Raw genomic sequence first — 141,571 nt, 5'->3', positions numbered from 1 at the left:
TCTGATACCGCTTTGTTTTTATAAAGCAGATCTCTGGATTTATTTGGGAAGAAAACACATTTGTAGTATTTTCTCTTCCACGAGGACACCCTGTCTTTGTTGGGACAAGTGTGGACTCCGTCGGTTTGTAAGCCTGTGACTTCGTCTGCGCACAGAGGCCCCTCCTTCTGGAGAGGAGTAGATTTCTGGGTGTTGGCTGTGGGTGGCTCTGAGGTGACTTTTGGAATAACTCCTAGCCCATCACCTTTTTGAACTGTTTAATCACTAGGACATCCCGGAGGAGAGAGAGGTGGCAGGTGGGACGGTGTGCTGGAGGGAAGTGTCTGGAGTGAGGTTTGTGCAGGTGGAAAAATGGGAGGGGACTCTCAGAGCCATGGGCGAGAGCCAGCCCACAGGCCACAGAGTCTGCGGGGCAGGGCGGAGGCAGCGCCACCACCCGGGGAGCCCTTGCCAGCAGCCAGAGTGGCCATTTATTTGTTTACTAATTTGACAATTATTTCTAGAGTGATTGTTCATGTGTCACATGTTATTCTACATGTCAGGGGTGTAACTGAGAAGATGAATGAAGTCTCCATGCGGAGGCTGCATTGATAGCCATTATGCAGATACCCGCATCTAGGGTGACAAACGCTGTGAGAAGCAAGGCAGGGGGCGGGGTGACAGATGGAGAGGGGGCCCTCAGGGGCCTCAGGGTGTCCAGGCAGGCTGCTCCGATGAAGTGCTGTTTCAGTAGAGAGTGGAGTGAACGAGTGACCCCAGGGGCCTCGGGGAGGGTGTTCAAGGAAGGACAAGTGTACAGCCCCAGGTGGGAGCATGCCTGGGTGCTTGAGTCCTGGGAGCTGAGTGAGGGTGAGCTTCCAGGGAGGAGACCTGAGAGGGCCTGGGACCAGGCCACAGCGGGCCAGGAGGCCTAACGAGGCTGGGGTGGGAATTTGTGCACACACACATGTGAACGTGAGTTGGCACACACCAAGGCCACTCATGAGGTCATGGAATAAAGCCAGGATCCTAGTGACCCCTGGAGCCCCAGGAGCCACTCAGGCTAGGGCCCGTGGAGGGCTTAACACAGCCCAAGCTAACTCCCAACAACCCACTGGAACACCGGACACCCTGGGCCTGCTGTCAAGTCATGAAACGCCTCCTCACGGACCACAGTGAACAACAGTCACTGGCAGATGGGGCCACCCTCTGCTTGGCCAGCCCGTGGTCCATGGAGGAGAGTGTGGAAGTGTGCTGGCTGGGTCAAAACCAGCTGGAGATTAAGCCAGGTGTGTTCTCTGGAAGAGAGGTCCTGAAGGGAGGAGGCTGGGCACAAGGTCACCTTGGAGCTGGTACCAAATTGTTGCGTTGGCCATAGATTGTTGCGTTGGCCATAGATTGTTGCACTGGCCATAGATTGTTGTGTTGGCCATAGATTGTTGCGTTGGCCATAGATTGTTGCATTGGCCATAGATTGTTGCGTTGGCCATAGATTGTTGTGTTGGCTGTAGATTGTTGTGTTGGCCATAAAAATGGATGGTGGGTATGACTGAGGCCAATGCTATGAGTACATGAGGTGATTTCAGGATATATGAGGATGAAGATGTAAAATGTTAATCACTGTGTTTTTGTTTTGTTTTTTAATTTTAGAAGATGTTCATTAAAGCTCAGGACAGTGAAACAAGGAAGGGCCTAGGATAACAGGAGAGGGCCTAGGTGGGGAAGTGAGCCTGGCTGGGCTGCTTTGGCTCACTAAGAAGTCAAAGGAAAGGCAGCGTTCGGGACAGGTTCAGGGGCATTGCCACTGCCCATTGCTGCCTGGTGGCAAGCCTCGTGGGGTCCCTTATTATGTCTAATGTGCATTAAGAAATAGTTGACATGTCGAGCCTGTGGTCTCAGCAGGGATATAAAAATTCCTTCATGGTAAATTGATTGAAGTTCATCTAGGACGTCAGTGTGCAGGCCACTGTGAGAGGCAGCACCCAAGGTAACACGCGGACTCTCGGGCCGAGTGCCAGCACAGCACAGCTCGGGCACCACCAGTCGATAAACATTCTGTGCCTCGAAGCGGTGAAGCCAAAAACCACATTACATGCATGCATCACAGCATTGGCCTCAGGCTATCCACATCTCATTTGGACACAGACAACAGTGTGGTGACAGCCAGGGAGGGGGTGGGGGCAGAGGTGGCAAGGGGGGGCGGGAATGGGATGGAAAGAGACTGCTGGGGGGATGGGCACATGTGCAGTGTGCAGATGAGGTTTTATTGAGTTGTGTAGTTGAAACCTGTGTGGTTTTGTAAACCAATGTCACCTCATTAATTTCAATAAAATAAAATCCTACCTAATAAAGAGGGAATATGCTAACTGACCTCACAAAGATGGTGGCGCCCACAGCCAATAAGGAAGGAATATGCTAATTGACTGTCATGCCCTCAAAAATGGCGGCATCCACAGCCACAAGATGGCGGTGCCCAGTCCCCTCAGCCCTGCCGGGACGGCAGGCGCACAGCATAGCCGAGCCTGTCCCCAAGTGGGCCCTGCCACTCCGTGCGCCTGCCTCCAGAGTCCCCCAGTCCCCTCAGCCCTCCAGCTACCCAGGGCCAGCCCGAGGTGCAGGTAAGCCTTGGATATCAGCTGCCCAGCCGCTCAGGACTGCCCGAGGCTCAGGTAACCAGGGCCGGCCGAGGCTTGCGCTGCTGGCAGTGGCAGCAGCAGAGGTATGTCTGGCAGCAGCAGAGGTATGTCTTGCGCTGTTGGCAGTGGCAGCAGCAGATGGGGTGTCACCTTCCCCTGATTGCCAGGTCGCCTCCTACCCCTGAGGGCTCCTGGACTGTGAGAGGGGGCAGGCTGGGCTGAGGGACCTTGTACCTCAATTTTCTCATCTGTCAGGTGGGAATCTAACAAGCAATTTCTTAGAGGTGTTTGAGTATCAAAGGAGTTAAAAACGTGGACCTGGAAACTACTCTGTTAAGCGAAATAAGCCAGTTAGAGAAAGACAACTATCACATGATCTCACTTATACATGGAATCTAATGAACAAAAACATAGGACCAGAGGCATGGATGCATGGAACAGACTGACAGATCTCAGAGGGGAGGAGGGGGGATGGGAGGAGATTAACCAAGGGCATATGTGCATCTATGATCAGCCCTTGGACACAGACAGTAGTGTGGGGAAGGCCTGGGGGAGAAGGAAAAGAGGCTGGAATGGGGGCATCTGTAATACTGTCAACAATGATAACGTAAAAACCATGGCAGACACTTCCACGGTGACGGGAAGACAGTGAGTGTTGAAGGAAAGGCAAGGTTCCCCGGAATAAGATGGAGACACAGCACAAACACCAAAGGGGAAGTGGGGCTCCATGGCTTGGCCGAAGCACTTCCCATGGCTTGCTTTGTAGATTGGCTTATTGAGCTGTAATTTTCACGTACAAACCTGACCATTTTTTAAAATTTAAATTCTTTAGTGTTGAAAATATTACATATGTCTCCCTTCCCCCATTGACCTCTCCCCAGCTGTTCCTGCCCCAGACCAATTTTAAGTATACAATTTGAAGAATGCTGACTCATGTCCACTTGTGTAACCACTACCACGTCATGGTACAGAACATTCCCTTCACCCTGAGAGTTCCCTGTGACCCTCCGTGGTCCGCTCCCTGCTGCCCAGCTGCCGGCAGCCTGGGCCTGACCTCACTGTAGCTTGACCTTCTGTAGAAGCATCTCCATGGAACCCTGTGCTCCGTGGCCTTTCACACGGGGCTTTCGCTGAGCGGTGTGCAGCGGAGACTCCGTGATGTTTGCAGGTCCAGTAGTTCATTCCTTTATACCAGTGAACGAGGGGCACTGTATGGATACACCACATTTCTCATTCACCACTTGATGGCCTTTTTGGGTTTGGTCATTTTGGGTGACTACATTCATATATTATTTGATCTTTATCATGGTACCCATAACTTATGCAAACATCTGTCTGTACATTATTTGGTTCTCGTCATCGCCCCTCGAGGTCAGTGTTGGCACGGGTCCCTGGGGCCAGCACCTATCAGAGTCCTGTGGGCCATTAGGCCCTGGCTGGGACACTGGTGAAGACCTCCCAGCTCTCAGGTGCTGTAAAGAGGGAGGAGCCCTCTCCTCCCAGCTCTCAGGTGCTATAAAGAGGGAGGAGCCCTCTCCTCTCAGCTCTCAGGTGCTGTAAGGGGGAGGAGCCCTCTCCTCCCAGCTCTCAGGTGCTGTAAAGGGGAGGAGCCCTCTCCTCCCAGCTCTCAGGTGTTGTAAAGGGGGAGGAGCCCTCTCCTCCCAGCTCTCAGGTGCCGTAAAGGGGAGGAGCCCTCTCCTCCCAGCTCTCAGGTGCTATAAGGGGGAGGAGCCCTCTCCTCCCAGCTCTCAGGTGCTGTAAGGGGGAGGAGCCCTCTCCTCCCAGCTCTCAGGTGCTGTAAAGGGGAGGAGCCCTCTCCTCCCAGCTCTCAGGTGTTGTAAAGGGGGAGGAGCCCTCTCCTCCCAGCTCTCAGGTGCTATAAGGGGGAGGAGCCCTCTCCTCCCAGCTCTCAGGTGTTGTAAAGGGGGAGGAGCCCTCTCCTCCCAGCTCTCAGGTGTTGTAAAGGGGGAGGAACCCTCTCCTCCCAGCTCTCAGGTGCTGTAAAGGGGGAGGAGCCCTCTCCTCCCAGCTCTCAGGTGCTGTAAAGGGGGAGGAGCCCTCTCCTCCCAGCTCTCAGGTGTTGTAAAGGGGGAGGAGCCCTCTCCTCCCAGCTCTCAGGTGTTGTAAAGGGGGAGGAGCCCTCTCCTCCCAGCTCTCAGGTGTTGTAAAGGGGGAGGAGCCCTCTCCTCCCAGCTCTCAGGTGTTGTAAAGGGGGAGGAACCCTCTCCTCCCAGCTCTCAGGTGCTGTAAAGGGGAGGAGCCCTCTCCTCCCAGCTCTCAGGTGTTGTAAAGGGGGAGGAGCCCTCTCCTCCCAGCTCTCAGGTGCTGTAAAGGGGGAGGAGCCCTCTCCTCCCAGCTCTCAGGTGTTGTAAAGGGGGAGGAGCCCTCTCCTCCCAGCTCTCAGGTGCTATAAGGGGGAGGAGCCCTCTCCTCCCAGCTCTCAGGTGTTGTAAAGGGGGAGGAGCCCTCTCCTCCCAGCTCTCAGGTGTTGTAAAGGGGGAGGAACCCTCTCCTCCCAGCTCTCAGGTGCTGTAAAGGGGGAGGAACCCTCTCCTCCCAGCTCTCAGGTGCTGTAAAGGGGGAGGAGCCCTCTCCTCCCAGCTCTCAGGTGTTGTAAAGGGGGAGGAACCCTCTCCTCCCAGCTCTCAGGTGCTGTAAAGGGGGAGGAGCCCTCTCCTCCCAGCTCTCAGGTGCTGTAAAGGGGGAGGAACCCTCTCCTCCCAGCTCTCAGGTGCTGTAAAGGGGGAGGAGCCCTCTCCTCCCAGCTCTCAGGTGTTGTAAAGGGGGAGGAACCCTCTCCTCCCAGCTCTCAGGTGTTGTAAAGGGGGAGGAGCCCTCTCCTCCCAGCTCTCAGGTGCTATAAGGGGGAGGAGCCCTCTCCTCCCAGCTCTCAGGTGCTGTAAAGGGGGAGGAGCCCTCTCCTCCCAGCTCTCAGGTGCTGTAAAGGGGGAGGAGCCCTCTCCTCCCAGCTCTCAGGTGTTGTAAAGGGGGAGGAACCCTCTCCTCCCAGCTCTCAGGTGTTGTAAAGGGGGAGGAGCCCTCTCCTCCCAGCTCTCAGGTGCTATAAGGGGGAGGAGCCCTCTCCTCCCAGCTCTCAGGTGCTGTAAAGGGGGAGGAGCCCTCTCCTCCCAGCTCTCAGGTGTTGTAAAGGGGGAGGAACCCTCTCCTCCCAGCTCTCAGGTGTTGTAAAGGGGGAGGAGCCCTCTCCTCCCAGCTCTCAGGTGCTGTAAGGGGGAGGAGCCCTCTCCTCCCAGCTCTCAGGTGCTGTAAAGGGGGAGGAGCCCTCTCCTCCCAGCTCTCAGGTGCTATAAGGGGGAGGAGCCCTCTCCTCCCAGCTCTCAGGTGCTGTAAAGGGGAGGAGCCCTCTCCTCCCAGCTCTCAGGTGCTGTAAAGGGGGAGGAGCCCTCTCCTCCCAGCTCTCAGGTGCTGTAAAGGGGGAGGAGCCCTCTCCTCCCAGCTCTCAGGTGTTGTAAAGGGGGAGGAACCCTCTCCTCCCAGCTCTCAGGTGTTGTAAAGGGGGAGGAGCCCTCTCCTCCCAGCTCTCAGGTGCTATAAGGGGGAGGAGCCCTCTCCTCCCAGCTCTCAGGTGCTATAAAGGGGGAGGAGCCCTCTCCTCCCAGCTCTCAGGTGCTGTAAAGGGGGAGGAGCCCTCTCCTCCCAGCTCTCAGGTGCTATAAGGGGGAGGAGCCCTCTCCTCCCAGCTCTCAGGTGCTGTAAAGGGGAGGAGCCCTCTCCTCCCAGCTCTCAGGTGCTGTAAAGGGGAGGAGCCCTCTCCTCCCAGCTCTCAGGTGCTGTAAAGGGGAGGAGCCCTCTCCTCCCAGCTCTCAGGTGCTGTAAAGGGGGAGGAGCCCTCTCCTCCCAGCTCTCAGGTGTTGTAAAGGGGAGGAGCCCTCTCCTCCCAGCTCTCAGGTGCTGTAAAGGGGAGGAGCCCTCTCCTCCCAGCTCTCAGGTGCTGTAAAGGGGGAGGAGCCCTCTCCTCCCAGCTCTCAGGTGCTGTAAGGGGGAGGAGCCCTCTCCTCCCAGCTCTCAGGTGCTGTAAGGGGGAGGAGCCCTCTCCTCCCAGCTCTCAGGTGCTGTAAGGGGGAGGAGCCCTCTCCTCCCAGCTCTCAGGTGCTGTAAGGGGGAGGAGCCCTCTCCTCCCAGCTCTCAGGTGCTGTAAGGGGGAGGAGCCCTCTCCTCCCAGCTCTCAGGTGCTGTAAAGGGGAGGAGCCCTCTACTCCCAGCTCTCAGGTGCTGTAAAGGGGAGGAGCCCTCTCCTCCCAGCTCTCAGGTGCTGTAAGGGGGAGGAGCCCTCTCCTCCCAGCTCTCAGGTGCTGTAAGGGGGAGGAGCCCTCTCCGAGGGCGGCCGCCCTTTCCCACCAGCAGGACTCCTCTTTAGCCCCCAGGTCCAGGGTTCTGAGCTGAAGCAGCTCCTCTTCCTCCCAGTCCTGCCCCAGTGCCAGGCTTACTCCTCCTGCCTGTGCGGTGCCCTATACCCATGTGCACCCTATACCCACGTGGGCCCCGTGCAGAGTGTGGCCGTGGCCTGGGGGACTGAGGCAGCTTTGAGCCTGCCAGCAGGAGCCCCGAGTTCATGAAGTCGAGTTCATCAAGGGGCAGTGGGGGCCAGCTTCTCCTTCGAGATGGCTCTCAGCCCGGACCCGTGGGGACCTGGGAGCAGCAAGAACAGCTGTCCAGAGAGGAGGGCGCAGCGCTGCTGGGGCCTTGGAGAGCTGCTCCACCCCTCCTCCCACCTTAACCCCCCCTCTCCCCCCTCCGCCAGGAGCCTCAGAACCCAAGACTGGCTGGTCCCCACCAACCGCAGGCTGTGCTGTGTGGCCTCTGCTGGCCTTCCCCACATCCCGGACTCGGCATCCGCCAGGGCTTTAGCCCCCAGGTCTTCTTTGAGAAGATGCTGGAGAGAAGGCGGTGCAGGGCCAAGAGCAGGAGGAAGAACGGAGCCCTTGGGACAGCAGAGCCCCAGGCCCACAGCAGGGCGCTTCCGTGGCAGCGGCGGGAGTAGTGAGCCATGTGCCCCGCCCCGCCTCCCCTCCTGTGGCTCAGGTGCAGGCCCCACCAGCAGGATCAGAGGAGAGAGGGCCATCGGGCAGCCAGTGGAGCACAGAGCAGTGAGGCCCCGAGAAGAGAGGGAAGGTGCCCTCCGGGCAGGCACAGCCCATTTCACACCTACTCCAGAGCCCAGCTGGCGGCAGGTGCTTCTGATGGCGGCTCGGCTCCGAGGCCACAGGCTGGGCAGGGGTTTCTATTTGTGCTGGCGGACCAAGCAGGCCGGGCTCTCAGCAGAGACAACTGCACATGCAGCTCTGGCTGTTTCTGTCCTTGTTAGGAGCCCTCCTACGCCCTGGTTCTACGTCGCATTTCTGTGGGATCAAACTAGAACAGCTGGACATCTGAGGCCGTGACTAATGGCGTGAACCCTGTTATTAGACTGGGCCGACAGGAAACCATTTCTGAGGGTGACTCCCTGGCGCAGACACCTAGAGACAGGGGGCTTCCCACAGGCGGAGCTGGGGGCTGGCCGGGCCCTGCAGACCCACAAGTTCAGATATGTCAACTCTGTGTTTTAAAATGTTATACAAAATGTGTCTGCACCCTCCCACTCATTACTGGCTACAGGCTGCCCTAATTTAAGGAAATGCATGCATGGCCCACTGTGTTGGCACACTGATGAAACACACCCAGGCTCCCATGGAGACGCAATGGCAAGGCAAAGGGCTGCATCCCATGAAGCAGGTTTGGGGAGCAGTGCAGAGGGAACCTCATGCTGGTCGATGAGAAAGAAGATAATGTTCCCACAGGCTTGGAGGACAGGCAGAACTAGCAAGGTCAGGCTTTCTCCACTGAGCAGCACTGACGCTTCAGGCTGAACAATGGTCTGTTGGGCGGTGAGGGCTGTCCTGTCCACTATAGAATGCTTAGCAGTACCCCTGGCCTCTAACCACCAAATGCCAGTAACACTCTCTCCCCTAAATTGTGACAATAACAAATGTCTCAGATATTAACAAATGTCCCTGGAGGCAGAATGGCCCCTCAGATGAGAATGGATCACGGAGCTGGATAAAAGTGAGGGTCTTAGAAGAGGGCTGGCACAACGTATTTGGGCAGTTGCCAGCCACTTGGCTTGGCTAGCATGCTGGAGATATTTCTTCTCTCATTCACTCGCAGAGATTCAGCATCTACTATGTGGCAGGCACTACACTGGACTGGGAATAAGCTGAATAAAACAGGCCTGGAAGTCTCTCTGTGGAGCTTATGGCCAGTAGGTAAGTATATATAGTGTGTGCGTGTGTGTGTGGGGTGTATAATATATGTTGTACACATACACACACACACACACACACACACACATACACACATACACACATATATATATTAGAGGCCTGGTGCATGAAATTCGTGCATGGGAGGGGGGCTGTCCCTAAGCCCCCCTGTACCCTCTCGCAATCCAGGACCCGTCAGGGAATGTCCGACTGCCGGTTTAGGCCCTATCCCTCTTACAATCTGGGACCGCTGGCTCCTAACCGCTCACCTGCCTACCTGCCTGATTGCCCCTAACCACTCTGCCTGCCTGTCAGATCACCCCTAACCACTCTGCCTGCCTGCCTGATTGTCCCTAACCACTTTTGCCTGCCTGAGTGATTGCCCCTAACTGCTTGCCTGCCTGCCTAATCGCCCCTAACTGCCTCTGCCTTGGCCCCCGCCTCTGCAGCTTCATCTGGAAGGTTGTTCAGCTGTCCGGTCTAATTAGCATATTACGCTTTTATTATTATAGATACGTTGAATTAGAAATAATTATGGAAGTACCCATTTCATTACTTCTAAGGCCCTGCATGGCCCAGCCTTTGCTAACCTCCATCACCATTTCTTAGCATTTGCTGCTTCCCTTTAGTCCCATTGGCCGTCTTCAAAGCTCCAAGCTGTTATACCTCAGGCCTTTGCACTGCTCTGTCCTCTAAGAGGAGCACTACCTTCTCTGTCGCTCTCCTGGTGTACTCCCTTGTTCACCTTTGAGGTTTGAGCTTTGTCACTTTTTTGGATCATGCTGCCTTAGTGACATGACCAGACTTATGTGTTAACAAGCTCATTCTGGTTGCATGGGAAGTATCGATAGGTACAACAGCAAAAGAAGGAAGCAGTGAGGTCACTTAAGAGGCTGTTGCAGAAGTCCCAGCAAGGACAATGTGGCTTGGACAAAGCTGGTCAAAAGCCAAGAGAGGGAAGAGTTTTTTGCATTCAAAACACATCTGGGGACTAGATCCAAAGGGCTTGGTGATGGATGAATGTGGGGGGGGGGGGGGCGGGGAAGGGCGTGTCAAGGTGAACTCCCAGGTTCCTAGCAGGAGCAAATGGTGGGTGGGTGTACAGTAACTGACATGGGGAAATTTGGAGGAAGATCAGCTGTGTGTATGCACACATGTTTGTGTGTGTGAGCATATGTGTGTAAGTGTGTGCACACATGTGCCTACATCTACATGTGGATGTACAGGTCCAAGTGCTGGGAGTGCGGGGTGATCACAGTCAGTTAAGACATGATCGATTCTCAACGCTAATAGCAAATCCAAATGGAGATGCGGAGCGGGAAGTGCTTTATGATTAGAACTCAGAAGACAAGTCTGCGTTGGAAATAGAAGTTAGGAAGCTAAGAGCACATGGGTGGAACCATATGAAGACCCTGGTAAGGGGTGGATAAGCTTAATTCGGGTGCTGGGGTAAAGCTAGGGTGGCCTATGAAGGAAGGAGAAATGGAGTGGGAGATGCCTTTTTAAGGAATTTTCTTCAAAGTCAACAAAACTAAGGAAGATGGTTTCCAGGAGGGTGAGCAGTGCTGAGGCAGGGGAGTGAGAGTGAGCTGCCTTTTATTGGGCAGGCGGAGGCTGCTGGCCTCTGAAAGAGCAGTCTCGGCCTGAGGCAGGTGAGGGTGGGTCAGCAGTGAACACAAGACAAACCCAGTGGAGACGGGAGGCTGAGAATGCAAGAGGAAAGTGGGGAGGGCTAAGGAGAGGAGTGAGCCGGTGAGCAGGCTGAATCCTGAGCAGATATGGAGACACTGGCACCTTTGGTTTCTCTGTTGTACCCACATAGGTAGTTAGGGCTTTGGAGCCAAAATTATGGAAATTGCATCCCCCCCCCCCGCCCCTGCCCCACACATACACCCCGAAAACTGCAGGGAGCTCCTGGGGACTTCTAAGCAGCCAAGTTTGCTTTTGTGGAAGATCACACTGGTGAGCAGCGTGAAGGGTGGATGAGAGCACCGCTGGCGACAGGAGTGCGGTTGGGCAGTCTGAGGCAGGATGATGGAGTCAGGAGCTGCTGAGGAAATAGAGGCCAGAGACCATGGCCAGGGCTTGATGAGAGTGTGAGAGGAGGGTGTCCAGAGTGACTTGCCGGCTTCACCTGGGTGACTGGGGAAGGCGGGGCCACCTGCAGGTGTGGAGCACAAAGGCAAGGGTTTTCTGGGGTGCCAATCGGCCCATTTTAGTAAGCTCGGTTTGTGACAGAAACATTCCGAAGGGACTAGCCAGAAGGACCTGGGCTTAGCAGAGTGTTAAAAGGTGGAAGGAGAGCTGCTGTGTGGTTAAGCAAGGCCGTATGCTTTGTGTGGGCCTCTCGTTGGATGCACTCTCTCTGCTGGTCCCGGTGCCAAAGGAGCCATGAGCTCATGTTAGAATGGACATTAGCCCGTGGGAATGATACCCTATCACCATTTCCAGATGCAGCAAAGGCACGAACATTCTAAATTCTCTGCGAAAGGGGCTGGCGGATCTTCAGGAAGAGAAAAAGGATAGGACAATGGCCCAGACTTTGACAAACTTCCCCGAAGAGCCGTCCAGTGTTTGAGGGGGCTCAGTAGACAGGTTGAACCCATGGGCAGTGGAAGGGGAGGAGAGGCAGTGAACCAGAAACAGCACAAGTGAAGAGAACCTTTCTATGTGGAAATCAGTGTGAAGGGAACTGAAACGAGGCAGAGCACCTACGCTCTAGAACTTCAGCTTTTAAAAGACAAGTGTGTTTATGTGTAAACTTTGATATTCTAAGGGCCAAACATTGTTTTAAACACTTTATGTATTCAAAGAGTATTAAGGCGTGTAATGCTCTCCACAGTCCAAGGAGGTGGTCCCTGTAATTAGCCCTGTGTTGCAGGTGAGTAAGCTAAGACCTTGCCACGGTCGTTCAGCTCACGTACACTGGAGTCAGGCTTCCAGTCCCGGAGCCTATGCTCTAACCGTCATACAGAGAAGCAATATGCTAATGTAAGGAAGGTGAGAGACAATAGAAAAGCAAACATCTCAACTCCACAGGCCATATTTTCTTTAGATTAAGTGGCAACAGCTGGAAATAAGGGGGAAATGATGGGCATTCAAGACAAATGAAAGATGAGAAGAACCCTAGTTAAGCTAACTTTTAATTTAGAGGATAACTTTAGCTGATGTGGATGGGGGAAAAAGGGGATAAAATTATTATTAAGATAGTGACTTGTTCTTAGAACATAAACTCAGCTGAGTTAAGTATTCATTCATGGTTTAAACATCACTTTTCAGAGACCTCAGACCTCCACCAACTAAGGCAAGGAGCAGGGTAAGTAAGGGAAACCCTTTGAGAGGGTTCAAGGGAGAGCAAACATTTTAGATCTTGAACCACTTTAGACCCTTATTTTCCTAACCCATAGAAAAAGGCAGAACTCATTTTATGAAACTACACAAACCTGATAACAAAGCCTAAAGGAAATGGAACTGAAAAAAGTAAACAATAGGATGTGCTCTCCCTCCAAGGAACATTGCCTCTCCTTCCCCCACAGGTACAGGTATCCCCTAATCTCTAAGGGACCCAATGAGATTGCAACCAGGGGAGCAATGGGCAGTGGCAGCTCGTCCCGGGCTTACCCCCTGAACCAGTCTCTAAGGTCCCCTTCTCTCTGGCTTCTTAGTGAGCCAAGACAGCCCCGCCCAGGCTGTCCTGTTGCTTCTTCCTATAAGGAATAATATATACCAAGCCACCCCCACATCATCTATACTAATAAAATGGTAATATGCAAATTGGTCAGGATGCCCTCATGCAACGACCAAACAGCAGGCTGTGTGGGGCAACCAGGCTGGCAGGGAGGGCAATGAGGGGCAATCAGACTGGCAGGAGGGGACAGAGAGGGGCAACCAGGATGGCGGGGGGGGGGCAGTTGGGGGTGACCAGGCCAGTGGGGGGACAGTGAGGGGTGACCAGGCTGGCAGAGGGGGCAGTTAGGGGAGTTTGGGCAGATAGGCAGAGGCCGTTAGGGGCTATCAGGCAGTCAAGCAGGTGAGCAATTAGGAGCCAGCGGTCCTGGATTGTGAGAGGGATATTCAACTGCCAGTTTAGACCCGATCCCCAGGCAGTCGGACATCCTCTGAGGGGTCCCGGACTGGAAAGGGTGCAGGCTGGGCTGAGGGGACCTCCTGCTGTGCACGAATTTCATGCACCGGGCCTCTAGTTTATAATAAACCTCAAACAAAGAGTGTGCCATGCCAGCATGGCCAAGGGTGAACCTGAGGAGGGGTGGTGAAGGATTGAAGAAAAGACAGACAAGAGAATACAACTGGGGCTCGGTGGATCTCCTGTACCTGGATGAGGACACAAAAGACCCAGTCTGCAAGCTGATGCTTAATTTTATAGTTATTACAACAAGGGTAGATTAACAGGTATACAAATGTTCTTGTTTTGGCAACACTTTCTGTACCTCCCATAGCCCTCCCCTTAGGAAGGAATTAGGGAGGGCCACAAGGTCAGGCTTAATTATGCTAGGAGAGCTCTGCCCTCTAGGCTGGGACTTGTTTGTGGCCCTGCCACAGGTCAGCCTGAGGCTTGACCCTAGAGACGCTCCCTACAGAAGAGAATATAACATTACTACATTATCATGTAAAAAGAGCCTAATCCTATGAACCCTTCTAGGTAATAAGACTCTGATCTTTTGAAATTTTGGAGAATGCAAAAATAAGCACACACCGATGGAAATGGTGTCACATTTACATATTGCCTCCTCATAATTTTTAATGTAAGTTTAATATTAGAAGTATAGCATATTAAAGTAGGTGAATTCTTCTATTAAAAACTAAGTTATTTAGCAGAGTTTCATTTAGCCAAAGTTTGACTCATTACTTTGTAGAGTAATGACTGTACACTGTTAGAGAAAGTCATCAGAAGATATGGCCACCAGCTAACCTCAGAGCTGGCCGCTGGCAAGTGGAGGCCCCTCATCCCTACCTTGTCCTTGGAACGTTGCTGCTTCTTTGCCGTTCCTGGTTTTACTGTCCTAAGGGTATTTTTGCTGCCATCATGAACCCACTACCCTTTGGCTCAGTGCTGTGTAGCCCTTTCCTTTGGATATCCCCTTTCCCCAACCCTTTTCCTTAAATAAATCCAATTTTTCTTTATTCACCATCTGAGCCGGCTAGCCTGCCCCGCACCACTGACTTTAGCCTTTCATTTTGGTGGCCCATACGTGGATATCCAGAAGAGAAGCTTCTACTTCTTCTCCTTCTCTCTTCACCCCTGACCCCTGAGACTTCTTAGTCTTGGGTTCAGGACCGACCAAGTCCCTCTGGACTCCGATTGGCAGCAGGAGAGCCAGATGATCAGACCTCCTGATTCCTATAATGGGGGAGTCACTTCATTTTTGGGAAGAGGGCACTGGGACCAAGACTCTCAGCTCCCATGGGGCCACCACTTGCAGGCATGCATCACCACTTAAAAGCCACTAGGGTGGCTGCCCCTCGAAGACTCCATGACAGGATCAACTGGACTCGGGACAGGCAAGATTGCTCTAGGGAGCCCGCCAGTTTCAAGCAACACACTCACTCAAACCCTGGCCCAAAACACCCTGTAGGATTTTATTTCAGGGACTATGAGTCTTGACATTGCCAATTCAGGTGTTTCAGGGGGAGAAGCCCACTCATCCACTGGTTGTGACACATTAGGGTTTCACTGAGTCTGACCAGTCTCATACTAGGGACTAAGTAGCAAGGACTCTCCTGTTTATCCCTAGCCACGGGGGACTGGGTCCCCTACCTGAATCTTTCTAGTGAGGGACACCTCCTAGAATTGGTATCAGCACACAGAAAGAGGAGCAACCATGCTGGGCTGCCAGCCCATGGGTTTCTCCCTCCCACTAGGCTGTGACTCTCTCTCCTGCAGTAGCCCTTTCAGAGTGATGCCATGTTTAGATCTCACCTCTGGCCTGCGTTTTAAAGATTTACCAGGTGAAATCAGAACCAAATTCCTCATTTTCTATTGCAATACAGCATGACCACAATATAAACTAGACAATCAGGAGAACTGGCCCCAGAATGGCACCCTTAATTATAACACCACTAGAGGCCCAGTGCATGAAATTCCTGCACGGGCAGGGTCTCTAGCAGCTGCAGGCTGCAGTCAGGGGCCTCCCTTCCCCTGGCTGCCTTCCGCCGGCCGGGGTGGAGCAGGCTGAAGGGAGGGGCTGCAGGCAGTTGGCCGGCTGGCCCCATCCCCTGGTCAAACTCCAGGTCGAGGGGACAATTTGCATATTAGGCTTTTATTATATAGGATTCTCCAGTTGGACTTATACTGCTGCTGCCTAGGCAAATGGTCCGAGATTCCCTATGCTCAGACTTTCTTTGTGTTCTACCTGATTAAAGCCCATCAAAAGCCACTTGCAAGAAATGGCCTGGACCTTAGTTGTTTGCTTGGTTTGCAGCAACCTTTCCAGGTAAGGAATGAAGGTTGCTTTCCTGGCAGATGGCAGAGAGAACCTCAAGACATTTTGGGGACCTCAAGAACTTAAGGAATCCATCCAAACCCTTGCAGGCAAAGCCAGATGGCAGTTATGTGACTTGGCTTCTGTGCCCTGAAGGGCTGACTGAAGCTCAATCTGAATATTCCTTGTAAGTGAAATTCCAGCAAAGGAAACCTGAAAAAGTCTAGCCAATCAATTGCTACTCTTATTGTGTTCATGCGAATAATCAGGCCAAATTAAAACTAAACTTGATAGAATACTCTTTGATAAAAACGGGGATAATTTTCTTGGGGAAACGGTGTTTCAATAGACTCCATGTACACAGTTGTAAATGTTAGACTCTAGTTCAGTTCATTATCTTCAAAGTTTTGTTTTTTCACCCATGATCTAAACTAAACTAGATCCTGAATTATTTCTAGTTTCCTTAAATATTTGATTACAATCTTCCAAACTGATATTTCACTTTTCTCTCATCCTTTGACTTGGAATTATTAACAGCCAGAACTTTTTCCTTGTGTTGGACCATTTGTCATAATTTTTGTCATTCTAGCTTTTGCCCTATAATACTAAAAGATCCTATGCCCCGTTATCTAAAATAATTCAGTGCCAAAAATCCTTGAGGGGAATGTTAGACAGACCTAAGAATGTTAGACAGACCTAGAGCAGAGCAAGGATGATGGGCCAAGTACAGAAACTCACCAGAACAGAAATCCCTGATGTCTAGCAAGGGGCAAAGCTGGGAAAACAAGAGCCTCACCCCCAGGGTAACCTTCCTCCCCTAGCGTATTGCTGGTCATGGAGCTTGGACCCGGGTCTTTCCTATCACTGGTCAGGCAGTTTAGACCTCCTCACCTTTTCCTCCCTAAAAATAACATCTAGCCTGGCCTGCATGGCTCAGTGGTTGAGCATCGACCTATGAATCAGGAGGTCATGGTTTGATTTCTGGTCAGAGCACATGCCTGGTTTGCAGGCTTGGTCCCCAGTGGGGGCACGCAGGCAGCAGCCAACCAATGATTCTTTCTCATCATTGACATTTCTATCTCTCCCTTTCCCTTCCTCTCTGAAATCAATAAAAATATACTAAAAAAAAAAAAAGATAACATCTAGGCCTCAGTTGCATTTCAGCTCCAGGCCCAGAAAAGCAGCAAAACCAGACAAGTGATGCTGTGGCTGCCTCAGGACCGCTGCATTGACTAGTGACTCCCTGCCCTGGCGCTGACCGATCAGTGGAGACCATGACCCTAAAAGAGCACCCCTGGAAAGCTGGTGAATATTCTATTAAAGACTCTCCCCTGAGACCCTCCCCCTAAGATGTTCACCTGCAAGAAAGAGACAAATATGCTCAGGACTAAGGACCCAGTGCATGGTCTCCCTCCAAGGAGCATGCCTGTGCCATTCCCTCTCCCTCTCCTTCCCCCATAGGCACATGTCCCCCAACCTCTAAGGGACCCCAGGAGACTTGCAACCAGGGGAGCAATGGGCAGTGGCAGCTCATCCTGGGCTCACCCCCTGACCTGTCTCCAAGGCCCCCTTTTCTCTGACTTCTCAGTGAGCCAAGGCAGCCCAGCCCAGGCTCTCCTGTTGATTCTTCTATGCCTTTCCTCGTTTTACTGTCCTAAGTATACTTTTCCTGCCAGCATGGACGCTCTACCCTTTAACTCAATGCTGTGTAGCCCTTCCCTTTGGACATCCCCTTCCCCCAGCCCCTTTTCCTTAAATAAATCCGATTTTTCTTTATTCAGAAAAATGAATAATATATTAATCTCACTTCTAAATACAAAATAATAGCTAATCAAATTTAATAGAGTATGAAAAGAGCAATTTACCATGATTGAGTTTGGGTCACCTCATGGCTATAAAGACAAACATTATTTAATCTAGCAATACTTCATGTTGAAAGAAAAATCTTATGATTATATTAGTAATAATTGTCTCAGAAATAAGTCCATACATTTATGGTCAGTTGTTTTTTCAATAAGAGTGCCCAGATAATTCAGTGGGGGGAGGGATAACCTTTCCAGCCAATGGTGCTGGGACAACAGGAGAGCTGTATGCAAATGAGTAAAGTCGGATCCCTATCTCATGGCATATATCAAAATTAAAATGAACAGTAGCTAAATGTAACAGTTAAAACTATAAAACACTTAGAGGAAAACAGATCTTCGTGACTTGGACTATGTAATGTTTTCTTAGGTATAACACCAAAAGACAAGTAAACAAAAAATATATAAATAGCACTTCATCAAAATGAAAAACTTTTGTATTGAGAGGATATTAACAAAAAGTGAAAAACAATCCAAAATATTGGAGAAAATCCTTGCACATCATATATTTGATAAGGGCCTAGTATCAAAAATATATAAAAAGCTCAACAATAAAAACACAACTTAATTAAAAAGGGAGCAAAAGATTTGAATAGAGGTTTGTTCAAACAAGATCTACAAATGTCCAATGAAAAGATGCTCAACATCATTAGTCTTTAGGAAAACGCAAATTAAAAGCACAATGAGAAACTGTTTCATACCCACTGGGACGGCTAGAATAAAAAAGACATAATAAGAGTTGGTGAGGATGTGGAGATATTTGAACCCTCATACATTTGCTGGAGGAAATCTAAAATGATACAGTCACTTCAGAAAACCTCTGTCAGTTTCTCCAAAAGTTAAGCATAGAGCTATCATATGACCCAGCAATTTCCACAATTGAAAACATAGGTTCCCACAAACACTTGCACATGAATATTCTTAGCAACATTATTCATAGTACAAAAAGTAAAAACAACTCACATGTCCATCAAATAATGAATGGGTAAACAGAAGTGGTCTATCCATACCATGGAATGTTGTTTAGCTATAAAAAGAACTGAAGTACTGACACATGTTACAACATGGATGAACCTTGAAAATATGGTGAGTGAAAGAGGACAGACAGAAATGTGTGATTTTATTTATATGAAATATTCAAAGAGGCAAATTTGTAGAGACAGAAAGCAGATTGATGGTTGCCAGGGATTCGGGGAAAGAAAGAAAATGAGAAGTGACTGCTAATGGTATGGGTGATGAAAATATTGTGGAATTAGAAAACAGTGATGGTTACATAATTTTGGGACTAAACTAAATCACTAAACTATTTGCTTTAAAAAGCTGAATTTTATGATATGCAAATATATCTCAATTTTAAAAGACATGTAATAAAACAACAAACATTCCTATTATGAATTTTTAGACACCAAGAATAGAAATTTTCTTCAGATGATATGGATTATTTATCTCTAACCATATAGCAAAAAAAATCTATAGGTGTTTCCATTGAACTCAGTTAAAATATGTCATTGATTAAAACTTATTTAACATTGTTCTAGAAGTTACAACAAATTCAATAAAACAGGAAAACAGAAAATTTATATATAGTAGACATAAAATTGTGATTTTTCTCAGAAGCAAACAATATACTTACTTTGAAAGCTTAAATGAATTATCTAAATGTTATTGAAAAAAAGAGGTAATCAAAGGATTGAGCTGTAAATGAACATCAAAAGCATTCTTGTATATTAGGTGTGACTAATTAGGAAACAACGTGGAAAATATTCCGTTCACTAGATAAATAGGTATTCCTGGAAATACTGCAAATGCAACGAACTGTCAAAATGATTAGTGTGAGTTGATAACCATAAATTTTGATTTCCTGTAATTTGCAGTATTATTTTTTAGAGTTTTGTATGTTGAACAAGCATGGCTTTTATAATAAAAAGGCAATAAAACGTTTGTTGCAATTACCTCAGGTTAGAAACAACTTTAGGGCCTTTCCCATCCTCATTTGTGGCCTACAAACCACACCTTGAGAATCCCAGCTCTTAATATCTTAATCCTCGGTCCTTCGGAAGTAAATTGGCTTTGATTTAAGTACACTTTGTAATGGATCAGGGTGGAGCCACCTCAAGAAAGTTAATTACAAATCTCTTTTTGTGGCATGTCTTTGTTTCTTCTAAAGCAGTGGTTCTCAACCTTTCTAATGCTGCGACCCTTTAAAACAGTTCCTCATGTTGTGGTGACCCCCAACCATAAAATTATTTTCGTTGCTACTTCATAACTGTCATTTTGCTTCTGTTATGAACCGTAATGTAAATATCTGTGTTTTCCGATGGTCTTAGGCGACCCTGCTAGCAGTTCTCAACCAGTAAGTGCCAAAAAGAGGGAAACATAATTGAGGATGTCATCTTGAGAACCGCTGCTGCAGAGCTCAAGACCATCAGAAAACACAGATATTTACATTATGATTTATTAACATTTAGCAAAATTACAGTTATGAAGTAGCAACGAAAATAATTTTATGGTTGGGGGTCACCACAACATGAGGTGCTGTATTAGAGGGTCGCGGCATTAGGAAGGCTGAGAACCACTGCTCTAAAGGCTGAAAGCTGCCAACGAGAAGGAGAGGGAGATCTTAGAGGGAAGGTGGTGGAAGCTCAGCTGAGGGAGAGGTGAAGACGGTGAAGCTGGGAAGAAACAGCGCATGGAGAAGGGAAGGTGGTGCCAGAGGGTGCAGCAAAGCCGAGGAGGTTGGAGAGGGGTGTAAAGGGGACGGAGGGAAGGGGCCGGTGTAAAGGAGAGCACATTGTCTGGGGAATGAGACATCGCTAAGGGTCCGTAGGAGGCTGGTGGGGAAGGTGAGCCTCCCAGCAGAGTGGTGATGGACTGCCCTGTGGGAGCCCGCATCTCTGAGTGCTCCGTGAGGAAGGCTGGTCAGGGCGGAATTGTGCCATCCCCCATCAGATGTTGAAACCTTAACCCCCCAGAGCCCAGGATGTGACTGTTTTGAGAGAGGGCCTTTCACGAGGTAATTAAAGTAAAATGAGGTCATTCGGCTGGTCCCTAATCCAATATCTGGTGACCTTATGAGAAAGGAGATCAGACACAGTCCTGCTCAGAGGGAACACCCTGTGAGGACACAGGGAGAAGATGGCATCTGCAAGTCAAGGAGAGGCCTCAGAAGGAACCGCCCCTGCCCGCACCTTGGCTTTGAACTTCCGGCCTCCAGACTTCGAGAGGATAAATGTCTGTTGTCTAAGCACCCAGTCTGCAGGACCCTCTTGTGGGGGAGGAGGGAACCCTAACAAATGAAGGCAGATGCCCAAGGGGGAAGCCGGAGGCAGGAAGGCTGCAGCCCCGCAGTCTGGCGGGGAGCGTCCCTGGCCCCGGCCCTAGAAGGCAGGCACACAGTGAGAGTTCCAGAACGTCTGCTGATTCCAGGGCCCGAAGGCACACATGCTTTGGGGACATGCAGGTGACTTTTGGTCAATGTGCTGGCCGCAGGCCTGAGCGCTCAGAATGCCTTGGGCACCTGGAGGGGAATCTGGTGTGAGTTCGCGATAGCATCGGGGTTGGTTAAGGGAGCACAGCCAGGCCCCACGAGAAGTGAGCTGAACACAGGGACCAGGAGGACTTGGGTTTGCTGAGTTGTATGGAGAAATGGAACAGTTAATGACATGTCACATCTAGAGCAGACCCTGGGTGCGCACATGTGTGTATGTGTGTGCGCACGTGTGTGTACCAGTAAGTGCCAAAAAGAGGGAAACATAATTGAGGATGTCATCCGTCATCCAGCCACATGTGGAGTGTGTGTATGTGTGTGCACATGTGAGTGTAAGTGCCAACAAGAGGGAAACATAACAGGATGTCATCCAGCCACATGTGGGGTGTGTGCACATGTGTGCAGGTAGCTGAGCACAAGGCGAGGTGGAATGGATGCCTCTCAGTCTCGGGCTCCCTCTGCTCCCTCTGCTTGGAAGGAGGTTGCCCTGGCTGCTGCACAGAGGACCAGGGCCCTGCCTCCTGCTGGTAACCAGGAAGGCGGGAGAAGCAGCCTGGCCTGCCGAGAGGAAGGGCTAGGCTTAGGCCTCGAGTTGCCTGGGCTCTGGGCCATCAGCCGGCTCCTCTGTGGCCAGCCCTGGCTGGATTTGGGTCAGTGTTTGGGAGGAGCCTGAGCGGACCTGAACTTGATTTTTCTGGTCTGCTCTCGGTCAGGGTTGCTGAGAACAGCACTCAGCTGGCCAGGGCTGGATCGAGGGAAATCACCCCTCTGCAGGAGTCGCACCGATGCCGATGCCGGAGGAAAGCCAGGCCAGCAGTGGAGCCTCAGCCTGAGGTAGCTGATCCACCAGCAAAAGGCAAGGTGGGTGCCAAGAAGGTGCTGACCTGGAGCTGCTGTAAGACAATCAACAGCCAATTTGTACTTGGACAAGACCCTCTGAATCTTGTAAACCTTCTCGCAGAGCCCTCGAAGCCCTCGGTTGACCCAGAGTGCTGTGTCAGTGGCTCCCATTCACCCCGACTCCGTTTCTCAGTGGGGCAGCACTGGCATTTCCCATGCAGTTGCTTTATAGGGCATCCCCACCATGTCCTAAATGCCAGTGGTGCCCCACTCCCAAGATTCTGCAATAGTAAACCATGCCCCGCACATTTCCAAGGACCCCTAAGGGCTGGTGCTACTCTCTGAAGGAAGGGAGCCACTGGTTATCTCTCCAATGATGGGCCCCGTAAAACTCCATCAAAATTTCCTTCATTGATTACACCGAAGCATAAGCACCCACAGTGCAGAGTGGGGTGGAACACCGAGGGTGAGTGGGCAGAAGCAGCGTAGATGCCAGAGGAGGTCCAGGCCAGCCGGGGCCTCAGCTCGAAGATGCCTAATCTGAGAGCAGGGTGACGGCATGAGAGCTCCTCCAGCTCCAGACCTCCCTGGCCCAATAAGGCCGCAATGTAGAAACACCCCAAACGCAAGGCAGAGGTGCCGCTCCCCAGAAATGTCTTGGTTGTGCAATTCCATTTCAGGGTAAGAGGATTAGGAACTCCCTGGGTTATATTCAGGGGTGACTACTTTGTAACTACCAATTTGTACTGCTCAATCTCTTCACCTTCCTCACCTGGGCCCCCTAAACGCCCTCCTCTCTGGCAACTGTCAGTTAGTTCTCTGCATCTCTGAGTCTGAGTCTGTTTTGTTTATTTTGTTCTTTAGATTCCACACGCAGTATAAATAAAACAATACGGTATTTGTCTTTCTCTGTCTTATTTCACATAGCATACTATCCTCTAGGTGCATCAATGCTGTTGTAAATAGTAAGATTTCATCTTTTTATGGCTGAGTAGTATTCCACTGTAGATATGCACCACAGCTTTTTTACCCACTTGTCTATTGGTGAGTACCTGTGTTGCTTCCATATCTTGGTGAGTCTAAGTAACACTGTAATGAGCACAGGGGTGCCTATACCCTTTCAAATTAGTGTTTGGGGCTTCTTCAGATATATACCTAGAAGTGGAATCGCTGGTCCCAAGGAGGTTTTATTTTAATTTTTTGAGGCACCTCCATACTGTTTTCCACAGTGGCTGCACCAATCTGCATTCCCAGCAACAGTGCATGAGGGTTCCCTTTTCTCTACATCCTCGCCAATACTTGTTGTTTGTTGATTTATGGATGATAGCCATTAAGGCAGGTGTGAAGTGATATCTCATGGTGGTTTTAATTTGCATTTCTCTGATGGTTAGTGACATTGAGCATCTTTGCATTTGTCTATTGGCCTTCTGTATGTCCTCTTTAGAGGAGTGTCTATTCAGATCTTCCGCCTACTTTTTTTATTGGATTTTTGGTTTTTGGTGTTGAGTTGTTTATAAATTTTGGATATGAACTCCTTATCAGATGTGTTATTGTCAAATATGTCCTCCCTTTCAGTGGGTTGTCTTTTTATTTTGTGGATGGTTTCCTTTGCTGTGCAACAACTTTTGGTTTGTGTAGTCCCATTTGTTTATCTGTTTCCTTTGTCTTCATTGCCTGATGATATATATCGCTAAGAGAAATGTCAGAGAGTTTAAGCCCTATCTTTTCTTCCAGGAGAATTACTTTTTTGAGTCTTACCTTTAAGTCTTCAATCCATTTTGAGTTAATTCTTGTATATGATGTAAAAAGGTGGTCTAATTTCACTTTTAAAAAAATGTATGTATCCAATTTTCCCAACACCATGTATTGAACAGACTGTCTTATTATTACATGTTCTTGCCTCCTTTGTCATCTATTAATAGACCATATAGATGTGGGTTTTGGGGAGCCTCCCTATTCTGATCCATGGATCTGTGTGTCTGTTCTTATGCCAGTTCCATGCTGTTTTGATTATTATAGCCTAGTTCAATATCAGGATAATGATACTTCTTACTTCATTCTTCTTTCTCAAGATTGCTGTGGCTATTCAGGGTCTTTTGTGGGTCCATATAAATTTTGGGGTAATTTGTTCTAGCTCTGAGAAAATTCCATTTGTATTTTGATAAAGATTGCATTGAATTAATACATTTCTTTGGAAATGATATATAACATTTTAACAATGTTAATTCTTCCTATACATGCTTCCATTTATTTGTATCTTCTTCAACTTGTTTCTTCAGTGTCATAATTTTCTGAGTACAAGTCTTTTACCATGGTTTAATTTATTCCTAGGTAATTTATTTTATTTGCTGCAATTATAAATATTATTGTTTTCTTAGCTTATCTTTCTGATAGTTCATTATCCTATCTAATAAAGAGGGTATATGCTAATTGACCATCACACCCTCACAAATGTGGCACCCACAGCCACTAAAGAGGGAATATGCTAATTGACTGCCATGCCCTCACAAATGGTAGCACCCACAGTCACAAGATGGCAGCACCCAGTCCCTTCAGCCCTGCCTCATCCAGCCGGAGTCCCTCAGTCCCCTCAGCCCTGCAAGGGAAGGCAGTTGGGGGCGATTGGGCCAACAGGGGAGGGCAGTTGGAGTTGATTGGGGCAGCAGGGGAGGGCAGTTGGGGACGATCATGCTGGCAGGGGAGCAGTTAGTCATCAATCAGGACGACAGGGGAGCAGTTAGGGGGCTATCAGGCTGGCAGGCAGAGTGGTTAGGGGCAATCAGGCAGGCAGGCAGGCGAGTGGTTAAGAACCAGCAGTCCCAGATGGTAAGAGGGATGTCTGAGGGGTTCCAGATTGGAGAGGGTACAGGCTGGGCTGAGGGACACACACCCCTGTGCACGAATTTTGTGCACCAGGCCTCTAGTTGATATATAAAAATGCAACCAATTTCTGAATATTTATTTTGTATCCTGATATTTTATGAATTCATTTACCAGCCTAAGAGTTTTTTGTTGCAATTTTTAGGATTCTCTCTACATAATAACGTCATCTGCAAATATGACAGTTTTAGTTTTCTCTTTCCAATTTGGATTCCTCTTATTTCTTCTTGTCTGATTGCTGTGGCTATGACTTCCAATACTATGTTGAATAATAGTGGTGAAAGCAGACATCCTTGTCTTGTTCTTGATCTTGAGGAAGTTGCTTTTAGCTTTTCCTCACTGAGTATGACGTTAGTCATGGGTTGTCATGAATGGTTTTTATTATGTTGAGTTATGTATCCTCTATCCTCACTGTGCTGGGAGTTTCTGTCATAAATGGATGCTGGGTGTTGTCAAATGCTTTTTCTGTATCTGTAAATCTGATCATATGATTTTTATTCAATTTGTTTATGATGTATCACATTAATTTATTGGCTTCCCAGGAATAAATCCCACTTGATTATGGTTATGATCTTTTGCATGTATTACTAAATTTGGTTTGCTAATATTTTGTTGAGGACTTTTGCATCAATTACTTTATAAAATAAGCATGGAAGTCTCCCCTCTTCTTGAGATTTTTGAAATAGTTTGAGAAGGATAGGTGTTCATTTTTCTTGTAATGTTTGGTAAAATTCACCTGTAATGCCTTCTTCTGGTACAGGACTTTTATTTGTTGGGAATTTTTTTGATAACTGAATAGATTTCCTTGGTTGTCATTTATCTATTCAAATTTTCTGTTTATCTTGATTCACTCTTGGGAGAGTGTATGTTTCTAGGAATTTATTAATTTCTTCCAGGTTGTTCAACTTTTTGGCATATAGTTGTTCATAATATTTTCTTATTATTTTTTGTGTTTCTGTGCTGTCAGTTGTTACTTCTCCTCTTTTATTTCTGATTTTATTTATTTGGGTCCTTTTTCTTTCTTGATGAATCTGGTTAAAGGTCTATGAATCTTATTTATTTCTTTCAAATCAGCTTTTGGTTTCATTGAACTTTATATTGTTTTTTATATGCTATTTCATTTATTTCCACTCTGATCTTTATTTCTTTCTTTCTACTCACTTTGGACTTTGCTTGTTGTTCTCTTTTTAGTTCCTGAATGTGTGAGGTTAACATTGTTTATTGGAGATTTTTGTTTGTTTGTTCCTTGAGATAGGCTGGTATTGCCATAAAGTTCCCTCTTAGGACTGTTTTTACTGTGTCCATACATTTTGAGTTGCTGTTTTTCTCATTTTTATTTGTCTCAAGATATCTTTTTATTTACTCCTTCATCTCATTGTTAACCCATTTATTGTTTAGTAACATTAAAAGATGTAGGGTGGCCCTAGCCAGTTTGGCTCAGTGGATAGAGCGTCGGCCTGCGGACTGAAGGGTCCCAGGTTCGATTCCGGTCAAGGGCATGTACCTTGGTTGCGGGCGCATCCCTGGTGGGAGGTGTGCAGGAGGCAGCTGAATCGATGTTTCTAACTCTCTATCCCTCTTCCTTCCTCTCTGTAAAAAATCAATAAAATATATTTAAAAAAAAAAGATGTAGGGTAGCCCTGCCTGGTTTGGCTCAGTGGATAGAGCCTCAGCCAGTGGACTGAGGGCTCCGGGTTTGTTTCTGATCAAGGGCGCATACCTAAGTTGCAGGCTCCATCCCTGGCCTGGCCCCGTTCAGGGCACATGTGGGAGGCAGCCGATCAATGTGTCTCACTCACATCTATGTTTCTCTCTCTCTGTGCCTCCTCCTTCCTTCCACTCTCTCTAAAAAATCAATGGAACAGTATCCTCGTGTGAGGTTTAACAAGAAAAAAAAAAAGCTCCAAAAGACAAACAAATAAAAAGACATAGGGTAGCTGAATGGATAAAAGATATAGGGTAGCCTCTATGTGTTTGTGTTGAGTCCTAATTTCATACCATTGTGGTTGGAGAAGATGCTTGATATTATTTCAATTTTTAAAAATTTATTGAGATTTGTTTTGTGGCCTAGCAGGTGGCCTGTCCTAGAAAATGTTTTGTGTACACTTGTAAAGAATGTATATTCTGCTGTTTTGGTGTGAAATGCTTTAAAAATATCAATTAAATCCATCTGGTCTAATGTGTCATTTAAGGCCACCATTTTTTTTTGTTGTTGGTTTTTTTGTCAGAAGATCGATCCATTGATATCAATGAGGTGTTAGAGTCTCTGACTGTATTACTATCGATCTTTCCCTGTATATCCCTCAAGATTTGCTTTATGTATTTAGGTGCTCCTATGTTGGGTGCATAAATGTTCATGAGGATTATATTTTCTCATTGAATCAATCCCATTGTCATTATGTAATGTCCTTCTTGGACTCTTATTATAATCTTTGTTTTTTAAAATATGTTTTTATTGATTTCAGAGAGGAAGGGAGAGGAAGAGAGAGATAGAAACATAAATGATAAGAGAGAATAATCAATCAGCTGCCTCCTGCATGCCCCCCACTGAGAATCAAACCACACCCCTAGGTATACAGGTCGATGCTCAACCACTGAGCCACACCAGCTGGGCATTTTAGCCTTTGTTTAAGGTCTATTTTGGCTGAGTATTGCTACGCTAACATTTTTGTTTGTTGTTTTCCTTTTTCATGAAATATATTTTTCCAACCCTTTACTTTTCAGTCTTTGGGTGTCTTTCAATCTGAATTGGGTCTCTTGTAGACATAATATACATGGGTCTTTTTTTTTTTTTTTTTTCCCCCATTCAGCTACCCTATGTTGTTTTCTTGGAGCATTTAATTGATTTACATTTAAAGTGATTTATTGATAGGTACATAGTCATTGCCATTTTAGTATTCATTCTTATGTTTTTTCCTCCTCCTTCTCCTTAAAGAAGTCCCTTTCACATTTCTTGTAATACTGGTTTGAAGGTGATGAGCTGCTTTATTTTTTTCTTGTCTGAATAGCTCTATCTCTCCTTCAATTTAAAATGATAGTCTTGCTGGGTAGTCTTTGTTGTAAGCCCTTGCTTTTCATCACTTTGAATATTTTGCGCCAATCCCATCTGGCCTGAAAAGTTTCTGTTGAGAAAATCACTGAAGTCTTATGAAAGCAACCTTATACTTAACTGTCTTTCTCTTGCTGCTTTTAATGTTCTCTCTTTGGCTTTAGTCTTTGCTGTTTTAATTATGATGTGTCTTGATGTGGATATCTTTGAGTTCATCTTCTTTGGGACTTTCTGTCCTTCCCGGATTTCTGTGTCTCTTCCCTTCACCAGTTTAGGGAGGTTTTCAGTTATTATTTCTTCAAATAGGTTCTCGATCCCTTGCTCTCTCTCTTCTCTTTCTGGTACCCCTGTGATGGGAATGTTGTTATGCTTGATGTTGTCCCAGATGTCCCTTAAACTTTCCGCATTTAAAAAATATTTTTCTTCTTGATGTTCTGATTTGGTGTTTTCTGCTACCTTGTTTTCCATATTGCTGATTTGATCCTCTGCTTCATCTAATTTGCTGTTGTTTCTTTCTAGTATATTCTTCATTTCAGTTAGTATATTCTTCATTTTTGGTTCTTTTAAAGGTTTCTATGTCCTTTTTAAGTTTCATCTCCTTGTTGGAGTTCCCATGGAGTCCCTCTATTCTTCCCCTAAGTTCTTTGGTCATCCTTATAACCATCTTTTGAACCCTGTATCTGGTAGATTGATTGTCCCATTTCATTTGGTTCTCATGCTGGAGATTGCTCCCTCTCCTTCCCTTGGGGCCTGGCTCTTTGTCTCCTCATTTTGCTTGCCCCTCTGTGCTTGTTTCTGTGTATTAGGTGTAAACACTATGTCTTCCGCTCTTGGTAGGATGGCCTCATGTAGCAGCTGTCCGCTGGGACATAGTGGTACAGCATCCTGATCACCTGAGCCTGAAGTGTCTCTCGTAGGGGTTGTGCCTCTTGTTATAGTTCAGCCTTGATTATTATTGGCATGTCCACAGGTGCCTGTGAGCCTCAGGCTGGCTGGTTGTGAGGATTGACCACAACCACAGGGTACTCCTTCTGTGCAGGGATTGCCCCACATAGCAGAATTTGCCCCAAAAGGTCTGATGCCCGCCGAAACCTCACTTTGCATGTGCTTCTTGCAAAGTGAGGTTCTTCTCCCTGGTGTGTTGTCTCTGAGGCCACTTGGGAGGGTCTCCAGTGCAGGTCAATGCCAGGCCCTGCCGGTGACCAGCCCTGGACTACCTCTTAGGAGCTACAAAGCTATCCATGCTTGGTCACTGCCTCTGCTAGACCTGCCTGCACACAGGAGAGGCCACGCTGCGACCTTAGTCTGGCTGCCACAGTACTTGGCCTGGGGCAGGTCAGCAAAAGGCCCCAGGCACCACAGACCTGCCTATTGGGCTCTGCCGCTTAAGAGCCCCGGGTGGTATGCGAGTTGAGTGAGGCTGGTAGGGGTGAGTGGAGTTCACCAGATTAACACAGTTTCAATCTCAGCACCATGCTGGGTCTGAGGCTACTCAGCGAAATTCTCAGAGCACATGCAGGCCAGCTGCCACCCATGTGGGACCAGTGGGCAGGGTCTCAGGGAGTCATTAGGGTGAAGCTATTAGAGCTCACCAGGATAAAATAGATTAAGATTTGATAGTGTGGAGGAGGGCTCACCACGCCATGCAGGAAGGTGACGCTCACCTTGAAGCCACACAACTCAGTTTGTGTATGTGTGTGTTTCTGGTACCCTCCTCCCACCCACCCCGAATTTCTCGAGAGCTTTTCAAAAAAGACTGGAACGTGGGCCCAGGCTGACGGCTGCTGACAGAATCCCAGCCTTGTGTGACTTGTGGATGGAGCCAGTGTTGCTCACCAGGCTAATGCCACATGGGGAGGGGATGGTGCTCGGGGGCCATGCTGTAGGAGGACTCAGCACATGGGCATTGGAAGTAGTCTCTCCAGCCAGCCCTTGCCCTAAAGCCACACATCTCAGTCTCTCCCTGTGCGACTCAGGCATCCTCTGAGCTGCCACCCTCCACTGTGGCCCAGGTGAGTACCTATGAGTGAGGATTGGTGCACTGGCCCTGTAAGAGGATACCTGGGTTTCCAGCAGCCTTCCACCTCACCCTGGCTGAGGGGATTCTGCTGATTTCCAGTCAGATATTATGTGGACCCCCCTTCTTGGCTCTGGTTCTGGGCTAGGGAGCCCAGCCTGGGGCTGAGAACCCTCCGTCCCCAGGGGACCTCTGCAGCTGAGATGTCCCTTGGGTTCTCAGCTGCCACATGCGGGGCAGCACTCACTTCTCCACCCTCCTCCAGGCCCCACCTGGCTTCTTCCGATGACTCCTGTTAGCTAGTCTTCATCTGGCCATCCAGTTTGACTGTCTATGATTCAGGGGTAACTTTGCTGTGGTCATGGGGATGGTGATTGCAACTTCCACCTAATTGGCCATCTTGGCCCTTTCCTGGCCCCTTTCTCTGATGGCTGGCCTTGGGGACTCAGCCTCCAGGGACAGTCGTCTCCTGGCTCCCTATCCACATCTCCATTTGTTAGCCCGTTCACCTGAACTCTCAATGCCTGCCTTCCTCTGTCCTCCGCTCCCTCCCTCCTTCCCCCTGTCATGGACTAAATTGTATCCCCCCAAATCCATATGTTGAAGTCCTAGTCCCCAGTACCTCAGAAAGTGACTACTTGGGGGTGGGGCCTCTAAGGAGGCAATTGAGTTAAAATGGGTTCATTTCTGGCGGGGGGGGGGGGGTCCTAATTAAATATGACCAGTGTGCTCACAGGAAGTCAGGACACAGGCACCCACAGAGGGAAGACCATGTGAGGACCAGAGAGAAGACAGCCACCTGTTAGGCAGGAAACGGGGCCCAGAAGAAACCCTGTGGACCCTTTATCTCAGACGTCCAGCCTCCAGACGGTGAGAAGCATTCTGTTCCTAAACACCCAGCAAATTCACACATCTTCCCTTCTTTCTCCATTTAATACTTCACTGAGGCACCCTGGAATATTTACTGATAGCCCTCCCAGGAGCTGGGCACGAAGACGGAATGGGCTTTCTAGGCTCGGCTTCTCCCATCACGGGCACTGGCCTGGGCAGTGGCATCTGTGCCCTCCTCCACGGGCACGTGGGGAGGAGTCAGGTGTTTCTCTGGCCCTCCCTTCGCAGACTTTAAAGTTCAACATTTCTCTTAGCTCCTCTGTCAGCAGCACTGGGCAGATTAGACTAATGTGGCCACTTTCCCTCATGGTCCCTGCGCTGTCTGAGCTGGGAGTGAGATACGGTGCCTGGAGGGATTCAAGGAGTCATTGTAGAACGATAAGAAGATGCTTAGTAAACAGGAAATTTCCTGCTCTACAAACAGGTCAAAGAGATTGTTTCTGATAATCTCCCATCACGTTTTTCCAGGTAGTCAAGGAAGAGCAGTGATTTCTCCTGAGCCTGCAGCTAAAGTTGCCATTAGCTCAAATCCTCATGCACTGAGGCACGTCTTAGGGTGACTGGCTCTGAACTCCCACAACACTCTTCAAAAAAGTTGATTTGAGAGAGAGAGGAAGGGAGAGAAACATCAATTTGTTGTTCCACTGATTTATGCATTTATTGGTTGATTCTTATACGTGTCCTCATTGGCAAGCTAACCCTAGCGTAGCAGGACAACGCTCTAACCACTGAGCACCCAGCCAGGCCTCTCACAACACTTCCTGACCTCTCCCCCTGTCAGGGCCCCGCCAGCACTGGGATGCAGTACACGCTCCTTGCCCGCACCTGCGGGCCTCTAGGACTTTGTTCCCATTTGTCCCTTCATCCATGTACTTACTGGAAGGGGCCCAGGCCGGAGCGGGTGCGCCTTGGGCAAGTCTGCAGTGTGTGGGTTCCTGACTTCGTGCAGGAAAGATTTCACAACGCAAGTCCAGGTGATTGAGAGCATGCTCACTAAAGCTGGGAGAGGAAACAGGAAGGATTGGGGTAGAAGGAGCCACAGGAAGGAGACTGCTTCGGCTCCCTAGAAACTCTCTGAGAAAGAAGTGAGCCAAGGCGGGCGGGGCTGCTGTCTGCTCCCTGAGAGTCAGAGCAGAGGGGGCCGTGGGGCCGGGCTCAGGGCCAAGCCCAGGATGAGCCGCCATTGCTCGCCTGGTTGCCAGCCTTGTGGGACCGCAAGGTTAGGAGATGCACACTGTGGGGGGAGGAGAGGGGAAGGGAAGGCATGGGCATCCTCCCAGGAGGGGGAGCGTGTGCTGGGCTTTGTCTTGAGGGTTTTAAGGCTGGGGGCTTAGGAGCGGTCTTCAGGGAGGACTGCACTAGAATATTCATCAGCTCTGCCAGGTGTGCCTTTAGGGTCCTGGTCTCTGCTGATGGGTCGACACCAGGGCAGGGCCATTGGTCACAGCGGCTGATCCTGGCGTTGCCTGCCCGGTTTTGCTGCTTTTCTGGGCCTGGAGCTGAAATACAACTGAGGCCTCGATGTTATCTCTATGGAGGAAGGGTCAGGGGTTCTCAGCGGCATGACCAGCGGCATGCCAGGGGAGGAAAGGCCACCCTGGGGGGAGGTCTGGTCCAGCTTTGCCCGTTGCTAGACACCTGGGTGCTTTCCGCCCTGGTAACCTTCTGTATCTGCTGTAAATTGCTCAGGCAGTTTGTTCATCTGTCTGTCTGTTTCCCCATTCCACTGGCCAAGGAATTCTCCTAGCTTCTTACTGTCCGGCCTCAGGTTCTCACCCACCAACAAGCACGATTAGTCTTCTAGCCCCAGAAGCCTGCGATGGGACGGGCGAGTCCTGGGTCCTTTAGCCTCTGTGCTTTGATTCGCGTTGTTCCCTGGCTTGGAGCAAGCCCCTCACTCTGCCTTCAGCTCTCGGTGAGGATCCGGGTTCATCTTCACTGTAAAGTTTCCAGCACCAGGAGAGGAAGTGGGCCTGGCCTCCGCTGTGGTCAGTGGTGTAGATAACCTCCCTCATTTCAACCCCTTCTGTCTGGAGACTTCCAGACTCCGGAGGCCATCTCTCTCTGCGTTCAGCCAACCGGCAGAGCCCACAATCACTGCTAAGTTTGTGGAATGACCCCAGTTTATTAGAGGCTCTAGTGAGGTTGGTTTGGAGAAGCCCTTTCTATGTAAATATATGGTCAGGCTCACAGCGTCACAGTTCCTGGCCTTCAGGGAAAAACCAGGGCACTCTACTCCCTCCCCCAGGTGTGCATCAAGGGTGCTCCAGGTTTCATGACAGGTCCGCCGGCCACCCGTGGCTCCCGGCTGTCCTGGTTGGACGGGCGTGTCCTCCGTGAGGAATCCAGACTGATTGAGGGGAGGCTCCAGGCAGCTGAGTGTCCACAGGGACCCGGATCAACTGCAGGAGTCTGCTGCTCCTCCAGCAGGGGGCGCGTTAGAAGAAGCACTTACATGAGTGCAATTGGATTGGATTGTTCTGATTCAGGAGCCAGACCTGACAGAGCCAGGGCTGGACATGGAAGTCAGGGGAGGGTTTTCCCATCGCCCTAAACTTGTGAGTGAGAGCAGGGCAAGGGTCCAGCGACTGAGAAGTGAGTCGCCTCTGCGTCCTGCCGGTCTGCCCGGGGCCTGGGTGTCTTCCTCTGCTCCTGTGTCACGGTCAGGTGGATTGTCTGGGAAGCTGAAGAGTCCTGAGGGTGAACACAGCTGCAAACAGGACACTGTTGTGTATCACAGGACTGCACAAAAAACACCTTCCAGCCGCAAATCTCCAGCACAGCACGAGTGTGGCAGAGAAAAAAGCAAGGTAAGGACGGTCCCAAGCAGGGCCCACCGTTTCTGGAACCCCTCGAAGACCCCCTACTGTAGACTCACACGAAGCAAACCTGGTGTGCACTGTTCTTGCTCCTGAGATCCTGGGCTAACACCTGGGCTGGGCTCAGACCCCGAGTTCAGAACCATGGGAAAGAGCCCAGGCGTGGGCTCAGAGGGACCTGGCCTTGTCACCACTCCCGGCTGTGTGACCTGGGTCAGCTCCTTCACCCCCCTGCCTCCGCTTCCCCGTCTATGGTAACGATGCTAAGGATGGCGGACATTCATGACCTTCACTGGAACAGTCTCACTTGATCTTAAAAACCTGTGAGAAACATGTCCATTTCCCCATGGTACAGGTGGGGGAAACTGAGGCATGTGGAGATTAAAGAGCTGTCCAGGTCTCTTAGTGTCAGCATTCAGTGGCACGGTGCCAAGTACCTAGCCCAGGCTGTGGCTGAAGGCACCCTAAGTGGCCATTATTTCTGATAGTGTCCACCCTCTGAACTTGTCCATGTGGACCCTCTCATTTTGCAACAGTCCTCACCCCTGACACCCACACCCAGTACAGGACAGCAGCAGAGGGCTTCTCCCCCAGCAGCCCTCTGGCCTGCAGATGTCTCTGGAGCGATGGCCGGGGTCCGCTGGGCAGCTGGTTAGCCTCACATAGGGGCAGCCATTGCATTTGGCACTTTCCCCTCACCCCACCCCATCACACCCCACCCCCCTTGCAGGCTGCAAGAAGACCTCCCTTAGCAATAAAGGTGTCTGTGATGCTAGCATACAGCTACTAACTTCCTGTGTCCAGCATCAGCGCTCAGAGCCTCAGTTTTCTCATCTGTGAAATGGGGTGGCAAAAATGAGACATGCACTGGTCATGAGCTAATGATCATGGGGGCGCTCCTTGCGCAGGGGGGCCCCAGACATCCAAAGCCGCCAAGCAGGCGGGCCGCCCATGGGCGGGCGGGGCTGGGCCGGGGCCGGGCCGGGCTGGGGGGCGGGCGCGGGGCGGGCAGGGCGGTGAGGCGGGCGGGGAGGCGGCTCCGCGTCACAGCGCGGGCGGCGGCGGGGAGATGCGGCTGCTGGCGCTGGCGGCGGCCGCCTTGCTGGCGCGGGCTCCGGCCCCGGGTAAGCGCGGGGGCGGGCGGGCGGTTCGGGGACCCCGCGTTGGGGCGGCGGGGCTCCAGGCTCGGGCTCAGGCCTGGGAGGAGGCGCTGCGCCTCCGGCCTCCCGGTCCCAGGAGCTGGCGGCCGGGACTGCGCTGTCCCGCGCCATTCTCTGCCTTGCCCAGGGCGCCCCCAGCCCTCCCCGCAGGCCGGACCCCAGCTCCACTGGGAGGCTTGGAGCCGCCGGAAGGGACCAGGTCTCCGGGGGAGATTTCAGCCACAAGGCGCCAGCCCTGGTTGGTTTGTTTTCTTTCTCTCCAAAAAGTCAGGACTCACAACTGTTGTCAGGTTAGACTGGGCGGAACTTCTGAACTCTTCCGAGCGGCCCCAGGCGGAGGAGCTGGGTGTCCCGGCCGGCACTGGGGCTGGGGACGCGTCCCTGGGTGGTTTGCGATGACCATGCCTGGAGGGGGAAGGTACCCACTGCTGGCTGAAGGGGCCCATGTACCAGGCGCCCTGCCCAGGGGCAGCCTCTGCCCACACTGCTGGCGTGCGTTCTGCGGTTTCTGCCCTCACTTCCAAGTTGCTCAGGAAGTTTCTCTCTCTGTTCCTCAGGGCCCTGCCTGCCTGGGGCTGGAAGGGCCGTGCGTGCTGCCTAGCACAGTGGTGACAGCGGTACCGCCTGGCAGTCAGGTCTCCTGGGGCCTGTCGGGTGCCAAGTGTGGCTGCACAGTCCTCAGTCCCACAGCACTGCACAGTAACAAGGACAGGAGCATGCTTACCTCCCAGGCGCAGACATTACCCGGTCTCACTTGCCAATGACCTCTGAGGGAGGTGCTGTTGTTGTTCCCAATCTGCAGGTGAGGAAACTGAGGCACAGGCCCATGCACTGACTTGCCTTAAGCCACAGGCTTGTGAGTGGTGGGGCTGGGGTTTGCTCCCAGGAAGCCTGGCTCTAGACCCTGCTCATACTGGCTAAGCTGAGTTGCCATTATCTATATATATAAAAGGCTAATATGCTAAGTGTCCGACTGTCCGACCGGTCACTATGACGCGCACTGACCACCAGTTGCCGTGACGCACACTGGCCATTTACAGAGAAATGGTACTGCAGACCTGGCGCCCACAAAGCAACACTCGGCTTCCCCCAAGTGGGACACAGGCCCCGCCACCACCCCAGAGCTACACCCCACCAAATCACAGCCAATGCTGCCAAGACCCCATGGCACAAAATTCGGTCCACAGCCCAGCCCAGCCCAGCCCAGAAATGGCGCCTGGGTAATGATATCACATAGCAACGCCCGGCTTCCTTTTTCCCTAGCGACTAGCCTCCTTGGAGTTTCTTCAGCCCAGGAACACGGCTTGCTTTATAGCCGGGTATACACATTTTACACTTTAACCAAATGTCTGTGAAGCATTTTCCCGTGCCTCATCTCATTTGATCCTCACAGAAGTCCTGCAGTGCAGTAGGTAGATAGGAGACTCGGTGGAATCCTATTTTCTTTTCATTAGCCGGAAAACGGAGATTTAGAAAGCTTAGAAACTTGACCCGACTGAAAAGAAGTAAGAAATGGTGGACCTTGAAAATGACTTCAGGTTTTCTCACTGTGCAGAATATAGTCAAACACTGCTGCAGTTAAATATTTTACTCTTTGTCCCCCCGCGTGATCTATCATAATAATCTGCTTCGTGTTGATATTTACTGCTGTGTTGCTGACAATTACCTGAAAGAGAAGTTGGGGTGCTTCACTGGGCTGGAAAAAGTTTAGCTAAATCAGAAAGCAGGTCTAATTAAGCAAGTTTATTCTGTATATATAAATGGCTAAGTTGACTTACGCATGCACGATACATATAAAGCTCTCACTGGCGCCAATCGCACATCTGTCATTATCGATTGTGAATTTGGTTGACACTTCTATTACAGAGAAAGGGCGAATAGTGATATTAAAATATTTCTTCTAATTAATTTCCTTTTAATGTGCATGAATTTGTGCACCGGGCCACTAGTTTTGTAAATAAGAAGGCTGATGCTCAGAGTTAAGGATTTTCCAAGGGTGACCCAGCTACCAAGTGGAGAGCGGGCCTTTGAGCTAGCACCCATCAGCATCTGGGAGCTTCTTGGGTCATGGTGGTGGGAAGAAACTCACCCTTGTACCTAGGCTACCAGAGCAATGGGGCTCCCAGTGAACCCGAAACCCGCGGTGCGGGAAATGCTCCCTCAGGGTTGTCACTGTCTTGGCTGACAGCGGCTGCAGGCTTCACTGGATGGTGGGGCTGGGCCAGCTCAGGTGGCCTCTGGAGTACCCAGCAGCCAGCGGGAGGCAAGAGGGCACAGGGCTCTGTCCCCAGGGCTCCACGACCACCTTCCTAACCTGAGGTGCTGCCAGAGAGAGGCCCCAGGGAAAGGCCCCTGGAGGTGGAGGACATGTCATGTTCCAGGAGGCCTCGCTGGACCCAGGGTTCGTTAGGGCCGGCGGGCTGTGCGGAGCCGTCCCTCAGGTCATGGGACAGCGCCTGCTGTGCGGCCTTCGTCATGTGCTGCCGCCCTTCCCAGTGTCTCACCCCGGACTCCTGTCACCATGCCCGAGGAGCCACTTTACACATACTCTACCCCGGAACCTCTCTGTATTCTGGGACAGAGCAGGGCCGTAGCAGTCACCTGGTCCCACCTCTGTTTTACAGAAAACTGACCAAGGGGCATATTTAGGAGACACCACGCTGTAGGGCAGGGGTGGCTGGGAGTTGGCTCTGGAGCCATCTGGTCGGAGTTCCCGCTCTCCCACCTTCTGTGTGAGTTTCAGCAAGCTTAGCCTCTCTGGGCCTCAGCCCCCTTGTCTGTAAACTGGGAATAAGCATAGGATGAGGATAAATTGGGAAAATACATCTAAAGTGCTTAGAACAGTACTGGGCATGGGTTTCGCACGCAGCAAATGTCAGCCTGCGTCCTGGCCACGCCGGGGGCCTGTCCTGGATGCCTGCGGTGTCTGGAGCTGGGCTGACGAGCGCTGGCTCCTGGTGCCGTGGGTTTAGTGATACAGTTGCATCTGCAGATTTATTTGTTATGAACACAGACTAACTGCTCAGTAAGAATGAGATTTTGGCTGCTGAGTGGTACACACCATTTGCATTCCTTAGAGACATAGGGGCTCCTGCTCCCTGAAACGAGTGGGGCAGGCTCCTCGGAACAGGAAGGAAGTGTGGGGCACAGAGCCACCAGCACACCCCTGGCCAGGCCGGGGGAGAGGACTCAGGCTGTGTCCACCCTGCCTCCCAGGCACGGCCGGCGCCTTATTTCCATCACAAGGCCCGCACTCGCTTCGCGTGGGCGCTGCCATCCTCCCCTGGCGAGGAGAGGTTGTGTGCTGGCTGCATAGGTTGGGTACTGTGTGACCACACTGATGTCCTTAGGCTGTTTTCTGAGCCTTTAGAAAACATTGTCCAATGGGAACAAGAGGCTTAGCCCCCATCGGTCTTACCCACAGGAATTAGATACCTTGCTCACAGTCAAAACCAGATATCTAATTTGTGGGATCCAGTGCAAAATGAAAATGTGCGGCCCTTACTCAAAACTTGTTAAACCTTCCAAAGAATGCCAGGAGAGATTAAACCAAGTGGGGTCCCTCCCAGCATAGGGCTCTGTGACTGCAGGGCACACCCTTCTCAGTGTGCATGTCACTTTTTATTGTCCCCACCTGCTCAGTTCTCAGGGCACAGAAACTGCTATGGGTGTTTTAGAGTTATTTTCCCATTGGAATTATCTCCCCATTTTTCAGATGAAGAAACTGAGGGTCTGAGGGCTTTAACTCCTAATAGAACCAGGTTTCCAACTTGGCTTTGTTGAATGCCAACCTCTGGCTCTCCGCCCAGACCCCCAAGCCACTAGGGAGGCTTGGGTCCATGAGCAGCCCGATGCCCAGCTCACATGGGGCACCCAGGCTCCCAAGTAAGGGAGCCTGTGCTTGTTGAAGGAAGGAGATTCCCTGCAGCAGCATCCTGCCCTTGTTTGGGCCAGTCTCTCTCCTGTCCACACTGTCCTATTCCTCCTCTAAGAGCTGGCCTGGGAGGCCCTGAGTGCCGTGGGAAGTCCCTTCCTGAAATCCCTCTGCAGACGAGTGGCTTCCTAGGGGGCTGATCTCTCCGTTTCCCCTTGTGCGGGTGCCTCCTGCCTCGGGGCCTTGGCACAGGTGGGGCCCTCTCCCGGGAAGGCGATTTCTTCTGCTGCCCTGACTTGTATGTCATTAATACAACTCATCCTTCAGCCATGAACACCTCCCCAGGGTGCCCTCCCTGACCCGAGACCTAGATCAGGATCCTGCCCTGCTTTGTGGGAGCCCATCATATGTTCTCTGCAGCGTGTGATATTGTGTCGCTCCATAGTCCTGTGTCTTTTTCCTGATGACCGGCTGCCTATGGATTGGTCTGGAGGCCGGACGCCGAGGGCGAGGTGCTGCAGAGCTGGCTTCTCCAGAGGCCCTTCCCCTGGCTGTGTGTGGCGCTCTCTCTCTCTCTGCGTGGTCTGCCCTCCGTGTGCCTCTGTCCTGACGTCCTCTTCCTGTGAGGACACCGGTCATGGTGGGTTAGAGTCCACGCTAACGGCCTCATCTCACTCAGTCCCCCCTTTAAAGGCCCTGTCTCCGCAGACAGCCACACCCTGAGGTCCTGGGAGCTGGGATTTAGGATGTGAATTTGGAGGGGACCCATTCAGCTCAGAAGAGGGATCTTTGCATTTCAGTGGGCGGTCATGTGGAGCCTTGAGTGAGGGAACGGGGGAGGGGGGGGGCGGTGTGAAGGAAGGCCGAGGCACTGGGAAGGGGACAGGAAGCTCTCCTGGGAGAGGGCTCATCTGTTGCCTCTCGTGGGAGCTGCGGGCCCCTGGCCTGAGCCGCAGGAATGGAAGGGTTACTAGTTTGCCTCCAGGATGGAATCTGGCCTCCTGTGGGGACCCAGCACTTGGCAAATTCTCCTGGTTTCAGTCACTATAAATAATCCCTCCTTCATGCAGTGTTAATAGGAGGAGGCTGGGGTGTGGGGGCCCAGACTTGCTCTCATCCCACCCATATTGTTTCAATTTCCTGCCTTCCCGCTCTCCTAGCCTCCAGTGGGGAGCCAGCCCTGGGGGTGGGGAGTTACACTCAGTTCTGGAAGGCAGCTGCTGTACCCCTGCTGCTCTCTGCCCGGGAGACCCCAGCCCCATGGAGCAGGTCAGCCCCCTGCTCTCTGCCTGGGAGACCCTGTCCCCATGGAGCGGGTCAGCCCCCTGCTCTCTGCCTGGGAGATCCTGTCCCCATGGAGCGGGTCAGCCCCCTGCTTTCTGCCTGGGAGACCCCATCCCCATGGAGCAGGTCAGCCCCCTGCTCTCTGCCTGGGAGATCCTGTCCCCATGGAGCAGGTCAGCCCCCTGCTTTCTGCCTGGGAGACCCCATCCCCATGGAGCGGGTCAGCCCCCTGCTCTCTGCCTGGGAGACCCCATCCCCATGGAGCGGGTCAGCCCCCTGCTCTCTGCCTGGGAGATCCTGTCCCCATGGAGCGGGTCAGCCCCCTGCTCTCTGCCTGGGAGATCCTGTCCCCATGGAGCGGGTCAGCCCCCTGCTCTCTGCCTGGGAGATCCTGTCCCCATGGAGCGGGTCAGCCCCCTGCTCTCTGCCTGGGAGATCCTGTCCCCATGGAGCGGGTCAGCCCCCTGCTCTCTGCCTGGGAGATCCTGTCCCCATGGAGCGGGTCAGCCCCCTGCTCTCTGCCTGGGAGATCCTGTCCCCATGGAGCAGGTCAGCCCCCTGCTTTCTGCCTGGGAGACCCCATCCCCATGGAGCGGGTCAGCCCCCTGCTCTCTGCCTGGGAGACCCCATCCCCATGGAGCGGGTCAGCCCCCTGCTCTCTGCCTGGGAGATCCTGTCCCCATGGAGCGGGTCAGCCCCCTGCTCTCTGCCTGGGAGATCCTGTCCCCATGGAGCGGGTCAGCCCCCTGCTCTCTGCCTGGGAGATCCTGTCCCCATGGAGCGGGTCAGCCCCCTGCTCTCTGCCTGGGAGACCCTGTCCCCATGGAGCGGGTCAGCCCCCTGCTCTCTGCCTGGGAGATCCTGTCCCCATGGAGCGGGTCAGCCCCCTGCTTTCTGTCTGGGAGACCCTTTCCTCATGGAGCGGGTCAGCCCCCTGCTCTCTGCCTGGGAGATCCCGTCCCCATGGAGCGGGTCAGCCCCCTGCTCTCTGCCTGGGAGACCCCATCCCCATGGAGCGGGTCAGCCCCCTGCTCTCTGCCTGGGAGATCCTGTCCCCATGGAGCAGGTCAGCCCCCTGCTCTCTGCCTGGGAGATCCCATCCCCATGGAGCGGGTCAGCCCCCTGCTCTCTGCCTGGGAGACCCCATCCCCATGGAGCGGGTCAGCCCCCTGCTCTCTGCCTGGGAGACCCCATCCCCATGGAGTGGGTCAGCCCCCTGCTCTCTTCCTGGGAGATCCTGTCCCCATGGAGCGGGTCAGCCCCCTGCTCTCTGCCTGGGAGACCCCATCCCCATGGAGCGGGTCAGCCCCCTGCTCTCTGCCTGGGAGACCCCATCCCCATGGAGTGGGTCAGCCCCCTGCTCTCTGCCTGGGAGACCCCATCCCCATGGAGCGGGTCAGCCCCCTGCTCTCTGCCTGGGAGACCCTGTGCCCATGGAGCGGGTCAGCCACGTGGTCTGGCTGTGTTGTGCTCCCTGGGAACGCCCACCACACGCCCTTTAGACAGGGCCTCTGCGGCCGGGGGCGATGCGCCTGGGCCAGTTCAGTTGGGCCCACGGCCCGGTGCAGGCCGGGTGGTGAGCTGCAGGGAGGCAGCGGGGCCGTTCCTCCCGTCCTGCGCGGTGATGTGTGGACAGTGTTTGTCAGAGGTCGCCCCAGGAGCCTGCCTTCCTGGCCCCTGCTGATCTGCATCCCGCAGCTCCCTGGGCCGGCTGTGTCCCTGTCGCTGCAGACACAGGAGACTCATTCTCGTCCACTGCGACTTAGCGTCCAGCCAGCATCAACCTTTTTCTTTTGAATTTACTTCCATCTGTTTTAAGAGACTGTCGTAGTGTGGCAGGCTCAATGGCGACCCCGAGATGTGTGTCCCGATCCCTGAGCCGGTGCATGTTACTTATATGGCAAAGGCACTCTAGGGTCCGGAGTGTCCGGCGGGCCTGGCTTCTAAGAGGTGAGAGAGAAAACGGAAGAACATTGACCTTCAAGTCATGGCTGTCAGGGTGTTCAGTTTGTTAAATCAATAGTAGAAACCATACACGGGGGTGAACTAATGGGCTGGTTTTCACCTTGAAGAATGTTTTTATCCCCTGCCGCCCCCCCCTCCCCCCCCCCCCCGCCGCCCCGCACTGCTCACAGCCCCTGCACAGTGTGAGTCAGGTCTCTGATCTTGTCCTCCTTCCTCCTTGCCCACCTGCAGCCCTGACCAGGGCCAGAGCTCCTGCCTACTCTGACCGCAGGTGACCAGGTGACTGTGGTGTGGGATGGCCCGGGGCGCCGCCTGTGCGGTGGGGGGCAGGGAGTGGGGCGCCCGAGCTGTGCGCTGGGCTGTGGGGGGAAGTGGCTCCTGGGAGAAGGAGCCCTCCTGGCAGCGGAGGTGCCGGCCTCCTGTGTCCTCCTGCTCCCGCCTGCAGAGCCGCGCCGCCCGTGGGCCCCGGGCAGCCCAGTGCTCGCCCTGCATAATCCGGAGGGGCCGCTCTTGGGGGGTCTAAGAAGGAACCAGACACCCAGTAGCAGGCAGGGCCTGGAGTCTGGAGCGTTTCGGGGGATTGGGCGTTTCTCTCATCCTGTTCCTGGTTCGGTCTTTTCCCTACACTTCGGCTCTGAGTTGAGTCCAAGAGGCTCAGAGCAGGAACGGAGAAGCCGGCGGCTGTGGCTGCGGGCGCGGGTCTAACCCCGCGGGTGCTGGCGGCCTGGTGACAGCGGGAGCAGCTGGAACAGGGACGGTGCCTGGAGGGGCAGCCCCCCCCCACCCCACCCCCGCCGCAGCGTTGTCCACTCAGGCGGGCAGCGAACTGGTCCCAGCAGGCCTTGGGGAGGCGGGCTGGAAATTTTTAAGAGATGCTAAAAATCCAAATTTTATGTGAAATATTCTAAATGTTACACATCAGCAACTAATTAAAATAAAATGGAAAATACATGGGCTCCCGCAGAGGCTCCCCCAAAAGGAGCCCCCACCTCCTGAGGCCGAGTGAGGGGGGGTGGGCAGCCCCCCTCCTGCAGCTCCCGCTCCCGGAGTGGAGGGCGCTCTGTCCACCTGCGGAGGCGCAGGGCCGTCCTCACCGTCCTCCTTCCTTTTTCTCTGCAGACGTCTGTGGGGCCCTCAACGTGACCGTGTCCCCGGGGCCCGTGGCTGACTACCTGGAGGGCGAGAACGCCACTCTCGTCTGCCACGTCTCCCAGAAGAGGTGGGGGAACAGCTTGCTGGCCGTGCGCTGGTTTTTTGGGCGCCCCAACTCCAAGGTGACCTTGATGGTGCGGAGGAGCAAGCACGGGGCCGTGAGGTACTATGGGAGGTTCCACAACAGCTCCTACCAGCAGCGGCTGCGCCTCCGGGAGCAGAAGCGAGGGCGGCTCCACAATTACACGCTCTCTGTTCTGAGCCTCCGGCCGGCGGACCAAGGGCATTACGTCTGCAAAGTCCAGGAAATCATCCAGCAGAGGAACAGGTGGACGATCTTGTCCAACAGCTCCTCAGAGACGGAACTGAGAGGTAAGCACGTGCGCCCGCTCGGAGAGGCGCGGGAACGGGTGCGCAGTCCCCACCGGGCCAGGCGGGGCCTCCAGGGGCTCTGCTGGGACACAGCTCAGCCCTCGGGGCCTCGCCACAGGACCAGGCCAGGTGAGGTAGGTCTTTCTGGGGCTGCTGGGCTCAGCTGAACTCTAGACAGGAAGCAAGGACAGGAAGGAGCCAGAGCCCGGCCCGTGCTGCCCAGCCGCCCTCGGAGCAAAGCCTCCTTCACGTTTGGAAGATGGGACTGTGGACGCCCCGCCTGCGCTCAGGCTGGCAGCGTGACTGCTTTGGCTGTGGGCGCCAGGCATGGGGGGGTCGGGGGGATCAGGCTGGCAGCGTGACTGCTTTGGCTGTGGGCGCCAGGCATGGGGGGGGGTGCGGGGAGGACGCAGTGGGAGGTCCTGCGGTCAGCTCAGGCCTCGGGGCAGAAATGACATCTTGGATTGCTTTGAGTTTGTTCGCCATAAAGCGGGTCGTCCCAAATACGAAAGAGAATCGGATTTTATTGCATACGTGCAATGCGTGTCCAAGGCGTCAGTGATGTCTGATGAGCTTTTCCAAGGGATAAAACCCAGCGTGGAAGGTGTTTTTAGTGCACGAACAGGGATAGGTTAAGGCTGTGGTCGGCAAACTGTGGCTCGAGAGCCACATACTGCTCTTTGGCCCCTTGAGTGTGGCTCTTCCACAAAATACCACGGCCTGGGCGAGTCTATTTTGAAGAAGTGGCGTTAGAAGAAGTTTAAGTTTGAAAGATTTGGCTCTCAAAAGAAATTTCAATCGTGGTACTGTTGATATTTGGCTCTGTTGACTAATGAGTTTGCCGACCGCTGGGTTAAGGGAATCGTCTACCAGCAGCACAGCTTCGTCCTTAAACTTTGCTTATTGTGGTGTTCTTAGGCACAGAATGATGTATTATTTAAAATGTTGAGCACTTTTTCTTTGTAAGCAAATTAATTCAAGATAATAAATGATCTTAGTATAAATATATACTTTGGCCCAGAAAGCAGAAAAATACCTCGGATGACCGAAGGCGGAGGGAACCCGGTCTGACCGCTTGGCCCGGAAGCAGGACTGTGTCCTGGTTTGGGGTCACAGCATCTGGGCCGGCATCAGTCTCTCGCACAAGAGCTCTGCCAGTTAGAGCGGATACCAGGCTCCCCAGGTTCCGGGGAGAGCGGCCCTCTCCTCACTCACCTGAGTCTACTCAGGCGGGGCTGGGTCCCCAGAACAGGGGTGCGCTTGCTCCAAACCTGAGGCAGTTCATAGCGATGCCCTGGAGTTGAAAAGCTGCCCCCCTACCTCCTCCTCCCACTTTATTCCCTTCTCCTTACCCCCTCCCCTCCACTGTCCGGGTCTTCCTCCCTTTCTCCCAAAGCCCTCTCTCTTCTCCCTCTTCTTCCCTCCCATCCGCGACTCTCCCTTCTCTCTCCCCTCTCCCCCCTCCTCACTCACTGCCTCCTTTCTTCTTCCTCTTCCCTTGGTCTCTGTCCGGGACTCAGGCCCCCACCCCGCCTCGCTCTCCCGAAGTGGTTCTAACTCTCCAGCAGCTGGGCCTCGCCCTGTCTGCTCTGCTTCGAGCTTCCTGTTCCCAGGGTTCTGGGTTCCTCCAGGGTCCTTGCAGTTCCTCAGCCTCAGGGCGGGTTTCTGGTGAGAAAGTTAAAAACCTTAGGAAGCAATGACTGCATTTCTAGAATGGTCCTCGTGGGCTTCCGGGGGTCTCCGCTAGGGGTCAGGGAGAGGTAGCCCAAGGGGGAGGCCTGAAAGCCATTCCTTGCTTAGGCCGGGTGGGCTGCGGTCCAGGCGGGCACAGGGCTGCAGGCTGCGGTCCAGGCGGGCACAGGGCTGCAGGCTGCGGTCCAGGCGGGCACAGGGCTGCAGGCTGCGGTCCAGGCGGGCACAGGGCTGCGGGCTGCGGGTCCAGGCGGGCACAGGGCTGCGGTCCAGGCGGGCACAGGGCTGCGGGCTGCGGGTCCAGGCGGGCACAGGGCTGCGGTCCAGGCGGGCACAGGGCTGCGGGCTGCGGGCTGCGGGTCCAGGCGGGCACAGGGCTGCGGGCTGCGGGTCCAGGCGGGCTGTGGGTACAGGCCTGCCAGGCTGCGGGTCCAGGCGGGGATAGGGCTGCGCCCAGCCTCCTGGGGTGCCTACCCCAGGCCCACGCCTCGCTCATTGCCAGGGGCCTACTTTTGCTGCATCTGTGCCTCAGTAGACGTTACATGGAAAACAAGAGCGAAACAACACAATGGAAATTCTGTGGGCAAAGACGTTCAAGTCAGAATATTAAATAGAGATGCTCAGAGACCGTCTGGATTGAGCGCCTTTGCCCTGGGCTCTGGAGCCCGCACTTCCTAAATGCTGCTCTCCCCCTTCCCGTGGGCTTCTCAAGCCACTCACCCAGGGGGCAGCTTTCCTGGGATCCTTCCTAACCCCCCTTCGTCCCCTGCCCCCTGCTCCTGCCCTGGACCTTGGACTGTCCTTGCCATGTTCCTCACTGAGCTCAGTCCCTGTGAGCTCCCAGCCAGGCCGATGTGCCATCGCGGTCTCTGCCCAGCTCGCCCTGCGACCCAGGCTGACTCATGCTGATGCACTTACGGGCTGGTTCTTGGCACAGAGCAAGGTCAGACGCGAGCTGCCCCTTATTCCTCACCCTGCTTTCCACATCCTGGTTGTTTTCTATTGCAAAAATAATGTAGCTGATTAGAGAAAACACGGAAAAATACGGAAATGACTTGCAATACCTCCACCCGGCATAACTGAACATTTCATTGTAAATCCTTTCAGACATTTTTATGCAAATAAAAATTAAAAACCTAATTCCTCTCATTCCATAAATACCGCTTGGGGACTGGCTCTCCTCACATGCTAACAGTGTGCACGTCTTCCTGTGTTAGATGCGCTGCCACAGCGTCATGTTCACGGTGGAACAATTTTCTGTACCGTGGACGGACCACAGTGTAGCCCCGCGTTACTGTTACTCACGTGGTTCTAATTCCTTGTCAGTAAATCTTCACTAACGTCCCTGTCCTTAGAATAAAGTCCCGGAAATAAGGTTGCCAGGCCAGTGGAATACTCAATTTAAACACTAATACAATTTAAAGCGTTGAATTGACCTCTAGAGTAGTTAATCCTATCTAATAAAGAGGGAATATGCTAATTGACCCTCATGCCATTGCAAAGATGGCGGCGCCCACAGCCAATAAGGAGAGAATATGCTAATTGACTGCCTCGCCCTAAAAGATGACGGCACCCACAGCCACAAGATGGCGGCGCCCAGTCCCCTCAGCCCCGCTGGTGCACCTGCCTCCGGAGTCCCCCAGTCCCCTCAGCCCTCCAGCTGCCCAGGGCCAGCCCAAGGTGCAGGCTCAGCCGCCAGGGCCACTCGAGGCTCAGGTAACCAGGGCTGGCCGAGGCTTGTGCTGCCAGCAGTGGCAGCAGCAGAGGTGTGATAGGGTGTCGCCTTCCCCTGATCGCCGGGTCGCCTCCAGCCCCTGAGGGCTCCTGGACTGTGAGAGGGGGCAGGACAGGCTGAGGGACACCCCCCCCCCCAACCCCGTGTGCATGAGTTTTCATGCATCGGGCCTCTAGTGAGTTTATATTCCCACCAGCATTGACAATGCCTTTCCCATGGATTGACCTCATAACATATACTTTTGGGGATGATGATGATGATGGTGGTGGTGGTGACTAGGAATGCCTGAAACAATAGCTGGTGTACAGCTGACTCTCAACAAGTACTTGATGAGTGAATGACTTGCTCTTGACTTGGTGGACAGTGCCGCCCTCTCGGGGAGACCTCACCCCTCTTCCCCTTGGCCTGTTCCAGTCGTACATCTTATTCAAGGTTCCTCGCCCATCCTTCCTCCCCCACAAGGCCTTCTTGGTATGTGCCAGCCGGTGGAGACCTCGTCCACCCATGGCCTGTGTAGCTTATGTGTTTAGTGCTGCTTACACAACATAGTGTAATCACACCAATGTTTTTTTTAATAAGCTGCCGGGGCAGAGAGATGATGTAAAAAATACAGATAAAAAGAGTCAAACAATGTGAAAGCCAAGATGTTAGAGTCTGTCTTCCCTCCTTGCACCCTAATGCCCGGCGGTGATCGTAGTCAGCGATGTGGTGTAGCTCCTCGGGCCTCTCCGGCTGGCGTTCATGCACACCCACACACATACAGTTCAGCAGCTCCACACCTAATGCTGTAAGTGTCACGGGTGATATTGTATGTGCTTTTGTGCAATTGAGATCACATAGAGAGATAATACCAAATACATCCATCGTTCCCAGGGATAAAAACTTAGGGAACTGCCAATATTTCATTAACTTCCAATATTTCATTAACACTTCAGGGAACATCCTAATATATGTTTCCAAGTGTTTCTGCTGGCTAGAGGCTTGCTCGGCCTAAGGCTGCCCATAGGCCAATCTTTCATAAACAGTGCCCAGATCCTCTCCGCAAGACATAACAGACGTATACTCTGACCACCGTCATTGCGTGATAGTATCTATTTCCCTGAAGCTTCATTAACAATGGATATTATTAATCTTTTCCATTATTTATCTCAGTAGTGGGAAAATAATACTTATTATTGTCTTGATTTCAATTATATTCAATACAATACAATTTAACTTAAAGTACTGTATTGAATTAGTAGTGAGGTTGTACATCTCTACATGTGTTTATTGACTGTTTAAAAATGTTCTTCTGTGCGTGGCCTGTCCATAACCTTTGCCTGGTTTTCAATTGGTTGCTGTCTTGATCTATGTGTTTTTTTCTGATCATTAATTTGTTAGCTGTTACACATGCTGCACAACTGTCTTCCTATTTGTCACTTGTCTTTACACTTTTTTTTTCTTTTTGCCATATAGACATTTTACATTTTCAGGATATTTATGCAAAGTTGCCATTTCTTTTCTTTATGGTATTCCTTTTTTCCCAGTTGTATTTTTTAATTGACATATAATTTATTTTCCACAAATTGCACATGGTACCTTGGTTTTATATCTTATCTAGAAAGATGTTTTCCACCCCAATCTTATAAAACTGTTTTCCATATTTTTCTTTAATGTTTATAAAGGATTAAAAGAAAGTATTACTCCTTCATCTATTTGGAATCCATTTTTATATAAGGTATGAGTAGCTAATTTACTTTTTGTTTCCAAATGGCTATTCTGTTGTCCCTACACTATCTGTTGCTCAGCTAAAATATCCCTGTCTTGAAATGCCACATTTCATAAGCTAAATCCGTACATTTAAATGTAAACTTTAAATAAATGTCTTGCCTATTCTTATACATTTAATTTTTCCTTCAGGTAATTTTACCTATTTACAAAAATTATGTTAGGGTTTGATTTTATTAGGATTTAATTGACTTTATAATTACCTTGGGTGGATGTATACATCTTATACGTCTTTGTGATTTTAAATATTTCTATCCAGCCCTGTTGTGTTCCTTAAGTATCTATTTTTTTGTTGTTAATCCTCACCCCAGGATATTTTTTTCATTGATTTTTAGAAAGGGCGAAAGGGAAGGAGGTAAGGAGAAAGGGAGGGAGAGCGAGAGAAAGAGAGAGAGAGACATTGATGTGTCACATTGATTGGTTGCCTTCTGCCCGGGACTGGGATTCAAACCTGCAACCCTTCGGTCAGTGGGCTGACACTAACTGAGCAAAACTGGCCAGGGCTGAAATACCTTTATTTATTTATTATTTACTTATTTTGCATTTTAATTTTTTAATTTCTTTATGAAATGTCTTTAAGTAAAGATTTCTTCATGTAAGTCTTAAACATTTTCATTGTGTTTATTTTATGCTTGTAATTAGGATCTATCCCTAATCCTTACACATGCACACAGAAACACACATATACCTCCTTTAAATTGGTTATTCCTGGTCCATAGAAAAGTTCTTGACTTTTATCTGGTAACATAATGAGTTGTCTTACTTCTTCTGGATAGAGTCTTTTTCATTTGCTTCTCAATGATACGTGCAAATATATCCCTCATTCATTTTTCTAGCCTGATTCAGTTGGCCAGTCCTCTTGTTGAAGCACTAGGAATTTTAACTCCCGCACTTGAGCCTGTGTCTGGACCTTATTTGTCCATCTAGCCCATACGCTGCTGTTAGGACTGTCAGTTACTCACTGAAAGCCAGCTTTGAGGTGTCCGTGACTTTTCCACGATTCCCACCAGTAAATGTAACAAAAGGAACTGGGTTTGGTCCGACAGTGTCTCTTAGTAATAGAGCTTTTCCCTTTTCAGTTTGTTGCAGCCCTTATTTAAGAATCTATCCTGGCCCCGCCGGTGTGGCTCAGTTGGTTGGGCATCGTCCTGTGCACTGAAAAGGCTCTAGTAAATCCCTGGTGAGGCGCTTACCCAGGCTGTGGGCGCGATCCCCGGCCAGGGTGCATGCGGAGGGCAGCTGGCTGGAGGGAATGATGCACCCCACCAGGTGAGCAAGCCCATCTGGAAAAGCCCCGCCCCGTGTGATCGCAGCTCTGTGGCACCTCGAAAGGCGGACCTTCGGAGGCAGCAGAGAGATGAGAGGCTGCGGGGGAGGGGGGGGGGCGCCCCGGGGGCTCAGGGCAGGGAAGCCCTCTGTGTGATACACAAAGGTGGTCACGTGTCGTTATGCATCTGTCACACCCACAGAGCCTGCGGCACCAAGAGAGGACCCCGTGGAAGCCTGGGGCTGCGGGTGAAGGGATGTGTCGGTGTGGGGTCGCTGACTGTAAGGACTGCCCCACTGGTGGCGATGCTGGTCATGGGGGCGGCCGTGGGACATATGGGAAGTCTCTGCCTTCCCCTCAGTTTTGCTCGGAACCTAAAACTGCTCTAACGTCTTAATAATAAAGACAGTGAGAAACTGTTTCATACCCACTGGGACATTCCTATAGCCTATACTTTAAAACCGACTTTTCTCCCTTTTTTAAAAAAAAAATCCAGAAACTTGCGTGCCCCTAGTCCTTTGGCACTTTTTGCATTTCCAGGACTGTCTCGCTTTCCTTAGCTGGATCCTGTGTGACCTGCGAACGAGCATTTAGGGAGGTGACAAGTTCTGCTTCTCCGAGGGCGGGAGGGCCGAGCCTGGCGGCGCCCACACTGCCCAGGTCGCTCCTGGGAGGCTCGCTTGCCAGTGGAGTGCGTTAAACTGGGGAATGTTACTGGAGAGCCACAGCTCCGTCAGCACGAGCGCCGATCACCGTCTAGCAGCTTCGTTGTCTGTGGCTATTACTGGGGTCAAGTCTGTTGCTGTAACACCAGTCCCTGCCACGTGCTCTGTGCTTTGCTCTTTGCGGGGGGAGAGGAAGGGATTCGTTACAAGGGGCACGCAGGGAATTGGGCATAACCCGCAGCTTGCCACATCCTCGCTGCGGACCGAGCGGGGCGGCCCCTGCGGAAGCCCAGGGCGGTGGCTGTGTGCCTGTGCAGTGCGTCACCAACCACAGACAAGTTCAAACACCAGAGCAAAAGCCCGAAAGCGCACGGCCTCCCCGTCTCCGCAGCGCCGGCCGCTTGCTCTGCTCTCTGTAGTTTTGAATTTTCTCCAAAATGGGGTTCGCCTTAAGCATGTGTGTGTGATGACCAAAAAATATATATATATATATATATATATATATATATATATATATATATATATATATATAAATAATAATAATAGGTAGCAAATTATTGGGGATAGTTTACATAAATGAATGAACTTGTTACAGCTTTTCCCTGGTGACACCCCTGAAAGTGTCTGGCTAAGCAATGCAGGCTGTATCAATTTGGGGTAAAGCCTAAATTACCATTTTTTGTTTTAATGGTGCACATTATTGAAATATGATGGGAAATGGGGATTTTGAAGAGTGAGGAAGTATTAAACGAGTTTATCTGCAAACCATGTATACGTGAGATTGTGGGGGAGGGCTCCCGGCTGTCAGGCGATTGGTGCTGGTTGGCACAAAATGAAGTGAGCAGCAGTGAAGAATGAAAATATCTGACGCTGTGGATGACAGTGGCATGGGGCTTGGCTTATCTGAGAGAACCCGCCGTGCCAGATGGACTTGTCAGTGTCACTGTTATCACACGAAGTAGAAGAAAGGCCAACGAATGCTACAGTTTCCTCATTGGCTGTGCCGTGCGGTGTCGCCGAGCGAGAAGCCAGCCTGCGCAGGAAATGGACCGGCGCGTCCTAAGGGGCACGCGGCTGGAGCCTCTGGAGAGACTGCTAGGAAGCCAGGGGGTCAGTGTGGGGTTTGATTTCATTTAATTGTTTTATCAATGACATTGAAAAAGGAGCACACTGCACCCTAATGAACTTTACAGAAAATACAAAATTGGCAAATGTTCTTAATGTCAGCGAGGAGTGAAACATAATAAAAATGAATCCAGAGAGGTAAGAAATACAGGCAGGAAATAACAGAATGAGATTCAATTTGGAAAATGGCAAAGTAATACGTTTGGGGGAAACGACCGCGGGCCCTGTTGGGTCGTCAAGGGGAGGCTCGGGCTGTCCCTGGGAGGGACTAGGCGACGATGGCGCTGGATTAGATGTGCGTCTGCAATGCGATATGGCAGCCCGGCAGCGGTCGTTTCCGTCCTCCTGCAAATGGTCCTGGTGTCCCTGAGAAGGAAGGCGGCTGTGTCATGTGTCCTGTGCTGGTGAGACTGTAATGCAGACGACACAGTCCGTTTTGGGAACCTCATTTCCAGAATTTAGATTCAAACTACAGAAGAGGGGAAACATGGTAAGGAAATGAGTGGCAGCCTTCGGAGACGGAAGTTCGGCCGAGGAGCTGCGCTGGCTCAGGGAGGAGATTTCGCCGGAGAGGATATTGGCGGCAGGGCTCAGCAGTGCCGCGTGGACTCACTCTCCGCTTCACTCAGTGGGCACCGTTGAGCCTGCTCTGCGCCCGGCCTCATATGCTGGAAACGTGGGGACACATGCCTGGATCTCCCCACAGGGGTGGCAGATACACAGACAGACATGATGTTAGAGTGCAAGTGCAATGCTAAGGGAGCAAACGGGCATTGTGGGATCCGTCCTCCTGGGATGAGGGAGAAGGCAGTGCTTATGCTGACACTGGGACTCAGGGGGCATGGAGTGGGAAGCGAGGCCTTACAGCAGTGGGTCAGGGCCCTGCAGCCTACGCTGGGAGCCAGGGGCTGCGAGAGCTGCCAGGTGAGTAGGGGAAGGAGGCGGGCCTGGTGGTGGAGGAGCTGGGACCCGATGTAAGGGATTTACACTTGACTTTGTAGGGCAGTAGTCTCAACTGTGCCTACTGGTGAGCATCGCCAGGGCCACTGCTGACAGGAGGGCCCCCAGGCCTCGCCAGGAGAGACTGGTCGGTCTGGGATGGAATTGGAATGTGGAACATGCAGTCCAGGTGATTGGATCCTTGGGGAGGTTGAGGAATCCCTGCATTAGGCCCTGGAAGTCTGGGAAGCATGTAGAGTCTTTTGCTGGATCCCTCTGTTGGCTGCTTGGGACATGGATGTCGAGGGAGCAGACTAGAGGGTGAGGAGGGAGTGTCTTTGTAGTTGTTCAGGCTTGAACATGGAAGACTAAACTTAGAGGTAGAAATGGAGAGACAGTATGAGGTCAAATGAGAAGACTTCAGAAGTGACTGGATGTGGGCAAGGGAGAGAGATTTGGGGTGACTCCAGGGGTCTAACTCAGTAAGTACGTGCAGGGCGGTGCCCACAGCTGACAGAGGGACGGCGCAGAATGGGCCGCTCCGCAGGGGAGGTTCAGGGTTGAGAGTGACATGGTGGCAGGCCATGCTGCACGATGGGCGGTACATGGACACGTGGAGGCGATGATCTGTCTGCTCTGGCTGCTGGGCCCTGGTTTGTAAGTCAGGCAGGTGAAGCCGGGCGGGGGGGTGAGACCCCCAGTGGGTGGGGGCCAAGGATGGCGTCTTGGGAAATAGCAACGTTCGGGGCAATTAGAGGTCAGTGTGCACGTGGTCCTGAGGAGGTCAGTGTGCATGTGGTCTGGAGGAGGTCAGTGTGCACGCGGTCTGGAGGAGGTCAGTGTGCACGCGGTCCAGAGGAGGTCAGTGTGCACGTGGTCCTGAGGAGGTCAGTGTGCACGTGGTCCTGAGGAGGTCAGTGTGCACACAATCAGAGGAGGTCAGTGTGCACGTGGTCCAGAGGAGGTCAGTGTGCATGTGGTCCGGAAAGGTGAATGTGCACACAGTTAAGAGAAGTGAGTGTGCACTCAATCAGAGGAGGTCTGTGTGCACGCGGTCTGGAGGAGGTCAGTGTGCACACAATCAGAGGAGGTCAGTGTGCACGCGGTCTGGAGGAGGTCAGTGTGCATGTGGTCTGGAGGAGGTCAGTGTGCACGCGGTCCAGAGGAGGTCAGTGTGCACGTGGTCCTGAGGAGGTCAGTGTGCACGTGGTCCTGAGGAGGTCAGTGTGCACACAATCAGAGGAGGTCAGTGTGCACGTGGTCCAGAGGAGGTCAGTGTGCATGTGGTCCGGAAAGGTGAATGTGCACACAGTTAAGAGAAGTGAGTGTGCACTCAATCAGAGGAGGTCTGTGTGCACGCGGTCTGGAGGAGGTCAGTGTGCACACAATCAGAGGAGGTCAGTGTGCACGCGGTCTGAAGGAGGTCAGTGTGCACACGGTCTGGAGGAGGTCAGTGTGCACGCGGTCTGGAGGAGGTCAGTGTGCATGCGGTCTGGAGGAGGTCAGTGTGCATGTGGTCCGGAGGAGGTCAGTGTGCACACAATCAGAGGAGGTCAGTGTGCACGCGGTCTGGAGGAGGTCAGTGTGCACACAATCAGAGGAGGTCAGTGTGCACGCGGTCCAGAAGAGGTCAGTGTGCACGCGGTCTGGAGGAGGTCAGTGTGCACGCGGTCTGGAGGAGGTCAGTGTGCACGTGGTCCGGAGGAGCATGGTTCTAGGTGGGAAGGAGGCGTATCTACCTCCACAGCAGTTGCCCGGGAACCCTGTGGCCTCCGCTCCAGTGACAACTATTCCAAGGTCACCCCTTGTCGCTCAGTCATCATGAGCAGGTGAGCTGCAGGGGAACCCACCAGCCCCAGGAATGGTGGGAGGTCTGAGTGTCTGCAGCCATGGCTGAGGCACAGCAGGGCTAGTGCTGGGGACAAGGCATTTGGGGTGGAAATGGAGGGAGGGTGAGCAGACATTTGGGAATTTTCCAATAGGAGACAAAGTCGCTCACAGGACCTGTTCTCAGGGGTGACTTGTTTATTTTGGGGGTGTCCCGGGTTTGGATTGAAGATATAATAGATAGACTAGTGCAGAAATGTCCCAGTGTTCTTGGTTCTTGATGGCCTTAAACCAAAATAAGTAGCTACGGGTTTTGTTTTGACAAAGTGGGGTCCCACCATTTCATATAGTACTGGAGGTCTGATGCATGAAATTCGTGCAAGGGCCGTGACTCTGACCCCCACCCACAGCCCCCGCGGCCGGGGCCTCTGCCTCCTCTGCCACGGTCCCCGCCCACTGCGGCTTTGTCCGGAAGGAAGGACGTCCGGTCTAATTAGCATGTTACGCTTTTATTATTATAGATTATTATAGATTTCTGTCCTAGAATCTGCAAGCATGATACGTCCCCAGAGACTGAGGTGAGTTGTTCTCTTTTGGGTGAATTTCAAGGTCAGTTTTCTTTTTTAAATATGTTTTTTTCTGTTTTATTTATTTATTTATTTATTTATTTTTTTTTTTTATTGACTTTTAGAAAGAGAGGAAGGGAGAGAGAGGGAGAGAAACATCAACGAGAAACATTGACCGGCTGCCTCCTGCACTCCCTGCACTGGGGATCAAGCCCACAACCTGGGGATGTGCATGGGTCGATGCTCAACCACTGAGCCACACCAGCTGGGCCCAAGGTCACTTTTGAAATGAGGTGAAGATTTGATATGTAGGGGTCCAAACCTCTCCAATAAGTGCAAAATAATGTTTCACTAGTTATGGTAATTTTTTTTTTTTAATTAATGGTACTTTCGGGAGATGCCCGTTGTCCGTGTAGATGCTAAGGCGCGTCTGCTCCCCACACTCAGTGTTGGCAGGTCCCTTGCTGTGCATGTGTGTGCCGTTCATAGATTAGCTGCCATCTTCCCATCACCGGGACACAAGGGTCCCGCTGCTCTCCACATGCCCTCGCCGCCTCTGTCCGTGTCCCCGCACCCGGGCACTTCTGGTTGTGTGTTGTCTCTGCTCTTCAATGATCCCTCAGCCTCCCTTTGCGGCCCCTGCTCCCACACCCTGGGGTCTCACAGCCTGTATGCCTTTTCCGACCTGCCTGATACCCTGTGATGCCCACACGTGTCCTCCGCGGACACTGATCTGGCCTGGTCCCTCCAGGACGTGCAGGTCCTGTTCTAAGCCAGAGGGCGGCTGGTGGGGATGGGCGGTGTCTGCGGGAGTGTCTGAGAGGGGCCTGAGCTCCCGGTGGGGGGCAGGCTGCACAGGGCCCGGGGCCACGTGGTCACAGCTGTCCCTGAGGGTTTGGATGGGCCAGTTTTCAGCACTCCGCCTGAGGGCTGGCACTCCCCCCTCTCACCAGGAAGCACAACCTCCGGGGTTCACAGGAGTGACCTTGCCATGCCATTCATTTTTGGCTTCTGCCTTAGGGCATCAGCAGCTTCGAGTCCCCAGAGGTCATTAAGAAATCGCCCTCCGTGGCCTGTCAGCCCAGCCGCCCCAGACTCAGATGCAGTCTGTGCTGGGAAATGGAGCTGTCTTCCTCTCGGTGACAGAGCTGTGATGGAAGAGATTGCACAGGCTCGCTCCTGCTAGCAAGCCAGCTTTCCATCTAACCCAAATAGCATTGTTCAATACGCCGAACTGTGGTTGACTTACGATCATCTACGTAATCTGTAAATGTGAGGGGTCCTCAAAGCACGGGGAAAACTGTTACCTGAGGCGTTTGGGGCAAAGATGAACGTATAGTACAAAGTTAGAGGGGACCTAGTAATTGGATCTCAGAGTGCTACCACAGGGAACCAATGTTTCCAGTTTCAGTGGAAGAAATTAAATAATTCCTTTTTCTCCGGAGACATGGGAGAGATAATTAGGGATGAGATTAACTAAACATTGAGTGCTACTTCTTAATTAAACAAGCATACATCTTGATATTTAAAGTGTCAACAGGTCCGGATGCTCAAAGGGAACGAATCGACAACTGGAGTGTAATTTAAACGCACTTAAAGCATTTCTTCCCTGTGCCCACGCTCACTCCCACAGCCACTGTCAGGGAAGAATTGAAGAGACTGAAAATGTAAACCAAGCAGATGTGTAATCTGCCCGATTGATTCCCACTCTCCCGGGGCCCCGCCTCGCCGTCGGGGAGGAGACGCGTGTGGATGTGGGTATAGATCTGACAGACAGAATCGAGGTGGCTAATGAAAAACGAGAGTGCGAAAGGGCCACACACGAAGGTCACTCTGGCGTGGGAGCAAGAGAGACAGGATGTTCTCGGGAGGAACGTGGCAACGGCACCGGGAGGGTGTGGGCTCTTGCTGGGGCTTCAGGTGACACTCATGGGCCATGCTGACCAGGAGGCCCAATAGCCTGAGTGAAGGTGTGGACTGGGGAGGAGAGGAATTTGCAGGTGATTTGATGGAGTTGGGTGCGTGTTTGTGGCCGGTCAGGGCCAGGGTGGCCGGTGGTAAAAGGAACGGTAGGCACGGTGGAGCTGGCCAGAGAGCTTCCTCCCGAGACCGTGCTGGCTTCTTCCTGCACGCACCCTCACAGCTGACAGCACACGGAGCACTCCAGTTCCTTCGGATGGAAGAATGAATGAGTGACCGAAACCCTTTGGTAAAATGCCGTTTTAGTTAATAGCAACAAGGTGTGGAAGGTAATCGCAAGCAAAAATAGAGACCGACCCTTGAGTCGTGCTTGGAGAGGGCCAGTTACCAAGCCCTGAGTTTCAAAGTTCCTTAGCCGCAGTTCGGGGTCGCACGGCCTTGTATGCTGCAGCTGATTGCTTTTCCAACGGCCTTGTTGCCGTGGGAAGCCTGTTTAATACGTTTTATGTTTGCTCTTTGGGTTTGTATTTTAGAATTTGTCCTAGCATGAACGCAAAAGGAAAGAACGACTTGAAATAGATGGAGCTCGGGCGTTTCCGTTTCTCACCGCTGCCCATCAGAGCCGGCTCGGAGGAACATGTCAATGGCACCGGGAGGATGTGGGCTTTTGCTGGGGCTTCAGTGACGGGGGCCATGTTGTACCGGCTCCTTTGTAAACACACTTGTGAGACGGGCTTAGTCCTAAGGTTTGTTCTTAGTCTTGTTTTCCTGGATTAAATTGAAGAGGTTGGTTTAGTTTCCAGTCCTGGACGCTGCCCTAGGCCGGAAGGGAGATTGGGGCACAGCTGACTCCTCAAGACTTGCATTCCCTCCCCCGCATCTCTGTGGACTCGATCCCCACTTTCCGAGTGGGGCAGGGGCCTCGGATCAGACTTCTGGTGAAGGTGTGCACCTGCCACGCGATGCTGAGCTCTCCCCGGATTGGATTCTCACACCAGCCGCTCAGCGTGACGCCCGGAAATCTCTGTGGTACGAGAGTCCCAGCGAATCCTCCTTCCACTGGACTTGAGAAACGCGAGGTTCTGTGCGCGGAGTGAAGCAACGGCCTGTACCGTCAAGGTCTGGGGAATCTGGAGAGCACTTAGCAGCCTGGTGCAGCAGACAGAGCCACATGGAGGCGTGCCCCCCCGCCAGGCCTCCCCCAGCACGTGCCTCTGCCTCTGTAGCCCACATCCTCTGTGCCAGGGCCCCCTGCACACCCTTTCCCCGACGCCTGCACCCTGCAAAGCTTTCTGGGTCGGAAAGTGCCCCTTCCCTCGGATGTGACCCGTAGATGCAATGTGAGCGTCTTTGGTGGTCGGATCCTTTATTCGGGTGAGCAGGTGGGAGAGAGCACAGGAGAGGGGCCTCTGCACGGCGTCAGCCATCTGTCCTCTGGGTGCTTTCAGTCCCTCGCCGCAGGTCCGGGAAGGTGTCCGTATCTCACTGCGCCGGAGCCCAGGAAGGGGCCGGACGGACCGTCGCCACAGCCTGTGAAACTCCTCCCGGGGAGTCAGCATCCTGTTCCACTTAGGAGCGAAGGCTCCCGTTTCACACCGCAGAGCGATGGCTGCCCTCACGGGCCTGCTGCCTCCAGACGCCAGGCTGATAGGATCTGTGCGTCCCGGGACCTCTGCACGGCATTCTCCCAGGCTGTTTGATCCCGAGCCACTTTTCAGCAGCTCTTTCCAAAGGAGGCAAGGCCTGGTGTCTGTCACAGCACGTCCTGCTCTCGGGGAGAGGACGTGCCGAGGACGCCTGCAGCTCAGTCACCTGGGCCGCCGCCCGGAGGGCAGGGTGCTGGCCCCCTTGGTGCCCGGTCTGCAGCTCAGACACCTGGGCCGCCGCCCGGAGGGCAGGGTGCTGGCCCCCTGGGTGCCCGGTCGGCAGCTCAGTCACCTGGGCCGCCGCCTGGAGGGCAGGGTGCTGGGCCCCCTGGGTGCCGGGTCTGCAGCTCAGACACCTGGGCCGCCACCCCGGAGGGCAGGGTGCTGGGCCCCCTGGGTGCCGGGTCTGCAGTTCAGTCACCTGGGCCGCAGCCCCGGAGGTCAGGGTGCTGGGGCCCCTGGGTGCCAGGTCTGCAGCTCAGACACCTAGGCCGCCGCCTGGAGGGCAGGGTGCTGGGCCCCCTGGTGCGGGGTCTGCAGGGAACAGCAGAGTGGTCAGGAGGCCAGTGATGGTGAGCTCCGGAGTGCCCTTCACTCCCCTCTCCACCCTGAGCCCACGTGCTCCCTACGTGGAGTGAGACAAAACCAAGTGACCGCTCAGTTCCTGGTACAACTGCGTGGAGGAAAGGGCTTGATGCTGAGGCCAACAGCTCCCTTCTGCTGCCCTGACCTGTCGCACCACCTCCTCCCCGCCTTGCGCCGCTGCACCGCAGAGGGAGGTGGGCCACTGCTTGTCTGATACTGAGCCCTGCTGCTACCAAGCCCTGCCGTCATGCCGGCCTGGCTGGATCCCCCTCCCGCCCTCCATGTGCCCTGGCCTGGCTGGATCCCCCTCCCGCCCTCCGTGTGCCCTCGTGATTGGTGGACTCAGACGAGGGGCTTGACAATGGACCGAGGTTGTTATGCGGAACCTTGGGAAAATCTCGGGAACTCTGCTGAGTTTAGGTGAAGATTTTCTTTCTTGTCGGAACAGGTAAGACTCAGGCCATGGTGTTGATCAGTTGCTGTGCAATCCCATAAAGCAGCTATCTATCACCTATCTATCACCTATCTATCACGTATCTAGGACAAATTCCAGCTCGCTTGCAGCACCTGTCCCCACACGCCAACGAGGGGTACCGGCCTCCGGTCCCAGGTAAGGCAAAGGGAATTACAGTTGGACTAAATCAGGGGTCCATAATTTTTGAAAAGAGAAAAAGAAGAGAGATGAATAAACAATGATCTAAAGGCACTTGGCTTTGCTAGAATGGTCCAGCCTGTTTGGGGTGCAGACATTGAGCCGTAAGGACAGGGAGCGCCGTCCATGGCCATTTGAACAGCTGAAGAGTCACCCTCGAGGCCGAGGGCTGACGGCACGGGGCAGGCGGGCAGGTGTGGGAATGAGGGGGTAAACGGAAAGTCCCTGCCTTGGAGCCCTGGTGTCCTCATGAACACAGAAGGCTCCCGAGGTCTCCGGCGCTGTTCTGAGCATGTCACATGTACTAACCCCTGTGCTGCCCACGCTACCCTGAGGTGGGGGCTCCTGGTTATCCCTGCATACACGTGAGGAACTGAGGCACCGGCAGTTAAGTGACTCGCCCAAAGTCACACAACCAGCAAATGGAAACTTAGCATTTCAACCCAGTCTACGTCCATTCATCTCAAGCTGTAAATGCGTGCGATTCACCAGGGACTCTGGGTTGAGAGCAGTTGCTGTCCAGCAGACCTGGGCTGGCACCGAGTGGTCCTGCACTCCCGACCAGCCCACATGGCACCCACCGCTGGTCCTGGAGCCACCTGCAGCGGGCGTGAAGCTGTGAAAACCCATGCACGCTAATTCAGGAGAGAGAAGGGCACGGAGCTCCTGAGATGCAAGGATAGCAAAGACAACACATCAGCCCTCTGGGGATGCAAGGTGCCGTCAGGATCAAGTCTCTCAGCCCCGTAGGTCCTCTCACTCCCTCCTTTCCTGGGCAGGGTCTGTATTCTGTTCTGCTTGCCCGTTTTCCACACACAGCTGCCTGCCCAAAGTCCACGGTTTCTCCCAGCCTTAGGGTCCACAGCAGCCACATGTACGCTTTCTTAGTGTCAGTTCTTGAAGGGGGGAGGCTGATTGTTTGCTCTCACAGTCAGCGAGTGCAGAGGCTGTGGGTGGAGCAAACGAGGCAAGAAGGATGGTAGACAAATGGTCTGACGTATCTAATAGAGTGCAGGACCAAGTGCCGCCTGAGTCCACACCTGGGCTTGGTGGGGCCGTTAGAAGGAAAGATAGTTTATTTACTCGGCCCCTGCCAGCTGCCAGGCGTGTGCCCAGGGATGGGGACATGCAGGTGGGAGATACGGCTCTGGTGTCAGGGGATGCAGGTGCTGATGGGAGAGGAGTTCTTCTCCAGAACAATAGGCTAACTTACAGCCCACCCGGCCCTCCTCTGAGAACAATTAGAAAAGCTGGCAAAAGCTGCATTTTAGCTTTGCTAATGACATGTTTATTCCATAAGTACATTTGTATTACATAATTACACATTATCTCTGCACATTTCAGCTATCCTACTTGTTCTCTGAAAGACAACATAGATAGATGATAGATGTTAGATAGGTGATAGATAGGTTATTGATAGGTGATACATAGGTGATAGATAGATTCTTTTTATTCAGGTCCTAGATATCTTCTCCAGAGCTCTTCAGTGTGGTGGCCATGGACCACAATGCTGTTAAAGTTAAGTTGATGGAAAGGAAATACAGTCACAAATTCCGCTTCTCTGCCCGGTGGACTGTGCGTGCAGCACGGAGAGCATGTCCATCACCTCCGAAAATTCTACTGGACAATATTTTAGTTCCCTGGCACCTTGCGTTTTTTGGTTGGGTTAATTTTTAGATTTTTGTTTATGACTAGAGGCCCAATGCATGAAATTCGTACAAGAGTAGGCCTTCCTTCCCCCAGCTGCCGGCACCGGCTTCCCTCTGGCACCGGCTTCCCTCTGGCTGCCGGCAGGCACCCGGGACCTGGGCTTCCCTCACAGCCCGGGCTTCGTCTGGAAGGTCATCAGGAAGGACGTCCGGAAGGATGTCTGGTCTAATTAGCATATTACGCTTTTATTATTATAGATAGTATTACCCGTATGCATGGGACTTTCTGTGGTTCAGACTCTTTAATTTAGTCCGATGTTCAGATTTAATAGTGTAACTCAGCTCCGTTCCATGCCTGTCCAGAGCAGGCCCAGCAAAGTCAGCGGCTGAAAGCAGACAGGGTGACTCAACCCAACCCTAGGTCCTACTGCTCCGAGCGCGGGCGTCCTGCACAGAAGATGGGGCTCAGAGCACGGACCCCAGTCACTGCGTGACCTCGGGCTTCTCTGTCTTGAGATGCCAAATGGTGAAGTCAGTGCTGTGCTGGTTCTCGGAATCCCCATTGGGGAATCTATTTTCAAGAATATGGGGCAGTGAGGCTTCCACTGAAGTGCGTCCCAGCTTTGCCGTTTATTGGCTTTTAAACAGACAGCATTGCTCAGTGGTTATGCATGCGTCCTGGCACCTCTCTGTGGCCCGTGCGTTGTGGCAGGTCACCGTGGTCTGCACAGGCGAAGGTGCAGGGGGCCGTCCGGCCTGGTTTTTCGGGGTTCAGGGCGGGCTGGGCTCGTAGCTGCTCCACTCACGCTGTGCTGTGTCCTTTTGTCTTGCAGTGATTCCCCTCAAAGCTGCTGAAGACGCATCCTTTGAGAAGACGGGGACGTGGGCATTTTTTGCAGGTAAAGCTTGCGTTCTGTTTTATTATACGATCTACCTCACCTTGAGGTGCGAGGAAAGGAGTAGACTAGGAAGAAAGGACCTTAACTTCTGAGATTTGCCACAATATCAAGTTATTTTCTTGCCCTAAACTTACTCAAGAGTGGAGGGGAATTTCTGGTGGTGCCCAAGGGTTTAGAAAACGTAGAGGTGAACGCTCCAGTCTGCATAATTTGGGGCTTTGTTTTGCTCCAGAATTCCTACTCTCATGTGATATTATCTTCAAGTAACACAAAAATGGCCAATGCATCCACTGTGACTAGTTCCTCCTCAGATTCACAGGGAGTCCGGGGTTCCGGAAACAGCTGACATCTTAAGCAAGTGGTTTTCAACCCATTTGAATGGCAGGGGCCGTTAGAAGCACTGGTGCCTGCGCCCATTGGCAGAGGTTCTGACGCGTGGCAAGGGCTGGAGAGCCCAGATGCTTCCCGCACAGCCAGGCCTTCGAGCAGTGGCTCCCGGGCTGGCCTCACCCTCGCAGCACACAGACCAGCGGCTCCGGGGAGCCCTGACGGGTGCACTTTGGTGGGCACTGCCCTCGCTCTCAGGACCAGAAACTCGGTGGTTCCGAGGCAGCTCCCCCTGGAGCCTGGGAGCAGGATCTCAGCAGGAGGCAGCTTGGCCTCCAGGGACGTTGGCCAACAGGTGGGTGTAGTTTTGGTTACCACAGCTAGCATTTTGGTGCTACTGGCATCTCTTGGGTAGAGGCCAAGGATGCTGCCAATCAGCCTACAATGCACAGGCCGGCTTCCCGCAGCGAAGATTGTCCGGCCCCTAATGCCACGCCTGCCAAGGCCTAAGAACCTGGCCTTGCAGGAAGGAGGGCCACAGAGATGGTCACAGAGTGAGGACTTGGACCGTAAACGATGAGGGAATGTACCTGTCAGCTCCCAGGCAGGGCTCTGGTCAGCGCTAAACCGAGTGCCGCTAAGAGGTGATGGGGACGTAGTGAGGGGTCACCTCCAGTGTGGGCAGGGCGTGGGGGGGTGAGAGTGACCTTGTCACAAGGATCCCGGGAGATTGTGCCTTGGGGCCTCACCATCCCCTTCAGGTCACTCCTCAGGTGTGATGGGAGCAGAGCTTGCCCCAGGGACAGCAGTGGGAGCTAGATAAAAGCAGTGGGTCAGGCCGGTGTTTCTCCCTCTCCCTCTCCCTCTCCCTCTCCCTCTCCCTCTCCCTCTCCCTCTCCCTCTCCCTCTCCCTCTCCCTCCCCCTCCCCCTCCCCCATCCCCCTTCCCCTCCCTCTCCCTCTAAAGTCGATAAAGACTTTTTTTCAAAAGCATTTTTCCTTTTGGGAAAATACAACCATAATCATGAACCTTGTTTGCCAACCACAGGTGTCACTCAGGTAGGCCACTAGGGTTTGTTGTTGCCTTTCGAAGTCACAGACACTGTTTCTCTGGCCGCACTTCGCTCCAACAGTGGCTCTTTGTTTCCCCTGCTTTGCTTCTGCATGTTTTGTAGCGGCCTTTGTCTTTATTTATGACCTCTAGCCAAATAATCTCCAATTTCCTCCCTTGGCCTTTCCTTCAGTGAGTGTCTGTTCATTAGCAAACATGAAAGTGACTTGACTCCTAGCAGCAGGAAAAGCGGTCGACTTTCGCCCATGCTTCTATGGCCAGGACTGGGATGGGGGAGGACTGGGAGGCCCCAAGGCAGGTCCCTGGCCGCGGAGACAGAGGGAGCCCTCTCTACCACCAGGTGACAATCTCCGGGGGTAGTAACACAGACTCCACGCTCCCCCCTGAAACTCTGATGATTACAGTTAGGAAGGATCAAAGAATGTGAGTGCATCAGGGCTCCCCGTGTGTCCAGGACGGAGACGATGAGCTTGGGAGGATTGTAGCCTTTAGTCCCCATAGCTCCATCAGCATCTCTAAAACACTCTGTGGGTAATAACACTTGGCAGTTCGTTGTGGCTACAGAGCGTCCGGGCACTCTCTGCTTAGCTCTGCGCAGTGCAGGTCGCCCAGCATGCCCTCTCTTCTCGGCTGGAAAAGCAGCCTTGGCCTTCCCACCCCGAGGAATGCCGCGGGCGGCTGTTTCCATGGCCCCCTTTCCCCAGGATTTCGGCATCCGTTTCTCTGGGCTTTGCTTTTCTAACCCAGGCGCGGCGTTGGCGAGGTCAGGGGTACAGTTGCAGTTCCCTGGCGCTTGATCCCAGGCCTTTGCCCTTTTGTCCCTGGATGGGAGAGCTACAGTGGGGCCTGCCGGCGGTCATCCATCCTCCCGGGCTTGGCTGGGCCCGGCTGTGCACTCGCAGCACAAAAAGGCATTGTCAGGCCTCTCAGGAGATGCTGTTGCTCAGATTTCACAGGCTGGGTAAACAATGGCAGAGTGCACAGCTTCCTCCACAGAGCTGCCGTCTCCCAGGCCTTGGCGTTGGCTCTGGAAGTGGAGAGGACTGGCATCAAATTTCCAGATTCAGTGGTTCGGGAGAGTTGGGTTCCTTGACTGAGCTGAGGGGTGCTGGGCTCACCAGGTTTCAAAGCAGCTCTGCATACCCAGGTAGCCTTGGGGCTGCCCAGCAACAGGTGCTGTCTGCCATTCTGGGGGCCACTCTGCAGGCCTGTGTGGCCTGGCTTTCTGGGAGGGCGGGAGCGGACATGCAACCCTGTGCACCATTTCAGCCTCCCTATGGGGCGATCGTCTCTCCAGCTGCTCGCCCACCATCTGCTTCAGGGAGGCCCGGGCCGGGGCCGTGTCTGCATGCTGCCTGGCAGTTGAGCCTAAAAATAGCATTGGTGCCTTTGGAAGTGCAAGGGCAGAAGACAAAAGTGAAGATGAATTTGGGATGTGACATGGTTTTTGGAATTATTTGAATGTGCAGGTAAATGGGGTATCTTGAAAGCAAGTCCCAGGTTTAGTGAAGCCACAGACGTTTTGTTCAGTTTGGAGCTGAAGGCTGGGGTTCAGTCTGGACCAGCACTGTTTGGCCTGGCCTGTTCTAAAACCTCGGAGCGGCACCCGTAACCAGGGAGGTGTTTGCATCAGGGTTAACACCTGATGTGGGGCCGGCAGGCCAGCCTGAGCGCGCTGCCTGGGACCGAGCGGCCTGCCTGCCCGGGCCACAGCTTTGCTCCAGGGACCCAGGGCTCAGGGCTGGACCTTGGTTCACATGGTCTTTATGCAGCAAGAGGAAAGCTTGGAACAGAGGAAAATATGAGAACTTTGGGGTGACGGTTGCTGCCCAACCTGGGGAGGCTCAGTGTTTTGGCGTCTCTCCTCCTGCGAGGCCACACGTTTTAAGGTGCACACAGCTTCAAGGCCACACCGGAGCGCAGGCGGTCACGGGAGCCTGTGGGGCCGCACGCGGCTGCTGGTGCCTGCTGGCCGGAGGGCCTGTGTGCTTGGCGGGTAGCGGAGCCTTCCAGGCTGGCCAGATGTTTTATGATCTGAGTCCGCGGCTGCCCGTGAGAGCCCCCGTTGCGCCATGTTGAGGAGGCCGTTATCTGAAACCCTAACATGGGCCTCTTGGAGCCCCTCGCCTCCTGCCAGGGCGGAGTGGCCACAGATGTCTACAGCACGCTCTGGGGACACTGTGGTAGCGTCTCACCGTGGCCTTGTCCTTGCGTGGTTTCTGCAGTCCCAGAACCAAGGGCAGAGTTCAGATGCAGAGGTGGGCTGTGCATCATGGTGCCTGCTCCAGCGGCACACAGTAGGACAGCTTCTCTCCACCCAAGAATGACACTGAGGCCACATTTTCCTTGCCTTTTGGTCCAGGGACCACCTCTCCAGAATCCCTATGAGGCCGATGTGTCCACCTGGCCCACATCTGTCTGCCTGGCACTGGGCCCACACTGTTCCCCATCCCTTTGTCCCAGACTCAGCTCTGCAGCCTGTCCCGGCGAGTCTGCTCCATGGCAGAGAATCCAGGACTGCGCCCTGGCCAGTGTGGCTCAGTTGGGCATACTAGAGGCAACCGATCAATGTTTCTCTCTCACATCAATGTCTTTCTCCCTCCCTCCCTCCCTCCCTCCCTCCCTCCCTTCTTCCTTCCTCTCCCATTTTCTCTCTTTTTCTCTCTCTTTCTCTCTCTCTCTCTCTCTCTCTCTCTCTCTCTCTCTCTCTCTCTCTCTTCCTTTCTCTCTCTCCCTCCCTTCTTCCTTCTCTAAAACTCCGAGTGAGGATTAACAACCAAGAACCAGCCAGGACTGTGACATGACCGCGTACTCTGGCCCGCTGCATCCTGTCCAGCTTCCTGCCCGGGGCCTCTGCTCTGTCCCTCGGGGCCTCATTATTTTAAATGGAGGCCACGCCTCCCTCCTCACTGGCCGCTCCCGGTGCTCTGCCGTATTAACCACAGAGCCACCCATCGGAGACACAGGCCTGGCTCTGGGAAGCTGCTTTAATTTTGGTCATAGGAGGGAGTTTTCTCTGTTCTGTCTCAAACTTCTCACATACCCCTAAACTCCTGACCGCGGTAACCTGCTCTGCGTCTCCATCCCCTGCATAGCGTCCCCGGGACCCGGGACTGGACGGCCCGAGTGGCTTCCTGTGCGGAAACCAGCGGGTGTTTTCCTGCACACCTGATGCTCTGCAGGAGTCCGTGGCCTCTGGAGCCCTCACCAGCCCTCTGCCCTGTGGGCTCCCCCCCGCCCCGCTCCCCCTGGGAGACGCTGCCTGTGCCGGCTGCCCCTGCTTCCTGAGGTGTCTGCCACCTTGCTGCTGCATCTCCATGGTGCCCAGGCTCTAGCTCCCGGGAGCAGGCCCCACTCACCCTAGAAAAGCCACTGAGCCTGCTCCTGCGGGCGCTCCCGGCTCCTGGCCGACCGGCACTGGGCTTCCCTGGGGCCAGCTGCCAGGCAGAGCCGAGAGGAAGCCGGGAGTCCGAGTCCAACCCGTTCTCCCGCTGTCTGTGGCATTGACCATGAGCCTCACCTGCCCCCCAGGCCGCCCCAGCAGGAAGGCCTTACCTGACTACTCCTGGTCCGAAGGGCTTTCCAAGGCGAACTCCTGTCAACTAAGCAATTTTTCTTCCAGGAACTTAATCTGAAGAACATAATGTAAGAGAGAGATGTATTACCATTTAAACTTATAAATGTCCATCATAGAATCGTTTACTTTAAAGAACTGTCAGAAACACTTTTAGTAGCCAATAATAAGATATCAAGTCACGTACGAGAAACTTTTATCACATTTTTAAAAGTAGTTTAGAATTATTTTTTTTAAAATATGTTGTTATTGATTTTAGAGAGAAGGGAAGGAGGAGGGAGAGAGAGAGAGAGAGAGAGAGAGAGAGAGAGAGAGAGAGAGAGAAAGATGGATGTGAGAGAGAAACATCAATTAGTTGCCTCTGCATGCCTCCCAACTGGGGATGGAGCCCAGGCATGTGCCCCAACCTGGAATCAAACCGGTGACCTTTTCGTGTACGGGGTGATGCTCAACCATCTGAGCCACTCTGGCTAGGCCAGAGTCGTTTTCTGAAGAGAGCTTACTGAGAAAATGAGAGTAAACAAAAAGCAAGGCATGAAGCGACGCGGTCTTAACTCGCACGTGTGCACATGTGCCTCATGAAGGGTCCGCGTGTTAGCAGTGCTCCTCTCAGGTGAGGGAGACTGAGTGCTTTCTCTGTTTTCCTCTCTCTCTATATGTTTATTTCCTCTGCACATTTTTGCATTTTCTGTGTTATGTCAAAGATGACTCAGAGCCGAGCTCCAGTCCTCAGGGAAGCCGCTCTCGCCCCGCTGGGCCCGCGCTCCTCCGCCTGGCCTTGTCCAGGGCACACAGCCCGCTTGTGGCGGGTGCCACGCAGCCTCTGCGCTCGAGGAGAGCGTCTGCATGCTCCTTGTTGTAGTCCGCGTGCTCAGGAGTGTGCTGAGCTTGGCCCATGGTGTCTGTCTGTCGCTAGAGAAATTTAAGTCAGCCGAGAAACATTGCTGCTAAGTTTAAACGTTTCCCAAGTCCAGCCATCGGCAGCATTTTGCTGCAGAGAAGATTACAATAAAGCTTTTGGCTTCCTTTTCCCTTTCTGAGCATTTTGTCCGTCAGACTGGTGCTAACGTTGGTCATTGGACTTTAAGAAATGGACGCATTTTCATGTGGAAATCCCACCCCCTAATGGGATGGTGTTAGGAGGTGGAATCCTGCGGTGAGGAGGCCGTGGGAATGGAGTGCCATGTGGGGCATTAGGCACCTTGTAAGAGGTGGCCGCTGAGAGCCTGCCTGCTGCTCGGTCCCCCGTGCGAGGACAAGAGAGGATGCTTCTCACCAGGAGGAGGGCTCTCCCCAGACACCAGAGCCGCCAGCACCTTGATCTTCTAGAAACAAATGTTTGTTGTTTAGCCCACCCAGTATATCTTGTTATAGTAGCCCAAACTGGCTAAGAAATGTATGAACATGGGTTAACTATTTAAACTTAACCTTTATTTTCGAGAAAATTGTAGATTAGCCTGTATTTCTAAGAGATAATACAGAGATAGATTCTTTGTATTGGTTTGTACTCTTTGCCTAATTTCTCCCCATGGTGACATTTGAAAAACTCTAGTACAGGATCGCAGCCAAGATGCTGACACGGATGCCGCCAAGAGGCGAACATTCCAGGGTCCCTTATAGCCAAGCCCGTTTTCCTCTGACCCCCTCCGTACCTCTGGCAACCCTGTTCTCTATTTCTGGAGAGCTGTCATTTCAAGAATGGTATGCAAAGTAAACTTCATGCAAAATAAAATCTCACGCCCGTAACCTTTTGGGGTATTTTTACGCAGCGCAGAACGCCGGAGGCTCCTCCCCGTTAGTGTGCTCAGTCTTCTGCTCCTCTTGCTGCCGGGCGTGCCCCCACCGGGGAGCTCAGCTGCCCCGTGCCCCGCAGCGCGTCTGCACTGTCCTCAGCTTGGCTGTGGTCTGCAGAGCTGCTGTGGACAGACGTGCAGGTTTCTGGGGAACTGCGGTCTCCATTTCTCGGTGCTGCAGGCGGAAGCTAGCTGTGCCTTGTAAGAGACTGCGCCGTACCACGTCCCATCCTCACCAGCGGTGTCTGAGCGGCCCGGCTCTGCCCTGGCGGCACTGGGTGTTGCCGCTGCCTGTGTCGCCGCGGTGGTGCCGGTGTGGTGGGCTCACCGTGCTGTGCCGGCGCATCTCCCCAATGGCTGTGAAGGTGAACATCCGCTGTGCGCTTATTTTATTTTTACCTGCTTTTTTGCCGCCTGTATATTCTTTTTGGTTAACTGTCTGTACGTTTCTGCCCATTTTCGAATAGGGTTGTTTATTTTTTACTGTTGAGTTTTGAGAGTTCTTTATATTCTAGATACTAGTTAGTCCTTTGCTCAATTTGTGGTTTGCAAGCAGTTTCTCCCAGTCTGTGGCTCGTCTTTTCATCTTATTCATGGGGGTGTTTACAGAGCAAAACATGTTAATTTGCTTATATCAGATGTATTAACTTTTCCTTCTATGGATGGATGGCCCTTTTGGTGTCAAGCCTAAAAATTCTTTGTTACTCCAGATCCCACAGATTTTTCTCCTGTCTTTTTTCTAAACGTTTCTAGTTTCTATTTTACGTTTGGGTTTGTGGTTCATTTTGACTTGATTTGTGTAAAGTGCAGGGGGCCTGTTTGCTGGGGGCGTCCCCCCTGCCTCGCGTCCCCTCGGTAACGGTAACGCTGTGCTTCCCCGCAGACCTCTACGTGTGCGCCGTGCTCCTGTGCTGCGTGGGCATCCTCAGCGTGCTGCTCTTCACCCTCGCCATCGCCTGGCAGTCTGTGCTCAGCAAGAGGAAACCCAGAGGTAAGAGGGCCGTCCTGTCTGGAACGGGAGCACAAGCCCAGCAGGCGCGGGAGGGCGCGGGCTAAGCCACCTGGGCTGAAAAAGGCGCCGTGAGGCAGGAATTACTTCCCTGGGCCCGGACAGCCAGGCGAGTGCGCCGTGCCCCCTTGCGCTCTGCTGAAACCAGCTGTGACCGGGGGGACATCCTCTAAGCCCTCCTTTCCCTCAGGTCCCCTCCGTCCTGGGCAAGGCCCTTACCTCCGTCGCTCTCCCAGAAGGGGCTGCGCATCAGACGAGCCTGGGTCTGATTTGGGCTCTGCCGCCTGAGGCTGAGTTTCAGAAACTCCTTAACCAGCTGAACTTCAGCGTCCTCATCCTGCAGTGAAATGGGGTCGGCACCACCTTCCTTAGCCTGGGTGTTGTAGGTTCATAATTTAAGCTCAGCGCCCGGTGCTGGGCTGGCAGGCGGGGTGAGGAAGACCCTCCCCCTCCCCCCACCCAGCCTGCGTGTTCCCTCCCCTTGTTGGTGCCCCTGTTCCCCTGGGCTGTCCTCAGCCGCCTCCCACGTGGCTGTCTTCTTGGTGACTCCGTCTCCCTCCGGGTGCTGCCTGCTCTCTGCCTGCAGCCCCTCCCTGAGCCGATGTCACATTTCCAGCAGCTCCTGTAGTCTCCTCTGACACCCTCCTGCAGCCCCTGCAGAATTTCTGAAACAGATGGGGACGCTGAGCTCAGGGATGAGCCAGGTAAGGACTGGGCTCGCACATTAGACCACTTTGGTTCAAATGGCAATTCTTCACTTACCAGCTGATGACTCACCCGCTGTGCCTCACCTCCCCATCTAAGTAATGAGCAACCAGTAGCATACCAGTCTCAGGATGGCTTCCGCATTCAGTTAAAAACAAACTAAAGCCCTTAGCACCCCAGCTCCTTGTAAGCATCCTGTGTTTGTGATGGCCCATAGCTGTAGTTATACTTAACTAGAGGCCCAGTGCATGAAATTCATGCATGGCGGAGGCGGGGGGTTCCCTCAGCCCAGCCTTCACCCTCTCCAACATCCCCCTTGGGGGATGTCCAACTGCCAGTTTAGGCCTGATCCCTAGGAGACTGGTATGCTACTGGTTGTTCATTATTAGATGGAGAGGTGAGGCACGGTGGGTGAGTCATCAGCTGGTAAGTGAAGAATTGCTGTTTGAACCAAACCAGCAATCAGACATCCCTCTCACAATCTGGGACCACTGGCTCCTAACTGCTCACCTGCCTGCCTGCCTGATCGCCCCTAACTTTCCCCCTGCTGGCCTGGTCCTCTCCAACTGCCCCCTCTGATGGCCTGGTAGCCCCCAACTACCCCTCCTGCCGGCCTGGTTGCTCCTAACTGCCGCCCCCACTGGCCTGGTCACCCCTTACTGCCCCCCCTGCCGGCCTGGTTGCCCCAGCTGCGCCCACCCCCCCACCCCCCCACCAGCCTGGTTGCTCCTAACTGCTGCCCCCACTGGCCTGGTCACCCCTTACTGACACCCCCCGCCAGCCTGGTTGCCCCTAACTGCCCCCCTGCCGGCCTGGTCACCCCTTACTGCCCCCCCCGCTGGCCTGGTCACCCCCAACTGCCCCCCCCCCCCCACGCAGCCTGTTGCTCAGTTGTTTGGTCGCCCCTCACTAACCCCCCTGCAGGCCAGGTCACCCCACACAGCCTGCTGCTCAGTCGTTTGGTTGCCCCTCACTAACCCCTGTACCGGTATAGTCGCCCCATGCAGCCTGTTGGGTTGTCCGTTCGGTTGCGATGGTCACTTGGGCTTTTATTATTATAGATTACTGGTTGTCTAGGTCATGAAGTTGGGAGGTGTTAGATTTGGAGGTCACGGCTGAAGGGTGCACTCTAAGAGGGAGACTGAGCAGCATTTCCCGAGGGACTCTCCTGAGAGGTGCAAGCAGGGCTGAGGGGTCCCGGAGGGAGGCAGGCACCGACCAGCGCCTGTGGGAACCCGTTTCCACCCCAGACCTTAGGGGCCAAGGGAGGAGAGGTTCCTGGAACTTGTAGTAACTGCGGCTGTGGGAGAAGGGTCATCAGCAGGAGCCTTAGAAGAGGGACTTGGGCCACGTGGGACCCGGAGGCAACGGGGTGGGGCCAGGAGCACCCCTCCCCTGCCTGCCCTCCCTGTTCCGCTCCTGCAGATGCCCTGGTCCTGCCAACCCGAATCCACAGGGAAGTGCCTGGCAGGCATCCCGGGGCTGGGCAGGGTGGAGGAGGGGGACAGGGTCCCCGTCAGGGTGCTGACACTCCCAACACACCGAGCACCTGCAGGGGGAGTGAGGGCTGGAGCCAGAGCCTCCTCCCAGCCGGAGCCCTTCCCCCAGCACAGTGTGCCTGCACTGGCTCCGAGAACTTTCCTCATGGCATGTGCCCACCTCATCCGCAGGTCCCGAGCTCCCACCTGCTCTAACCCTGGGCCCTCCTGGGAGCTCGTGGCCTGTGGAGCACTGCCTGCCCTTCGGGAGCACTGCCTGTCCTTCGGGAGCACTCCCTGCCCTTCGGGAGCACGACCTGCCCTTCGGGAGCACGGCCTGCCCTTCGGGAGCACAGCCTTCCCTTCGGGAGCACAGCCTGCCCTTCGGGAGCACTGCCTGCCCTTCGGGAGCACGGCCTGCCCTTCGGGAGCACAGTGTGCGAGGCAGGGCCGTGCATCTCCTCTGCTCTCCTGGCACTTGGCTCGTGGCAGCTGCTCAGCAAATGCGGGACAAGTGGGCCTGTTGTCCAGCTGCTGGGCTCCCGGCTGCACGAGTTTGGAAGCCACAGAGGCAGCCCCAAGTCTGCTCTGCTCTAGGACACCTCCACCTGTGCTCAGGGCATGAGAGCGTTGGCTGGGCACAGTGTCCAAAAGCCTACTGAGCTGTGGAGAGCTTTGCCTGGGCATCTGGGGCCAGACCCCGCCGCTCCTCCCAATTCCCAGGTAATTCTCACCACCAGTCCGTGCCCGATCGCTCCCATTGGACACACAGCCGAGGAGTTTGATCAAGTCTTGGAATAGGGAGTGCCCAAGCCCCAGCCCCGCCTGCTTCTCAGCCTCCCGTATTTCTATCAAAAAATGCCTCAGCCATCTGGGCTCACCCGCCCAGGTGTTTTCCTTCAGCCTCCATGGCGGCTGGCGCTGAGGTCCTTCCCAAATAGCACTTCACAGCTCCTGCAGCTCCTCGGGGCTCGGCTTTGGTTTGGTGCCACTGCTGCCAGCAGGCTGGCGTCCTGTCACCCAGGCTGGCATCCTGTCGCCCAGGCTGGCATTAGGAGCCAGGCCCTAGGTCCCAGTCACATAGTGGGATCATAGATGGGACTGTGCCTGGGCCCCTGTGAGCCCCCACCCAGGCCCTAGGTCCCAGTACATGGTGGGATCATAGACAGGACCTTATCCGGGACCCTGTGAGCCCCGCCCAGGCCCCTCAGAGCAGCATGGCCCCAGCCCTCAGGAGCAGGCTGTCCGCCGGGGCACCTGCTCAAATGCAGGTCCCGACTCAGAGCCTCTGGGCAGGCCCGAGAGCCTGCATTTCTAACGGGTCCCAGGTGGCACCACCACTGCTGGCAGGAGGCCACTTGCAGCAGCAAGAACTCAGAGCCAGCGCTTCTCACCTCTTCGCTGCCTAGCTCCCCTTTGCAGCAATGTATTGAGATAATCCCATTACTGTTTTGAAGTGAAATTCATAGACAAAATATGCTACCTGTAGCCACAAAAATCAATTTGATGCTCTAATATCATATAAAGGAGAAATAAATGGAACGTAATTTATAGCACAATAAAACAGACTTTAGTATTGCACCTCTTCCTTTGAATGTTTGAATTTTAGAGAAGGCAATATTTCTTTATGAAATCATTTTACATATACATATTTATATATATTATGTTTACATGTAGTATACATACTTGATATATGTTGAGTGTCTATACCAGTGATGGGCAACCTTTTGAGCTTGGTGTGTCAAACTTCGCCAAAAAACTGAGCATAACTCGGGTAGTGTGTCACTTGGAGGAAAAAACATTATTTCACAAATGTTTCATCCTCAGGAGCAGCAAATGTTTCATCCTCGGCATGCAGCCGCCTCAGTGGCCGCGTGTCATCAGAAATGGCTACGCGTGTCAGTGCTGACACGCGTGTCATAGGTTCACCATCACTGGTCTATACAGTCATGTGCTGCATCATGATGTTTTGGTCAATGACAGACCACATATATGATGATGCTCCCATCCTATCTAATAAAGAGGGAATATGCTAATTGACCATCACTCCATCACAAATATGGCTGCACCCACAGCTGAGGCCAAGTTCCCATAAGGAGCCTTAACGAGCAATCAGCAGGGACCTGAGGCTACGCCCTCCCCTGCCCCTGTGGGGCTTGACAGGGGACCTCAGACTGCACCCCCCGCCTGGTGGAGCTTGACGGGGACCCCAAGGTGTGCTTCCCATCCTGGTGCTGGGCTAGGGGACCTCAGGGTGCTCCCCCCGCCCCAGTGCCATGCCAGGGGACTCAGGCTGTGCCCCCACCAGGTGGGGCTTGACAGGAGACCTCAGGCCACGCCCCCCACCCAGCGGGGCTTGACAGGGGATCTCAGGCCATGTACCCACACATGGCGGGGCTTGATGGAGGACCTCAAGGCATGCCCCCTGCCACGGTCTGGGCTGGGGGACCTCAGGCCACATCCCCCGTCCTGGCACCGGGCTAGGGAGCCTGAGGTTACGCCCCCTGCCCACGGGGCTTGACAAGGGTGCGACTGACTGGGTCTAGATCTAGCCCAATGCAGAGGAAGTGGCCGGGTCTGGGTCTCATGTGATTTTGAGGTGCATGTGGGTGGGCGGGGACTTGACTCTGGATCCCATGGTGTGCCCCAGACTCTGACAGGAGGAAGGTTTTCATATACATTTTACTAATTTTCTTTCATCTCTGATACTTCTATTATAGAGAAAGGGCAAATAGCAATATTAAATTATTTCCTCTAATTAATCCCCTTTTAATGTGCACGTATTTCGTGCACCAGGTCACTAGTGAGATTATAATGGAGCTGAAAAATTCTTTTCACCTAGTGACATCATAACTGTTGTGATGTTGTAGTGCAACACTTTATCCACCTGTCTGTGGTGATGCTGGTGTAACAAACCTGCTGTGCTCCAGTCGTAGGGAAGTACAGCACACATGCAGTACATACACTTGATAATGAAGTGCATGACTGTGCTAGTGGTTTACACATTCACTGTACTCCACCTATCACCATTACTTTAGAGTGCATGCCTGCTTACCAAGGCTGCTGTGAAACAGTGTGGTGTCACGCGGGCAGCAGCTCGTCCATCTCATGTTTAACGCGTCTTCTGATTGCATCATTGTCTCTCGCGCTTGTGGTGCTGTATAAATGCAGTGTAGCCTAAGGCCACAGGGCTTGTGAAGGCTCCAGCAGTGGGCGGTCATGACCTGGCCTTGACACTCACCCTCACTCGCTGACTCATGCAGAGCAGCCCCCAGGCCTGCCAGCTTCGTTTATGGTGAGTGCCCTACACAGGTGTTCCACTTTATCTTGTATACCATATTCTACTGTGCCTTCCCCATGCTCAGATACACAAACATTTACTGCTGTGTTACAGTTGCCTATGGAATTCAGTATAGTAACATGCTGCCCCGGTTTGTAGCCCAGGAGCCATAGGCTATAGCCTCGGTGTGGAGTAGGCTGGACCATCTAGGCTTGTGTAAGTGCACTCTATGATGTTCGCACAAGGATGAAATTGCCTAATGACACATTTCTTAGAATATAACCCTGTTGTTAAGCAACACATGACTATATATTACATTTATATTACTTTATATTTACATATATTGTATTTTCTTATACTTATACTAGAGGCCCGGTACATGAAAATTCATGCACTGGAGGGGGGATCCCTCAGCCCGGTCTGCCCCCTCTCACAGTCTGGGAGCCCTCAGGTGTGGGAGGCAACCCGGTGATCAGGGGAAGGCGATGCCCCATCACACTTCTCCTGCTGCAACTGCTGGCAGCACAAGCCTCGGCCGGCCCTGGTTACCTGAGCCTTGAGCGGCCCTAGGTGGCTGGGGGGCTGAGGAGACTGGGGGACTCCAGAGTCAGGTGCATGGAGCAACCGGGCCCACCTGGGGGCAGGCCTAGCAGGGCTGAGGAAACTGGGCGCCACCATCTTGTGGTTGTGGGCGCCACCATCTTTGAGGGTGGGGCAGTCAATTAGCATATTTCCTCCTTATTGGCTGTGGGCACTGCCATATTTGAGGTGGGACAGTCAATTATCATATTCCCTCCTTATTGGCTGTGGGCGCTGCCATCTTTGCAATGGCGTGAGGATCAATTAGCATATTCCCTCCTTATTAGATAGGATATATTTATATATATATTTGAAATAATGGCTAAATAAGTATATATATTCAAAGACTCAATGTGCATGTGACAGGGACAAGTGTGGACTGACACAGGTGTGCCTTAAAGTGCGGGAGTGGCACTGCTCATAATGATGAGATTCTAAAATCCCAACTGTTGCTAAAGTTTCAAGTAAAATGCATTCTCTTTGCCTGATTTTAGCATTCCTTAAACATTCACCATATTTAAATGAGGCAAACACATACCCGTGTTTATGTGTGAATGGATCCAGGTCCCAGGCTCTGATGATCAGCTGTTTTCTCTGCATGGACGTCGGGAGAGCCACCCGGAGTCCTGAGGACTGTTGTGTATTGCTGCGTGTCCAGCAGGCCTGCTCTCTGCCACCTAGTGGCCGGGCACTGTCCTCGGTCAGGTGACAGTCAGACAGGTCCAAAGAGCTCCAGTTGCCCTCAGGGGCGGGACCGCTCCCTTGGGCTTGGGGCAGCCTTTGCCCAGGTCTCGGGCTCTGTCCCTTGAGTTGGAGGAAGCTCGTCCTCCAGGAGCCCTGGGACAGGCCCTGTGGAGGTCTGCTCTCGTCCTAATTCTTTGTCTGCCATGTAAGTCGTTTTGTTAGGTCCCTCTCACATCTGAGAAGAAGGGCATGCAGAGGCAGGTGAACTGTCCAGACATTGCACAGAACCCCAAACCGACCCCTTCCAGCTCCGCACCTCGGTGGGACCTCCACAGAAGCTGCCCCAGAGCCCGTCACCACTGCGGCGGCTTCGGGAGGGCGCAGTCACCTTGGGCTGCCCAAGAAGGCAGCCCTGGCTCAGACTCCGTGGCGTTTCAGCAGCAAGTTGGTGGGTAGGTTTGCAGTGAGGGGCCCAGAGCCTCCATTGAGCATTACAGGGCCCTTTGAAACCCGTTTTCTCCATGAAATTATTTTTTTTAAATATATTTTATTGATTTTTTACAGAGAGGAAGACAGAGGGATAGAGAGTTAGAAACATCGATGAGAGAGAATCATCGATCGGCTGCCTCCTGAACACCCCCCACTGGGGATGTGCCCGCAACCAAGGTACATGCCCTTGACCGGAATCGAACCCGGGACCCTTGAGTCCGCAGGCCGACGCTCTATCCACTGAGCCAAACCGGCTTTGGCTTCTCCATGAAATTTAAAAACAAAAATGATCTGAATGGGTGGAGGGGACCTGATAAGTATGACCTTGTTTTCGTTGGTTCTGAAGATGCTGACAGACCACATGTATGATGACAGTCTGTCATTGAGTGAGCTCTTCCCCGAGCACATACAGTGCTAATCCCCGGCATCTCTGCTGAGTAACAGACCGTCCCAAACACGGTGGCTTTGATGTTTACTTCCTCGAGATTCTGCAGTCAGGCTGGGCTCAGCGAGGCGATTCCACTGGGTCACCTGGGGTTCCCACGTGGCCTCCGTCATCTGGAGCTGACTGGCGGTCCAGGAGAGTGCTGCTCGCAGGCCTGGGTCCCACCTCAGACACAGATGGGGCAGCAGGGCCCGTGCCATTGCCCCTCCCACCCTCCACCGCTCTCTGTTCCGTCTCTCTCCCTCCCCTCCCCCTCTCATCTCACCAGCAGGTGGCGTGGCCAGGCCACCTACTTGGTGACTCTGGGCTTCGAGTGCATGCCTAGACTGGACCCTGGCACGGTGGTCACGCTGCCACATTCTGTTGGTAAAGCACCTCCTGAGGGCGTCCCAGACTTGGGAAGGGAGGTGCCTCCACCGCTTTGTGGGAAGAGTGGCAAAGAATTTGTGGTCATCGTAAACCACCACACAAGGAAAACTGGACTTCTGTCTGTCCCCCCCGCCCCCCGACAGACCCAGGGGAGCAAGGGGAGCGCCCAGCTCAGGGGTGAGTCGGGGATGCACTCCAGGTGCTGGGCTCTGAGACGGGAGGTGCTCAGGGAGCACTGCACCGGTTGTGCCCAGGCCCGGAGGGAAAGGAGTGGGGAGGGCGTGGTGCCATTCCAAAGCAGCAGGTTCCAGCAGCTCCCAGAGCAAGGGCAGGGGCGGGCACCTCTCTTGGGTTGGGCCGCACCGGAGGCTGCTGCCTGTATTGGTTAGCAGCGGAAGGTCCTGGCTCTCAGTGGGCAGTCATGCATCTGTGGGCCAAACGACGTGTCCCAATAGAACCCAGCAGCACCCTATAGCTCAAATGTAGCACCTTCTTCCACGTGATGCATCATGACAAATGTGCATCCTCCTGATGAGAACTATTAATATGCAGAAGTGCTTAGAGCAGTGCTTGGCGTGTGGAGGCCCAGGCCCCCGCTGTAGTGATGGAGTCGGAGTTTTCCATGCAAGGGCGGGTGCGGGCCTTCTCCATGCTGGTCACCAGGACGCCACCTCAGCGCTTGCAGCTTTCCGGGCTGCTCAGGTGTGCGTGGAAAGCAGAGGTGAGCCCAGCCCCTGCTCCCCCGCCCTCAGCGATGTCTGTCTGAAAAAGGACATCTGAGTCGCTGTCCCCTCCCCTGCTGCCATGGCCTGTGGGACCCTGGGGTAAGCAAAGCCATCCTGGAAGCCACGTACGGGGGCCAGCTCCCTTCTCCTCGGCCTCCCTGCTGCTCCGCCCTCAGCCTCAGTCTCCCTGCTGCTCCGCCCTCAGCCCCCCCCTCCCCCCCGCCCTGCTTGCCTTATTTTCCGGGGGCGCTCACTGCTCCCGGGAGCTGGAGCTCATGCACCCTTTGTTACTGGCCAAGCACTAAGATGCTCCTTCCTTCCCCCAAGCTGCAACTCCCGCCCGTCCCTGCTCCTTGTTAGTGCCGGGGCCTGGAACTCCGAGTCACCACAGAGAACATCAGCCAGGTGGCCCCGTAGTCCCTCAGGCACGCTGGCTCCCAAGGCCTGTGCTTCTTGGGAACTGTGCCCGGCCCACTGCGTTGGGCTGGCCCCAGCCATCTGCCCACTCCTCTACCTGAGCTTTTGGGATGACAGGTTGGAGGCCCACCAGAACCACAGAGGGAGCAGCCTCAGCCCCTTGTCCCCAAGGTGCCAGCTCATGGGGACTGGGTCGCTGGTGCCTGCTGGGCCCCTGCCCACCTGCCCCAGCTGCCCCGTGTGGCCATGGGGTCCAAGGGCCCGTGGTCCGTTCTCTGGGCTACAGGAAAGGGGCCGAGCTGTGTCCCCCTGCCAGGCGGCACGGGGTGGCTGTGGACGAGGAGGAGCAGGGGCGACCCTGGGCCTGGGGAGGACGGAGGGCTCAGCAGCCTGGTGTGGAGACACCGAGCACCCGAGCACGAGTCCTCCAGGGGCTTCCGAGAAGGCTTGCTGGCTCCAGGCGCTGGCGCTGCTGCCGTCCCTCCCCGTGGGGGCTCGTGGCCTCCGGGACCGAGGAAGGACAGCGCGGGGCCTCAGCCTGACTCACTCACAGAGTCCCGGCGAGTGTCCCACTGTCGGAGGGGAGGAGAGTCCTCTCCCCTCACAGAGCTGTCGGGGACACATTTCCCGTGAGGTGGCCGGGCCCGCATTGGGCAGCTCCAGGGAGTGCCTTCTTCCTGGGCTGTTCACCTCCAGGTCGCCTCGCCCCCCGGGGTCGTGAGGACTGCGGGGCCTGCCTCCCCCACGGCCAGGGCCGACGACACGTCCCCAGTGAGCCCTGCATGTAACGGGACGTTTTTTAGCAGTCACATTTAAAAGGGTATCGAGTAATTTAATTTATTTTATTTAACATTTTGTGTCCAAAATGCCATTTCAGTGAGTGACAACATGAAGGTCCCGAGTGACAAGGCTGAGAGTCAGTGTGGCCGCACACGTCAGCACGTCTCGTGTGGACCAGTCCCGTTTCCAGGGCCTGGCCGCCTCCTGGGCTCACGACCCCAGAGAGACACCCCCATGCGCTGGTGCTCCTCACGGTGCGGCCGCGGCCCGACGGGCTCCCCGTACCGTGAACCAGAGGCAAAAGCCTACTCCTCCTCAGCTTTCCACTTGGGGACCCAGCGAGCTGGCCGACCGGCCGCCTGGCCACTGTGCTGCCTGGAGGCGTCCCGAGACAGGCTGCCTCCCGGAGGGCAGGGACTGGGCTCCTGCGCCTGGCACGGGAGGAGCCCACTGCTGGGCAAAGGGAAGGGCTGGCAGGAAGGCGCATCCCGGCTGCGGGGCTCCTGCCTGTGCTGACGCCGAGGGGCCTGGGTATGCGAACGCCAGGGCCTGTGCAGGCTGCCAGGTGCTGCCAGGAGTGCAGGGTCACCCACAGTCTCATCTAGCGGTCACTGCAGGGCCTGGGGGTCTGCAGAGGATGCAGCGGGTTGGAGGGAATGATATGGGAAGGTCAGCCACCATGGGAGGCCCCAACGCGGCTACAAGGTCTCATAGGATGGGGTGGGCACGACTGCCGTCACCCCAAATTATCCACTGGGGGTGGTGAGGTCCTGGACCGGCCCCGGTGGGGATGAGGAAGCCTTCAAGCCTGGACTTGTCACTTGGGAGGTGTGGCCACAGCAGAGAAAGGGCGGCCCAGGCCTGGTGCTCACAGCCGCTCCCTGTCGGGGAGGTGAGAACGGCCCTTCCTTAGAGTCCTTCCTCAAAGTCTCATTTCCGTGCGGAGGGGAGGCCTTGCCGGGCGCCGGGCCTCGGAGTCCAGTGCGCTAGGCCACGGTGAGCGCCGCTCTGGGATCTCCCCTAATGCGGGTCTCTGCCGGGTCTCACTCCTCCTCCCCAGGGGCTTCCCAGGACCACCTCCCACAGAGATGTTTGCACTGGAATCTGTCTGAGTATGCGCTGCTCACCTGGGGCCAGGTGGGCGAGGTCTAGTTCTCAGACGCCTGAGGTCCTGCCTTTGGGTTCTGGATCACATTTGGCCCCTGGGGCAGTTTTGTTTGTTAAAGGGACACAGGCCCCCATTCACCTGGTTGCAGCCTCATAAGCAAGTGCGGGGAGGTGTGGGGCTCACAGAGCCCCTCTGCCGCCCCTGCTCCCTGGCTTCCTGGGCTCCAGGCTGCTCACCTCGCTGCCCTGCCGCTGGAGTGGACTCCCCGAGACACAGCCCAGCCAGTGAGCTGTTCCCTAGGGCCCAGTCCTGGCCCTCCCTCTCCGGCTGTGGCCAATGGCAGCGTTTATCCTGTGACTCAGTTTCTTCACCTGCAGGAGCCCTGCCACCCGCTGCCCAGACTGAGAACAGCGCGGAGGAGTTACCAGAGGCTCTGCCCCCCCCGTGCTGGTGCTCAGGCTGCTGGTGCAAAGCTTTGGGCGGCCGCCTGCCCTCTCCCTGTGGTCTGTGCACCTGTCTTCCCTCCTCTCTTCTTATAAGGACACGGGTTTTGGTGGATTGGGGCCCGTCCTCATGACCTCATTTTAACTTAATCACATTTTTAAAGGCCCTCGTAGTTCTGAGGTATGAATTATGCAAGCGCATAGCTCAGCCCCTAACACTAGGTGTGCGACCTTGGGCAAGGTCGTGTACCTCTCTGGGCCTCGGTCCTGCTGTAACACAGATGTGAGGACAGCGTCACTGTGAAGATGAGAGTAGAGTGTGGTCTCAAACCCTTCGGCGCACATCATTCCCAAATCATTCCAAAGCTATGCACCCTTGAGTGTGTTTTGTTGACAAATATAAACTGTTGCAAAGGTTGTAATTCCCACAGCATCACAAATACTGACATTTAAAATGAAATGGTTAAATCTCTCTTTTACATCTACATGCCATGAATTTAGTAACTACCTCTGCTGACTTAAAAAGGCTCCGTAAATAAGTTTTAGCTTTCAGGAATTTTATGTGTGTTTCTCTCCCTCCCCTCCCCCCGCCCCCGCCCCGCAAGCTTTTATTTTCAATCACTTACCCAACAAAACTTTATCCTGCTTTTTAGTATATTATTGTTTTGAAAATCCTTTATTGATTTCCATATTATACTTCTGTAAAATAATATGTGTAAAAATTAAAATTAAAAGTTTAATTTCCTTATTCCATAAGTCTCTAGGTTTTAATTTTTTTCTGGATTAAGTTATCAATATTGCACAATTAGTAATATTTGGAAAATGACTGTAAAATTAATCAAAACCACACAAATACAAAATTTAGATAAATAATTAATAATCACAAGAAGTAAAACTTTATTAGAAATGGATTTTATTGAAATGGATTTTTACTTTACTTCACATGCCCTTGTATAAATTTGGTTAGTGATAGACTTTAGCATCAATTTTATTCCTGTTTTTAATAGCTGTAAGCTCTGAAATGCCTCGCTCAATATGAACAGAGGCCGAGATGGACCAAGTTTTCTGATGCCACTCAATACTCTAAACTGCTTCCCAGTTATAAGTCAAAGTCATATAATAATTTATCATCGAAAATGACTTAATACTCCCCCAGCTGACAACTGGCTTAGGTCATCATTCAGTCCTTGTTGGAAGCAAAATATTGGAAACCTGCCCCCGTGAAAGGTTTAGTGGCCCCGTCATTCGTCATTCACCTTCTCAACACTGGCATCGATATTTCAGATCATCTCTTGTTTGGCGCCCACTGGTCTTTGCCCCCAGGACAGGCCTTCATCGTACAAGTCAGGGAGGGTGAGGGTGGCCTAGATTTTCTGAAGTAGAAAGGGTGATGTGACAGGGAGGGAGGAAATGAGTACAGTCTGATCTCAGGTGTGTTTCAGGAGGAAGAATTCTTAGGAAAGAGTATCATGGAAGGTGAGAATCTAGAAATAGATTTCCCTAAAACCGTCCTTCCTAAGATGCCTAGGGCATGCAAACCCCAGGGTATGCAAGCCTCTGATCTACATAATAAGCTTGGAATAGTGCCAGGAGTTTATGTGGTGTCCTTTAAATGCTAACTATGACTTTATTATTTCTGTATCTGTCAACTATCCAGTACGTAGTTCTGGACTGGAATACAGTGACTGGAATGCAGAGAGAGTCTAGATATAACAGAGGGCTGGGCCAGATATGCCTAAAAGAACTCCTCTAAAGCTGGTCCCATCATCTTGGTCTGGAACCTGAATTGGTCACCTGCTTGACAGATACTCCAAATGTGCAGGTTCAAACAGCCTTTTATTTGCTCGCAATACTGCAGGCCAGCAATTTTAAAGGCCCTACCTTCAAATATAGTCTCCTTCTGAGGTACGAATTATGTGGGCTTCAGCTTTACTTCTATTTGAGGTGAACCCAACTGTGACACTTATTTGGGCTGGGGCTCAGCTGAGCACCCTGCTTTCAGCAGCTGCAGTCCAGTGGCCCATCAGCTGGGCCTGCTTTGGGGCCTCAGCTGAGATGACTGGTATCTGTTCCATGTGGTATCATCTTCTAGTGGGCTAGCTAGGCTTCTTCATGTGGAAGCAGACGAATTCCTCAGAAGGATGGGGGAGGGAGGGAGAGAGGGAGGGAGGGAGGGAGAAAGGACAAAGTGGAGAGGAGGAGGACAGAAGGGGAGGGGAGGAGGGGAAGAAGGGAGGAGGAGAGGAGAGGAAGGAGGGGGAGAGCGAGTGAGCATGCATGCGCAAACCTCAGAGCACAGGGTCTTTTAGGTCTCTGCTTGGCTACTGTTTCACTGGCCAAAGCATGCCTTGTGGCCAAGCCCAGAGTCCATGTGAGAGGGTGTTACCCATGAGTGTGGATAGATACAGGGAGGTGTGATCATGGGGCCATTGGTGCTACCACACAACCCCAGGGCCTGTGGCTGCCTCAGCTTTACTTCTATTTGATGTGAACCCAACTGCGAGCTTAGATTGGACACTTGTTAGGATAACTGCCTAGGCATTCTTATTTTTCCTCTACAACCAGAATCTTGTTTTTCTCAAGGAGACCTACTTCGGAGGATATCTTGCTTTAAGACTCTTTCCAAGGGTATGCTGTTAGTCCTGGAAAAGCACTGATTGGAGATTAGAAACCCACTTTATGGAGAGGAGAGTCTAAATGGAAACAGGTGGCCCCAAAAAGGCCTTTCATCATTAAGGCAGAACTTAGAAATTGGGTGGTGTTATTACTCCTGGAACCTTCAGGTTAGAACCCGACTCAACCAGCAAAAGAACTGAATGTTTCGGGTTGTGTAATCAGGGAGTCTGGGGGGTATGGCTTCCTATCTGGCTTGATCCAGGTGTGGAACAGTATCAAGTCACTGGTGTCACGCTCTGGCTCCACTGAACTCATCCGAAGAGAAGTGTGAAAGCCTGAGAGGTGGCCTGAACCCACACCTGGTCAGCACCTGGGCACATACCTCCCCTAATTCCTGGAGTATATATGTCTAAAGTAGCGTTTATTTACCATCTTTTATTTATTTTTCCTTTCACAGTGAGAAAATATTTGGTGAAATGCCCTCAGAACAGGTAAGAATATTTTTGCTTTTACTTTCTTTAGATATTACCAAGAAATTGGTTACATTTGTATCTTTACTTAAAGATCTTCATATTAGTCCACAAATTGGCCTAAAAATGTGTGTCCCACATGCATTTGCATATTTCCAGACTCCATGCTCGGTTGTCACCTCCAGAGGATCCAGAAAACAGGTGGTTTCATGCTGCCCAGCACCTGCTCTGGAGGACGGTCCCTCATTTAGAAAGGGGCTGGAAACTAGACTGAACCACTTTGATGCCTTCTGACCATAATCACTCCTAATCTTTTCCCAACAATGCTTGCTTGTTCTATGCCCCACTCTGTAGAACACAGCCATCCTATATAATAAAAGTGTAATATGTAAATTGACCCTAACAGCAGAATGACCAGAACAACTGCTGGACCAGTCACCATGAGGCTCATTGACCCCCTCTTGGTTCCTTTCCCTGCCCAGCAGGCTCTGATCGCCTGATGGCCACCTGCGGCAGGGGTGGGGCCATCGAGCAGGTGGGAACAGCCGACCTCTCAGTCCCTTTCTTCCCCCCCGCCCACCCCCCCGCCATCAGGCACCGATCACCTGATGGCGAATGGGGAACTGGGGGTGGGTGATGACGGGGGACGGGGCCAGCTGTGGGCACCTGGGGAAGATGGCCTTGATCGCAGTTCAGGCCTAGGGACTAGACCAGAGCACGAATTTCATGTGCAGGGCCTCTAGTTAGTAATACATGTGCTAAAATGCTAGCTTTAGCTGGTCGGACAAACCTCATAGGTAACATAATAGTTATAGTAAATATTGCAAACTCATAGTGTTTAAAAATGTGAGACTTTTGATCCAGGCAAAATGGCATAGGTCAATTTGTCCCTGTTCTGCCCTGCTAAGCATAAACATAAACCTTGCAAATAATATGAGACACCAAAGGAGGACTCTGAAAATTGGTTAAAGGAAAATTATGAAAACCAAAGACAAAGGAAAAAAATCTCAAAAGCAATCAGAGAGAAATAATGTATTACCTATTAGAGGAACACAAATTTGAATGACAGCATATTTTTCATCTGAATTCATAGAGGACAGAAAGAAATGGAACCACTTTAAAAAAAATTTTTTTTAAGTACTGTTAACCACAAATTTAATATCCAGCAAAATTATCCTTTAGGAAAAAGGGGAAATAAGGGCATTTTCAGATTAAGGGAAACTAAAGAAATCTGTCACTATCAGGCTTACTTTTAAAGAAATTCTTGAAATAAAAGAGAAAATCTTGGTGCATTAGAAAAGAAAAAGGAATAATGTAACATAAATATGGGTAGTTAAGTAGACTATTTTTTTTCTCATAAGTTTTAAAAATAATATTTGATGATTAAAACAAAAATTATAAAGCCATCTGATACTCAAGAAGAGCATTATGATATTTAAAAGTGGGAAAGGTCAAGTGACCTAAATAGAAGTGAGGTTTCCATACTCCAGTGAAAGTGATAGAACATTGGTATAAGGAGACTTCAATATCCCACTCCTTCATCAAGGTAAGTCTGAAAGAGAATGTCAGAGTAGCTGTCCCTGGTCCTGAAGTGATCCCCATTGAACCCCGAGATAAAGAAAGCCATCCCAGAGGCCAGCACCAGAGGGCGAGCCTCCTTCTCTCGCAGCTTTCCTGCTCTCTGTCCTCATCCCTGGCCTTGCATTGCCTTTTTCCCTGGGATGCTCATTGTTCCCAGGAGCTGGAGTTAATAGCACCCATGTATTGCATGGTCACAGTTGGGGCAAGCTTGTTTCTGGCTGAAGCAACATGCATGTGCAGTAAATGAAGAGTAGCCCAAGGATGGAAGTAGATATACCATGCAAACAGTAATAATAAGAGAGGTTATAGCTAAATTAATTTAAGATAATAGATAATGTAAGAATAAATATTACAAGAGACAAAGTTTCATAATTATAATGGGTCTAAACATAAGGAAGATATAGTCATTATAAATCTAGTAGTGGACCAGTGCATAAAATTCGTACACATTAAAAGGGGATTAATTAGAGGTAATATTTTAATATTGCTATTTGCCCTTTCTCTATAATAGAAGTGTCGGAGATGAAAGAAAATTAGTAAAATGTATATGAAAATCTTCCTTCTGTCAGAGTCTGGGGCGCGCCATGGGACCCAGAGTCAAGTCCCTGCCTACCCGCAATGCCTCAAAATCGCTCGAGACCCAGACCCAGCCAGCCTCACTCCCATTAGGCAAGATCCAGACCCGGCTGGCCCCACCCTTGTCAAGCCCCACCAGGTGGAGGGCGCAGCCTCAGGTCCCCCATCAAGTCCCGCCTGGTGGAGAGCGCAGCCTCAGGGCCCCTGTCAAGCCCCACCTGGTGGGGGGCACAGCCTCAGGTCCCCTGGTGCCGGGGTGGGGGGCACAGCCTCAGGTCCCCTGGCCCAGGGCAGGGGGAACAGCCTGAGGTCCCCCATCAAGCCCTGCTGGGCAAGGGGTGCGGCCTGAGGTCCCTGCTGATTGCTCATTAAGGCTCGTCATGGGAACTCGGCCTCCGCTGTGGGTGCAGTCATCTTGTGTTAAGGAAACCCCGCCTCTGCTGTGGGCACAACAATCTGTGTTATGGAAACCCTGCCTCCATTGTGGTCACCACCATCTTTGTCATGGTGTGACAGTCAATTTGCATATTTCATCTTTATTAGATAGGATATGGACCTAAAAAAGAGCCTCAGATACATGAAGCAAACACAGAAATTTAAAAGATAAAGTAGATGATTCTAGAATAATAGTTGATTCTATTGTTCCATTCTTAATAATTGATAGAATAGCTAGATGGAAAATCAATAAGGGCACAGACGATCAAGCAATTTGACCCCACACATAAGAATGCTCTACCCAATAACTACAGGATAAATTCTTTTCAAGTGTCCTTGGAACATTCTTCAGAAGAAATCTCCATGAAAACAGCGAAATGAAATGGAAGCAAGCAAATTACTGGATGCAGAGTTCAAAACCATGGTTGCTCATGGTTGATAAGGCCCACACAGGTGTTCAACTAGAGTGCCCAGCTCAGGTGACTGGGGTGGCTGAGCAACAGGGTCCTACAGGACACTTATTACACAAGGCCACTCTACCAATTCCAGGAGATACAGAAACTCTACCTAATATATAGAAACAAACACAGGGAAGCAGACAAAATGTGGAGACAAAGAAACATGTCACCAATGAAAGAACAGAAGAAATCTCCATGAAAACAGCGAAATGAAATGGAAGCAAGCAAACTACTGGATGCAGAGTTCAAAACCATGGTTGCTCATGGTTGATAAGGCTGCTCAAGGATCTTCATGAGAGCTTCAAGGGACTTAGTGAGACTTTCAAGGATCTTAGTGAGAATTTCAAAGAAATGAAAAAGGTCCAGTCAGAAATTAAGCATACACTGAAATAAGGGATAATTTATAGGGATTCAAATGTAGAGTAGAGGATTCTGAGAATCAAATAAAAAATTTTTAATGTGAGAAAGCAAAACCAATGAGAAGAGCAAAAAGAAAAAAGTATCCAAAAATATGAAAATAATGTAAGGAGCCTCTGGGACAACTTCAAATGTACCAACATTTCACATTATGGGGGTGCCAGAAGAAGAAGAGAGAGAGCAAGATATTGAAAACCTATTTGAAGTAATAATGACAGAAAACTTCCCATACCTGGTGAAATAAATAGACTTACAAGTCCAGGAAGCACAGAGAGTCCCAAACAAGAGGGACCCAAAGAGGCTCACACCAAGACACATCATAATTAAAATGCCAAGGGTTAAAGACAAAGAGAGAATCTTAAAAGCAGCAAGAGAAAAGTAGTTAGTTACCTACAAGGGAGTACCCATATGACTGTCAGCTGATTTCTCAACAGAAAGTTTGCTGGCCAGAAGGGAGTGGCAAGAAATATTCAAGCTGATGAATAGCAAGGACCTACAACCAAGATTACTCTACCCATCAAAGCTATCATTTAGAATTGAAGGTCAGATAAAGAGATTCACAGACGAAGAAAAAGCCAAAGGAGTTCATCACCACCAAACCAGTATTACATGAAATGTTGAAGGGTATTCTTAAGGAGGAGGAGAAGGAGGAGGAGGAGGAGGAGGAGGAAGAAGAAGAAGAAGCAGCAGCCAATAAATACATACCTATCAACAATTAAATCTAAAAATAAATGACCAAGGAATCTAATGGACAAAATAAACTGATGAATAAAATAGAACCAGGAGTATGGAAATAGGGAACAGACTGATGAATCTAAGAGGGAAGGAGGAGAGGGGTGGGAAGAAATTAACCAAAGATCTTATATGCATATGCATTACCTATGGACACAGACAATAAGGTGGTGAAGGCCTGGGGCAGTGTGAGAACAGGGTGGAGGTTGCAATGGGGGGAGGGAAAGGTGGTCATCTCTAATACTCTCATCAATTAAGAGAAAAAAAACCACACAGAAATCCATGATATGGAAAACACACACACATCCTGTATAATAAAAGGCTAATATGCAAATAGACCGAACGGTGGAACAACCAAATGACCAGTTGCTATGACCACCAGGGGGCGTGTGCAGAACATGGCAGGCATCGGCCGAGGCGGGATGGTGGAGCAGATGAGTGGGAGTGTTAGACCAAGGCAGGGCACCAGTCACTGTCATCAGAGTGAGCCTCTGGTGGTTACTGAAAATTCTTTGCTCCTGCACACCTCAGTTCCGCCTGGTGCTTGCATCTGCTGCTGGCACTGGCCCTGCTCGCACCTGCTGCCAGCGCCGAAGTTGCTGATCACACCCACTGCTGGCACCTGGTGCGGGCCCTGATCACTTGGTGCCATCAGCGGGTGTGAGTGGTAGCTTCCAGCCCCAGTTGCCCCTCAGGGCTTCTCCACCTACCCCTGCTCCTGAGGGGAGATTGGGGCCAGCAGCCACCTCTCACACTCGCTGACATTGCCAGAGCCGCTTCTCGCACCCACTGCCGGCACCGGCCCCACTTGCACCGTAGCTGTCACTGGAGCCACCACTAGCACCCACTGCTGGTGCCTGGCACCAGTCCCAATCGCTCAGCACCATCAGTGGGTGTGAGCAGCGGTTGCCAGCCCTGATAACCCCTGAGGGCTTCTCCACCTCCCCCTGCTCCTGAGGGGCAATTGGGGCAGCAGCTGCCGCTCGCACCCACTGATGACGCTGGCCCCAATTGCTTTGTGCCTTCAGCGGGTGTGAGTGGGGCCGGCACCGTCAGCACGTTGGAGTGGCTGCAGTGGGAGCAGGGCTTCAGGCAGACAGATGATTGGGGGCTGCAGTGCAAGGGGCTGGGCGGGGGTGCAGAAGATGGGCCGAGGCCAACCCCTGTGCCTACCACAGCCTCGCGGCCCACAGTTCCTTTCAAGGTGCAAGAATTCGTGCACTGGGCCCCTAGTCCTACCTAATAAAAGAGAAATATGCAAATTTACCGTACCTCCGCTACATCCACAAGCCATGCCCACCAGCCAATCAGGAGCAAGTATGCAAATTAACCCAACAAATATGGCGATGGCCACGGAGCTGGAGCAAGCAGGAGGCTTTGGTTGACCCCCGCGATGGAGGAAGCCAAGCTTCCCGCTCGCGCTGGCTGGCCCTGGCCTCTGCTCAAGGCTACAAAGTTGCAATTATAGAAGATAAATGAATCCCAACAAAAATAGCGGCAGCCATGGAGCTGGAGAGAGTAGGAGGCTTGGGTTGCCCCTGGCGATGGAGGAAGCCAAGCTTCCTGCCTGTGCTGGCCGGACCTGGCCTCCACTCAAGGATACAAAGTTTAATTATAGAAGATTAATAAATCCCAGATACCAGGGCCTCCTCTTGGGTTGCCGGGGGGCGTGGCCAGCCTGCAAACCACCACAGGCCCCTTGCCCAGGCCGCCCCACGCCCCAAGGGAACTCCCACCCTGATCCGGGACACCCTTCAGGGCAAACCAGCCGGCCCCCACCCGTGCACCAGGCCTCTAGCCTATCTAATAAAATAATAATATGCAAATTGACCATCACTCCAACACACAAGATGGCTTCCCCCATGTGGTCAAAGATGGCTGCCCCCATGTGGACACAAGATGGCCACCACAAGATAGCCAGCACGGGAGGGCAGTTGGGAAGGATCAGGCCTGCAAGGGAGGGCAGTTGTGGGTGATCAGGCCTGCAGTGGAGGGCAGTTGGGGGGGACCAGGCTGCAGGGGAGGGCAGTTAGGGGTGACCAGGCCTGCTGGGGAGGGCAGTTGGGGGGGACCAGGCCTACAGGGGAGGGCATTTAGGGGTGACCAGGTCTTCAGGGGTGGGCAGTTAGGGGCAATCAGGCTGGCAGGCAGAAGCGGTTAGGGGCAATCAGGAAGGCAGGCAGGTGAGCAGTTGGGAGCCAGCAGTTCTGGATTGTGAGAGGGATGTCCGACTGCCTAGGATCGGGCCAAACGGGCAGTCGGACATTCCTTGAGGGGCCCCAGATTGGAGAGGGTGCAGGCTGGGCTGAGGGACACCCCCCCATGCACGAATTTCGTGCACCAGGACTCTAGTAGAAATATAATGAAAACAAAAGTTGGTTCTTTGAAGAGTTCAATAGAATTTACAAACCTTAAGTTAGACTGTCCATGAAAAAAAACGAGAGAGAGAGAGAGAGAGAGAGAGAGAGAGAGAGCAAGGAGAGAAAAAAAACCCAATTACCAAAATTGGGAAGGAAAACAGAAATTTAGACTCTACAGAAATGTCAAGGGTCATAAGGAAAAATTATGAACAAGTTTATTCTAGCAAAGTAGACAACATAGATGAAATGAAAAAAAATCCTAGAAAGACAAAAATTACCAAAACCAATTTAAAATGAGAGCTATAATTTGAATAAACCTGTAATAAGTCAAGAAATTGAGTTGTTATTGATTTGTTAGCTAAAACTTTCCAACCAAGAGAAGCCCAGACCCACATTGCTTTACTGGTGAAGTATATAAAGATTACAGAAAAAATGAACGCCAGTCCTTCCCAAACTCCTTGAGAAAACTTGGGAAAGCAGATGGTGTGAGGAAAAATGTATAAAGCACTCTCCACAACTCAGTAAGAAGATGGTAAATACAATTAAAAATGGACAAAAGATTTGAGTAGATATTTTCCCAAAGAATGTATACAAATGACTAACAAGTCTGTGAAAATATGTTCAATATCATTAGCCACCAGAGAAATGCAAACCAACCCACATGTGATGACGCACCCACGGCAATGGCTGACGTAGAAAAGTCAGCGGTGTCGCGTCTTGGCAGGGATGGGGAAGGCTGGGACCCTGTGGACTGCTAAGTGGTGGGAATGATAAGTGGTGTAGCCACTTGACAGTGGTTTCATAAAACAGTAAACATAAACTTACCAAATGACCCAGCAATTCCACTCGTAGGAATCTACCCCAAGAGAAAGGAAAGCACGTGTCTACAAAAAGACATCCATGCGGCTGTTCATAGCTGCTGTAGTCATAGTAACGGAAACTGGGAAAACCTAAATATATGGATCCACTGGTGTAGAGGTAAACACAATTTAGTACATTCATCCAAGGAACAACTGCTGATGTGTGCTACAACATGCATGGGTCTCAAAAACATTAAGCTAAGTGAGAGAACTCAAATGCAAAAAATTACATATTATATGATTCTATTTGTTTGAAATGCCCAGAAAAGGTAACTCTGTGGAGACAGAAAGTAGATTAGTAGTTGCTTAGTGCTGAAGGTAGGAATAAGGATTAACTGTAAATTAGAGGGAACTTTGGGGGATGACCGCAGGTCCTAAAACTGTATTGTAGTGATGATTGCACAACTTTATAAGTACACTAAAATGATTGATTTGTACACTTATGATCAGTCAACTTCATGCTAAGTAAATTACACCTCAAGAAAGCTACTTGTTTCTTTTTAGAGCATATGCCCCATCGGGCCTCAAGGACCCACATTGGAGATGGGGGTTGTGGCTGGGCGGCCGGAGGCTGGAGAGCAGCCTGCAAGTTCCTGGGGATGCTGAGATCCCTGTCTGGCCTTTCCACGTTACCACGCAGTGCCAGGGGCTCAGGCCGCTCCCCTCCCCTCCCAGGCCCTCTCCGTCACTTGCCCCGTTCTGAGCTGTTGCTGAGGCTAGAAGTACAGGGTTGGGCATTATCCCAGCCTGCCGGCATTGGGGTTTGGGATTCCTACTAGAGGTCAGGTCTGACCGCAGTCCCTAAATGCTGTCCCCTCGACCAGCTGGTGCCGTCAGCAGGACTGGTTGTGGGCCTGAGTTGAGCTCTCCCCGTGGGCCTGACTTCTGTTGAGCCAGCCCACAGACCTACCTGCCTCTGGAAAGCCTGCCTGTACTCCACTGCACCCCCGAACCCTGAAGGGGGCAGCCCTGCTCCCGCAGACCTGGAAATGGGCTGCGCTGACTTCCATTGTCCGCGTAGATTAGAACCTGGTTAGAACCTCATGCTGATTTGACTAGATGCAGCCCCGGTGCTTGTCATGGTACCTCACTGGTGACAGTCAGGCTGTGCCTCGGTTGTGTGCTCCCATCCCTGTCCGGCCAGCGGCTCCAGATCCTGGCCCCGCCATCTGAGCTGTGGCAGTGGGCAGCGGGGACCCAGGCGTCTCAAGGTTTGATCCAGACAAATGTCCTTCTCGGTCCTCTAACCCCTCCTCCGAAGGAAGAATGGCAGAGAGCACAGGACCAGGGCAAGGTGCCGGGGGAGGGACCCGCAGGAAGGGGCCGCATGCTGGCTGGAGCCTGCAGTCGCTGGTGGGGCCTTGTCAAGTGCCTGGGCCAGAACCCGGAGGCTCTAGAGAATTCCATGGCTTGTTGAGAGAAGTCAACGGAAAGAAAACAAGTCTCATCCTGAGTTTGTGTCACCCATGAAGTCGGAAGTTGCCCTGACCTTCAGGATGGGAAGTGCTTTATCCCACGGCCAAGTGTCCTGGGGCAGAGCCGGCCCAGGCGGACACCGCCTCCCAGAAGCGGCTCTGAGCAGCGGCCAGTGACGTCCTCCGCCGCCCAGCGAAGCAGCTTGAACGCAGTGCACCACGTGCATGCAGCTGTGATGGGCCCCCACCCTCCTCACACGAGTGGGTTCAGATGCCTTCCTTCCTGTAGGTCATGTGCAAGCCAGTTGTTGCGAGAATGGACAAGGGCACGGACGAGGCGGTCCCCAGCTGGGGCATTTCCTGACCCTTAGTTTGACCTCTTCTTCTGGGTTTGAGATGATAAAGTATTTGCTAATGAGAGACATTAAACTATGTTACCCGGGCCGATGGCAGCTATAGCTGAAGTAGGCAAGCCTTCTGCATGCTTCTGGTGCCCACTTTCTCACCCACGTGGGCAGAGACTCCATGTGTTGGGTAAGTCACAGGACAGCTTCTCTGTGCTTTCGAGCTCAGTTTGAAGCATTCTGCCGTCTTTTCTGAACCATCGCATATTTTTAAACATACCCCAACAATCGAAGTATGGGATCTAATTAACAAATGATTCACTCAGGATCTTAGAATGGAAGCAGGCTTACAATTGCAAAAAGAATCCCAAGCTGTGTGCCCTGACGGTGGATGTGTAACGCCCGCTCTGTTGGTGCAGTACTGAGTAACTCACTCCTTCCCTCAAAGGCATCTGCTGTGGTGGTCGAGGCTCTGGGGCCAGCTGCCTGCGCTGAGTCCGGCGCTGCCACTGGTTGCTGTGTGCCTTTGAGCAGTTTGTCAGTGTCTCTGATAAGATGGGACGATGATGCCCTGTCACCGTGGTCGGCAAACTGCGGCTCGCAAGCCACATGCGGCTCTCTGGCCCCTTGAGTGTGGCTCTTCCACACAATACCACGGCCTGGGCGAGTCTATTTTGAAGAAGTGGCGTTAGAAGAAGTTTAAGTTTAAAAAATTTGGCTCTCAAAGGAAATTTCAATCGTTGGACTGTTGATATTTGGCTCTGTTGACTAAGGAGTTTGCCGACCACTGGCCTAGCACATAGCGCTGCTGGGAGGATTAAAGTAGTTAGTGCCTGGTGAATGCTGAGGTCCATGCAGGTGGCTCTGTTATCACTCAGTCAGTACTTATGAGTGAGTCTTCTGCACAGGACGCTTGTAAGGCCGCAGAGCAAGGACGGAATAACACGGCCCAGACCCTTGAGGTCTGTGTCAAATGGGAGACCAGAGAGGCCACGTTATGGCAGCACCTTGGGAGGCCCAGAGCTGTCACGGCGCCCAGAGGAGGTGCTCCTAACGGTTTGGGGTCTGGGGTGACGGGAGGCTTGCTGGAGGAGCTGTGAGCCCAGCATGAAGGATGAGTGTCCCAGGAGAAGAGGTCTGGCGCGGGCAGATGAAGAAGCAGGGAGAAAAGCAGAGCAGGGAAAAGGCCGGGGCTGGAGGGACAGCTCCTGGGAGTTAGGAGCCTGGAGGCGGGCAGAGCCGCAGGCAGGAGAGGCAGGAGGGCGGCAGGGCCGGTGCCCGGGACGGCAGTCTATTAGCAACAGTAACCAAGCCTCACTTTATTCCATCCATGTTTGGGCCACAGTGCCGAGCACGGACATGTACCACCTTCACTTCCCACAAGCCCGTGAGTGGGTGCTGGGCTGGGCCCGTTCGATAGATGAGAACTGACGTGAGAGTGGATGATGCTGAGCTGCCCTCCCAGGGAAGCGTGGGGCAGCCAGGATGCCCGCCCAGGCCACCTGGCCGCAGAGCTGACGGGGTCCCAGGGGCACATGGAAGCTGGGCGCCGTGTAAGCCATCACACACATGAGCCAGGAGGAGGTGCTGCAGGAAGGTGGGCCACGCAAGGAGCAGCGGGAAGGGCGCGGCTGTGGGTGGGCGCAGCTGAGGGTGCGGGTGCGGCTGTAGGTGGGGGTGGGGGGAGGGGAGGGCTGCCACCGCCCTGCATCCCGGACTTTGAAAGCCCAATGGGCTCTGGTCACAGGTGATTTGCTGACACCCCGCCGTGGTTGTGGCTGTTGTTGGGTTGTTTTTCGCCTGCGTGTATGCTGATGGCTTCCCCTCCGTCCACATGCACCGCAGCAGCCAGGTGGCGGGGTGAGGACAGGTCAGCAGACGAGGCGTGTGTCTCCTGGCCCGTCTCCTGCGTCCCTGACATCACTGATGCCGTCTTGTCCCCACCCCACCCCATCCCATCCCAGCTCAACGTTCTTCTTCCCCTGCCCCAAGGGGGCCAGGCAGGGAGGACGGGCCTGTGGGGCCTGGTCGCTCACCTGGTGTAACATAGAGAACAGTCCGCCTGGATTTGCTGTCGGTTTGTGTCACTTCTCTGGGGATGTCTCCCTCCACAAATCAGGCACCAGCTGGCCTTCGTCTCTCCCTCAGGGCTGTCCTGAAGGCTCAGCGAGGTGCACGCTGTGGCTGACGCCCCAGGATGGCACCTGGTGGCTGCACCTTCACGCCGGGCGTGTCAGGGATTTCTCTCTACTGCTGTCAGAGCCTGCAGGGTGCAGAGTCTCTCCCCAGAGAGCCAGTGCAATGCCAACCTGGGGAAACAGCCAGTCCTCCGTCCCGCTTCTAACCTTGGGCTCCGGAGACAGTCAGGAGGGAGAGCTGCGCACCTGAGGCGCGGCCGTGGGTGGCCCAGGGCGGCTTCCATTCCTGGCTCTTCCCCGGGCGGTGCTGTCCGGGTGCTGATGCTCCCCGAGGCGGGGCCTGCCCCCTCGGAGGGGAGGGGAAAGGCGGCGGGTCCATGCACCCCCAGCCTCAGAGTCTTCGTCGCCCTCACTGTTATGTCTAGAGGGTCAGGTTGTGCTGAGCAGGGGGTGGTTCCAGCCACCAAGGCATGAGGCCTCAACCCTGCGGGTCAGGGTAGCTTCTGGGCAGATAACCCCTGCGCTCTGCCTGCCGTTATTCTTCTGACCAGGACACCGCGTGGAGCTGCGGGATGCTAGTGAAGCACCTCCCTGCCGGGCCAGTTAGCACCCAGAGATTTTAAAGTCACACACAAAACCGCCACTGGCAAGGCCTGTGTGCCGAATGCCGAAGCTGGCAGGGGCTGACGGCACAGCTCTAACGCGGAGGCCACGGCAGGCTGTGGACAGGGAGACAACTCGGCAATCCCTCCCAGGGGAGCAGCTTATTGTGATGCTGTTCAAAAGGGTCAGAGGCTGGCCCAGCCTGTGTGGCTCAGTGGTTTGATTCCCGGTCAGGGCACATGCCCCTGTGGTGGGCTCAGTCCCCAGTAGGGGGCGTGCAGGAGGCATCCAGTGATGTTTCTCTCTCATCAGTGTTTCTATCTCACTATCCCGTTCCCTTCCTCTCTCTAAAATAAAAAAGGTCAGAGGCTGGAGGCAGCAGGAAGTACATTGTGACCGCCAAGGTGTGCTGGTCCTTTCTGGGTGCCCCGGCTCAGCTTTGGCTCAGTGCAGAGAGCTGCCTGTCTGGGGCCCGCATTCAAGGACTCAGAGAAGATTCCAGAATAATGATAATAATAATATTATAATAATAATATTGGTAAGATAATAATAGGCGATGGCCATTGAATGTTCACTATGTGTAAGACACATTTCAGGGCGTCACCAGGAATGAGTGGCACCATTCATCCATCTTGAAAGTGAGGTTCTGCCCCTTTAAGCAGCTCCTGGCAAGTGGCATCTGTTGGCCTCATGTATTCCAGTGTCAGGAGGAGCCCTGGAGCCCTCGTGCGATGTCAGGAAATCTGCCTTGTTTGCCTGAGCCTTTGGCCTTGATCAATGGCAGCGGACCTGGGCGGGGACCTGTTATTGTTGGTGCCAGTGAGTTGCCACCATAGTTGCTGAGACCAGCTTTCGTCTGTGGACATTTTGCACTTTCCTGCGCAGGGTTCAAGGTCGTGGGGTAGTGAGCGAGCCGCATGCAGCCTTGGCAAAGGGAGCACCGAGAGCTTGGAAAGGAACTGAAGGGCCCACCCCCCGGGACGAGGGTCAGGGTTCTCGTGTGCGATGTGGAGTGCAGGCAGGAGGGAGGAGGCGTGTGGGCGCTCCTGGAGGTAAAGGGATCAGCTAAACCACTTTCAAGGCCTTTGTGGAGTCGCAGGATCAGGCGGAGAAGGTCCTGGACGCCGGCCTGGACGATGCTGGCTGGACGAGCGCCCACCTCCCTCTGCCCCACTCACGGCTCCCCACGGGCTTTCTGGGACAGTCCTGGCATCCCCAGCGTCCGGTCAGACCCTGCCAATCTCTGCAGCCTGGGACAGGCGCTGTGCCAGGGGTGAGGAGCGCCCCCATCATGCAGCAGCAAGAAGACAGGGCACAGGCCAGGCTGGGGGACCGCCCCCCCCTGCCCCCCCACCCCGAGTGCACAAAATTTGTGCAAGGGGCTCAGCCCTCGCAGCCCCAGCTTTGTCTGGAACGTCATCCAGTCTAATTAGCATATTACGCTTTTATTATTATAGACTAGAGGTGCGGTGCACGAAATTTGTGCACAAGGGAGGGGTCCCTCAGCCTGGCCTGCACCCTCTCACAATCTGGGACCCCTTGGGGGATGTCCGACTACCGGATCCCTGCGGGATCGGGCCTAAACTGGCCATCAGACATCCCTCTTGCAATCCAGGACCACTGGCTCCTAACTGCTCGCCTGCCTGCCTGATCATCCCTATCCACTCACCTGCCTGCCTGATTGCCCCTAACTGCTCACCTGCCTGCCTGATCACCCCTAACCTCTCTGCCTTCCTGCCTGATCACACCTAACCCCTCTGCCTGCCTGCTGGATCACCCCTAACCACTCGCCTGCCTGCCTGATCACCTGTGGCTGGGGCCCAAGACCCAGGGCCCATCTGGCCCGAGAGTGGGCAGCAGGGGAGGGTAGCACGCTCCTGTCCCTGAAATTGTCTGGAAGAAGGGGTGCCAGTGCCCAAATGGAGGCAGGCAAGGGAGGGCCCACCTCGCCCCTAGAGCTCAGGCCCGGGGAGCAGAAAAAGCAAGTGAGACAGCATAAACCGAGCTGCCCTGTGAAAGAAACCAGAGCCCAGCCACAACCCCTTCCTAATTGGAGGCGAGAGGCCTTACGCTGAGCTGCCATGCTGAGTGCAGCCTCCCTCTCCCGGGGTTGTCCTCACTCCCTGGGGGTCGTCCTCACTCCCTTGGGGTCGTCCTCACTCCCTCGGGGTCGCCTGGGCTGCAGCATCTGCTCTCGGAGGGGCCCTTGCCCTCACACATCTAACCGTCACCCCTTTAGTCCAGGGCAATCTCTGGCCTCAGCACAGGAGCTGAGTCATCCCTATCCACATTGTATCTTTTCTTATCAGTACACATTGGAGTCTTCATTCCTCCTACAGCTGCAGGGACTCCAGGTGTGGATTTGTGGAGTCCCCACGTTTCCTCAGCTAGTCCCTTGCTGAGGGACAGTTGGGTTGTTGTCCGTCTGTTGCTGTTACCAACAGGACTGTAATGCATACATACATTTTCATACATGTGCAAGAATAGCCACAGAATAAATTCCTGGAGGTGAAATTGCCAGGTCAAGAAGTAGAAGCCTTGCCCTAGCCGTTTTGGCTCAGCAGACAGAGCATCGGCCTGTGGACTGACGGGTCCTGAGCATATGCCCAGGTTGTGGGCTCGATCCCCATATACTTAAAACAAAACAAAAAACAAAAAAACAAAAAAGAAAGTAGAAGCCTCTGTAACCCTGAGAGTCCACGTTATTCTGACTTGCAAGTGTTTCCCACCAGGAAGGGTTTCACTCGCACCAGTTGTGCTTCTGAGCGCCTGACTCCTACCCCCTGACCAAAACTGCTTTGCCTAAAATTTGATGATTGCTATTCTGATATGTGGAGCAAGGAAGTGCACTACGTTTTCATTTGGGTTCCTTTCATGAGTTTTACTTTTATTTTTTAGAAGTATGTTTTTATTGGTTTCAGAGAGGAAGGGAGAGAGAGAGATTGAAACATCAGTGATGTGAGAGAATCATTGATCGGCTGCCTCTTGCACCCCCCACACTGGGGTAGAGCCCACAACAGGGGCATGTGCCCTGACCAGGAACGGAATGGTGACCTCCTGGTCCATAGGTCGATGCTCAACCACTGAGCCACGCTGGCCAGGCCCTTTCATGAGTTTTAGCATGTTTTCATGTAGGAGCCTTTCCTCTTACCTGTGAAACTATTTACCACCTTCATTCGTTCTGATTATTAGCAGTCGGCCATATTCTTATGGATTTCTCGAAATTCTTTATGTGTTAGGAAGAGAGCCGTCATAGTAACTGTGCCTCCCCAGCTGGGCAATGCGGCCAAAGACCAGAGCTTCTGAGAGGGGCTGCCCTTGGGGTGGCTAGAGCCAATAGGATGCATGTGAAATAGACTGAAGGCCATTCCAGAAAGCCTGTGGACTCCACCCCACGTGTAGCATCAGGAACAGACTTCACGCCAGGACAGTCCGTTCACAGCTTTTGGTTGGCTGCTCACTGACAACGTCACTCAGGGGAAGGCACTTAGCATCCCTCATCTTGCCTTTCTTACATAGAAAACCAAGATGACGCCTTTCCCTGAGTGACGATGTTAGCAGCTCACCAGCCCGTCACTTTGGGTGATCCTGGAAAGGAGCTGACGCTCCGTGATTGAAGACAGCTCGCGGAGTGACCTCACTGAGCCTCCTGAAGGTCAGGTAGCGGCAGCAGGAGCAAGCACGGACAGTGATGGGCCCCTCGGGACTCCCAGGGCCACTCCCAGGGTCCTGCTCACGTGTACAGGATCTGCTGGGGTTTGAGCTTGTGAACCACACAGCTGTGAGCAGGGCGTCGGGAGCTCAGGCAGAAGTTGCCAGGGATGTCTTCATACCCTGCTGGTGATGTAGCCAGGCCAGACTGTGCAGCCAGTGGAACCAGGTGTAAGCCATACAGCTGTATACCCCCAGGCAGGGTCGACAAGCTGGCCCCGGTGTCTCCAGGGACTTTTGAACTTTGAACAACACATTGTCACTAACTAGCTCATCTCATTGTCCCATCTCGGCCCAGGGCCAGGGCAGACCTGCAGACATCCCTGAGATGAGCAGAGCTGGTCCCAGTTCAGTGTAAGGACGGGGTACACTGGGAGCCTGGACACTATTGCTTCCTCCCTTTCCCTGGAACAGACTGCCTTTGCCTTCACCAGGACCCTTTTCTTCTGCAGCTCCGGGGAGACTGTCACCAGCGTGACCAGCTTGGCCCCCTTGCAGCCCAAGAAGGGCAAGAGGCGGAAGGAGAAGGCTGACGTCCCTCCCGAAGTCCCCGCCAAAGGTAGGCGGCGGTGTGCCTTCCCCCAGAAAGCGCCGTGGCTGGTCCGGCAGGGGGCCAGGCGTGTGACGTGCCGTCAGGACAGGGAGAGGAGACGGTGACGGACATGACATCTGTGATCATACGGTCCAGAGAACCCCACCGAGATTCTGGGCACAGCCGAGCCCCATCCCCGGGGTGGGGTGGGGAGGTCCATTGGGCCAGCATGGCTTTAGCTGGGAGCGGGGAGGTTAACATCCACAGACTGACTCCACAGTGGATTTCACTTCCAACTACCAGCCTGCTCTGCACACAGTGGGGAGGGGCAAGGGGGGTCACATCTTCTTGTTCACTCGAGGGAAAGAGGCCCTGTGATGGTTTTAAAGACGTAACCCAGGCAGGTAACTTACTTTGGACTTGTTCTGAGAATAAAAGGAAGGTTAGTCTTTGATTCCAGTTGTGACTTAGAGGAACATAAATGAGGAGGATGGGTATTTCTGGAGGAGAGAAAATAACTGGCCAATTCAAGAGAAGTTCATACTTCAAGGAATTGGAAATGTAGTTGGAAGGACTAGGGTTGCCCGGTGAACCACTTAAAAACGAGGCAAGATACATTTTGTCCCTCAGTTGGGGTCCCAGGGTGTTCTCTAGGGACACTCGGAGCCCTGGGCTGGCGCGGAGCAGTCACCGGGAAGCGGGGAGGCCGAGGGGCATGCGCCTGCGAGGCTTAGGAGTGAGGATGGGGGAGGGGGCAGAGAGCCCTGCCTCGGCGACAGTGAGCTGCTGCGTGTCCCATTCAGTCAGCGCAGAGGGTGCCCTCCCTGAGGAAAGGTGGAAATGACCCGAGAGCCACGTAGTAGAGTCTGGCTTTGAAGTGAGGTGTGTCTGATTTTCAAGGCCAAGGTCAAGCCTCAAATCATCTATAAACTAGTTACATGACCTTGGGGAAGGCCTCAGTTTCTTCCTCAGTTTCCCCCCTCCCTGGTGACCAGTGAGAGCTGCTGTCAGCGTTGGTGTGCAGCTAGGCCTGCAGGGCCGGAACCAGCGCAGCCGTGGCCTGCCCCTCCTTTCTCCCTGACCACCTGACCTCTCTGTAGAGGCAGTGTTTTACGGGACCGGATGAGGGGAGAGATGGACATGTCCAAAGCCTAGAAGGGCCACCCTCTGGTACCCCGATCCTAACCCAGAGTTCTCCACGGGGGTGGGAGGAGTCCAGGAGTCCACAGAGGGCGTCTGTGATGCTCCTGGTGTGTGGGTGTGGAGACCCCGGGAGGAATCACAAGCTGAACGCTGACTTACTCCCACAGCGCCCACCGCCGCCACGCCCCACAAGCTAAAGCTGCTGAAACCACAAAGGAGAGACGCCCTGGTGAGTGACTCAGTGCTGGCTCCTTGTCCCCAAGCCTGGCGCACACTTCAGGCCCAGTGGTCCGCGAGTCCTGGTGCTGTGCCCGGGCGGGGGTGCTGTGCCCGGGCGGGGGTGCTGTGCCCAGGCGGGGGTTGCAGTGCCCAGGCAGGGGCGCTGTGCCCGGTAGGGGGGCCTGTGCCCAGGCGGGGTTGCTGTGCCCCGGCCGGGGCACTATGCCTGCTCACCAGCCCTAGCGCTGCTCCCCTACCTGCCTAGTCCCCTCTCGGCTTCTCTGCAATTCAAATGCAGTTCTTACCATAAGTCAGTGATGGCGAACCTATGACACGCGTGTCAGCACTGACACGCGTAGCCATTTCTGATGACACGCGGCCGCATGCCGAGGATGGAACATTTGCTGCTCCTGAGGATGAAACATTTGCGACTAGAGTCTTGGAGTTAGTTTTTTCCTCAAAGTGACACACTACCCGAGTTATGCTCAGTTTTTTGGCGAAGTTTGACACACCAAGCTCAAAAGGTTGCCCATTACTGCCATAAGTGCTGCTTTTCTCAGGAGAAGGAAAAAGTCACCCTCAGGAATATGTAAGTAGGAAGTGGACCTGCTTGTATAAATGTAGCCGTAACCACAGTGAAGAACTTAAAAGATGGCGTCGCTTATATTTTGAAATAATTTTGGATTACAGAGGAGGTGAGCTAGTGCCGTGTCCGCCCCCCAGCCCGCTCCCCGGTGGGAGCGTCCTCCACAGCCGCAGGCGCCCTCAGAGCTAGGCACTCCCCCAGCTCGTCGCCGTCAGCCACCTCAGATCTGGCCGAGGCCAGCAGTGCCTCATCGCTGTCTCCCAGGACCCGAGCCGGAGAGGCTCTGCACTGGGTCGCCATGCCCCTCGCCTTTTTCAGGAGGCCCTGCCCTGTCCTGTCCGCCCATGGCCTCCAGAGTTCTGAAGAGCAGTAGCCAGTTAGCGCTGCTCAGAATGACCCTTGATTTGTGTTTCTCTGAGCTCCTCTGACTGGAATGGGTTGTAGATTTGGGGAAGAACAGCCCAGAGGAGCATAATGCCACTGCATCTTACTCACGGGGGATGACTCTTCGTCACCCGCTTACCGTGCTGTCTGCAGGCCTCTTCAGTGTCAAGTTACTGTTTTCCTGTTCCGTGGCCTGTTAGAATCCACTCTCCACTCTCGGTCCAGTTCACACTCAAGGGAGGGGAGTTAAGCTCCGCCTCCTGAGGGAGCAGCCGCAAGAATTTATAACCTGTCAAAACCACCACAGTAGTTAATATTCTGTCCTGTCTGGGTAGTTCAGGTCCTGATGCGCAAGGTTTTGGGTTCAGTCCCTGGTCAGGGCACATACAAGACACGACCAATGAATGCATAAATCAGTGGGACAACAAATCGATGTTTCTCTCGCTCTTTCTCTCTCTCTAAAATCAATCAATCAATAAAATTTAAAATAAGTAAATATTTTAGGGGAGATCTGTCAAGGCTATGCAGATATTCTGTTGCCCCTTAAACTTGGCCCACTACCTTTGGCATTCATTGGTGGATGTTGCTATGGTGTGTTAATGGTGATTTGCTATTTTCCTCAATCTGTCCGCATTTACTATTTGAAATTCTTTTGTAAGGAGCAGATGGACCCCTTCCCTCATCTATTTATTCACTCATTTTTTTTATATCAGTGTTGGTGTTGGGTATTTTATGGTCTTTGTTTCTAATCATACTCTTGCTTATTATTGTTCATGGGTTGTGCAGGAGAGAGAGGGAGAGAAACTGGCAAAGCTATTCTGAATTGTGTATGAGCTGCCAAGGGCTAAGCTATTCTTGAAGGAAAAGGACACGGGAGTTAATACCAACTCCAAAGGTTTACATTAAAGCACAGTAATTTAGTATGGTGATAGCACAAAGGTAGGCAAATAGACCAACGGAACAGAATCAAAACTCCAAGCCGATCTACATGTTTGTCCTCACTGATTGATTACAGAAGTGGCATCACAGTGTGGTGTGAGGTAATGGGCCTCTTGGACCATCTAAACCACGGAGATCCAGAGCCCCTACCTCACACCACACACAAGACTAGAGAAGGAGCAGAGACTGAAGGAACAAGGAAAAATAGAGCTTCCTAAAGACAGCATATCTCCCGAACGTCGGGGTAGGCACAGGTTTGTTAGACAAGACATAAAAGAAAAGATGGGAACATTTGGATTATGTTGGAATTTAGAAGGTCTATTCTGATTAAAGCTGTGAATGCAAGAGTGAAAAGACAGGCCAGAGACTGGGCGGGCGTATCTGTCCTCCGAACGTCTGACAAAGGACTGTCTAGAGTACATAACACCAATGAAGCAAGAAGTGACAGCGTCACAAAACACGGGAGAGTCAGAAACGTGTGTCATAAGAAGAGGTGCCCATACCATAATCTCGTGAAAACGATTCGCCTCACTGGCGTCACGGCGACGCAGGCGGAAGGCATGGAGCAGTTCACTGCACCAGGAGGCTAACACGGAATACTTGCATCTTTATGCCTGTTTTTCGCTGAGCCATTTGGAATTAGGAACGATCCAGTTGTATCTGTTTGTCAGATTCTTTTTTATTTACTTTGTTTTAGATTTCAGTAATCTTTGCTTGCTAGTGTCATTGGTCTTAGCACTACTTTGTAAACAACTGTTTAAACTTAGCCTTTACTTTCTGGAGTTCAGTGTCTTCCCCCTCATCTCCATTTGCCTTTACAATTGAGCGATTTGTCTTGAGGGAAATCTAGTTCATAAATGTTCCCGCTATGCTCTGGAAACATGCTAAGTGTGATATGTGCATACTCATTTACATCACATGCTGCTCAAGATAAACGCCCAACTCATACCTGACCCTATGTCATGTAAGCCACATATGTAATTCACATGTTCTAGTGGCAAGAGTAAGAACGTGAAAAGAAGCAGATGAAACCAATTTTAATAATATGGCTTATTTAACCCAATATCTCAAAAATATGATATCTCAAAAATATGATCACTCAAACATATAATCAATATAAAGTTACTAATGAAACATTTGACCGGCTTTTGTGCTCCTAAATCTTCAGAATCCAGTGTGCGTGTTCCACGTGCTGCACCTCAGGGCAGAGCCACGCTTCAGGTGCTGCGGAGCCGCATGTGGCTGGAGGCTGCCGTGTCGGTCAGACACACGGCCCTAGCGGTCTGGACCCCATTACCTCTCGGACATAATTTTACTACCTCCCCCTCCCCCTTCCCCTCCGGCCACACTGGCCTCCCTGCTAGTCCCCAAACACCCAGAGGTCTGCACGGGCCTTTGCAGCCGCTCTCCACTCTTCCTGCCTACCCTCCGCCTGTGGCTATCACTCACCCCCTCGGGTCTCTATTCATACACACCTCAGTGCAGAAGCTTTTGGAGATCCTGCGTAAAACACGCCACCGCTGATGGCTCGCCCCGTCAGAGGCGCCCTCACAAACGTACATTTAGCTGTTCATTGCCTCTCCTACCAGAATGCAAAGTCTGCGCAGGCAGGGAGCATGCCTGTGGCCGGGGCTGGTGCCCACGCCCAGCCAGCGGCCAGCAGGTGGGAGTGTCAGTGACGCTGACGCCAGCTCTGCGCCGTCGGCCCTGCCTTCTGCTTTTGCCCTGCGGACAGTGAGAGGCGGGTGACTTACGGAAGGTCAGCCGCTGTGAGTGGCTGGCAGACTTGAACCTGGGTCCTTCTGAACTGGGACGTAAAGTGTGAACCAGCTCCTTGGAGGGTTTGCCTCTGAGTGAGTCTGGGTCTCTGTGCTCGGCTGATGTCCTCGGTGGCTCAGCCTTGCCCCACCCTTGCTGCTCTGGGCCCGGGTCCCCCTTCTGTTGGAGAAGCTGGCTCACCTGTTTTCCAAAGGCAGCTTTTGGCCCGCAGTGAATTGTGGGCTCAGACAGTGTGTGTGAGTCCACTCGGTTCACATCAAAAACCCTTCGCCAGTTCTGCTCTGCTGACCACACTCATCCCTGAGGGCAGCGGCAGAGGTTTCGCCGGTTCCAGCAGATCTCAGTCACGCAGTCGGCCTTCGGGGCCGGGCTGAACACAAGGAACACCTTTCCTCGTGCCGGTCCTCCCTCTGCCCGCGAGCACCCCGCGGCCCACCCTGAGACGCAGTGTCCCCAAGATGGGCAGGCTGAGCTCACTCGCCTCTCAACTGCGCAGGCCACTGCAGGTCAGTGTGGGCATCCGTGTATCTTTCGGCTCTTTCATTCTTAATTCGGATATTTATCAACCTCAAGAGTGACTGCGCCTTGTAAATGTCTCCACCTTCCATCCTCTCTGAGTCGCCTAAGGACCGGCTGTGTCTATCCAGCTCTCACCCACGGTGACAACAGCAGCAGCTGCTTACTGACGTTCTGCCGCCGTACCTGGGGGTTTGTCCAGAGTGCTTTTTGCATGGCATCATATTTAACCCTCACAGTGAGCCCTGCTCCCGCCTGGATTTGCGTGGGAGGACACACTGTTTAAGGAAAGTGAGTTCCTGCGACTCCCAGGGCAGGACTCCCTCTCCGGGGCCACAGGGCCGCCCGGGGACGGCCCTTTGCGGTGTCCTCAGTCTCGGATGGATCCCTTTCCGCTGTCCACACCAGGGGGTCCGCACCGTCCATTGATCCGTTACATAAACACCAGCTGTACACCTGCCCGTTGGGCACGGGACGCAGCCTCGGCAGTTCGGGCCACTTTTAAACCGTGGCCTCCACAGCATTTTCAGAGCTGGCGCTGGTCCCGACCACAGGTTTCCATGTTGACTTCTTTGTTTGTGTGTTTTCTTAGAGATTTTTCACGGGAAGTAAGTCCTGGGCAGTTCTGTTGCACTTCAGAAAGATTCTTTGTTTTATGGAAGTGCTCCCAATAATAATGTTTTAAATTCCAAACTGTCCCCTGATCATTTAAGATATGAAAAGACTTAACATTTTCTTTACCAACAAGAAGCAAGTGAATTTGGAAACTGGTTTTCAGTTACTACAAAGCACAATCGGGAGGCGCTGACTGGAGGTGCCTCTGTCTGAGCAGCGGTCCAGGCCTCGCCCGCAGGTTTTAGTTAAACTAAGATTTATTTTCCCAGGAGGCAGCATCGACCCGGCTCACGCTGGTCAATATTTACCTCTCGGATCAATACGTCTCGATGCCACCGAGACTAAAGTCAATAGTTACTTGACTCTCGCAGGCTTTGGTGGGTAATTCAGAAAATAGCGTGGAGGCACCTTTTGGGGGGCCTTCGGTGCCAGTTTAGGCGTTTAATTCTGTAATTTTTCATTTTCCCACAATCTCCGTGAAGCAGAGCTTCCTGGAGCGGCCAGGCCTCTGAGCCCAGCAGCCCTTTTCCTGGCGTGATGGTGACACGGGCTCACCCGAGAGGAGAGCCCAACCTGCCCGCTGCCTCCACGGACCCATTCACTGGGCGGGAGAACCCCGTGTACTGAGCACCTACCGTGTGCCAGTTCCTCTGCCAGAGCCTTTATGGCCCCATTTCTCATCTCAAGTGTGCACGTCAGCTCTTGGTGGACCCCGTGTCCAGGCAAACTCGAGGAGCTGGGCCCTTGTGTGTCACCCGCAAAGCCCTACCGAGTGGCAGCGCTGCATACGGTCCAAGGCAGCGCGGGGCTGGTGAGAAGTATGTGCATCAGAGACTGACCGTGGCTGGAAGTTAAAAGACATGAGAGGACTCAAGAAGAAAAAAGAGGCGAGAAAGGCATTTTAAACATTTTATAATCAAGGTATGGAAACCGCCCTCCACATTTTTAACCGAACAGCCAGCACAGGCACCTGCCCCCACAGTTGGCAGCAGGCGCTGAGGCCCGCTGGTCAGCTGGCCTGAGGCACTCAGCGTGTCTGCACCTGTGCAACCGGAGTTCTCATTCCAGTGCCCGTGTTCCTCATCCTCTGGGCCGGGAGCACTTCCACACAATTCAAACGTGCAGTGTTCCTTTCATCGGGTGGGAGGGGCACTTCGGAGACCCCTGGAAGCCTCCTGGGGACGCCTTTCCTCCCCTTGGTGGGTCCCTGCACTATGGCTCCCGGCACCCGTGGCGCTGATTCCCACTGAGTCCCACGTGTCGGGAAAGGCTGTCCCTGCCTCTGGTCTGGGAGAGAGCCGAGAAGGGCCGGCCCTGCTTCATTCGCTCCCTGGGCCGGGCTGGGGGAGAGGCCCCCGGGGAGCAGACCTCAGCTTCCAGCACCAGCAGCCAAGGAGGCATCACTTCCAGAGGCGGGTCAGACACCCGAGCTGACGGAAAGGGGAGAGCTGTCACCTCTGGGCTAAAGGCACTTTGCTGCCCTCCTCGCTGAGGTGGCTCTGCCTGCTCTGGTGTCCTGGCGCCCGCAGCCCTGGGTGCAGGGAGGGCGTCCTGGTGCCCGCAGCCCTGGGTGCAGGGAGGGCGTCCTGGTGCCCTCAGCCCTGGGTGCAGGGAGGGCGTCCTGGCGCCCTCAGCCCTGGGTGCAGGGAGGGCGTCCTGGTGCCCGCAGCCCTGGGGGATGGAGACCGCAGCCCTGGGTGCAGAGAGGGCGTCCTGGTGCCCGCAGCCCTGGGTGCAGGGAGGACGTCCTGGCACCCTCAGCCCTGGGTGCAGAGAGGCTGTGCTCCTGCTGCAGGAGAAGGTGATTCTTGTGAGCAAAGATGGAGACAGAAAGTCAAGAACATCTTGGGCTGTGGTCCCACACGTTTCCCAGGGACCTCCTGCATCCCTGCTCTGTCCATGTCATTCCCCCTTAGGACACTCTCCCGGCTCCTTTCCTTCCAGGAGGAGGCGTGGCTTGCTGTGACGGCAGGGGCACACAGGCCTGCATTGCCTGTCTCCTGCTCTGCCGGGCACCCCATAGGCCTAGGTCCTCTTCCCAGTGGCCCCCCGGCCTCTGTCCTGCCCACCCACAGGGCTGGCAGCTCCCCTGCAAGATTGTTCACTCACCCCCTGCTTTGTGAGGTCTCCTGCCCCTCAGTCCACTTTTCCACAAACCTAGGTTCGCCCGGACATCAGAATTAATAGCTGTGTGGGCCATGCCCTTCTCACCACCAGCCCTCGTGACACGTCTCAGTTAATCTGTTCTCTCTGCTTCCTGGATGCACCGATGCCCTGTCCCTGGAGGCAACATGGCTCCCCGGCCATTGCCCAGCTACCTGCTCTCCTCCGGCCGGTGGCCACTCCCAGGCGGGCAGGCTGCTGCCTTCACCTCGCCAGTGCTGGCGGCTCGGGTTCCTTTCTCCTTGAACACACTGCCTGAGAGCAGCAGCCTGCGCAGCCCATTTTCTCTCCAACCTGGGTCTGCGAGCCAATTCCAAACTGGTTCTGACTGGTTGTGGGACACTCCCCTGGGAGCTGCCACATGCCCCACACTTGCCCTAGCACACTGCACCTCCTCACCGCCCCGCCTGCGGCCCTGCCTCGGGAGCGGCTGTCCTGTCCCGGGTCTAGCTGCCTCCTCCCTCAGCCCCGTTCCTGGGGACCCAGCCTGCCTGTTACGTTCCGGGGTGCCCAGGCTCGACCCTTTCCTCCTGTCGCTGCCCCAGCTGGCTCACACGCTCACCACCTCCCTGTCCACCTGCTGCCAGGGCCTCTCCTGGGCACGCAGCACCTGGCCTCACCGGCATTTCAGCGCTTCCCCCTCCACCTTGACGTGTTCACCCGCCTGACTTGACTTTCTCCTCACGGGAACCATGTGACCCCTACCTTTCTTACACTGCGCAGGCCAGGTGCACTGTAGACCTTAGCAGTACAGACGCAGGAACTGTTCTTTAATTGTGCTGCAATGCACGTAGCCTAAGATTTGCCATCTGTTGTAAGTGGACATCGAGTAGTGTGAAGTACGTTCACGTTGTTGTGCCAACAATCTCCAGAAATCTTCCATCCTGCCGATCTGTGCTCATCCAACTCTCTCCCTCCCCCCGCAGCCTGCAAACCACCCTTCCCCTTCCTTCGCTCTGACCCACCCCTCTCGGTGTCCCACGCGAGTAGCCTCACTCAGTGTTTTTCCGTGACTGGCTTATTTCACTTGGTCTAATGTCGTCAAGGATCACCCATGTTGCAACATGTGTCAGAATTTCCTTTTTTCCAAAGCGGCGGGATACTGCATTGTGTGTCCACGCCTCATTCTGCTTACCCATTCATCTGTCAGTGGATGCTGCCGTGAATACGGATGTGCAAGCCTCTCTGAGTCCCTGCTTTCAATCCTTTTGTATATATACCTAGAAGTGCAATTGCTGAAGTAAAATCATATGGTAATTCTATGTTTAATGTTTTGAGGAAATGAAATGATACTGTTTTCCATAGCAGCTGTACCAGTTTCCATTCCCACCAAGGGAATGTTGGTGTATAAGATTCTGATTTTTCTACAGCCTTTCAAACACTGAGTACTTTGCTTTTTGATAATAGCCACGTGAATGGCTGTGAGGTGGCATCTCACTGTGGTTTTGATTGTTGTTTCCTTGACGATCAGCGGTGCTCTTTTTGTTGTTGAATTGTAGGAGTTCTTTATATATATGCTGGAGGCCCGGTGCATCAAATTCGTGCACTTGGGGGTTGTCCCTTAGCCTGGCCTGCGCCCTCTCGCAGTCCGGGAGCCCTGGGGGGATGTCTGACTGACGGCTTAGTGGGCCTAAGCCATCAGTCAGACATCCTTAGCATTGCCATGGAGGCGGGAGAGGCTCCCACCACTGCTGCTGTGCTTGCCAGCCGTGAGCCCGGCTTCTGGCTGAGCGGTGCTCCCCCTGTGGGAGCACACTGACCATCAGGGGGCAGCTCCTGCGTTGAGTGTCTGCCCCCTGGTGGTCAGTGTGCATCATAGTGACTGGTCTTTCCACCATTCGGTCATTTGCATATTAGCCTTTTAGTATATAGGATATTTGGATATTAATCTCTTATCAGATACATAATTTGCGAGTATTTTCACCATTCTGTTCGTTACTTTTCCCTCTCTTGATTGTGTCCTTTGATGCACGTGTTCCATTTTCATTAGCACTAGTTTTAAAGGCACCAAGGACCTGTCTTCCTCACTCCTGTGTCCCCAGTAGAGAACCTGGAATTCGCGGCGTGTGCACGAAATGAACGGATGAGTGCGGGCAGGTGTCTGAGACTGGAGCTCTAACTCTTCACTGCTCCACGTGGGGTCCGTGGGCCAGCAGCCTGGGAGTCACCCAGACGTTGTAGGTCCCACCCTAGATCCACTGAACTCACATCTGCACCAGCACGCCAAAACGACCCCAGATAAATGCGAGGAACATCAAAGAGCAGACACGTGTGGCTCTGGGTTGGACCCCCTCTGTCGGGTCCCTGCCAGCAGGTCAGTCACTGCAGCTGCCTCCAGACAGGACCTGCTGACCTTGTCGGAAGGGAGTTCAGCCCCAGGGAGCTGTGGGCTTTTCTTATTTAATCAACAAAGAAATGTAAACCTGAGGATCTGCTTCTAAAGGGCACCGTGACTCTGTCATCCTGAGAACCTTTCTGGAGAGTCTGTCCCCTCTTCAGCTGGGCAGCCCTGCCCAGTGGTCAGGGCCTTTCGCAGGTAGAATCCGACCTGCTTGTCTGTTGGGTTTAAAGTCTGCGGCAAACCCGCTGCACAACCAGGGCACGCGGGTGGACGGAACAGAAGCGCACACTACATGATCCTTGAGAGGGAGCCTGCCTGAGAACCAGCCTCCCACCCGCTGGTCAGCGGGGCCGAGGCCCGGGCCCTGCGCAGCGCTGGCCGAGTCAGAAAGGAGCCCCTTCGCCGGGCCGGTTCTCCGGCCGAGAACACACTGCCGGGACAGCGCGCGCCTCTGAGCGGGAGCAGAGAAGGCTTGGAGGCACTCGGCACCCTGAGAGCTCTGGGGAGTTCAGTAATAACCCAAATCCCAGCAACATGGTTCCAGAGGACGCGCCTCAGGTTCGTGAGGGATGTTTATAATAAGCCCGAGGATCCCTCTTGTCGTTCATTTGCTCGATAGAACTGGTTTCAGTTAGATGCGCATGAAAAGGATATATTAACCTGTATAAAATATGTTCATAATCTCGCTTTGAAATTAAAAAGAAGGAAGAAACCCAAACCACATGTGCAATGTATTACCCCGAGTCAAAGCCTGGGGAACAAACCCAAAGCCTCGCCGCGCCGCGCTGGAGCCGTTTCACAGAGATGCCATTCCGCTCTCTCGGCGCCCTGCACGCCGCGGCGTCATGGGCCCTGTGCGTGTGGACTGGAGGGAGGACCCCGGGGAAACGGAAGTCATTGGTTTCCTGGGCTTCTTGCAATCGGAGAGAGTGGGGGCCCTTCCATGAGTGGGATGCGACCCTCAGGGAGAAGGGACCAGGCCTCCCGAAGCGGAAGTGGGAGCGTCTGTGAGGGGCTGTTGGCCCTGACCTAGGCTGGCATTTCCTGGCAGCATGAGGCTACTGTGAGCCCCCCACCCTCCCAACCCTGCCCCCACCCCGTCCACAGACAGTCACCAGGCGGGAGGCTCCTCGGCCACTCGGAGGCCAGTGGAGGCTGGTGGAGGCTCTGCTTTTATTAACGACAGGCCAGACGCTGTGACTTCCAGGCAGTCCTTCAGACTGATGCCACCGTCAGCAGTCCTCAGGACCCCTCCCAGAGACCACAGGGACCCTCCCCCAGAAGTGCCGCGAGGAACCGCCTGCTGGGTGGCTTTGTGCTAGGCGGGGTGACTCTGGGCGGACTGCCTCGGCCGTGTGTCCCCGTACTGCACCACAGACTCACGCCGGCCACTGTGCAGCCGGCCGCCCGTTCAGTCTCCAGGCACTTACTGAGCGCCCCCAAAGGCAGTGTGCACGGTGCCGTGGGGATGGGAGCATGGGCCTCGCAGCGCCTGGTGAAGGCAAACAGGTGACAGAGAGGTGAACCCGGCCCAAGGTCCAGCAGACCTAGCCCATGAGCGTCCCCACCTGATTGCACAGGCCTCCCCACCTGGCTGCTCAGACCTGCCCCCCTTGGCTGCACAGGCCTTCCCCCCTGGCTGCACAGGCCTCCCTACCTGGCCGCTCAGGCCTCCCTACCTGGCCGCTCAGGCCTCCCCACCTGGCTGCTCAGACCTGCCCCCCTGGCTGCACAGGCCTCCCCACCTGGCTGCTCAGGCCTCCCACCCTGGCTGCACAGGCCTCCCCACCTGGCTGCACAGGCCTCCTCACCTGGCTGCTCAGGCCTCCCACCCTGGCTGCACAGGCCTCCCCACCTGGCTGCACAGGCCTCCTCACCTGGCCGCACAGGCCTCCCCACCTGGCCGCTCAGGCCTCCCCCACTGGCCGCTCAGGCCTCCCCACCTGGCAGCGCAGGCCTTGCCACCTGGCTGCTCAGGTCTCCCCACCTGGCCACTCATGCCTGCCCCCCTGACTGCACAGGCCTCCCCACCTGGCCACGAGGCCTCCCCGCTGGCCGCACAGGCCTCCCCACCTGGCCGCTCAGGCCTCCCCCCCTGGCCGCTCAGGCCTCCCCACCTGGCAGCGCAGGCCTTGCCACCTGGCCGCTCAGGCCTCCCCACCTGGCTGCACAGGCCCCCCCACCTGGCCGCTCAGGCCTGCCCCCCTGGCCGCTCAGGCCTCCCCACCTGGCCGCTCAGGCCTCCCCCACCCCCCTGGCCGCTCAGGCCTCCTTACCTGGCCACACAGGCCTCCCCACCTGGCCGCACAGGCCTCCCCACCTGGCCACACAGGTCTCCTCACCTGGCCACACAGGCCTCCCCACCTGGCCGCACAAGCCTCCTCACCTGGCCGCACAGGCCTGCCCACCTGGCCGCACAAGCCTCCTCACCTGGCCGCACAGGCCTGCCCACCTGGCCGTTCAGGCCTCCTCACCTGGCCACGAGGCCTCCCCGCTGGCCGCACAGGCCTCCCCACCTAGCCACGAGGCCTCCCCGCTGGCCACACAGGCCTCCCCACCTGGCCGCTCAGGCCTCCCCACCTGGACGCTCAGGCCTCCCCACCTGGCCGCGCAGGCCTCCCTGAGGCCCAGAGCGCCAGCCTGGGATGGCCAAGTGTCTGCAGGCAGCGTCCCTGCAGAGCGCTAGCTTGCTTCCCTCTCCGCTCAGCGGATTTGCTGCCTTTATTGGGCACCTCATTGCTGCAGGCATTGCCCTACTGGGAAATTGTTTCTTAACTTTTCCACTCTATTTTATTTTTGTAATCTCATGGAACAATATCACTTGTGCTCACATTTGATATTTAAAAAAACTTATTTCATTTAAAACCTCAGTTTTGAATGCAGAGCACTTCAGAGTGGTTATTAAAAGACTTTTTCAATCTCAGATTGAGAATACTAGAAATGAAGTGCCATTTCAGAAAGAAAGGAAAACATTATCATTATATGTGTTACATCCAGCGAGGCACTTATATCAGGAAGGAAATCTCTGTGAAATTCTGAGTTCATGACAAAGTAGCGTTACCTTTAAGGGGATTTTGTTTCTCTGGCTGATTCAATTCTAATTCATTATTATAACATTCTGAGGCTGAATTTATGAACTCAATGTGGGATGCCCAAAGGCAGCAGCCTAGTGAATTTCTGATTAGAGCATGCATAGAGATATGAATACAAACTATGAATTCACTCGTATGTACCCATTGCCCACATTACATATGAACTCGACGAATGAGCTCACATATCTACTGCTGTTCATATCTCGTCTTAATGCTTGGTTTCTGCCCTGTACTTTGTGTCCATGACATAATGCAAGTGGTGGTGATGGTGATGATGCTGATGAAGGTGGTGGTGACAATAGATGGTGATTGCAGTGGTGGTGATGGTGATGAAGGTGGTGATGGTGATAGATGGTGATTGCAATGGTGGTGATGATGGTGATGAAGGTGGTGATGGTGGTGGTGATGGTGATGGTGATGGTGGTGGTGATGGTGATAGATGGTGATTGCAGTGGTGGTGATGGTGATGAAAGTGGTGATGGTGGTGGTGATGGTGATGGTGATGGTGGTGGTGATGGTGATAGATGGTGATTGCAGTGGTGGTGATGGTGATGAAGGTGGTGATGGTGGTGGTGATGGTGATGGTGATGGTGGTGGTGATGGTGATAGATGGTGATTGCAGTGGTGGTGATGGTGATGAAGGTGGTGATGGTGGTGGTGATGGTGATGGTGATGGTGGTGATGATGGTGATAGATGGTGATTGCAGTGGTGGTGATGATGGTGATTGCAGTGGTGGTGATGGTGATGAAAGTGGTGATGGTGGTGGTGATGGTGATGATGCTGATGAAGGTGGTGATGGTGGTGGTGATGGAGATAGATGGTGATTGCAGTGGTGGTGATGGTGATTGCAGTGGTGGTGATGGTGATGAAAGTGGATGGTGGTGGTGATGGTGATAATGCTGATGAAGGTGGTGATGGTGGTGGTGATGGAGATAGATGGTGATTGCAGTGGTGGTGATGGTGATGATGCTCCCTCTCAATGCAGGCACGACCCCAGTGCTGACATCGGGACAGCCCTACGCCTGGTTACTATCTCCGTCTCATAAATGAAGCAGGGGAGGCACAGGGAGGGAAGAACAGCACAAGCTGCTGCAACAGGAGGTGCCAGAGTTGGTCTGGCCAGACACCTGGCTTTAGGTCCCTGTTCTTCCCCACTGGGCTCTGGGCTCTGCTGTCTCTCAGCAAAAATGCTCAGGAAAGCCCTCCAAGAATGTCAAACTGCGGCCGGCGGGCCGCATACCTCGCTTAAGCCTGCACTGTTTCCTGTGTGCCAGGTGGCACTGAGCATGTCTCCCTAGGAACTCAGTGATGGCAGCGGCGTGCTCCAGCCCACTCCTGTCCAGCAGGGGGCAAGTCTATTTGGCATCTTGAAAGCAGCCCTTGTGGGGGCATTTCCACGTGGAATCACCAAACACTGCAAGTTAGAGCCGCAGTGAGCAGTGGCCCAGCCTATGCCTGCGGCGGCCAGCCCCTCTGCAGCACCGGCGCCGCCACGTCCCCGCTGTTGGCCACAGGCGTGTTCTTTCTGTGCCTCCGTTGCCACATGTGTCAAGTGAGATGCAGGAGTACCTTCTGCGTAGAGTTGTCCGTGCACTAAGTAGATATTAGGGGCTACAATCACATCTGGTGGGAGAAGGCAGGAGGTAGCCGAGGGGACAGGATGTTGTAATGCTAAGGGGATACGTGCTCTGTGGGGCAATGCAGGGGAGTAAGGGAGCCACAGAGGGATGGTGTTTGTGGGGCGGGGTCTCCTTGGCGCAGAGGCCTGATTGGTTATTCACAGCAGCAAGCCACTGTGCTGTGTGGGGGAAGAACATTCCAGGCAGAGAGCACGGCCTGGCGAACACCCTGAGGTGGGCCCTGAACAAGGAGTGCTGTCCTGGTGTGTCTAAGACACAGGCGACCTACGGCTGCAGCTCTGGTGAGCAAGTGGAGGTGTGGGGAGTGAGGCTGGAGTGCCATGCAAGATCGCGGCAGGTTGGGGGCCTGATCGGGACTCTGGGGTTCATTCTAAGTGCCATGAGAAACTGCTGGAGGATTTGCGCAGAGCCATGAGCAGCATGGCATAGCCTGTCTAGAAGGATTACCTCTCCTACTATTAAAAAATATCACGGGACTTTTTGGCACCGGCCCGAGGCCAGCGGCATCCATCAGTCTGTTACGTGACATTTTCCAAATGATCTCTGAGTGTCTTCTTCTCTCTGCCTCTAAATATTGCAAAGAGACCAATTATTAAAATGACATTTACTTTACAATAATTATCACAGTAATAATAATTTCATACTTAGGTAACATTACTATTTACTTACTAGGTCATTTTCTAATTACATTACATTTATCAATGCATTTAATCCTCAAAATAACCCTGTGAGGTAGGCACTACTTAAATCTGACCTTACAGATGTGGAAATGGAGGCACAGAAAGGCTACATGACTGGCCCAAGGTCACACAGCTCATACATGGAAGTCCTGTGTCTGAGAGCCATGCTCTATGGTGCCCTAGACAGCCCCGGCGCAGTCAGATGGATCGGAGAGCGTCACGCCGCAGGCGGCTGGAGGACCGCGAGTGTTCAAGGCCGGAGAGTGTCCGTGGATGCTGCACAGCGTAGATGCCCAGACACGCTCTTTTTCTGAGCACACGCATTCTCTTCGGCAGCACTGCCGGGAAACGTGCTGTGGAAGGCAGCTGGGAAGCATCCATCTCCGCTCCCTGGGGGAGAGGAAATGAGAGCGCGACTGTGTTCGATCACGAAGCGGTCCCTGTGCCACTCTGCAGGTTTCATGTATCGGGACCCTCCCGAGAGCATTATCTATAATGACATTTCGCTTCCCCAACACGCGTGGCTTAACTCTAGAGACATTCATCTCTCTAACGACTTGCAAAGCCTCGGCCTTTCTGTGCCTGGTCACTCGGTCACCTCTGAGCGCTAAGTCAGGGGCATGTGACTGTCTGTCCTGCCAATTCCTTCTGGGAATACCCTTTGCTAAGCAGCCTTTGACTGCTCCAGACTCAAGAGCGTGATGTGAACTTGCTCTGCTCAAGATTTCTGAGTGACTTCGTCCATCCTCAGGCGCCGACAAACCTGGACAGGACTTTGAAATCTTCATCTCCATCCGGGACCTCTCCGAGCACCAGATCCTTCCAGTCTATGCAAGTCCCAGAGAACACAGTTATTCTGGCCATTAGTCGCTGGGTAACCCTGTGAAGGCTGGATGCGGGGTGGGAGTCGGATACAGATATGGGTTCGAATACAGATCTCTGAAGCAGCAGTGGAAGGTCGCATTTGGTTCTCGGAGGGCACCTGTGTATCCACGTGCAGTGACCAAGGTCCTGTCCCTGGCTCAGCGTGTTAAGGGAAGCCTGGGCCGCAGTCACCGCTGGTGCTGGACGTGGCCGCGGTCCCAGCCCTCGGCTCTGAGTGAGCAGCTGGGATCAGTTACGCTGCTGGAGCCAGAGGTCCACGTGGAGCACGGAGCTCCCCTCGAGGAGACGCACGCGTGGACCTGGTCACCTCACAGAACGTCTCTGTTACGCCATCAACACGTCTCAGCTTCACGCTTCCACCTGGCCAGTGGGCACCTCTAATCAGGAGTCGGTGGACACCTCACCCCCAGCCTCGCCAAACGGAGCTGCACCCCGATCAGCCACACTGCCAGGAGGTACCTGTTCCTTCCTCGGAGGTGAAGAACCTGGTGAGAAGCTGGGGTCACCTGCAGGCATTTCCATGGGTGTCTCTCCTGCTCCCCACTGTCTGCTCCATCAGCGCCTCCATGTGCCTGCCCTCAGAGGGTCTTCAGGGCTGAACCCCTAGGTCCTAGGCCCTCGGCCCCGACCCCGCGCTGGGCCCCGGCCTCTGCGGGGAGGGTCAGCTGCCTTCCCCCGCAGCCCCTTGAATGGACGCTCAGCTGCCCACAGAGCAGTGCAGGCCATTCTGGAAACCCACTCTCCCACGGTTAGGGTTTGTGCCCATAAAGCTTTCCCGTTGTCTTCGGAAGGTCGCCATTTCCCCCTGGGATCTCGGGGATCGTGTCTGCCTGGCTGGCTCGCCTGGGTCCAGGCATTCACAGCAGAGCCTTGGTCACGTGTAAGAATCCAGACGCCAGCCAGCAATGCTGCATGACCTTGAGCAAGTCACCTGCCTTTATTCTTATTTCATTTTACTTTTATTGATTTTAGAGAGGGAGAAAGCAGAGGAGAAGAGAGAGAGAGAGTGGGGGGGGGGAGAAAGAGAGAGAGAGAGAGAGAGAGAGAGAGAGAGAGAGAGAGAGAAACATTTAGTGGTTGCCTCCCGCATGTGCCCTGACCGGGAATCGAACCCACAACCTTCTGGTGCACAGGATGATGCTCAAACCAACTGAGCCACAATGGCCAGGACAGTTACCTGGCCTTTCAAGCCTGTTTGCTCATCTGTGAAGTGGGCATGACCATTGGGCCCACCCCATAAGGCTAGTGTGAGGGCCAAATGAGATAGTGAAGATGAGTTAACATTTGCTGAGTTATGATTCTCACCCACCACTCTGCCACCCCCCAAGCCACTTTTGGATCGTGTCCTTTGTGACATTATTTAACATCTCTGTCTGGGGAAGATGTCTCTTTTGTTCATTCTGATTTACTTTCATTTAACTTGCATCTCAAGGAGCTCAAATTCTTCTCTTCATAATATGTTTAAGCATAAATAAATACGCCAGCCAGCAGGCCTGTGGAACTCAATATTAAGTCAAGTTCATATCCAAGACACGCCGATTCCAACAGGACCGCTAGGGACCACAGCAACCTTCCCCTCCTGAGTTGGACCCATCGAGGGCCCTTCATCAAACAGAGCTTCACTGAGCACACAGCCCCAGTGGCCAGACTCTCTACGTCCTCGCATGATGAGGGAAGTTGTTTTACCAGGTACTACTCTGTTGAATAAAAAATGAGCACTTATCTCTGAGGGGAGAGGAAGTCTGCCTGGGCACTATGTAATTCTCTCTTGGGTAAACGGATTCCTGATAGTCAGCTCCGGGAGCACTGCAATCACATTTTAGCTGCAAGGTGCCGTCAGCATAAGCGCCCATGTCCTGGGTATCGATCTGAGCTGTGATAATGGTGTTACCACTGAGCTTCTGACATCGGAGCACTAGCCGGGGCTGCGATTGCATTTTTCTTTTATTCCTGCATCTTAATTCCACCTGCGTGTTCAACTGTGGTCCCTATGAAAAAGGGTGGTTTTGCTGGAGTCTGCACAGAATTTGAGATCTCTCTCTCCCGGTAGGAATGTTCATCTTTGGCTTGAATCCTGGAAACACATCTACAAAATGAAATACTCAAAACTACCAGTGAGGGGCTCGAGGACTGGGCCGCCCCCGGAGGTGCGCCGCTCCGGAATCTTTGGGTCGACTCCCTAGTTTTAGGCCCATGAAGTCGGTTCTCCTTGTAGACGCCCTTCCCATTCCCTAGAACTGGGGGAGGGCTCACATTAGAGGCGGAGGCCCAGCTTGCAGGCTGCCATCTGCTGCTGCCTCCCTCAGCACCCCGGGGCAGGTGGACGGGGGGTGGGAGACATGCCTTCCAGACCCTGACACTTGTGAGGAGGCCAGAGGCCCTCGCTGCGTTAGAAAGGACTCTGTGATCATGTTCCTCATCCTCCTGAGGCGATGCTGTGCTGGGTGGGGACCTAATGTGGCTTGGTGTCAGTGAGCACTGGAGTTCACGCCTGGGATCAGCGAGGTCCTTAAGGAAAGACCGCTGGCACCTACTAGAATCGCCAAAGAAGAAATACTGACGCACCAAGTGTGCACAAGTAAGAGAGCGAATGACACTCTGAGACCTGCCGGCAGGAGGGGAGGATGGCGGTTCCTGGACAAGCACTTTGGCGGGTTCTTGTAGTTAAACATACACTGTTCACCTCACCCAGCAAACCCACTCACGGTGTTTACTCCGAGGAGGAAAAACGCCTTTCAAAAACCTACACGTGAATATTCACAGAAACTCTGTTCATAACTGCCCAAAACTTGAAACAGCCCGAATGTCCCCAGCATGTGAGTGGATAAGCAGATGCAGAGCGTGGCGCACCACAGAGTCCTCCGAACACTCAAAAGGAAGCGACCGTTCAGATAGGCAACACTCGGGATGAATTGAGGGGATTATACTGAGGGGGAAAAGCCAATCTCAGAAGGTTACACACAGTGAGTCCTTTCATGTGACATCCTCTAAGAGACAAGACCACAGTGACAGGAAACCGATGGGGGCTCCAGGGCAGACTTGGAGAGAAGAGGTGACCACACGGGTAGCGTGAGGGGGGACGGAACTGCTGTGTGCCTGTCATGGAGGTGGCACTCATCTGTACGTGTGTTACAGTGCAGATATGTCCACCTAGAAAACACGTTTACTGCATGTCACTTCAGGAAATTAAATTGAAAATTTGTGAAAAGTCCTCTTTGTGCCACAGGAAGCCGTAGCAGGAGGCCCAGTGTCAAGCCCAGCTGTGGGGGCAGCACAGGGGGTGGGGGCTGTGGGCTGGGGGTTCTGCCTGCGAGGGCCCCGGGCCTCTCTACTCCGGTCTTGTTCCCCAATGAACACGGGTGAGTGCATCAGCCCTCTCCTCTGGGTCCACACAAGATGATGCGCTGAGTGCTGTAGGCACCACCCTGAGCAGGGAGCCCATCTCCTCTCCTGGAGGGAGGCAGTCCCGCTCCTTCCCTTCTGTCTAACGGCTCAGTGTGCTCAGGCTCCACAGCAAAGTAGCACAGACGGGGCAGCTGCAGCGGCAGAAAGTCACTCCTCACGGTCCTGGGGGCCAGGCGTCTGAGCCCAGGCGTTAGAGGGTTGTTTTCTGATCCTTCGCCGTGGCGTGTGGATGGCTGTCCTCTCCTTGTGTCATCACGTGGTCTTCCTGGTGTGTGTGTCTCTGTGTCCTAATGTCCTTTTCTTACATGGCATCAGTCATGTTAGACTAGGGCCCACTCCAATGACCGCGTTTTACCTAATTACCTACTTAAAACCCCTATGTCCAGATGCAGTCATATTCTGAGGTGCCGGGGGTTAGGGTTTCCTCATATGAATTTTGCAGGAATGCAATTTAGTCCATACAACTAATTTTCTAGAATCTCTTTCTTATCTGTCAAAACATATCCAGGGCTATGTAGTTTAGGTAGTTCTTTGTAACTCATAAATAATTCAGAACACAGACAAATGGATAGTATTTTAACCGATTCTCTGGTAAGAAGGTGATGACGCCCAAAACATTTATTTATTCAACATCTTCTCTAAGGTCAGCATTACGTACATCATCTCATTTAAATCCTCATTTACATCCACAAGGTGGATCCCTAAGGCCTGTGATGGAACTGGTCCAAGGTCACCCCGCTGACATTTGCATGGAGGTCCAAGTTCCTCTTGTACCTACGCGCTGTGGTCAGCTGCAGGATGACGGCTCAGGCCTCTCCGCTCACCTCCTTGTCGTGGACACGCCCACTGAACTGAGAGTTCGAAGACCTTTCTTTTTCTCCTGCCCTCCTCTGATGCATCGCCATGCGTCTATATCGGAACCGCATCCCCTCTTGCTCATAGAATCCCCTGCAGACTAAGGAGCAGGTTCTACCTGGCCTGGAGGGAATGTGTGAAAAGTGAGGTTAAAGACACATTAAACAGTGGGGTTCAGAGCATACAAGATACCAGGCAGTTGAACACAAATGCCGGGCCTTTGTTGGAGGGACAGAAAGGGAAGCTGACCAGCAGTCTCTTTGGCTGGTAAAAAGGAAAAGAGTAAAGCCGAACAGTCCTGGGACAGAGGAAATGACCCCGCTTCTCACAGGTTCAGAACGTTCTAGGCTTTTTCTAAAGAACCACACCCCCCCCCCCCCCCGGGTGTTCAGCAGTTGGTCCATATCTGCTGCCTGCCCCTTCCCCCTCCTGCCAGCCAGTAAAGATGGCAACATCGGGCTCGAGTGTCAGGCTCAGGTCTGAGGCCTGGAAACCCTGCTTCCAGCACTTTCCTTGGCGTCTCAGCAGCACCTAGAGCGTTTGTGAATAGCCAGTTGAAGAGCATCTCCGTTTGTAGCCTGCGTGCCGGTGGCCCATGCACTGTACTTCCTGCACCCCGAGCCGAGAGGGCTCAAAGGGAGTTGTTCTGAGGGCCCCAGATGTCGGGGAACTTCTTGATTCATCTTCTGAGACCCCTTGCCTCAGGCACGAGGAGTGACTCCTTAGCCTAAACCCAGGGCCGGCTCGCGTTGCCAAGGTTGCGGTCGTCACCTGGCGTCCCAGCAGGGCTCTGCGACAGGTCCTCCCCTGGTCCGCCCCTGCAGCTACTTCCCTTACATCTGCGCCTGCGCCTGGGTGTATTGCCAGCCCTGGAGTCTTCCTGGTCCTGCTGATAGGCTGAGACTTTTCTCTGAGCTACTTCTCAGTGCACCTGACCCTCCCCTGAACCCTGGGTGCAAAGGAAGGCAGCATGGTGACCACTGTGCGGAGTCTCCACTGGCCCCCTGGCCCTGGCCTTTGGGAGATTATTGCCAGTGAAGCATGCTGGGAAATGTAATTAGCACATGGTTGGTTGTGCCAGCCAAGTGTGCATGCCAGAAACGCAAGAGGTTCTTTAAGGGTGCCAATGACTGACATCATGCATCTTCTGTTGGAAACTGTATACACTTCACAATTTGGAGCCTCCTGTGTGCTGCCTCATATCTTCAATCAAATTATTATATCCTAGAAATATGCATAAGGGAAATGATTCGACACACTCTGTGGGGGCGGGGGTTGGCGCTTGTAGCGGTAATTGAAGTACCTTTCCACTTATGAAAGTACTAATTTTATTTGTTTTTATTGCTTTTCTAGATGCAATTATTTATTTAGTGTGCTTTGGCTTTATTAGATTATGTTTACTATAGGAACATCATGAAAATGTATGAATACAACACACCAGCCACGCCAGCCTGGCGACCGGCATGGGGAGAGCTGGTGTTATTTTTCATATCCAAACGTAATGGGATAACTTAAGAATAAACAGATAATCTACACTAGAAAACAATGCGATTTCACGGTAATGTAATAAAACACCTGGACAATATGATTGCATAAATCTTGGCTCTAAAATTTACATGAGTTGGGTTTTGAGTGCTTATCTGAGGACACATGGCATTTCTAAATGGAACCGTAATGGGAAATGTGATTAACCCGACGGCAGGACGCGACGGGCTTTTGTTGGCTGGCGAGAGATGACGACTGAGAAGCAATGTAGAGTTTGGGTGTCAGAAGACAAACCGGGGGCTCTCGTCCCTGTAAATGTCCTTAACTTGGAAATGTCAGCGTGGCCAGTCTGTGGAGGTGGCTTGGCAGTCGGCCCCGACGGTGCGGCTACCAGTTCTGCCGTATTCTCTTTGTCTCCCGCTCCCTGTCCCCACTATGATGTTCCTCTCAGAAGAAAAGGGGCTTTCTGCTTTGGGCATGCTTTTAAGAAGCTTAAAGGATGGTCCATTTGCCCTGACTTTTTGTGAGATAACCAAGACACAAGCACAAAAGAGCAGAAATCAAACCAAAACAACAGCACAACCAAAGCCAAAAAACACAACGCAGCACCGTGGCTGCTTATGGGAAATCATGTGTCTTTTAGGCTGTAAATTAGCCAATGCCGTTTATTGTTCTAATTATGAATTAGAATTAATTAGCACATTGTTTAAATACATGTGCCTACCACAAAATTCAGGAAGAAGACACAAAGTATGCGATGGAGGGAGCCGCCCTGGCCAGAGGGGGCGATGGGCACAGGTCCTGATGTTTCCGGCAGGTTCTGAGGGTTTTCTAAGCACAAAAATATATGCACGTCTGTTTGCTCACACACACATGTACACAAATGACAGTAAAGCATACGGTACTCATATAGCGCTGTCATTCCTTGGCGAGACTGTGGCGTGTGCTCCATGTAGAACGCACCAGTCTCTGTGGATGCTCATTTAACTGTCTCCAGGTTTTTGCTGCGCCAATACACGCCCTCACCAGTAATGTACAAGAGGACCTGTTTCCTTCTATTTCTTGTGGCAGTCTTTCTTTAAAATGTATTCAAGTACAGATAGCATACAATATTATATCAGTTTCAGGTGCACAGCTAGTGGTTCGACGTTTGTATTCCTCATGATGTGATCACCGCGAAAAGTCTAGTGCCCATCTGTCCCCGTGCGGAGTTACTGCGATATTATGTTCCCTGTGCTGTGTGTTACATCCCGTGACTTGCTTATTTTATAACTGGAAGTCGTGCTTCTTAATTCCCTTCATCTTTTTCACCCACCTCCCACCCCTCCCTCAGGCAGCCATCAGTTTATTCTCCTGAAAGACAAACACTGAAGTAAAAGTGTGAAAGGAAGTCCCAGTTCTCTTGTTCGGAGGAAGGCTGACTCTCACTCCGCTGTCAGTCATTGTGTCTCCTCCCCTGTGAGCGCTCTGGTCCCGCCTTTATTTTTTCTTTGTTGGATTGCAAAGCCCTTTGATATGAGTTGCACATATTTTCCTCGTTTTTTCAATTGTCCTTTGACTTTATTTAGAGACTATTTTGCCATATATAGCATGAAAATGTCCTTATCTTTTCTCTATCGCTTCCAAATTTTGTATCATACTTTAAAATACACTGCATATGCTGAAATTATTTTTAATTTGTTCACACATTCTTCTAGCACTTTTTTGAGTTTATTTTCCACATTAAAATGTTAAATTCATCTGGAACTTCTCTGGTATAAAGACTGGTACAGGGATATAATATATTTTTCAAATGGCTACCTAAGTATCCTGCCACCATTTATTGAAAAATAATATTTGGGTTAATTTCTGGATTTTCTCATCAGTTCCATTTGTCTATTCACTTGCCAGCACCACAGTATTTTATTGATTGCAGTTTATACTTCTAAAATCATTGAAATTGGATCACCAAATATTTATTTCAATGATGTTCCTTAAACATGGTAAATATATACATATTTATGTCTATTTTATTCAAAATTCATTTTTTAAAAAGGTTTTCAAATTTTATTAAATGGATTTCCAGTATCTATAAAGGTAACAAAATGGTTTTTCATCTATTACTATTGTGAATTATAGTAATAGATTTTTCTTTGTATTCCTGAAAGAAAATCAACTTAACATGATTATCTAACTTTTAATATACTTCTTCATTCTCACTGAGTAAATTTGATTTAAAATTTATATTAATAAATGAGATTGTTCTAAAATATGCAAATTTCTTATTTTTTATGTACTGGATAATTTTAATTATATTGGAATTATTTGTTCCTTAAAGAAAGTTTTTTCTTAGAAATTCTCATATAAAACTGCCAGTTTGTGAGAGAGAGCTTTTGACTATTTTTTCTTTTTCCTTTTCCCTCCTTTATGCTCTCTCCCTTTTTTCACTTTCTTTTATTTTGTTGATGATAATTAGTACATTCATATTTTTTGGAGTTAATGCTTCTAATTTATATTTTTCTGGGACATTAACCATTTTATCCCGTATTTCCAACTTTTTGCAATAAGTTGAGCAAAGTAGTTTTTTAATTTCAAAAATTTTCTTTATTTACATTATATTACCTTTCTTATTTCCTATTTTATTCATTTGTTTTTTTTTCCTTTTATATATTTTCAGTTTATTTTTGTTTATTTACTTATTTTTAATATATTTTTATTGATTTCAGAGAGGAAGAGAAAGGGAGAGAAGAGAGATAGAAACATCAGTGATGAGAGAATCATTGATCGGCTGCCACTGCACGCCCCCCACTGGGGATCGAGCCTGCAACCCAGGCATGTGCCCTTGACCGGAATCAAACCTGGGACTCTTCAGTCCGCAGACCAATGCTCTATCCACTGAGCCAAACCAACTAGGGCTATTTTCAGTTTATTGATTTTATTGTTTTGAAAGCACAAGTTTTTGGATGTTTCTACTAACTCGACTGTCTTTTTGTTTTCTGATTCACACAGCCTGGTTTTAATTTTACTGGTCCTTTGCTTTTATTTAATTTATTTTGTTCTTTTTCTAACTTCTTCAGTTGGATGCTTCATCCATTTCATTCATATTGTTTAATATAAATATTTAAGTCTGATTTTTCTCTGAGTACTGTGTTTTTTAGGTTCTGGCAAGTATTATTTTATTTATCATTATTTTCCAGATATTCTGAAATTTTAGTTTTATATGGGTTAAGTCATTTCAGAGAATTTCTAGATGGTAGCATTCTAGTTTTGCTATTAATTTCTAAGATTTTTGTTTCTGTCTCTTTTCCTTTGGATCAGAGACTGTTGGTGACATTATTTTTACTTTTCAGAACTAAAGTTTACTTTGGCCTCCTGTTTAATTGTGTTTTTTTTGCCAGCGTTCTGTGCTGACTCGAAATTAAATCATCGTGTCTCTGCAGGGCACAGTGGTCTGTGCACGACAGTGAGATGTGTGTACTGTGTTCAGGTTTTATATGTCCTTGTACATTTTTGTGCACTTGTTCCCTTTGCATGCACTGAGAACGCGCCTGTGAGTGAGCCCGCGCTGTCACAGCAAGGCCGCGTTGTGTTGTCTTTCAGCCGCGGATCGCCGAGGAAAACCTGACCTACGCCGAGCTGGAGCTGACCAAACCCCCGCGGGCGGCCAAGGGCGTTCCCGCCAGCACTGTCTACGCCCAGATCCTCTTCCAGGAGAACACGCTGTAGCTCCTCCTCTTCCGTGGCCCTGTTTAAGCCTGCCGCCCAGTTATTTATGAACCTTGGAAGCGAAGTCCTAGTTTCTGTATCTTCACGTGTGCCTTCTGTGAGGTGGGGATCCCTCTCTTAGGGCGTTCCGGGTGCCTTTAGAGGTGGCGGGCTCCTCACCTCAAGAGTGGGGCCATGGCCCGTGGACAAGTCTTCCGGGACAGTGTTTTCTGGGTGTCCAAGGAGATGCTCTGCTGAGCCAAACCCCTTCCCGGTTTCAGCTTCTTCCTCTGGATTTTAATTCTTTTAAATCTTAATATTAATCTTCCATTCTTCCTGTGTCTGTGATACTAGAGGACATGCCACTGTAGGCCAAGGCGTGAGCGGTAGATAGAGACTGATGGGTTTTCAGAAGATCAGATAGCGTTGCCAGGGCCCCCAGAGCAGAGCAAACGGCTTACTGCAAGCTGAACTCCAGATACGCCACACGGCGCCCGTGTTGTAAACAGATGCCCCGACCTGCGATTTACGGGGAGACAGGCACGTGGTGGGGAAGTCTGAGGTCTAACGGACAACGAGCTGTCGCTGAAGCCCCCACCACAGACAAGCAGAGGCCCGGCTACGGCCCAGCCTTGCGGCAGCATGGACCAGCCTCGCGCAGGAACGGGCATCCTCCACGAAGGCCTTGCCCTTTTCCAGAGGCGCAGCGGCTGCATCCGCCACCCTGAGGAAGCGGCCTCCGGACGTGGGCCGAGGCTGCCACTCTGACGGGATGTCTGTGCCCTGGAGAGCAGGGTTGCCCGCCCCCAGGGTGGAGCTTCGCAGAGCATGTCCAGGGAGGAGGGCGTGTGGTCCACAGTGCTCACATGTCCAGGGAGAGTGGGAGCGCACGCTGCCGGGAGGGCAGTCCTCTACCGGGAAAGGGCCTTGCCCTCCAACTGTGCGTGCACTTCCTGGTGGGTTTGGGTGGGGGTCCGGCAGGATCCTGTGGCGTAGACACTGCGGGGAAGTTGCCCAGGGCCTCGCTGAAGACGACTCATTCTCGCGAGGGCCATCCTGCCAACCGTGTGGTTAAGGACACGGCTTTCCGTGTGAGTGCGCTCTGGGTGGTTACTATCGCCCACGACAGACATTGTTTGGTTACATAGGGACCATGTACATGTGATAAATTACATACTTTAAACACAACCTTGCGTGTGAGCTGTGCCCCTGTGCAACCACGTGGATTTCACTTGGTCAAGTATCCTATCCCCTAATCGTTCAGACTCCTGTTTATATAACGGTGACTTACCCTCTCAGAGAATTCTTGAAATGGGTTAGTGATATTGTGAGATTCTGGACACTATAAATTGCTACACAAATACACTGTGTTAACATTCATGCTAAAGCCAGTTTGCATTTTTCAAAATGAAATTACCATCAAAGGCTCTCATTGCAATAACTTGAAAACGTAAATATTTGCCCGTGAACTTAGCTCTGCAGTGACACTCCCAAAGACCGTGATAGCTTGTGCGTCCCTCTGGGTCTGAGCCCGAGGGCGGCCAAAGGCGTCCGGAGTTTCTCTGAGGAGGACACGCTGGCCGTGAGCGCTCTGCAGGCCTCCAGTAGAACTGAGCCCTCTCGTGCTTTCTTGGAAAGCGTCCAAATTGAGAGCAGGTACTGATTTTCCAGAAGCAAAAATAACCTGACTTTGCAAAGAGGAGGCCACTCTGGCTACCCCTGCATCTCACCCCCTCCCTCTCTGCCAGGTGTCAAAGGTGGGGAATACACCGCGCAGCTTTTGAGGGAGAAAGACCATTCAGAAGGACACATTGGAACTTCGAAGAGCATGGCTAGGGAGGAGGGTGTGCGGTTAGACAGCCTCACGTCATGTTATCACAGGCAGCATATCGTGTGCTCTACAGCAGAGTAGCAGCAGGACGTGGGGACTTAATGTTTTGAGGAAATAAGGGATTTCCTAATTTGCACAAAGAGCCATATGGGCCCTGGGGGTGCCAGGTGCAGTGGGGCATGTGGAGAGGAGATGGTGGGAGCGGCAATGGGGGAGGAAGACCCAGGCCCCTGCAGAACAGCATTGAACTTAAATCACCCCAAAGCAACCCCTCAAATTCCGGGGAGCGGAGGGCCATCACTCATGGAAATGAATTCATCCCCCCGAGAAGAGCAGCCTTTCAGAGCTGTAGCTGCAAGTTGGTCTAAAAGTCATTGGATACATTAAATTCAGGCTCTTTCCCCCAAACTCGTCCCCGCCTCCCAGATGCACGCTAAGGTGTGCGAGGGGACCTGGAAGGGGGCCAGGACCGAGGAAGCTGTGGGACCACGGCCCCTACTGACCGTGCTTCCCGAGGGAGTGGGGGAGCCACGTCCACCAGAGCTTGTCCTGCTCTGACCTCCAGACTCCATGCACGCTCCGTCCGATGGGGAGCAAGGCGTGATGTGCTCCTAGTGCTCCTTTGGGGGGAGAGATCTTGACTTTACTGTCACAGGAAACTTAAAAAATGGTCTACCCCTTCATTCTCTACCAAATATGCCACCACACATGCACGGACATTTCTGAGGATACATAAGAAGAAACTCATGCAAAGGGACCTTAGAGAGAGCTCTTGGACTTGCTTTCACTGTAAGGCGTCTACGGGAACAACTGTGCATAAGAAGTGTGCAACATGCATGGTTGCTTGCACGTTTCAGCGAAGTTAGAACAAGTAAGCCCATTGCTCAGACCGCAGTGGTTCTTGCAGGCAGGGTGGGTACGCTCAGGCCCGGTGGTGAATTGTGGCCTGGGCCACGCATGGCCAGGAGTCATCGTGGGGAGTAAGGAGGTGAGAAGAGGCACCCCAAGCCTGAACTAAAGCAGCTGTGCTGGGAAAGGGTTGGGATTTCTGTAGGATCACCGCTTCCTCAACGCTTCATGACTGCTAGCTCACAGGGTACTCCTGGTCCTTGTTGGAATGACAGCGACATGGGACACTCTTCAGTGTGCAGGCCTCTGGGTCATCCCACACACCCATAAGCCGCACTTGTGATAAGAACACTAACCCAGGTGGTGCTCTGTGGGACTACCCATGGCCTTGTTCATCACCAGCCCTGATAGGCATGTCTACAACCTAAACTGGGCCACGACTGGTCCAGTGCACGCCTGAGGCAGCCTGGCTAGCCAGTCCTGGGAGAAAGAAGCCATCTCCCGCCTTGGGCAGCTAAGCTGGGATGCCACCCGTCACATCTGCCCACAGCAATGTCTTAGCAGGTGAGAAGCCGGGAGGAGGAAGGAGACGCTGAGAGAGAAGCAGGGAGGAGGCCCTGGACACGTGGACCCGGCTCCCAGCCTCCAGCTCAGCCCCTTCTCTTTCCTGCGGATCTTCTCTTGGTGGGGATATTGACACCCTCCCCCACACACACCCCCGCACACCCCACCCCATGCACTAGACACAAGCTGCTCCCGGAAGAGATTCATGGTGTGGAGGAGGCTCTGGCTTCAGGGTGGCCAGGGAGCCTCAGGTGCGGTGGGGAGCCCTGGGGCCAGGCGACTAATGCTCCTGGGCTAGCGTGGCGTGACCCCTGGATCTCCTTAGAGTGGGTTTGGTCCAGGAAGTCTGGGCCCGGCGGTCTGTGCTTCTAACAAGCTCCCAGGGACGGCCGTGCTTCAGGTCAGGCCACACGGTGAGTGGCCAGGAGGTAAGCAGTTGGAAATGTGGATCTGGAACCCCTGGGGGCCGTCTGAGTGGTGGGGAGCCCCTCTGGCAGGTCGGGAAGCAGGGCGGGGCCGAGCATGGGAGGGACGGGGGCTGGGGAGGGGTCTGGGAGTGTCTCTGAGGAGGACACGCTGGCAGTGTGCGCTCTGCAGACGTCCAGTAGAATTGAGGGTGAACCTCTGCTTATTCTGAATTAATTGCACATTTCACATTTTAAATACCAGTTTGTTTTCCCTGGGAAAGTAATTCCCAACGTGGCAAGGCTAGCAGCACTGAGCTGCCACTGCGCGGCTCGGTGCACTTCCTTCAAGGCAGCCGGCGCCTTCCCGTGGAGCTGACCTGGGGGAGCCGCCTCATCCACGCGGCAGCCTGCGGTGGCCGCCAGCGCCCTCTCCTTCTGGTGTCATTGATGGAAGACGCCTCGGTGCCTGCATTCTAATAAACACAGCTCGATTAGCTTCGCACCAATTTAGTGTCTGATTGTTAAATGTTAATGTACTGCACCCTATAGCTTTAAATAGAATTAGAGATGTTTACAGCCTCGGTTAAATGCACCTTGTTCTTCCACATTAAACTTTATTGCAAGTGTCCTCCATCAGCACACGAGGAAAACTCATTAGCGGCTGGACTGCGTGGGGCCGTGGCTGCTGCTCGCAGACCCGCCTTCTGGTCTCCTTTATTGGTCTCCTCACCGCCGGGCGGTTGGGCACATTGCTTCCTGTTTATGAGTGACGGAACCTCAGGCGCCGCCAACACAGGCACTGCTATGCCGAAGCACGTGTGTGTGCCGGTCTGAGCTCCCTCAGCTGCCCAAGCATGGAGCTCAGAGGCCCTGGCAGGTCCCATCGAAAGGGCCCAGCAACATCATGATGAAGTCTGTGACTTTGCTGCTGGGAAAGTGAGGAGCTAGGAAGGGACCTGCTTCCCAGGGGAGGTGGTCAGTCGGTGGCAGGGCCCAGCTGGAACCGGCTCTCAGCGTGCAGCCTCCAGCCTCCATGCCTCCCACACCGTGTGCCCCCGCCCAGCTCTGCTCCGGGGCCCCTGGTTTCCACTCTGCTCCCCGGCCACATCAACCCCTCTTGCAGGCCTGCGCTCTGACTCCACGCTAGAGTTTCTGGTCCTCAGGGTCCCAGTTCAGAGTGCCCTGTGGACGCCCCAGCCCATCTCACGGCCTGTCCTACTTCCTCCTGTGATCGACAAGAACCGAAAGGAAGTAATCGCGGAGTGCCTGGGAGCCGGAGGGGAAGGGTCCGGCCGGAGAGTTTGGAGTGTCTGTCTGAGCAGCCCGGCTGGAGGGTGAGGACGTGCCAGGAGGCAGAGGTCAGGCCTCCCTGGCTCACTCCCCCGCGCGCAGAGGGCCTGGAGGGAGGTGCGCCTCCAGAGAGCAGGGCGCTGGGCCCTCGTCAGCCTCCCCTGGGGACTGCAGGGCGGAGGACAGAGGCCACCCGGGAAGTGAGATGGGCCCCAGGCCCTGTAACAGCAGACACGCAGAGGGCGGCCGCGCCTCCCTGCTCTTCCTCACGACCGGCCCTGGGGACCCCTCCAGCGTGCCATGAGGACACAGGCTGCGGGAAGGGAGAGGAGCTGCTTGGGGAGGGTTACCTGGTAAGCCGGGGGGCGGCAGAAGAACAACACACTGCAGAGGCAAGCCTTTCACCTGAAGGCTCCTAAAATCCTGGAATTCTCCTCACTCCCAGCCCAGGGTGGGGAGCCTGGTGGCCCGGCTACTTCTGGCTTTGATTTGTCCTCCTGACTTGGATAGGTCGGGAATGTGTGCAAGTCGCTGTCCCCGTGGTCTATTCCAGATAATAAAGGGGGGAGCAGAGAGGGGACCTCGGCTGATTTACACACTCCTGTGGGGCCTGACGACATCTGCCCAGCGAGAGTGGTCGTCGCGAGGGCATCGCCCGGGTGTGGGTCTTCCTGAGTTAGCAGGCGGTGACACAGTCATGCTGCCCTCCTCAGGCTCCTCCCACCTCCTGCCCTCTCCGGCCAGCGCTGGGCAGCAGCTCTGCTCATCGTGGTTGACGGCCCTGGTGGCCGTCCCCGAGGACTTGAGGACCTCTCGCTTCCGCTCATCCTTCTTCACCGGGACCCTCTGCCCTTCTCCTCCACAGCCATCCCTTCTGCCTCTCCTCCACATCCCCACACTCTCCTCCCAATCCGAGCTCACCCTTCCTCTTCTCACGTACTCGCTGTCCCTTTATTCCATTTGCAAGTAAAGTGATGATTTGCGCAGGTGCCAAACGCGGGCTATGAGCCAAGCAAGCACACCGAGCCTTCTCTCCGGCTCAGATGCCGGGCTCGGGGTCAGAGGCTGGCATCCTTGCTCTCAGTTGGGTTTGTTTGCTGCTGTTCTGGCTCTTCTTGCTCAGTAACACGGGCAGTAGCATTTGAGCAGGCTGTAGGAGCAGCGGGTGACAAGGCAGACAGGGCCTGCCTCGTAGTTGCTGTGTGTCTGTGAGAAGCCGGTGGGCTCTGGCCTGCAGCCCGCATGTGCAGCACGGCCGGGCCAAGACCCAGCCGCCTTCGCGCGGAGCAGGTCCGCCTGGGGCCTGTAGGGCGATGGTGCGCTCCTGCCCTCAGCCCTGCACCCCAGCCTCGGGAGACCGCAGGGAAGGGCAGGCATGTGAGGGCTCCCAGAGGGGGCTGCCCGCGGGGGGAGCCGCCCACCGGCCCAGGAGCCGATCCCCGGCTGGCTCTGCCATGAGCTGGTGCTCAGCTTCTCTGGGGATGAACCATCTGCTGGTGTTTGCTTGGCCCCGTGAGCGCGGCAGGCAGGGCTGGCGCACAGACCTTCCCCGCGCCCGCGGGCCCTGCCTTCCTCTCACGGCCGCCTTCGGGCAGCCCTGGGGGAGTGGCAGTTAAAGGGCGGCTTTGTCTCACGGGGACAGCGAGTCCCACTGAGGGCAGGCCCGGTCTGCCTTGTCACCCGCTGCTCCTACAGCCTGTCACAGAGCCTAGTCCCCGCCCGCCTCTCAGTGTTTAGAAAGAGAATGGAAGTGAACAAGGGCTGGGAAGGTGTTGTGAAAACTAAAAGAAACCACAACCCACATGGAGGGGATTTTTTCCTATAGATTCTGTTCCTCCCTCGACGGCCTCCTAACCCTCTGCCCCAACCCGCACTCTCGGGCTGCCACACTCAGCAAAAGGCACTGCTGGCGTCACCCCGCTGGCCGCCCCACCAGCCCCATCAGCCACCAGCCTGGAATAGCGTCCCTGACCCTGGCAAGGCCACAGTGCCAGCAGCACCCCCTGGCTGTGGTCAGGCTGACGGGAATCGGGTGCCCACCCCTTCGTGGGCCTGCAGAGCTTCCTCTTCTGCAGGACGAGGAGAAGCGGCCTGGACGCTGCACCGGAGCCGGCCTAGGCCTGGCCTCACGTCTAGACCTCACCGTAGTCAGGACCGCAGTGAGGGCTCGGTTCTGCGGGACCAGCTCGGCCTCCTAGGAAGAGCCCTGGGCTCGGCGTCTGCACAGGTCCGGGCCCCTGTGTGGAGGCCGAGGCCAGTCTTTATTTCCCAGGTGAACTCCCGCTCTGGCATGAGGTAGTGAGAGTAGCTTCTGTGTGTAAGTGCTTGCACTTTACAAAGGGTGTCCCTGGTGTATTGTCTTCTCTCTCAAATGCAGCACGTTTTTCAGTGCTCTCTCGGAGGAAGGGCCAGGGGTTGGTCTAATCTCCAACCACTCCAGTCCTTCCCAGCTACTTAACAAAAGCAGGGTGTCTCCACCGCCTCCCTGAACCCCAGCCCGCCTATCCCTCTCGTGTCCGGTCTGCATCAGTCGCCTTCCACACCCAGAAATGCACGAACCTGCCTGCGCCTCTATGTTCAGCCTGGCTCAGTGCTCCTCTGAGTAGCTCAGTGGACTCTGCTGATCACAAAATGGCATCTTGCAGCAGGGAGAAATAGGACTTCTAGCCACAGACGAGCCCAAATGGACAAACAGAAACGCAGTGCTCTTTATCCCGTCATCTGAGCTATCATGTATCATCTGCAGTATCCCCACTAGGATGCATGTTTATTTGCTTTTATATTTAACTAGAGGCCCGATGCATGAAAATTCATGCACTGGAAGGGGGGTCCCTCAGCCTGGCCTGCCCCCTCTCACAGTCCAGGAGCCCTCAGGGGTGGGAGGCAACGCAACAATCAGGGGAAGGTGATGCCCCCATCACACCTCTGCTGCTGCCACTGCCGGCAGCGCAAGCATCGGCCAGCCCTGGTTACCTGAACCTCGGGCGGCCCTGGGTGTCTGGGCAGCTGCCATCCAAGACTTGCCTGTCTGCTACGATGAGATGCCATTAGAAGTCAGGATCTCTTTTAGAAGGTGTGATAATTAAATGAATGAGCACAGGATATAAATTAACACTAAACTAGGTATCTAAGTTGTAGTTAAGGACATTCTACTTGTTTAACTCGATGGTTTGGGGAGAGGTGAAGTGTCTTGAATGAGAACTGAGAGAAGTTGCACGCTTCGGTGTGCAGAGTGGAACGTAGCCATGTTTGCTGAGTGCCATTCGAGATCCATGCCTGATTTCTGTCCTCACAGGACCACGGGGACTGATGAGAATGGACAAGCTCATAGGCGTGAGGGTGACCAGCACCCATCAGCCTCTGGCCAGGCCTCGTCCAGCAGAGTCTCCATCCCAGGGACCGATGGTCTAAACATATCCATTGGAACAGCTCAGCTGGGCGCTCTTGTGTCTGTTCTTTAAGAGGAACCCTAAGAGCGTGAGGACGGATGGGCTGGGGAGGGTCAGGAGAGGCGGGCAGAGGCAAGAGCTGTCTGAGCTACTGGAGCTAGGCACAGGGTGATGGCCTTCATTTGTGTGAGTCTTAAAGCATTCTCCAGCCACTTTCTTGCTGTTCCCAACTTCTTAACCTCTTCAATTCTCGGTTTTCTCATCTATGAAATGGAAATGTTTTTCTTGAGATGGTTGCAAGGCTTAAAGAAGCCGATAGAGTAAAGGGCCACCCATAGAGTAAAGGGAACCCCATAGTGTAAAGGGAACCCATAGAGTAAAGGGAACCCCATAGAGTAAAGGGAACCCCATGGAGTAAAGGGAACCCATAGAGTAAAGGGAACCCCATGGAGTAAAGAGAACCCATAGAGTAAAGGGAACCCCATAGAATAAAGGGAACCCCATAGAGTAAAGGGAACCCCATGGAGTAAAGGGAACCCCATGGAGTAAAGGGAACCCATAGAGTAAAGGGAACCCCATGGAGTAAAGGGAACCCCATGGAGTAAAGGGAACCCATAGAGTAAAGGGAACCCCATAGAGTAAAGGGAACCCCATAGAGTAAAGGGAACCCATAGAGTAAAGGGAAGCCCATGGAGTAAAGGAAAGCCCATAGAGTAAAGGGAACCCCATAGAGTAAAGGGAACCCCATGGAGTAAAGGGAACCCCATAGAGTAAAGGGAAGCCCATAGAGTAAAGGGAACCCCATAGAGTAAAGGGAACCCCATAGAGTAAAGGGAACCCCATGGAGTAAAGGGAAGCCCATAGAGTAAAGGGAATCCCATGGAGTAAAGGGAAACCCATGGAGTAAAGGGAACCCCATGGAGTAAAGGGAACCCCATGGAGTAAAGGGAACCCATAGAGTAAAGGGAAGCCCATAGAGTAAAGGGAACCCCATAGAGTAAAGGAAGCCCATGGAGTAAAGGGAAGCCCATGGAGTAAAGGAAGCCCATGGAGTAAAGGGAACCCCATAGAGTAAAGGGAACCCCATGGAGTAAAGGGAAGCCCATAGAGTAAAGGAAGCCCATAGAGTAAAGGGAACCCCATGGAGTAAAGGGAAGCCCATAGAGTAAAGGAAGCCCATGGAGTAAAGGGAAGCCCATGGAGTAAAGGAAGCCCATGGAGTAAAGGGAACCCCATGGAGTAAAGGGAAGCCCATAGAGTAAAGGGAAGCCCATAGAGTAAAGGAAGCCCATAGAGTAAGGGAAGCCCATAGAGTAAAGGGAAGCCCATAGAGTAAAGGAACCCCATAGTGTAAAGGGAAGCCCATAGAGTAAAGGGAAGCCCATAGAGTAAAGGAACCCCATAGTGTAAAGGGAACCCCATAGAGTAAAGGGAAGCCCATAGAGTAAAGGGAACCCCATAGTGTAAAGGGAAGCCCATGGAGTAAAGGGAACCCCATGGAGTAAAGGGAACCCATAGAGTAAAGGGAAGCCCATAGAGTAAAGGAAGCCCATAGAGTAAAGGGAACCCCATGGTGTAAAGGGAAGCCCATGGAGTAAAGGGAACCCCATGGAGTAAAGGGAAGCCCATAGAGTAAAGGAAGCCCATAGAGTAAGGGAACCCCATGGAGTAAAGGGAAGCCCATGGAGTAAAGGGAAGCCCATAGAGTAAGGGAACCGCATAGTGTAAAGGGAAGCCCATGGAGTAAAGGGAACCCCATAGAGTAAAGGGCTGCTGACTCCCCAAGTGTGCCAGTTGCTCAGGATTGCACAGCGACTTTGCACAATGCAGCGACCTCCCAGCCAGCCCGCCATGCCCCTGCCCTGCCCTCTAGGCGGCCCCAGTTCTCAGTCTGCAAGCTGCTGCCATCCGTGATGTCCTTGAAGACCTTTTGTGAGAATGAGACAAACTTGCACAGAAAGCTGCGGTGCCAGGACAGGTGGACAGAGGTGCTGAGTCTATGGTGGCCGCTCCCCCGGGTGGCGGTGACTGAGTGACTGAGGCTTCCCTTTGCTCCACGCGTCCTGATGGCTGCCGGGCGCTGGCGGGGCTGCGGTGGGAGTGGGAGGCTCTGCTCAAGCGGTGCTAATTGTGCCGGGAGAGCGGCTCAGCAGAGTGGAAAATAGTCCTCATACATCTAGCTGAAGACGGTAATGACCTTTTAAATAACAGAAGCGATTTTATTTCAATACCTCAATTACTCTGAACTCTCAAATGTCAAAGTGCTCGGCACTTTCAAAATAGCTTAATATAGACATTTACAGCACTTAGACACAGCTAGTTTCTTATCTAACCTAATTATGTGTTGTACAGGAAATGGCGAGGCGCACCATCTGTGCTATTTTTCACAGTGATCCCGCACGGCCCTGGGCTCGGCCTGGAGGCTGGCATTTCTCCCGGCGGAGGATGCGCTGTTCTGGGAGGAGGGAAGGGGGTCCCCGCCGGGGCTGGCCTCAGCCAGATGGGGAACGGAGGTTTGGTGTGGGCCTCCCAGTTTGGTCCATGTCCACAGCACCACCCCAGACTCCAGGGACAACTCCTGCCCGTATGAGATGCCAGGGCCACCGGGACCGGGGGATGGCCAAGAGCGGGTCAGTGTGCGCCGCGGCAGGGGCAGCGCCTGCCTCCCAGGGCTGAGCAGGACGTGGTGGCGTTGGGCCGGGATCACCCGGCTGGCCCAGACGGGCACCTTCAGCTGCTGTTTTTCAGAGGCTGCCCTCCCCCCCGCATGTCTGCACCCCAAAGACCCTGGGGCTCCCGGGGCTCCTCCCCTCGTTTCTGCTCTGACCCTCCCCTGCTTTCACCATCACTGCCCCCAGCACAGTGGCCTGCAGCTGCTCAGGACCCGCCTCGCACTCCCAGGTGCTGGCATTCCCTCTCTAACACCCACACGCTGCTCCCTCGCTTGCCTCAGCTCCCAGGGACCACCTCCCTGGGGAAGCCGTCCTGGCACCCTGTCCCATCACACACTTCTCCCCTCAGACCTTCTTGCCTCTTCCCACTTTTCTTCTCCCAGAGCAGCGCTTACTACTAGGTGTTTCGTACTTTCTTACGTATCCAGCGTTCATCTCCCCTGGTGGGATGCAAGCTCCCTGCAGGAGGGCAGTTTTGTTTAATCCAGTGCCTTGCCCAGTGCTGGCCACGCAGCCGTCTCAGTGAGCGGTGCTCCGTGCCTGGTGAATGGGTGAGGGGTGGACGGCCAGGAAAATGGGCCGAGCCCCGTGCTGAGAGGCCCATGGAGGGTCTGGCTCTGGCTGGCTGGCAAGCAGGCTCTGTGTGGCACTTGCTGGCTGTGCCAGGAGCCCAGCCAGGGGAAAGCATTTAACCCTGCGCCCGGATTGGATGGTCATCAATAGTGTACACCAGGGAAGTCGCTCAGGCGGGCCTGGGCAGAGCTGGGGGCGAATGTCACCTATTCTTCTCGGTGTTCCTGCAGCGGCCGCTGCAGTGACACTGCCATCTGGGGCAGGTCCAGGTGCGCAGCCTCCCCATCCCCCTGCTCCCTGCCGGCCTGTCTCCAAGAGGGAGCCCGACCCCGGCTTACCTCCTCCAGCTCCCACTTTCTCAGTCCCAAGCCAAGTACCCGCTGCCCCAGGCGGCAGCCACGGCAGCACACGGCAGGCGGCCCTCCGGCCCGCCCACCCACAGCCGTGCCCTCCGCGCTGTTTGTTATGGTCTTGGCAAAACATTGACAAAACACCTGTGTAGAACTTTTGAGGCCTTCTTTCAGTTCATCATTGATTGATGGATTCATTCATTCACTCACTCATTCATCCAGCCGTTATGGAGTACCATGTGGAACCAGCCCCTCTGGGCGGCACAGAAAGAGATACGTGAACAGGACCTTGACCTTGAGGTCCTCACAGATGCTCAGCGGGCTGGCTGGGAAATGGGAAATTTCAATTCAGAGTGTTGGACTGGCTGTTAACAATCCTGTACGGCAGGTTCTGTGACCCGCATTGCAGGAGAAGACATGGAGTGCCGAGAGCATGAACCAGCTGCTGCAGAGTCACCCGGCTCGCCAGAGGAAGTCAGGCCTTGAGCCCAGAGGTCTGCCTCCAGGTGGGACCACAGCCTGGTGCCTCTTCCTCTCGGGGTGCAGTAGAAGGCACTCCAGGGGGGCGGGGATGGGAGTTGGGCCCTCCAAGTGTGGGTGGACGCACCAGGGCCTCTCTGGGCCATTTGCTCCGCAGGCAGAGCACAGTGCCTGCCCAGGACCTTGGCTAAGGACAGCGCCTCCTAAAATGTGGCTCAGAGAACCCCAGGACCGTGATGTGGTTGTGGAGGTGCAAGGATAAGAGCTTTTTTTACATATTTTTATGTAGCTAGAAGAACTAGAGACTGTACATCAAACCTGTGATTGCAATGACATTAATGCTTCAGATGAGATTAAATTTCAACAAATGAGTGAAGTTAATGACAATATTAAGATACTAGAGGCCTGGTGCATGGATTCGTGCACTGATGGGGTCCCTCAGCCTAGCCTGTGCCCTCTCGCAATCCGGGAGCCCTTGGGGATGTTGGACTATCAATTTTGGCCTGGTCCTCCATGGGGCCGAAACCAGCAGTCTGACATCCCCTGAGTGATGTAGTAGTGTGCGAAGCAGCAGGTGGCCGGGGAGGACCCTGAGCCTGAGCCCGGGAACCGCACCACTCCTGCTCATCCTGGCCCCGCCTACACCTGCTGCTGCTGGTAGTGCTGCTGCAGAGGTGGGAGAGGCTTGCACCGCTGCAGCTGTGCTTGCCACCCATGAGCCTGGTGTTTGGCTCCTGTAGGTCATCTGAGCAGAGCTCCCAATGTGGGAGCATACTGACTACCAGGGGGCAGCTTCTGCCTTGAGTGTCTGCCCCCTGGTGGTCAGTGCACATCATAGTGATTAGTTGTTTGGTCGCTTAGGCTTTTATATATATACTAGAGGCCCTGGTGCACAAAATTCGTGCATGGGGGTGTGTGTCCCTCAGCCCAACCTGCACCCTCTCCAATCTGGGACCCCTCGGGGAATGTCTGACTGCCAGGCCTAAACAGGCAGTTGGACATCCCTCTCACAATCCTGGACTGCTGGCTCCCAACTGCTCACCTGCCTGCCTGATTGCACCTAACTGCTTCTGCCTGCCAGCATGATCACCCCCTAACCACTCCCCTGCCAGCCTGATCGACGCCTAACTGCTCTCTTGCTGGCCTGATCGTCCCCAACTGCCCTCCCCTGACAGCCCAGTCACCCCCAAATGCCCTCCCCTGCATATTCCCTCTTTATTAGATACGGTTTTTTCTTTAACATATTGGGCAGCCCTAACTGGTTTGGCTCAGTGGATGGAGCAATGGCCTGCAGACTCAAGGGACCCAGGTTAGATTCCAGTCAAGGCCATGTACCTTGGTTGGGGGCACATTCCCAGTGGGGACTGTGCAGAAGGCAGCTGATCGATATTTCTCTCTCATAGATGTTTCTAGCTCTCTATCCCTTTCCCTTCCTCTCTGTAAAACATCAATAAAATATATATAAAAAAAGAAACATTTAAGATTCCTCCATATCTGCCTGGCTGGTGTGACTCAGTGGCTGAGAACCCAGGCTGGGCCGGGAGGGGATCGCTGCGTAGGTCCGCACGCCGCTTCCAGCCTGAGACCCCAGGCTGGGGTGGGGGTCTGAGCGCCGCATGGGTCTGCGCACCGCTGCCAGCCTGAGACCCCAGGCTGGGGCATGGGTCTGAGCGCCACTGCCAGCCTGAGACCCCAGGCTGGGGCATGGGTCTGCGTGCCGCTGCCAGCCTGAGACCCCAGGCTGGGGCATGGGTCTGCGTGCCGCTGCCAGCCTGAGACCCCAGGCTGGGGCATGGGTCTGCGTGCCGCTGCCAGCCTGAGACCCCAGGCTGGGGGTGTGGACCCAAACCGCCGCTTGGTGCTGGAGCATTCGCAAGCTGCTGCAGGCGGGGCAGGAACATCCCCGCGTCACTATGGTGATGCGGGGACATTCCCGCCCCGCCCCCAGCCGCTTGGCGTCAGCACTCATAGGCTCCGAGTGGCCAGGGGGCGTTCTGGGACCCCTGCCGCTCAGGTCCTAAACACAGGCCTACAGGCTAGGAGCAGCCTGGGTCCGGAGGATGTTCCCGGGACCCAGGCCACTCAGCGTCCACGTATGCAAATTAACTGCCATCTTTGTTGGGTTAATTTGCTTACTCACTCTGATTGGCTTTGGGCGTAGCGAAGGTATAGTCAATTAGCATTTTTCTCTTTTATTAGTGTAGATATAGATTGGTAATTGGTACAAGTGATATACAAAATCAGAGGGTAGTAAGGGATTGAGAAAACTTGGGAATATATGAGTGAAGATATAATTTCCCAGAGAGGAGAGAGGAGAGAAGAGAATGAA

At 53.2% G+C, this 141,571-nt stretch overlaps 1 protein-coding gene across 2 annotated transcripts; it reads left to right on the top strand.

Annotated features, from left to right (window-relative positions):
* The first annotated feature begins 34,225 nt into the window (after window positions 1-34,225).
* On the top strand, window positions 34,226-128,120 carry VSTM4 (V-set and transmembrane domain containing 4). Of its 2 annotated transcripts, none has more exons than XM_054728920.1 (8): window positions 34,226-34,284; window positions 42,563-42,967; window positions 61,836-61,901; window positions 69,550-69,657; window positions 84,251-84,284; window positions 100,346-100,452; window positions 101,736-101,797; window positions 126,733-128,120. In XM_054728920.1, exons 1-8 carry the CDS (start codon window positions 34,230-34,232, stop codon window positions 126,856-126,858), a joined length of 963 nt encoding a protein of 320 aa, XP_054584895.1. In that variant the 5' UTR covers window positions 34,226-34,229; the 3' UTR covers window positions 126,859-128,120. The 2 variants fall into 2 exon arrangements, with proteins under 2 accessions (XP_054584895.1, XP_054584896.1); XM_054728921.1 differs by lacking the exon at window positions 126,733-128,120 and adding an exon at window positions 126,531-126,572.
* The last annotated feature ends 13,451 nt before the right edge of the window (window positions 128,121-141,571 follow it).

This window comes from Eptesicus fuscus, chromosome 17 (genome assembly GCF_027574615.1).
Source record: "Eptesicus fuscus isolate TK198812 chromosome 17, DD_ASM_mEF_20220401, whole genome shotgun sequence".
Classification (NCBI taxonomy): Eukaryota; Metazoa; Chordata; class Mammalia; order Chiroptera; family Vespertilionidae; genus Eptesicus; species Eptesicus fuscus.
The sequence above is the reverse complement of the archived record's forward strand: the minus strand, read 5'-3'. Positions and strand labels throughout refer to the sequence as shown.

What these genes read in the sequence shown, in the direction of transcription:
- VSTM4 (XM_054728920.1), top strand. Translation starts at nt 34,230, where the DNA reads ATGCGGCTGCTGGCGCTGGCGGCGGCCGCCTTGCTGGCGCGGGCTCCG. An exon ending in GTGAAATGCCCTCAGAACAG is followed by an intron (nt 84,285 to 100,345) that starts GTAAGAATATTT and finishes TTTCTTCTGCAG; the next exon opens with CTCCGGGGAGACTGTCACCA. An exon ending in CACAAAGGAGAGACGCCCTG is followed by an intron (nt 101,798 to 126,732) that starts GTGAGTGACTCA and finishes GTTGTCTTTCAG; the next exon opens with CCGCGGATCGCCGAGGAAAA.